Consider the following 106,425-nt stretch of genomic DNA (forward strand, 5'->3'; position numbering starts at 1 on the left):
CTAAGAAAACATTTTCTACACTATTATAACACCAAAGGCAACTTAACTGCTCAAAGTGGGGATTAAATAAATGTGCTCCTTATATGAGTACCAAGAGTACTCTACTGCAGTACCCAGTTAAAGAGCCCAGTTAAATGGTGGATTTTTCCTCATGTAATTGTTGTTTTCTCCAACCTTGCCTGTGTCTATAATACAGCCACAGAAAATTGTTGAAACATTGAGTTCTACACTTCAGTTCAGAGTGAAGGATACAAAGGTGGAATGCTGCTGTTGTAACTCACGTTCCATACTGCTCAATATATTTTTATGCATCCTCTGATTAAGTTTTACAACTTTAATTATAATTGTTGCTTCTATTACACCAAAGTCAATGGTTTGCAATATTGCCTTAGAAGTATTTTCAAATATACGGGTCATTTTACAGGTACTTAATATTATTTCATTTGAAACATCTTAAATGTAGCTTGGTTATGGTTGTTATCATGCTTAAACCTCTGCCTAAATATTTTACACTCAATTCTTTGAAAAAATTTGCATTTTTGAAAACGTAATTTGGAAAAATGTAGTTATTTTATTGCCCCAATTCAGTAAGTGCGTTGTATATAAATAAATTCCACTCAGACTGATTTATTTAATATGACACTACAGCCTATAACATTTTTTATTTATTTATGATTGTCCTCTATTTAACTTTTGTTCAGTTATAACCAGCTTTCATGTGCCTATGCTGTCAGCAGTATGTTGCCACCATCATGTTTCACCATGGCGATTATGTATTAATTAATGGTGATGTGCAGTGATTGTAAGTGTCCGCTGTGGTCAGACAAAACTTGGGCTGTTAATGCAATAAAATGTAAAATTTATCAACTGTCTCTAAAAGCAACAAGTGAAAGAAACATTGTTTAGTGTGTTTTGTCAACACAAACTGGAACAGCAAGACAACGTGTTACAAGAGTCATGTCAAAACAGAGAGAGAGGAAATACAAGTAGCACAAGAAAACACACATCTGCAGGGTGAGGAAATACAAACTACACATATAAAGGTACTATGTTAGAAGCCATAACCTTTATTCTGTCTGGCAGTAATGCTAAATCATACCACCATGCAGATGGTTCATCAGCAGTAAGTGATAATGCAATATGTGTTGGGGTGAAGTTGCATCAGAACATTACAGCAGGTTTCCCAATCTTGTCAATGCCAGGATGGACCAGAGAGGAGAATTGTACAGGCGATACTGCAAGGACAAAACACCTGACCTGTCCAGAAAAACAGTAAGGAGAGATTGTAGCATCCTGAACGTCATCAGTGAGTGAGTCAGAGTAAGAAAATAAAACATTGATGTAGGCCATGTAAGACAGATGTGGTATGAATTCTTGGTTATTATCTGAGTAACTTTATTTTATAAATAAAGGGCTGCTTTACGAAACAAAAAACTTTATCTTATTAAACACAATTTTACAAAATATTGACTGTTGTGTCAATCTGAAACAGGTTGTGTCAGATATTTTTCTTTTTTGGGGAGTCGGAAGACTTTAAATTTACATTAAAGGTTGTAATTGACATTAGACATTTAATGACATGATTTTCTTTTACCTCAGATTATGAAGAAAACAAAGCATTGATGGAAATGTACCTAGGAAGAAAGGCAGTAAAACTAAGCCATTGTTCGTGGACCTCTAGGGTGAGATCATAAAATAATGGAAAAAAGGTTAAATGTGCAGGGGGGAGAACAGCATAGCTGTCATTGGTTCAGGAATTTGCACATATCATGGCCCATCCCTATTGACAATGAAGATGACTGTCTGGAAGGTTAACAAAAATGATCACTATAAATAAGATTTTAAGAATGAGGGGGACTTGCTGAAGGACAATCTCTTTACCAATCAGGTTTTTGTAGCTGAATGTCATGAAAACCATTCTTCACTAGAAATGACACGATTGTCCACTGGGAGTGTGGTGAAAGGCTCTACAATGGCACCTGAGCAAAGTGTAAGAAACATTTATGAACTTATGAGCAAAATGGTCAAAACCTTGTGTCCAACACCCATTTCCTTTGAATTAGAAGGAAACCAGGCAGTGGCATTGCTTTATTAATACAATTCTTATTGTCTAACATAGAGAAGGTCGATGGAGCAATCCCCATGACACATTCTCATATGCTTTATTGTTCGAGTGTCCTTTAGTGAGACCCTGAACTGCACTTTGCCTCTGATGCATTCAGTGGTGAGTGGGTGTGTGCATCATAAAAGTAGCAAAAAAACAAAACAAACCAAAAAAAAAACAGTGAAAGCTCTTACTGTACTTGATGTAACATTAATCTTCCATTTGGGACATGAATAAATCTGAATCTGAATCTACCATATAGAGCAGTACATTCGTAAGAGAACAGATATGTTTTCCCAGAACTTTCAGTACACAAGTACATACATTTTGTTTTGTTAGGGTTTCGGATTAAACCCAGATTTTTCTCTGTGACAAAACACAAACTTTTAGAGCCTTGAATCCCCTAGAGCTTTCAGCAATCAGCTCCATTTGGAATAAGTAACTGAGGCAACAGTTGTTTGTTTTGCATTTATTTTAAGATGTTAAAATTAAAAGCCAGGCCATATCTGAGAAAAGTTTGTTTATTTGTGGTAAAACAAGATAATCCGATGCTGAGCCAATTCCCTTGAACACACTCAAAGACTAATTTTATTTGTTTCAAGAGGGATAAGGAGACAACACAACATCTCTACTATGGCTCTTACTGGATGTTGGAGGTTATATGATTCAGAGGGGGCCCAGGGCTATTGACTCAGCTGAGCCCAAACTCCCCAACATTTCACAAAGTTACAGGACGGCCCAAAGGGGTCTGAATGGGAAGAGTGTACATGGGGCTGTGAAAGCTCAGAGATTAATTTCAAAAGAGAAATTCAGAGGCTTGGCCTATTTCATCTGATGTTTATTATTAATACTGGATTTTACTTTTTACTTCTTAATTTCATAAGGATGTTTTGCTCTTTTGAGAAATGGGCCAGGGGAGAGGTAGATCACTAATAGTCACATGTTTACATAAGGGAAGTCTGGCGGCATCCTGGAGTTGGTTCCAGTACATCAGTGTGTGTGTTAAAAACATTTTCTTTGCACAGAAATATTCAGACACAGTTACAATGATGAACACCCATTCACAGCTTTACAACGATCATTAGTGAAACCTAATGTATAGCCAGATTTTATTACAAATTGGGTCCAATTTAACATTTAAATAGCAAAATGTAAGTTGAAAACAATTGTGATACTTTAAAACACACATTGACATACTTATTTGTCTGGGTTGATTCTTTTACTTCCAGATATGTCTAAATGTATTACAATATGTCTTTAATAAACATAAATTAGTCTTCAGAGAAATAATTTTATCTTGAAGGTGAATCTACCGCTTCCTTTGAGATAGTCTAATAATACTCCTGTAGCAGAACAGACAGGTATCTTAAGAGAATTAGTTACATCAGTATGATAACTCACTGCCTTTATTGAATTTAAAAGTCTATAATACTTGCTTAGCAGAATAGATAGTTACCTTATGGGAGTAGAAAACAGCAATATGACATCTCACTGGCTTTATTTAATTTAAACATCACTAACTGAAAAACGTCACTAGGCTGGAAGGAGATACGAAAATGGTTTTATCCATTAAAGATCTTATAAGGAACCCAAAACATTCATGGGAGAGGTTATGCTGATTGAGAAGTAGCAAGCCTCCCTCAGTATCCCCCCTCAGCAGTTTCCCATCCCTCCCTTAAAGAATGGGTGGATGTAAAAAAAATAAAAAGTAACCTTGGGGAACTCAGAACTAAACAACAACTAATTCAGCATCTGTTACAGGCCTTCCTCCAGTGTCTTAGACACTTCCTGTTTGTGGAAAAGATTAGTTGTCTGTACATCTCTGTTCATTTTCTCCAAACTAAAGGAGTTCGGCTACATAGTTTTACATGCCAAGAATCAACCTTTGGGTCATTGATTTCCATGGTGTTAAGATGTAGCTGTAACATGGTTAAAGCTAAATAAAAAATGATAAAAACGTGTTTATTCCTGGATCCAAGTTGAACTAATGAAAAGGGCTACTCAGCTGATGTGATGGAGGACATTATGTTTTTAAGGTTTTGACCGTGTTACTGTCATCTTCCCACACAATCGCTGGTTGAATCATAGATTTGACATATGTTGGTCATGGCAGTAACAAGGCAGGTCCATTCAGAGTGAGAGGTGCAGTAAATATTTTCTGAACCTTGACTACGGAAGAAGGATGGTGAGAGGGCTGTCCTTGACAGCTTCACGTAACACTGGGAAAATAAAAGACCACTTAACGTCACATTTAACATGTTTGGGTCATCTGATGAAGATTTATACTCCCTCTATGTATGTTATTGGCTATTTGATAGACCAGAACATAGTACAGCATGAACAGATTATAAAAAATATATGGTTTTTAGCTTCTTCTTTTTTTGTTTTTATTTAATTCTGAAATTAAATACATTTCAGAATATAGGGGTATTATTCTGATACCCCTATATAAAAACTAGCACCAAAACTGACAAGCTAGAAAAGCGTGAATCAGGGAAGCCATCAAAATGCCCATGGTTTCTCTAGAGGAGTTGCAGAGAGCCAGAGCTCCTGTGGAAGAGTTCGTTGACAGATTGGTTGTGCACACAAAATTTCTGGTCTTAATGGAAGAGTGGCAAGAACAAATTCATAAAAGCTCTCATTTGCCATTTGCTACAAACACTGCAACAAGCATTTGGAAGATGGAGACCTGGTCCAATGAGACCAATCTAGTTTCCATTCAGCACATTAAAGTTCAAGATTGTTGCAGCTTTATAGGCGAAGAAACAACCTAATACTACAGGAAAAGTGTTTCTGTCTGCTGTCATTGGTGGTAACATACTAGCTATCCTATACATTCACGACCTGCTCTGCTGTGGTGGAGGAGCTGTAGAGCAGCAGCGAGGTAGGCGGACATATTTTCTTCTTTATTTTACTTTACAACTTTTTTTTTTGTTTTGTTTTTTTCTGTGAATTCTCAAACTAATCATCTGTTCTGCTCTAAGGGATACTTTAAATCCCTCTTGGAACAGCCAAAGATCTTACAATACCTTAAAAAGTAGTAAAAGTGTAACTGAGCTGTCATGGGAGGAAATATTTGATCATTTCCACCTGTTCATTGTGTCAGTCCTGCCAAGATAAAATGTGTTCATCTCCCACAGGAATGATGAGGAAGACATGCATAGTAACTAGAAACTGAAACAACTTTCTATTAAAAACTTATGACGATAATTTAGACTGCATGTCATTCACCTCTGGTATATGTTGCCTGTTGTGCGCTCAGAGTAATGTTACAATACACAAAAGAGAGTTTGGAATATTTTGAACTAATGAATGCCATATGTGCAAAGAAAAAAAAAAACTTGTGTTCTGTATTTATTCAATATGATGAAAGCCAAGATGGCTTGTTAATGCTAATTAAAAATGCAATCTGTTCACACAACGTGAATTTCATAGAAGCCATGCGGTATAAACCTGTCGATGTTATGTACAATAATGGCACATAAAGCTTATAAATTATTCTAAAATAAGCATATCTCTAATTGCGTTGAATTTTAAAAAAAATCTTTTTGGAATTTGCTTGCTTTTATTAAATGGGGAGAGAATACCCTATATTATTATTATTTCTTACTTTATTTTTATTTTTTTTTAGCAAATCATCAGTACCATAACTTATGGTGCCCCTTAGAATGTTTAACACTTTACTTTTTAAACCTGATCAGTGTGCAAAAATGTTTAATTAATAAAAATAAATAATTCTTGAAGAGCTGATTCAAATGTAAAGTAATTATTTTTTTAAAATGGCATTTCCATTTATGTCTTTACAGATTTTTAAAAGGTGTGGTAATAAATATGGGAGAAATTTGTTTTCCATAAAGAAATTTATCTGCTCCTTACTCAATCTCGATAAGCACTTTATGGTCTGAACTCAATCTTCACATATTACACAGTATTGTGTTTCTCTAGTAGGTGGTTCTGCTTTGGGTTTGGCATTTCACCGACTGTGTTGCTGTGCTGTACAAGGTCTGTCCTTCCCCGCAGTGCTCCCTGTGCTACCAGTAATTACAACAATTCATTCTACAACAGCTTAAGCGCTAACCAAGCTAATCTTGTTTAAATGATTTGATTAGCAAGAACATCAAGCACTACCACACCTCAGGGCAATGAGTGTAAAAGATGAAGCCTCGTCCAATTTCTGGCCTTACTCACTTAGATATGATGCAACATGCAATCAATAAATCAAATAAATAAGCCAGTACATTACCTCTGTTGCACAATGTTGCAAAACATTGTTTTGGATAGACCACTGAAAGGGAATTCTCTTTTGGTTTGCTGTACAGTCCACAAATTCAGACAAACACAATTTTTCCTTCCTATAATAGTACCATCCCCGAAGAGACAATATTTCCCACATCATATTCTCACAAATATCCATTTTTAAATCATCAACATCTGTTTCTGCTTGTACATAGTCCAAGAGTGTAAATCACTGTTGTAGTGCTGGGTGTTGCAACAACATCCTGTCCCCACAAAAAAATAAATAAATAAAAAAACATTTAAAAAAATGTTTGTTTTGTAGAATATACAGCTAGAGATTCAGGGCCTGATGCATAACTCTCCGTCTTCGCTTCCTGAGAGGTCTCATGGGGTCAGATGCAGGCCGTTGATTGCTCCTGCGGCAGCAAAGGGCGAGAATTTTCTGCCACAGACTCTTTCTGCTCTCATAGAATACACCTAACCTAATGGATAGTTCTTATCATTCACAGTAATTGAAGATATAATGGAGCTGGACTGTAATCCCTCTAGAGGTGTAAATGGCTCCGTTGCTGTGCAAAGCGAGATAAACTCTGACAATCTGCCCTCTTTGAAATACAACAGGTATAAAACTGAAGAGATATATACCTGCATGTCATTGTATTTCCAAGAGTCTTTCCAGACTTTTGTGTTTGTTCCCTTTTGACCTCCTGGGTATTTTCGCCTGTCGAGGTTTGCTCTAACTTGGACACTTACAAATGTTAAGGTCACACCAGAGTGAGAAAGTCACCAATTGGGCTAGCTGGAGCTCCTCAGTTGTTTGTGTTTCCTTTATTTTACATTCATGACTTTGTTCATCTGCAACTCTTTGTTTACTAAAACTATGTGCACTTATTACACAACAGCCAAGGCCTTGCTACACCTCAGCATACTTTAAGTAGGGAGGCAACTTCTCAATTTCTGTCAGGATCCTGGAAGAGAAAATAATGAAAGACAAATACCTTTAGTACCGGTCTGTGCCCGAAGTTGCGTGTGGACCCTAAAAATAGACATTCCTTTATAACGTAGCTGGATTAAATGTTCTCAAAGTGGTCAGGCTTCAGATTCCTTTCCTTAGTGCTAAAGAGCTTGCTTTAAATTTTTTGTTTTATCAAAGACTTCAGTCACAACAGAGTTGGAAGGGAGACGTTGGAGAAGTGCTTGTCCATTTATAACTTCATTATTTTATACATTCGCAGTTTTGGTTGTTTGGTTCTTGGTACAAATTGGGGCCGTCTGCCACAGGACATTTGGTACCAACATGCATCAATTTATATCCACACAGCGGACATTTTTTTACTCACTTAGGACCAGTAGTAGCCAGTTTACATACTGGAGATTTTGCAACAGTGGTGAAGTTTGGGGGGTAGAACAGAATCCCATAGAGTGTGTAAAAGTAAATAAATAAATAAAAGAAAGAAAGAAGCAAAATAAGAACAGCTGAATCTCATGCTGTTAAACAGGAAATGTTTGGAGAAACCCAACAATGACTGTAAATCCCAGCTCCTCCCTGCCAGCCCCAACTTACCCCCTTTCTGAGATCCCCACCCCCAGAGCCTTTGACAATACTGCTTGATTCAAACTGAGAGACAGCATTTAGCAGCTATTAATAACACATGATGACAGGGTCCACCATCAGAGCCTGGTTGCTCCTTTCAGGATGAGTCGAGGGCGACGGACAGGGTGCTGATACGATGAGATCACTTTATGGCCATAGCTCGAGAAATGACAAGAAGTTCAAGAACATTCTATGCATGGCAGCAATTTTCAAGTAAATCCAGTTTATACAAAAGAAAGCAATTTAAAAACACAGTTCTAGAAAAGGCAAGAACATCAAGAATACCCTTTGCATGGCCGCGATATTCAAATTAAATCAGTTTGTACAAAACAAAGAGTGATTGAAAACATACATGATATAGTCAAAACAGAAGAGCAAGAACTTTAGTGAAGCTGTTTGTGTAAGAGTGTGACTATGGACTGTTGAGTAAATATAGCTGGGCCAGGACAAAACTTAACTGGCTCCAATAAACTCCATTTATCATTGTAGTGTGTGTGTGTGTGTGTGTGTGTGCGTGTACATGCAAAGACGTGCACATGTGTGTGTGTGTGTGTCTTGCATGTGAGGAAAAAAGAGAGAGAGAGAGAGAATTTGGAAGCGTGGGGAGGGGGTCTGTCTGTGTGTCAGGCAGGAGTCCTGCTCATCTCGCTCCATGAGTTAAGTTAAATCACAGACAGCCGCTGGCACTCTGCAGCGGCCTCTCTTTGTCCCTCTGTTCATCCAGCTCTGAAGGCGTCACACAGCCTCCTGGTTCCACAGCTGAAGGTAAGCGCTCACATGCTAACAAAAGTTTTTATGTCAGAAATGTCTGGGTTTCTGTTACTTTTAGTAATTAAATAGTATTTTTCAGGCAGTCAGTTAGTAGCTCCCTGTCCTGGGGCAGAACGCTGGCAATATTTATGTAATGACAACTCCACATGTTATTTGCAACCACTGCTTTGACTGGTGAGGCCCATTGTTGCCGTTTGTTTAGGTTATCCATGTGAAAGACCTGCAAAGTTTCTGCTTTAGCTTTTGAAATGGCGTGAAGGAAATTCTGCAATATATTTCGCAACCTATGCAAAGTAGCGTGGTCATAGACCCATCGGATTTGAACTGCTTCCTGACAAACAGAAGTTGCATTCCTGCTGAAATGCCCAATTTTTGAAGAATGTTATCTAAAGGTAAGCGAAAATTGTTTGGGGAATAAAATCATGTGGGCGCATGTGAACGAAGGAGACCATTAATAAAGCATAAACTTGTTTCGGAAAGACTTTATTCTTGTCTAGAATGTGAGATATATATAAATAGGTCTAACTTTTCCAGATGATTCGTAACCCTTTGATGTTTTCATATTTGTAAGCAAGGCAGTGTCAAAGCTCTGCAGCAAAGTAATCCTCTAATGGATTAAAAATAAGTAGGTGAGAAAATGACTTCTTATCTGTTGTGTTGTAAATAGACATACGAGTACTGTACAGGACATGAATAGAACTCCATGGGCAGAACCTTGCTCTGTTTAATTGTGCAGGTCACATCCACAAACAACTGTGGATCTGACATTTGAAGTATACAGATTCCATTAGCTCCTCTGCAGCAAACCATAAGACATGACCCATTGTTTAGCTAATGCTAAACAATACGCCCAATGGGGCCACAAGATCTCAATACAAATCAGGTCTAGCTGCAACTGTCTAACTTATCTCTATGTTTATTTTAAACTGCACAACACGTTAATTACATTAGAGCAAAATTAATCTGTGCAATATCGCAATCACAAAAAAGGACTTGGTGGCAACATTTGGTTCGTTATCTTATCAAGAATAAAAAGAAACATGGTTTCTAATGATATAAACTGGCTACTTCAGAAGACTTCCATTGTTCTTTATGCCTACAGCTGATATAGAGGTAGGGAGAACAGTGTAGAGAAAGAAAAAAGGTAATGAAGAAACTATGGATTATTCACAATAGAATATGCATTAATCAACAATGTTGCAATTTTTTTTTTTTTTAACCTTGCAGTTATTCATACCTCTGGCAAATATAGATTAAAAGTCATTTCCATTCAGTTTGTTTTCACTGGGAATGAAACTGCTGTATCTGAAATAGTAGAAAATTTATTTTATCTTCATTGGCAGCACAGTAAATGTAGATCGACAGACAGATCATGTTCATCTCAACCCACCTTTAATTATCTTTTTCTATTTCTCTTGAAGAAAAATGTATCACCACATCACAATGCTGCCGCCACTCTTTGTGGAATATGAATGAATACATACAGTATAGAGCAAAAGTTTGGACACAACTGTGTGTCCAAACTTTTGGTCTGTACTGTACACAATTTTTTTTAAATGGTTTCAGAACACACATTTACTATGGATAGCTCTTTTAGCTCATACACAAAGACAGACAGCACCTGGAATTTAGAAGAAATCACTGCTTCAAGTTTTCTTCAGCATACATAATCTTTTTCTAAAACTATTGCTACTGACGGTTGGGCATACATATGCAACATTTCCTAAATATTTAAACTTTTGTTGTACAATTTTATTTGTACAACTTTAACAGTCAGTTTTTGTACATAATCTGTTATATATTTTCCCTCCTTCCAGTCAGATTGTTTTTGCTTGTTTTCTAAAATAGATCTTTAGTGGTTTTCAAGTTTTTGTTGAAATTTGATCAGGGTACATGGATAAAATGTTCACGGTGGCGACTAGGCTGTCACTTATTTACTTCATTTTTCTCCACATAAAGATCCAAAATACTTCATGTGCAAAATACAAACAGAATGAGAAGCTTTGAACTTCATTTGAAATGCCAGCTTAATAATTTTGAGGAAAATTGTGAGCGGGTATGGTTAGATATAACCAATATCAATCCTCTAGGAGAAACTGATAAGTTATACTGTCAGTTTAACTTACAGTATACCTACAGTTTTAATGCAGGTGTGAGTTAGTTGTGACAAATGGAGGTGAACGTGTGCTCTTAACTTAAAATGTGCAGGATGTGGAGAGTTGAAAGCACCTATTGTTGAATGAACTTCCTGTTGACCAAACGAGGCTGAAATGTCAGGACGATCAGGAGATGGCTAATGAACCATGCATTTGGAAGCATGGTGAACCTTGCTTCCTAAGGGCTTTTATAAATCATTAACTCCATCAGCCAGAGACTGTAGTTGCTTCTCGCTATGGCTGACCAGATGGTGGTGCTCATGTCAGAGCAGATTGGTGCTACAGCTGTGGGCAGCTTCGAATAACTCAGTTGATGGTAACCTCATTTCTGTTAAGCCCGGGTTACTTTCTCCAGCAGGATTCCCATGAGTTCATGCAGGAAGAGACACATTTGAATGCCCCTAAAATAGGATTAAATGTGGAATGTTGCAACTACAGTGTCACTCAGAACTCAGTCAGTATGCTTTGGGTTGGAAAAGTCCACAAACTTCCTCAAAACTTTGATTTTATCTTTCATTGTAAGCAGCTTTGAGTTTGTAGACAGGCAAACACAAAGATACAAAGACCTTTGTCTTGTCTTAGAGGATGCAGCTTGCTCATGGAGCTTGTGAAGTAGATGTTTACCTTCCTGAGTGTGGTCACCCAGGGTTTATGGCTGCCGTTTAGCAATGTACCATCTCACTCAGAGCTGAAGCTCACTGGCCAGAGCGGTGCTCATTAACCTGCTGCCTATGACTGTTGGAACCACCTCACAATTTTTCCAGTATTCTCATACGTATGCGTAAATTTCAGCTTTGCTTAAATAGCACTGCTCTAGCAATCACCATCTCCCTCATGGAAAAATACCAGTGGTCAACTAATCACATACTGGTATATAACCTGTACAGTCCATGTGTTGTCAAATTGTTTCCACTTGTGGTCATCTGAAATGCTTTGACCACCAAGAGATTCACTGTTACTCTAGAGCCTGAAATCTTTTTACCTTACGTCTTGTTATAACCCCAAATTCTATGCGACACACTAAAATTAGCCATACTTGTGACTATTATTGGACATTTACTAAATCATGAACATTTACTAAATCATTTCGTTATAACCACGGTTGTAAATTTAGGGTCATTGTTCTGCTGAAAGGGGAACCCTTACTCTAATCTAGGCGTAGGCAGCATCTAACAGGTTTTCTTTCAATATAGCTTTACGTAGAGCTCTTTTCATCTTCCTCTCAACGGTGCAGTTTTTCTGTACCTGCTGAAGAAAAGTATCCTCACAATCATGATGTTGTCACAACCATGTTTGAGTTGTGAGAAAATCTTTTTGCATGTTTACTGTGTCCCCTGCACGACTTGTGCTTGAGCTATGGATCTCTGCAGATCCTCCAGAGATACCATGAGGCTTCAGAGTTACCATGATGGTCCCGTTGTCTGGCTTGTCTGATTAGGAGGACAGCCATGTCTTTCTAGTTTTACAGTCTTTCTGTTTCCAGTTGATGGATTGAACAGTGGTCTGAGAGATGTTCAAGGTTCTGGATATTACTTTGTGACCTACCCCAACTTTAAACTTCTCCACAATCGTATCCTTGACCTGTCTGCTGTGTTTCTTGATCTTCACCGACATTCTCTCACAGACCTGTGAGGCCTCCCTAAAACAGCTGGATTTATATTGACACTAAATTGCACATAACAGGACTCCATCTACCAGTTAGATAACTTTTGATGGCTTCATCCAGTTTTGAGGTAACGGACCAAAAAGACTGAAGAAAAATGAATGGCATCAATTTGTATAAAATGCTTAAATTCAATTATTTTGAATGCTTTTGCAAGGCATTGTAATCTCAACCTCTAAATAATATTTTGATTCACAGACAGAAACACAGAAAAGAATATGTCTAGGAAATCCTAGCAATGACATCTCTGGTCTCTCTTTGCTCTGTAACCATTACAAAGGAAGGTCTGTGCAGGAAACTCTGAGAGCTTAGTGTTGCCCTTGGCACCCGTGCACCTTCCACAATAAAGACGCAGTACCCACATCTGCAACCGCTACCACTGTTGCTTTAGCACTCGGAGAATTCATCCGCTAAAACCTGGCGGAAAATGAAGAGATCCTTGAATCTAAGATAAAAGCGTTCCACTTCACGGCTCAGACAGCTTTAATTTCACTCTGACGGCAGCACAAACCCAGTTTCTCAAAGAAGAACATTTTATTTTAATTTTAAAAAACTCTAGCCTGTTATTTTTGCCTAAATTTTTCAATGCAACACTTTTTTGCTATCTGGTGAGACAAAAAAAATAACATTTGAGTGCAATTGTATTGCTAGAGTGCCATCTTGTGGCAAGACGCACAGTTTCACCAAACTGGTACTTTAAGGACTTAATTTCTTCCTTTTGTCATTATCTCACCAAACAGTCAACTTAATTTTCCTAAATCAGCCCATTTAATTTTTATAGCATCTTCAAGCTATTTACCTGTTCTTGAGCTCAAAGCTCAGCACATGTCTCTCTATGCGTCTGCCTGGTTTAATGAATCCACAAACATCTTGTTTGCTCATAATTAGTAACAGAAACTGTTTTTATGGCCTAAATGTTACATACACACACCTTATGCTAATATTATTGCATCCGTTCCACTAATGACACTGTTAAGCTATTCTATTAAATATAAAGACTATCAGCAAATGGGAGGATTTTTACAACCATCTCTCATTCTGCTCATACAAATGAAGTAAAAAATAAAAAATTAAAAAAATAGCCCTGGGGCAAATTTTCTGTGGCATGCAGGTTTGATTTTCTCACAGAGTGAAGTTTCCACAGAGCCGAATCCCTGCTGTCCTGTTTGTTTAGGTGTGTGCTGATTAGAAGTTCTCACGCTGGGTGCGATGTATCTCCGCACGCCAAGGGTTTCAAACATGACAGGTCTTTTTGCGGCGACCGGAGCCTCGGAGCTCTTTAACTCTCTCCTCGCTACTCCCTCTCGCACCTCTGCCTTTAATGCCATTGACATCAGAGCTCGGCGCTTTGCCATGAAAGCCTTCAATTAGCACAGGTCATAATGTCGGGTGTAAACGTTCATCTGGGCGCTGTCAGTCCACAAGTCAGATACACACCCCCAGTGCCCCCACCCCTTTCGCCCTTCATTAGCTGAGGGAGAAATTAGAGGAGGGAACGGAAAACAGATCGTCTGAATAATGATCTTTCAAAGGACATTTTTGGAATATTGAAAAACATGTGACATCTGTTTCTCATGGCTTCTTCATTTACAGAAATAACATAAAGCTTCAGGATGGCTTTAATGTTCAGGTCTTTAATGAGCTAGTGCAGGGCGGGCACTTTCATGGGTGCTCGTGTGGATTAGCGTTTATGGACCATGCCAGCAGTAATGACGGCTCCTCTCCCAGACTGTCTGTGACATTTCTGTTGTATTTTCTTTTATAGGACGTGCAGAGGCCCTCGCCCAAGGCCTGTTTCAATCGCCACAGACGTACCCCCCACTGACACGTTTCCCTGCTCTAAAGGATCTGGCACTGCAAAAAAAAGGGGTGGGGAAATGCCAAACCAAACGAGAGACGAGCCAGCAGGGATAAACTTGACATGTGGCATGTCTGGAAGCCACGAGTTCATCTTCACCCTGGTGCCCATCGTCTATGCCTTCAACTTTGTCATCGGCATCATCGGAAACAGCATGGTGGTAGCAGTCATCTACTGCTACATGAAGCTCAAAACTGTGGCCAATATTTTTGTCCTCAACCTCGCCGTGTCTGATCTCACCTTTGTCATCACCCTGCCCATGTGGGCAACTTTTGCAGCCATGGGTTACCACTGGCCTTTTGGAGGGTTTCTGTGCAAGACTGCCGCTGGACTGGTTATGTTCAACCTCTACACAAGCATCTTTTTCCTCACGGCCCTCAGCATTGACCGTTACCTGGCCATTGTGCACCCGGTGCGGTCCCGGCGGTTTCGCACCGTGGTGTACGCACACATCACTTGTGTGATGATCTGGCTGTTTGCCTTTGTGCTTAGCATTCCCATAGCCTTGACCAGGGATGTCCACTACATTGAAAACTCTAAAACCATAGTTTGTGGCATTCTACACCCAAACAACAAAGACGTCAAAAGGCTCAACAATCTCCTCCTGTGCATCAGCCTCATGAAAAGCCTGCTGGGTTTTCTGATACCTTTTGTCATCATCATCACTTGTTACTGTCTTATTGGGCGGGCCCTGCTAAGGGTGAAGCATATCCAGAAAAGCTCCTACTCCCGGGATGACGAGGTGCTGCACATGCTCGCGGCAGCTGTCCTGGCCTTCTTCCTGTGCTGGGCACCCCACCAAGTATTTCACTTCATGCAGATGCTCACTCAGCTTATCTTGGCTAACAATTGCACCATCCTAGAAATCATTGACACTGCCATGCCATTCACCATTTGCATTGCCTACTTCAACAGCTGCGTCAACCCCATCGTGTACAGTTTTGTAGGGCGCAACTTTCGCAAGAACTTACTGAGACTGCTGCGATGTTCTCCAGGCAGAGGTGCAAGGCCTCATCCGAGCATCAGCTCTAAGATGAGTGCTCTCTCTTTTCGTGCCTCTGAAGCACTGAGCCTCACAGTCAAGAACAGCGTTTCCTGCGATGTCAAATGACAATGGCCAAAGACAGAAACTGTGAACAGATGAGTTGTCCTCCTTGGTCTGTGGTGAAAACTGAGACGTCCAAAGCTTTAAAACCTCAGCTGTAAAATATGAGCAGTGAAACATTTAAAAGAAAAAGACCAAAAAACAATCAAAACCTTACTATGTTGCAAATTAGGCATTCCATACTGTCCTACTCATGTTTTGTAAACCATACACCTTAATACATTTTAGTAGCGTGACACAAAGGAGTCCTTTATTGTGAAATGGAAGGAAAATTATACTTACATTTCTCTGATGAATAAAAATCTAAAATGAATGGCATGAATTTTATATTCAACTTCCCTGATTAAGTTTTCAGTAGAACTAGCTTTTGAAAACACTGCATGATGCTGCCACCACAGTGTTTAAGTATGATGGGGCATGATGTGTCCAGTGTGTCCATTTCCACAAGTAGCCTTTTCCATTTTGGCCTTTTGCCCAAAATGTTTAATCTTGGTCTCATTTTATTAGAGTGGTATTTTCCACGTGATCTGCCTCCAACAGGGCATGGGGCACACTACTAATTGGATTTCTTTCTGCTTGGATTTCTTACATACCATCGTTCCCTGGTCTTCATGATTCTGTTTATTGACTAATGTTGTCTAGCCAGCCTAGAATTATGTCGATGTGAAATTAAATGGAGTCCACTGGTGGACTCCAATTAATCATTAGATGGCTTTTGAAAGGAGTTGTCCGAGCTGGATTTTATTTGGGGCTTCAGAGTAAAGAAAGCTGGAAACATTTTTATGCCATATTGTCTAGGTTTTTATTTATTTGTTTTTATGTTAAATTTCACAATTATGCCTTAGTTTGGTTTGTCACATAAAATAATAAAATATAAATAAGTTACATTGAAGTTTGTGCCTGTACTGTAATAAAATGTCAAAAGAAAATTTAAGGGATTACTTTTTTGCAAGGTACTGTAATCATCCACCAACATTACATTCCCAAATATAAATTTCTATTCATATTTGATTGGAATTGGTACCACCTCTGAATAACTCCTGAAACTACTGTAACTACATAAGATAGCATTGCTCTGCTAGAAAGGTTTGTGACTAATTAAAGCTCACTTATCCCATTATTTATAAAAGATGTGCATGTTCTGCAGGATTTTGTCAGCGCTGTGTCCTAATGAAACAGCGTAGTTATGTATTGCAGAAACTTCAGTGTGCATTCTGTGTGCTCAGCAGGATTTCCAAATGCTTTCATCAGTGATCAAGTGTTCGGATCCAACCCTGCATGCTCTGCCTCAAAATGTTCTGCATGTCGTCATGTAAATTTAAATATGTAATATATACGGCTGAGATAATGTGATATTGCTTTGTGATGCTGACAATTTATGTAAAAATGTATATGTGTATGCTAAAGTTCCATGTTGGGTGATATTTGTCTTTGTGGTAAATATATATGATTTTGTTTTTTTTTACTTTGCAAGTGTAAATTTTGTGACTAAATATGAGACCAGAAATAAAATGAAAACAAATCAGTGTTTGTTGTTATTGCTTTTGTTTTTTTCCTCATAATTCATGTTATTCGATTTGACTAATCTTTGTAGAAAATCTAAAAATAATGTTTTTGGGAGTAAGTGAGGAGTCTCCAAAAAGACTTATTAATTATGACGGTCTCATAAAGGCAGCTAATTATTTTCTTTGCAGAAAAAATTAACAGGTATTGATGAATAGCAAGAATAATAATTAAATTTAATAAATACATATACTTTTAAAGGCCAGACATGTTTATCTTCAGTGATTGTGATATTTTATTAATTTTGATTAAACTTTCCATTACTACAAAACTACTCTATTAAACTACACTATGTTTGAGATTTGCTTTAGTTTTTTTCTGGGCCATAATAATTTCTAATTAAACAATGTTGGCATAATTATTCGACACCAAAACTTAAAAGATTTTTTTTTTTTAAAGATTTTTCAGGAAGAAGGGTTTTGGACTGAAGCTGAGGCTGGATGAATATCTCATTCATTAGGGATCTGACTAAAACCATAGAAGTAGATTTCTACCATATCTCAGATTTAGATATTTACTAATATTGAAAAGCCAAAATTTGATCCTTTTTATTTAGCAATAAGCACAGATTATACTGAGGCATAATAAAGATTCTTATGAATTATTCTTTCTTTATAAATTTCAACAGAGTCTGTTGAAAACATTAAAGATCTGGTGATGATTGATAAAAAAAAATTAATTATTGAACTTTGGTGCCCTCTGCAGGTCAACCTTTGGATCCCAAACAGTGAGAGTTTGACGTTCATCACCATCTAGGTGTACCTGCAATGTATGTTGTGTAAACAATGTTTGGGCTGAGCATCAGTAAGTAGTCAATGCAAAATTCAAACTTAAAACATTATATTCAAATTGAACATTTCTGTAGCTGAAGGAGTTGTAAAGCTTAAAACCATTCACTCTTCAGTATTTTTTTATCAGAGATGTTCAGTGTGATTTAAACTCCAAGCTGACGCCGACTCTTCTACCAGAGCTTACAACTAAACAAAGCAGAAGAGAAGTAAGAGAGAAGATCAGTGTCAATTGGTTGAGTCTATATTAATGTACACAAGAAATTAAGTTTTATAATCCAACGTGGATTTTTATCCACACTAACAAGTCTGTCAATAAAGTCTTCATCTCCTATCACTTCCACACTCCGCTGCTGCTCTTCCAGCAACCTATGAGGTTACTCCAGAGTGCAGTGGGCAACAGAGATTTACCAATGAAATAAACATGTACGAGTCGGAATGTAACTTTATGTACATTTAAAAAAACACTTATAAAATCATAATATAAGGAATTGTTCTTTCACTAGAGTTATTAATACTTTTTGTGCATCCAGACATGATTTAGAGGGTGAGTTTTCAACTATTTATGTCTAACCTCAAATGTAAGAAAATAAACCCCAGCCTTCAAAATGTCAACATTTTTTAAACATAATCATCACAATTACAAATCCATGAATGAAAAACTAAGTATATCTTTGATGCTTCCACAGAATTTAACTGGAAAAATACGGATCAAAATTAACTGGTCATTAGAAAATATTACCATTCCCAATCTTACTGAAAATGGCTGTTCCCAAAAAAAAAGCATCCAAAGGCCAGATTATGCCTTTTGGTGTTTTTGAAATATAAAATTCCAATGCAGACTCTATCCTCAGTTATCTTTCAAAGTTTACATTTGCAGCAGGACAATTGGAAAAAGAAAAAACAAACAAACAAGAATGACATTTTTGGATGGACTGCAAAAAATAAGCACCTTCTTTCCTAAAACAATATTAGTTTTCAAAAGTGTGAATGAACATCTAAAGAAATATCAGAACATTGTTCTTAAAACAAACGAAGTTACAGTACATTGAATGAAGAAAAACTAACAAATTTAAAATGTTAGTATTATGGTGATGATTTGCTAGACCTGGACATTAGTCATTAAGCAGTATTGAAGAGTTAAATCGTAAGTTGTCTGCATAACCATTATAACTGTGTAAATCTGGGTCCTGCCATCTGTCAATTCATAGTTTTATGGAAAAACAATTATTGATAAAGTCATACAGAGAAAGACCATTTCAGGTTATCTATATCAAATCATTTCCATGCTTCAGGCAAAGATCAGATCATTAATATTTATGATTTGCAAAACCCTGGAATTAAAAAGGTGCCATTCTTCCAATTCATTTTACCAAGATAGGAGTGTTATAAACAGCAAAATTCACATAACATCAGTGAGTCAAACTTTCAAGAGCGAGATAATGCTAGCAGGTTGTGAGTGCATGACAACTTCTGGTAATGTCGTCTAATGTGTTTCTGAAAGCTTAACCAGGAACTCACCCCATCACTGTGTGACTCTTATCTACAGGCCACATTTAGCTGCAGCAAACCATTTACTCCCCGCTCACATACCTCATTCTCATGGCTCTTTCACCTCTCACCGGGGCGTCTGAGGGGTGCACAGTTAGAGCTCACGCCCCTGCTCTTGGAGCTCTCACACTGACTGAACCTCATTGCACGGCTCTGCCCCCTCTGTTGCTCGCTTGTGATTTAGGCTCTGCACCGATACTTTACCAAACAAAAGAGCTCCAGGGATCCTACATAACTCATGTGGTCCCTAGGAAATATAATTTCCTGCTCATGCCTTTCTCTGGAGGGGCTGGAGGTTAATTTCCTTCTAGCAACTCACGGAAGTCTGCCGTTTCCTTTTTTTTCTGTTTTGGTTTAGTTGTTTTGATTTCATAATTTTGCTGAAAGCATGAGGTCGTGATACAGTGGAGCCCCCTTGTGTAGATTCAGGGTTTATAGGTATTGGGGGAATAGGCTTTGGTTAAAGATAGGGATAGAAACGGTAGTAACAGTTAGGGTTAAAGCACCGTTTTGCCTTGTGAAGCATCTGCCTCAGTCTGGAAAATTAGCCAATGATCTGCAGGGAGTTTACATACACTGCCACAAATCACCGTGGCATTAATGTGATCTATGTTTATCTATTTTAACAAAATTAAATAGTCTAATTTTTAGCCAGTCTTCATATTTCTGTCAGCTGTGCTGTAACATATCCATAATTACATGCATTTGTTTGTTACAACTCAATTTATAAGATATTGGTACTTTTATCTTACCTCTAAGAGCCATCCGTCAAAGCTCCATCAAAGTGTGTGACATACAAGTAAATTTGAACCGTTATGCTGTTGCATTTGTTTTTGCCCACAAGATGGCAACAAATAATTTTAACCAAGCAATCTTATTCCTGGTTTCATTTACTTCGAAAAAATTCACATCACCCTGAAGGTAACACTGGGGGACAGATGGGGTGCATGTTACAAATGTTAACTTGAGTGACATTTAAGAATTATGTCATAGGAGTAAATCCTATGACATAATTGCTAGTTGGAACAATTGTGAATTATCAATTATCTTTGAATTAACAAAATGAGTGCACAAGTTGTAATATCTGTATTGCAGATTCAATTGTTACTCCTGGTATTAGCAGAAGGTCTGAGGAACCGTCTTGGCAGCAGGGGAAGAAAGCAGAAAGCCTCATGTGATCTGGCTGTCTCAGTGGTGTAAATTCCTCTTTGCTTCCTCAGTCAGACCTTCTTCTGCTCTAAGCTAAAGCAGCAGCGACTTTGATTTCTCCACTTATGACAGGTATGTAAATTCTTCACATTGACATTTAATCATTGATTTTATCAATTCAGTTTTTTAATGTATTTACAAGGTCTCACCAAAATAAGCCCAAACCAACCCAGATATTATGGAGAGACAACCATCAACACACAGAAGGACAATCTCCAAATGTTCTAACATCCATGCCCGTGAATTGCAAGATTAACTAGAGCTCCTGGAGTAAACCTACACAGACAAATGGTAGCGTTAAGGACTACCTCAAAAGCACATGTCTCGTTTGGTGTGTATATTGGTGTAATTTACAACAGGGACCAAGTTCAGTGATCTATTGCTGCATGTTCTGTCAGTATCTGAGCAAAAAAGTGGAGATCATTTGCATTTTTAGTATAATTTTATTCATGATGTATGATTGACTAAAATCACATGCTGCCGTGTATTATGTGGTGCTGACAAGTCTTCTTCTAAAAAGTTTTTTTTTTTTTTTCTAAATTTGCTGTTAACATATTCTAAAATAAAGAGGTCACAGAAATTCTTCATATTTAAATATAATCACATTTTCTTTTAATTTCTCAGAAGTGGATTTTCCAATTAAATTTTGCATTTCCTGGAAACAGACATCATTGATGACATGGTGCTTACAATACTGAAGCAACTATAAATAGCATAAAATTAAGATAATGTTGCTATTTGGAGTAGAATATGTCAAGTGACCTTGGTTGAAGTTTCCATAAAGATTTATTAATCATTGACTAGGGGTATTGGCAAAAATAAGTCAACAGGTGCACACGGTATGAGAACTTTCAGGGAGGATGTATGATAGGGACGCATCTTGGATTTGGATTGGTGGATAGGTGAAGGGCTGATGGCTATAAGTGCTTTCTGCAGGCAGGGTCAGCTTCATTGCCAACATGAAGCTCCTGTTGTTTTTCGGATTTGTGACTGTTGCCTTGGCTGAAGTCACTCGCTTTGAGGGGTAAAGTTTTCATTTTATCAAAGAAAAGCAAGCGCTTTGGTGCGAGTTTTAGATGAATGTCAGAAGTCGTCGTGTTAATTATGCCTTTGCACTTTAGTCGCTGCTGTGAGGTAAAGCATTATGGAGTTAAATTTACAGTGTGTTAACAAGGAAGTCATGCGAATCAGGACTACATCGGCAATCTGTTTGCATTCGCACATTAACGTTCACCAGGGTTTTGAAACAAATTTCTCTTAATATTTCTTTTCCTCAATCACAGAGATGTTACTGTAATATTCAGTCTTAACCAATAGTTCTCCATTACTCTCCCGATACTTTTTACGTTTTTTTTTTATTATTTTTTTTACTGATTTTGCCCTACACGCAGTTGTTTCTATTTGAAGAGTGTTTGGGTTTGTGTTTGTCAGTGGTATATTTTTGATATAGAAATATGGCCCAGAGTAGTAAGTCGAGGTAAGTTAAATGTCTATTTCAATGTATTTCAGGTCTACAGTGCAATCTGATAGATTGATTTTACAATTTGATAGACTGCACTGTAGCTTAAAGTCTAAAATACTTGGTTTAATTAAAACTCAACAGGATGATTCTACAATATACCGATGCCATAATAATACAAGTTGCTAACCCAATTTACTTATTAGGAACAACATTTCAGTAAGTAAATTACATTAATACATGTAGTTAACTCATAAGGTTTCATACTAAAAACATCAGTTTTTGTAGAATTGGCTTCGTTGGGGTAGTGAGTGTGTGTTTAGTGCTTTTTTAGAAGAAAGGAATAGTAAAATACTTCGTTGGTATTTGTTTTGCAATTTCATATGGAGCATAACATTATTCAACCATCAATAATAATTAGAACAAATACTGTAAAAAGACCCTGATTGTACTTTGTGCACGTAATTAATTGAAACTTGTCGCAAACACACAATGTGCTTCAATTTCTTTGGCTTGGTCTACTGAAAATAGTAAAGATTGCTCTGCTTTACTTTAGCATCTTATTAGATGAGTACACAAAAGAAACCAACATCTGTCCATAATGTTTTCTTTACTGAAATCACTTTCTTCTTTCTTTCTTAGAGACAAAGTCTTCCGACTGAAGCCGAGCCTGGATGTACATGTGACCCTCATTAAGGATCTGGCTAAGAGCACTGAGGTCTACCACCATAGCTACTCAATCTACACAGCTGTTCTATTGCAAGGCTTCAGATTTGTTGATGCTGACGAGTGAAAAAAGTGATACATGACCAATAATTTTAAAAACTGTGTAGATATACTTCAAAAGTACTTTTTTTATTTAATTAAAATAAAAATGTACATTGACATTATTGTTTTACTCAATATTAAAAGCTTTTTTACGAGCCTGTGGTTGAATATTTCAATTGACAAATGTTGGACTCTACTGCCACCTGCAGCTCGACTTCTGGAGCCCTGAAAGTGAGGATCTGGTGACTATCGACATCGATGTGGACATCCATGTGCCTGCCAGGTACCTCGACATAGTGTACACCACGTTGGAGCAGGGTGGGATTGCACATGAGTAAGTCACTGATAACGTTTTTACATAAGTACATCTACATCTCTGTAGATGTAGTTTGAAAACAGATTTTTTTTATTACTCTACTCACACCGTTTTATTATCGCTGCTCAGGATTCTCATCGATGATTTTCAGTCTGCTGTTGACGGCCAGGCTGACAGCGGTGCCTCTCCCAGAGCTCACAGCTATACCAAGTACAACACCTGGAGTGAAGTACGAGAGGAAAACAACATTCATCATGAAAATAATACCATCCTCCGGTTTTACTTCAGACTTCATTTATGTATTTGTTTTGTTTGTTTCAGATCGAGGCATGGACCAACAATATTGCCTCCTCCAACCCCTCCCTGGTGAGCAAGCAGGTCATTGGAAAGACTTATGAGGGTCGTTCAATGATTCTCCTCAAGGTATGTCAGCTTCATCCAGAAATAGCGAATGATCAAAACAGTTTATTAATTTTACTTTATTGTTCAATGTCTTAATCTACTCCAACAACCACAGGTTGGCAAGTCATCCACCTCACCTAAACCCGCCATCTTCATGGACTGTGGTATCCATGCTAGAGAGTGGATTTCTCCTGCTTTCTGTCAGTGGTTTGTCAATGAGGTAAGTAAGAAACTGACATATAGGTTACAAATGTTATTTTCTGTATGAACGTTGTCTGATTAAAATGTTTCTTTTTTTTTTCCTCCTCAAAAATTCCTCAGGCTGTCACTACCTATGGCAGTGATTCTGCCATGACCAGCCTGCTCAACAGCATGGATGTCTATGTTCTGCCCGTCTTTAACATTGATGGCTATGTGTACACTCACACGAGCGTAAGTTAAGGGATATTAAAACCTTAAGTTTCAGTCAAACATAAATTAAACCTCATGTCAGTTTTCAGATGTGCTTCTATCTTCCTGGGAATAACAGAACAGGATGTGGAGAAAGACTCGTTCCAGGAACTCTGGCTCATCTTGCATCGGAACTGATCCTAACAGGAACTTTGATGCTGGCTGGTGCAGTAAGTGCAAAAATGGAGTTGAATCTTAATGGAAAATCTAGTAATTTTATTTCACATCTAAAAGAAATAAATTTGTAAAGAAAATATTAAATTTTTGCAACAAATGCTGTAATGTCTAGAGTTTTTTCTGACAGACACCAACTTCTATAAATTTGCATGCTACAAAAGTGGTCACATCTCTGCTTTTTATGTTATTTCTCATCCAATTGCACACAAGGTGAGCTAATGACTGCTTTTAAAAGAGAACAAATCTAAACCTTGTGCAATAAACTAAATCAAACAAACTATAGGTTGATGACAAAAAGAGTAAAGAAAAAATAAAACCATGACAGAAAGAATCAGAAATTAGATACTTACATACTAATATAAAAAATTTATTTTACTAGCAGTCAATTAGACTAAATATTTCTTTCTGTAGGTCTGTTGTGACCAAAAGTATTATAATCCTACCTAACCTAAAACTAGAACAGTATAGTCTAATCTTGTGGTAGCAAGTGAGAAAAACAGGTACTTTTTTAGTGTTTGAAAATGTTACATTTTAAACAAATTCTTTTGATGTCATAACTGAAGGATTTCCTCTATTTTTCTCAGCCATTGGCGCTTCCAGCAACCCGTGCAGTGACACCTTCTGCGGCAGCACTCCTGAGTCAGAGATCGAAGCAAAGAATGTTGCCAACTTTATCCGCAACAACAAGTCCACCATCAAGGCCTACCTCACCGTGCACTCATACTCCCAGCTGCTGCTCTTCCCTTACTCCTACACCTATAACTTGGCTGCAGACCACAGTGAGCTGGTGAGTCTGTGGAGAGGAGACTAAACGTTATACTCTTAATCATGGGGTGATGTGTGCAGTGTATATTATTTGGAAGAGTCTGATTGTTATAAATAAAACAAGCCATGAAACATATATGAAAAACATTTTCAGGAGACGTGGACATAGTAAAACCTGAGTGGATAAAACTTCTTGTAATGTCTCCTAAAGTGTTTCGGAAAGCTTAAGTGTGAACTCAACCCAGCGCCATCACAGTGTGACTCTTATCTACAGGCCACATTTAGCTGCTGAAAACCCATTTACTCCCCACTCACACGCCTCATTCTCATGGTTCTTTCACCTCTCACCGGGGCATCCAGGGGCTGCACAGTTAGAGCTCACACCACTGCTCTCCAGCTCTGCCCCCTCTGTTGCTCACTTGTGATTTAGGCTTTCTGTTGACACTTTACCAAACAAAAGAGCTCCAGGGATTCACCATAACTCATGTGTTCCCTTGAAATATAATTTCCTGCTCATATATTTCTCTGAGGGGGTTTCATTTCCGTCTAACAAGTCACTTAAGCTTTTTGCAGTTTTTCAGAGAAACATTCCAAAAAATGTTTTGTTTAAACAAGTGCAGAAAATGTATAGATGCAACAAGGGGGTAAAACTGTATATTTTATAGTGGAATAAGACAAAATTTCCCAATTATAAGAGGTAACTTATGGTGGTAAATGTCAGCAAAATGAAGGAAAATCCTGTGTTTCAAATGCATTCACATGCTGTCAGATGCCAATAAACTATATGAGCAGATATATCACACTATAAACAGACGCAGTCATAAAAACTGATTAAGACATTTGCATTAAAAATATCAAGTTCTTTTCATTCAAATGTTTACATTTTTATGACGATACACACGCACATTTTGAAAGGTGTTCTGGCCGAGTTTTACAATAATCTTCATAATCTACCACTATGAAAATTTATATTAAGGATCCATAAGTTCAAACACGATTAGAAAAACCTACAGGGTTTCTCCAATTTTTAGCAAATGTAGATGTTAATTTTTGCCTTTTTTGACCAGATCTTTTAAAAACCACCCTTTGCCTTTTCTTCCTCTCTATAGTTGAAGGTAGCTGAGGGAGCCAGGGCTGCTCTGACTAGTCTCTATGGTACCCGTTACACCAGCGGACCAGGAGCTGCCACTATCTGTGAGTATACACACCCGACATTTATATATTGGTCTTTTAAGGGAAATTGATTATTTAATGAATGACTGATAGTTTATACCTCAGACAGTCTGCATGATGATTAGGTCAATAAGCCTGAATGTCATCTAAGAGGAGGGACCTTCCAGAGGCAACAAATGACTACCTTTCACTTTACATCAGCATATGTTGAGCTGTGTAACTTTCCCACTCTTTATTTACCCTCAGACCCCGCTGCAGGAGGGTCTGACGACTGGGCCTATGACCTGGGAATAAAATATTCCTACACCTTTGAGCTGCGCGACACTGGCTATTATGGCTTCCTGCTGCCCGAGTCTCAGATCAAGCCCACATGTGAGGAGACCATGCTGGCCGTCAAGTACATTGCCGCCCACGTGCAGAAGAACCTCTATTAAAAAGTGTGGTAGCCAGGACCCCCGCCCCCTGTAGCTCCACTACAGCAGCCCTTACAACCTCTAACCAATCTTCTGCCCTGTTTCCATGGATACGGTCATCTCCCGCCATGTTTTCTCACTGCATTTGACAGAATGTCGAGATGAGTGCAAACAATAAAATCAATGATCCATCCCAACATGCTGAATTGATTTTTTTTAGATATTTATCCTAAGCCCTTTTCGATCTTGAAAGATATAAACAACAGAACAACACAATAAATTGTAGAGTGTGTAATATTGGCACATCAGAAAAACTATCTTGCTTTTTGTAGATTCAAACTGTCTTATACAGATGGCCTTGTTCCAATAGACAATGTTTATCTGTTCTTGAGGATTTCAATCCAGCAGCACAGTAGGTGACAAACACAGAGCTGTCTGTGGCAGTGTCTCTGCTCTGCCAAGCATCTGCCTGAACATAACCAATGGTAATTTTATCACCCCTATTGCAAAATCAATTTGGAGCATACTTATTTATATAAAAGAAACACAACTGAAACACCAACTCATAACGCAACACATCCGCTGTTCAAGAAGAAAACCGACAACAAACCTGAATTTTCTGAAATTGATCAGCCAGCATTATAGGGCAATAGAGAAGAGCTTCATCCTATTAAGTATAACAGCTGCAGGAGCTAAAGAAGTCACACAACAGGCCAAAATAATACAATGCATACAAAGTTTCATTGGTATACTTTACAGCTAAATAGAGATATATGTAAGGAGTCTTAACAGAATACATAACCTCATTTTGGTTCTTCAAAAGCATTTTGAAAATAAAGTTGTGACTCTTCCAGATCTTCTCAACTTCAAAAAATAAGCAATTAACATTTATTCCACCATAACCTGAGGTTAGTTTGAGAAAATGGTGTATATGGTTGAAAGCAAAGTTTGACTAAAATGCTCCTTTAGCCTTCTAACTACTATAGTTATTAGGATACAATATATACACTCACTGGTCAATGATTTAGGCATTCTTTGCTAGCACTTGGTTCAATCATTCTTAATTTAGGTTGCAGATACATTTTCATGTAGATTCCACAGTCTCTGACAATAGTGCATTCAGGGTCATGTTAATTTACTCCTACGAATAATTCATTTAGGTCCAGTAATTCTTTATTCAGCCTCTAAATGAATCAAGCATCCAACTGAAAAGATTATTTTTGCTCAGTTACTGAGATGTGATGCTCAGAGTTTTCCCACAATGTTTTTAACTTCATGGACAATCCATTCAAAAAAGGCCTGAGAACTGTCCCTATAAAGGAGAAAAGCCTCTGTTCCATTTTTTTATCACTGTTGCAGCTCTGTAACAGATGTCTGCAGATTAGATTTCCCTCTCTCCACATTGACTTATTGACTATCTGCCATGTTTTGCTGCAAACACTGAAGGGCCTACATTCTTTCAAGAAATAAAGTCTGTTCTGTCCTCTCTGCAACATTGCTCTTCAGTCTCTTTTTCACTCTGACACCTGATAATTGTAGAGTCATCATAGTATTTCTGCAGATGAAAGGATTCTGACTTTTAATGGAACATAATGTCGCATCAATCATGGACCGTTTGTCAGCTAAACCAAACTGTAAAAGTTTCTCTACAATAATCGATATAAAAAAAAGAGGTCTGTTGAAACCATTAAAAATTCGCCTCAACTGAAAATGCTTTACGTACGTCGGTATATATATATATATTTTGACCACAAGATGGCGACAAAGATCTTCTAATGGGAACCTGGATCAAATGTAGTAAATTTAGTAAAGATAACACAATTGTTTACTTCAGTGATGCTTAGGGATTACCTTAAGGGAAAAAAAATCATGCTTCTACGTATGAAATTTCTAAACATTTTAAATATTTGAAAAATAATAATTTTAAAAGTGAAAATGTGTGTGCAGTGCAGAGCCCTCAAAAGTATCTGGTGCTTTTAAGTTGCGAATCTATAAAAATGGACCGGTTGACACCACTGAACTGTAGAAGCTGTGAAGGATCATATCGGCAGCAGGTGGGTGTGCGGACACAGCACCACGTGACTTGGCTGTCTCCATGGTATAAATTCACCTCTGTCTGTTTAGTCAGCCCTTCTCTTTCCACACAGAGCAGTGGTCTTTGCGTCTGAGCTACCCCAGCTGTAGCTTCGACTACCCCTCTCAGCCATGGCAGGTATGTAACATTTTAACACTTCTAACGGTGTTGACGAACCAGCCGCTGCAGTTGTTAAAGTGACAGTCACGTTACGCGCAGGCATGTTTGCTAGAAAGTTTGTGTCGCAAACCAGTGATTTGTTTAATTTTTAGTTGGTTACTTGTATGACTGTATCCGGGTGTAAAATAAAGTGACTTGGAAGTTGATGTAGGGAGTGAATTGTGTTTAAATCGTACACCTTTCACGAGAGGCATTTAATTAGCCACAGCTGGTCCTAATGAGTGGGAGAAATAAACTAGTTCGCTGAGCTCAGAGTTTAACTTAACAAACTCTTAAAATCGCATTTGTTTTTCTTTTTAACCGCTGAATTCAATTTTGTACATTTTAATACTTTAATATCCACATGTGCTGTAAATATCAAGGACTTGTCTGCAGTCAGACAATCAACCTGGAATATTAAACCTTTTTCTTTTTTTCCTAGCTGTATTAGGGCTACATCACTGCCTCTGTCAATTAAAAAGGGAGTGTGATGTGAAAGGCGTGGTGCCGAGACATGGCATGCACAATTAATGGGAACCATTGTTCTCAAACTGGCCCAGATTTAGACACTACATGCCTGTGCACTACTTGGTGCTAAACATTAAGTTGCATAGCACCATGGGACTAACATACAGTTCTTATGGGATTGCAGTTGGATGATGCACATGCGCTGCAAAACCATCCCAGATCCAGTGATTAAATCATTCCAGTTTTTATAAATTCCCTCAACAAGCACGTCCTTGTTTGAGAACATGGCTTGGCAGGTAGGGGTTTTTTCCCCTTGTAATGTGATGCAGCAAAGCAGTGTTTGTGCCACACTGGTTATATAAACCTTTTTTTTTTTTTTTTTACTTTTGAACTAGGTGTTTTTGTCCAAAGGGAAAGAAAGGGGAATGTTTTTTTTTTCTTCTTCTTCTTTAAGCTCTAACATCTGATTATTTGCAAAAACAATTTTAAATGTGACAACCAGTTTACTTCTAACTGTACAGAAGTCAAACTTGTACGGTCATATTGATGTCTTAAATTGATTTTAGTCTTAAATGTAATGCAACCTGGTATAATATACCAGTTTATCTAAAATTGTTGCTAATGCAATCTAAACTTGGGGACAATAAGTCCCTCCCCTCTAAAAGTATAGGAAATGATGGGGAGAACTTGATGGAATTTCTTTGTCAATCTTGCACAAGTTTTTAAAATCTTCAAATGTATATCCCATCACTGACTGCAGTTTTCGTTTTGTATGTTTTAAGGTAAATTACTTGTGTGTTTTTTCAAACCCCACAGATCAGGCTTTTGTGACACTGGCTACCAACGACAGCTATGCTCGAGGTGCCATGGTTCTGGGAAAGTCTCTTCGCAGCCACAACACATCCAAGAAATTGGTTGTACTTGTTGGCCCACAGGTGTCTAACCCTTGCCAGTAAGGAAAATTCAGTCCAGTGTCTGTTTGTATTCCTGTCAGCTCTTGGGTTCCGCTTGCATGAGTGATACATTACTCAGTTCTAACTCAATAGGTCTGTGCTGAAGAACATCTTTGACGAGGTGAAGGTTGTGGATGTGTTGGACAGCGGTGACACAGCTCACTTGGCTATGATGAAGAGGCCTGACCTGGGTGTCACGTTCACAAAGCTCCACTGCTGGACCCTCACGCACTACTCCAAATGTGTTTTCATGGATGCGGACACTCTGGTGAGCTTTAATGTTGGATTATCCCCAGAAGCTTTAAGAAGCTGTTGAGACTTGTGTAAACATGTTTGCCTTATACTTGTTCTGCATCTTAGGTGCTCTCAAACATAGATGAGCTCTTTGAAAGAGAGGAATTGTCAGCTGCTCCAGATCCTGGCTGGCCTGACTGCTTCAACTCTGGTGTGTTTGTTTTCCGGCCCTCTGTAGAGACTCATGGCAAACTGCTTCAGTATTGCACAGAACATGGCAGCTTTGATGGTAAGCTAAAATGGAGCATTACTGATTTTGCTACTTTTGTGCATTTTATCAAGTAGTCCTAGATTAACAGATTTTACTTCAGTAAAGGCATTTCAAGCATGGCACATGCATGTCCAGAGACTTGCTGTCTGGACAAGTGACCATCTGTAACTGTAATTGACCCAGTTGGGTTGTTTTAAAAGTTCTAGAGCGACGATAGTTTCTGAAATCATGTCTCAGGCATTCCATGATCTCATTAGTGTAAATCCTAAATAGAGGGAGATGGAAACATGACTTTGCCCCTAATTTGCCTGCTTTTCAGCCCAGTCATCTTCAACACTTGGCGTTAACTTGATTTGGGAAGTAAATTCTGAGGTGCATGTTTATCTTTAGCTCTAAGTACGGTCTTTATCTTGCCTAGTTTCTGAACACAAGGCCTCCTGTCAGACTTTCTAACGCTGAGCTATTTTCGGGTATTCACTTGAGGTGGAGTGGAGGTTGCGTCTAAGAGGCCCTGTCTTGCCCAGAGGCACTTGGCATTTGGACTGTTAAAAGGATGGTGCAACTAAACTTTGGATGTTCGCTCCAGATCTCAAATATTGGTCATAGTTGGGTAGCCAAAAACAAATGTTTGTTGTGAGATGTCAGAAAATCTTTTGACAGGGTTCACACTGGCATTGATTACACTCAATCAGCATGATTTATTCAGACAGCACAGCCTGGTTGCAAGTCAAGACTAGCCATTTGAGCATGGCACTCCAAGTATGCACAATAAAACTTGTAGCATTAAATGCCTATGTTGCCTGATCTACTGCATTTCTAAGTCTGGACACTGTAGAGATTAAATAGAGTTTTAGCAACAGATGTTCTCTAAATTTGCGCTTTCATTCTGCATAGGAAGTGATATGCATATTAGACGGTTGTACTTAAATGGCAAAACTAAGATTTTGGACTACTTGGACTTGTGCCCTCAAGAACTGACTTGGACTCCAGGTTTGAGACCTGAGTATAAGGTAACCATTATTCATGTGTGGGCAAATGGGTAAAATTTAAAACTGCATTACTTTAACATCTCTGGCATATTGTCAAGGCAACTTTATTCTATTTGACCAAAGCAAACCTTGTCTCAATTAAAGTCTAACAGGACCCCCAGTAATGCTAAGCTCATACTAAATGATAAATGGACTGAACATTTCTGCATTAAGCAATCTGAACACTTCAGCACAAAAAAAATCTTGTTCATTAAAAGCACTTTACACAAGACTCTTTCACCCATTCACACACACATTTGTCCACACATGCATAGATCAGTAGACAACTTGGGGTTAAGGGCCTTGCCCAGGGGCACATTGATGCAAAACAGAAGGAAGCTAAAATCAAACTTACAACCTTCCAATTACAAGATTACTACACACAGAGCCAGTTAAGCCTGTCGCAATAAACAATAAATCAATTAATCGCACAATAAATTAAAACTAGCGACCTCATTTTAATTATCGGCTTTATCGTTTCAACGTCCTAAAATTGTCGTAAGGGGAAAACCGGGGCAAAAAAAATAAAAATCATGTAGTGTGAACTATTGCATCAGGTAGTCGGATGTGCCCATCATCTCTATTTAAATCTAATGATTACTGAAGGGCAATAATCTGCACTCTTTTGGTTGAATGCAGTATTTATTTCCACTTTGGCTTTATGTTGTTTAGTTTTTATTTATTATTGTGACAGGCCAGTTGCCTAAACTAAAGGATGACCATGCAAAATGAATGGTCTTCTTGTTTATTAAATATTGAAGTAAATGGTTTATGCAAGAAGGAATGCTGGTCATTCTACAACTTGCCATGTTAAAAGGTAATCCACTATTTGGTGCAGCTTTCTGGATTTTGCTGTGCTCTGGGTAAAGCAAGGCATTAATTTAATGTAAAACTTGTCTGGGAAGTGGTATCATACCACAATCAAAATGTGTCCCATTTAAGTCTTAAATGGTTAATTTTCTGTTTCTCAGTATATAATTATACGTATAGCAAGTATAATTTGGCATTATCCTTACTATTCAATCTAAATGGCTCCCACATTTCCTCCATATTGAGGGCTTCTATTAAGCTTGCATGATGCATTGTATCTGCAACAATGCTGAATCTTAACATGTGGCAGTGCTGCCAATGAACACAAAACTGAGAAACTTGGTGTGAAGGATTAATGTGTAGACAGCAAGTGACTTGCATCTTGTGCCTGTGTGAACGTTGTATCCTGCACAAACTTAAAGAACCTTTTATACTTGGCTTCAAAACCACTGAATAAACATGTAATTGTTGACTGGAAGTGCTGACCCTTGTTAGTGGGCAGAAATGACTGGCTGCTTTTTTTCTCTCTCTTCTTTGTGATGCTGTGAAAGATTCCAACAGGGGCTGTCTTTTTTTGAGAAACCAATTAGATGGTCTTGTGTAGACCAGTGCTTTCAGCAACCGGAATGAGTCGGTGCTTGAAAGTTTTCTGGCAAGTAGTTGGCACATAATAAAAGGACTCCCCTTTTTCTACACTAATCCCATTAATTAAAATAAAGTCTGTCATTTTATTGAGTGTATTTCAGTTTTTAAACTCATCCCAGTGTCTATCAATGGTGTGGTCTTATTTATACTCATGGAAGTTCCGATCACATGTGCTATGGCATGTGGTGAGGCTTCTTTAACATTCTACTTCTAGTACATAATATGTGCAGCATTTCTGAACATCAGAACATGTGGGGGGAAATTGCTGAGTATATGAGCAGTTGAACCCAGAGGCTATATCTGAATCTGTGGCTTTCATGCCAACTGCTCCCAAGACAAACAGGCAAAGTTGGAGGCACATTCTTTCTGTGCTCTGCTCATCCCTTCAAAATGAAGATTCTGTTCTATATTGAGTTCTGAGATGATGGGTTCAGGCAAAATTGCTTTGTTAACGTTATATTGGAGCTTGTGGATTCATAGTTTATTGGTAAGGACTCTACAGGGGTTCTAACAACTTTTAGTTAAGTAACTTGCTACTGAAGGTTAAGTCTGCTTCAGTGGTCAAACTCATGAAATGTTTGTTCACTCCAGCATCTTCATTTGAAAGGGAGAAAATGCCTGTGCAAATATTTGTCTAAACAGATTATTTAAAGTCGACTGGCCTTGAATGGGGCTTGGCATTGTTGTAGCTCTAATCTAGTGCACCTAATTTTAGTTTATGGACAAAGTTTGCCTTTTAAAAAGGGGAAACAAATCACACATCTCCTATGACATGTTCTAGTTTGCATAGCAACATGCTGGTGTCTGTAACCCTACTAGGAGTTGGGAACTCTTCAAATTTGACCGCATAAGAGCTCAAATCTTCCATACTCCACCTAATTGGGACGAAGGCAAACTACCTGTAGCATGCAGCAAATCAAATGGCTTTTATTCAAATATCCACAGCTGTCAGTCAAGTAGTTCAGACATGTGGGAAAATTTCTGTAATTATATGCATTGAGTGCTGATGAATGGAAGTGGGAAGGCACATTCTCCAAGGTATGCTTTGCTTCACTGGTCACCTTCTGCTTATAGCACTTTTAAATGTTCACAATTTTGAAAGTTCTTGCCTGGGCCCATTTTAATAGAAAATCTAAGTTTGACTAAAGGGGAAAATGTTAAAACTATACCAGCATGTGAGTAATAAGATGGATTTAAACTAAAGCTGCTTACTAGAGTCAAAATATTGACATGTAATGGTCTCCAAAGTAACTATCCTATTTCTGTGACTAACTTGAATGTACTAAGGGTCCCATACTTCCATTCAGTTAATGGGTTGTAATGCACTTATTCAGTTTTGGCAAAGACTAACTTTCACTTGGCTCAATATTTTGACAACAAAACTCGGGTTGAGTTCCATTATGCTTTTTAGATGGCAACTCTGGGAATGAGGTTCATTTATGTAGACCAGTGGTCCCCAACCACCGGGCCGCGGTACCGGTCCATGGACCAATTGGTACCGGGCCACGCAAGAAATAATTAAATATGTCCGTTCTATGTATCGAGTCTGGAGGAGCTTTTATTTTGAAAATCCTAAATCTGATGATGTCTGTTACGTCTTGCGCGCCAACATGCAGCAGAAGGAGTAAGACACAACAGCATCGGTCTCGGTCCTCACAACGCGCGTCCTCACAACGCACCCCCCGCCCCGTCCGCAGAAAATTTGAGGGCTTGACCAGTCCGCTGTACTAAAAAGGTTGGGGACCACTGATGTAGACTGTTCTCAAAGCAAGAGGTTATTGTACATCATGGAATTTTTCCCCCAAAAAATGTTTGGTGTTGGGCAACCCATTAAGTCTTTATCTTGTCACTACAGGAGGAGACCAAGGTGTTTTGAATGGTTTCTTCAGTGACTGGGCAACAGCTGACATCTCAAAGCATCTCCCCTTCATTTACAACCTCAGCAGCATAGCCATCTACACTTACCTCCCAGCATTTAAGCAGTAAGTGCCAATCTACAGAACTCGTGGTAATGATGAGGGGAAAAAAAAAATAAAAAATTCAACTGTAAATGTAATTTTAATAAACTAGTGCTTTAATTTGCCACTTTCTGTGTATAAAAACACAATTGTTACAACACATCAGTCTGTCAATATAACTTCGAACTTGTAAAGACCAAAGATGTAAGTAGACTCCTGATCACATGAACATGTTGCAAAATTATGACACGACCTCAGGTTACTGGGCAGTGACATTACAGTCTCAGCTGAAGCGTCACCCAGCAGGCTTCAGCCTGGGTTGGATATCCATCCCGAGGTCGCAGCAGCTGACACCCTCTCTTAAAATAGTGCAGATTATTAAAGGCCTTTTTATGTTTGCCTCCTGGATCGCTCATTGTGCACCATCTTAAACTCTCCCACTCTTTCCAGCTGCATCTGTACGTCAACGCCAGTCTGGATTTAGAAGCAAACCTCTTCCAGAGGACTTCAGTTTGGCACTTCCTTGTCCATAAATTTGTCTGTGTTTGGTAGTTGTCAACAATAGAGCTTAATGGGTTGGCAAAAGGAATGAAAACAAAGTTTTTGTGTTGGCCAGCCTCAAACTTTTTTTGAATCCATTTTTAGCTGTGGACTTCATTCATACTGTTCCTCAACACTGTTATGTGTAGGAGACAACATTGTCTTTCATCCCAAGATAGTTCAAACTTATAGGAGCCAGGAATGTTGCTTCATACAGTTTGTCACATCTTGCTTTGCCTTCTACAGGTATGGGGGAAATGCCAAGGTGGTCCACTTTCTTGGAAAGACCAAACCATGGAGTTATACTTTTGACCGCAAAACCAGACAGATTTCAGGAGGTGTGCAGGAGCCTGCAATGCATCCCAGCTTCCTCCTGAATTGGTGGACTCTTTATGCCAGCACAGTGGTTCCAATGCTGCAGGAACATTATGGCGACAAGCCGTTTCACTCTGGATGTGTGGAGGTGATGAAGATCAAACTTTAATTTATATGTACTTCTACACAAACTTAATTGTAGCTGATTGGGATCAGAAGTGCAGATGTTTAAGCTGATACTTTGTATTCACATTACATATAGGCTGATGTTGACTGGGTTTTTATTCCATTAAAGAAAGTTTTCCTCAGCTTCCAAGGGCTTGAAGACATTTCAACGAAATTTCTGAAAGTCCTAGTGGCGTTTGGCTGTTTAAATGACGTAATGCATGTTCCGTCTGCCTCACCGGTTTCATCCTGCTGGCCATCTGGCAGAAGGACATTTTAGCCATATTTTTTACAATAGGGACCAATTTAAGTTTGGGAATTTCTGATCAAAAACTATAAAAGCCTGGTGAAACTGGAGTGTTCTTTAAATGCTTTTAAATTTTACAGTTTCAAGTAGGACATTAGTGTTACAGTGAGAATCTTGTACCAGCTAATGTCTTGGAGCACTACCTTTCCTGAGTTGGCTCAAAGAGTTTGTAATAAACTTTATTACAGTTCACAACTTGGCAGACTCTTTTGTGCTTTGAGCTCTTGAATACAAGAGACTGGCATTGTTGGTAGAACTGCCTGGAAATGCTTTTGGCTACTTTTGCACTGCAAGTACACGCTTTAACTCTGCCTCTTTTCTGTCTTTCCATCCATCTTAAAGTGCAAGCACAGTGACTTGGTCACTTGTGAGACTGTACAGGTATGGAGAGGATTTGGTTTAAATGTTGGCACCTGCCTGATTGCTGATACCTATTCACTTGTTCTAAACTGAAAGGCTTGGTTTGTCTGCCTGTTCTCATTAATACAGATTCACATGGTGTGGTTATCATAATAGGTGTCAACCATTTTTTTATATTTTTTTTTGTCAAATTAAAGTTACTGATTTGGATCTCTTATCCTAGGGGGAAGGTGGTTCCTCACATGCACAGGCTTTCCAACCCATACCAACTTCAGAAGAACGTAAGGAGCAGTGGGAACAAGGCCAAGCAGACTACATGGGAATGGACTCATTTGATAACATAAAGAGGAAGCTTGACACTTTTCTCAAATGAATAGTGAAATGAAAAAAAAGTATCTGCAGTCTGAACAAATTGTCACTGTCTCTAAAACTCTGTAAATGGGTTTCAGTCAAACTTTTTTTCCTTCACCAGCACTGTCACCAATGTCCAAAGAAGATTAATCTCTAAGGAAAGTCACTAACTGGTTTAAAAATCAATTTGCCCTGTTACACTGTGAAAACACATGACAAGTTTACAATGGCATGTACTCAAGGTAGTCTCTTAGAATTCTTGTCAGTGCTGTTTTGTTTTTTTTAATGCAGATGTTAAATATCACTTTTTTAACTTTCAAGTCAACATTATTTCTGTGCTAGAGTTGGCTTTTTTTCTAGGATGTTTACAATGCTTAAAGGCAACTTCAGACTTGGTCACCTTGCTAGCTACATTCTTTTGTCTGATTGGATTGAGCTCTAACAAGTTCTACTTGACGACCAGCATCATTGCTGCATGCAACTGTATTTCCTCAAACAATAAAAGCAATGGTCTGTTTCTATGCGCTTTCTTTCCTTCCAAGCTGTTTTGTATCTTGGCTCGAGAATTTTAAAAGGAGGCTAATGAGGTCTGCTTCATAATCTAGCAAAAACCCAGCATATGTCACAAAATATGTGGCATACTCTAGAAAGTTTGTTTTGGGGAGATTAAAATTGACTGGCTGGTGACTGTCATCTGCAGCATGAGCGTATTTAGGAACATGAGCTACAGCTGTTAAACCACTTCTGATGGCAAGATGAGATGATCCAAGAAGAAAAGAATGGTCACTGGTCCAAATCCACTTAAGCTTACTGGAGTCCAAATTCATCACTGTCTACCAAGAAATGTTGGAGCACTCATTCCTTTCCTCATCCCTCCATGAGATAAATGTCCACCACAAAAGTGAAAAATGGATTCTTTGACAACTTCACATTGAAGTTTGAGGAACTACTGGGTTCATATGAAACGTTTGAGTAAAATTCTGAAAATTATTTGAATATAATAAGCCTCCACTGTTTTCATAATTTTAATTCAGCCACAGTGGAGGGTTTTCAAGCAAGCTTAAGGTAGTGCTACAGGCTCTGGGCACTGACGTCACATCTGCATGAGCAAAATGCGGCGTTCTTGTTTCTGCTTTGAGTTACCATGACAGCTAGAAAATATAAAGTCCTATTTCAGACGTAAATAAAGCAATACTAATGAACATTGTCTTCCTAATAAAATGGGTTTTCAAGTTTTCAGGGATTTCCAAACGATCCTGAATTAAGAAGACGGTGGCTTGTAAATTTTCGTCACTACCACTTAAAGCTAACGCCGCACAGCAAAGTTTGCAGCCTCCACTCCGGATCAGCTTCTTCAGCCTGGGGTAAGACAGATGGTAATTAAAAGAGCAGTGCCCAGTAGGCTGACAAAGTTCCTGTGTTATTTCCATGGAATCACTTCTGTATTCAGCCTGAATTAGCGAGTGTATGGGAACGAGTGAGCAGACCAGAGCCAGACAGCCGAGCAACTGATCCGCCTGTAAACACTGCTGTAAACACCATCCTATTTGACCTCTTCACAACAAGCAAGCAAAAGTAATACGAAACACGGAGACTTAATTGTGTGTAGCTGATTGGGATCAGAGGTGCAGATGTTTAAGCTGATACAACATCTGCCCTATTTCCCCTTTAATATATACGTTTCTAAAAGCAACAACTTTGAACCTGAACAGTAAGCTGAACTCAAACTTTGACACCCGCGCTGTCCTACTGTTAAACTATGGGGCTTGTTGTGCTTCCTCATCTCCCCCATTTCTTGGTCTCTGGCACTAACGACAATGAACACACATAATATACTTGAAAATAAGTACAAAATGAGGTAAAAACATTGTCCTTTAGAATGGATTAAAATGTTTACATACTTAAATAGCACATTTTTACAAAAATAAATAAATAAATAAAAAATGTCCGAGAATATTCTAACATTTTTAATGTTAGTCATACTCACCTTGGCGTACATCTTAAAACCGTTCTCCATCTTACGTGTTGGGGCTTCGAATTGATGTGCATCATTAATTGTTACCTTGGCCAATCCCTGCAAGCACCTAGTGTAAAATGCCATTTTCTTTAAATCGAAAACGACCGAGCCGCTTTTCCCCAAACGCGGAAGCGGATGTGCACAGAACCCATTGGATTGAAGGTTTGAGTTCCAAACCATCACACTAAACAAGGGGTGGGCATGGGCACTCCTGGCGGGCCGGTGTCCTGCAACTCTTACATGACTCCCTGGTCCAACACACCTGAATCCAATAGCTGAATCGCCTCCCAAGTGCAGTCAGGTTCTCCAGAGTCCTGCTAATGACCTCATTATTTGACTCAGGTGTGTTGAAGTAGAGATACATCTAAAAGTTGCAGGACCCCGTCCCTAGAGGACCAAGAGTGCCCACCCCTGCACTAGCACCATGTTTGACTGCTGATGTGATCTTTTTCTAAAATATTTGGTTCAGGATTCAGACCTTATAAAAAGTCTCACTTATGAGTATTTTCCCAACTGACTTGGGAACTGTGTGTGTATGTATATTCAGAGGTTTCTCCAAGTGACGTTGTTCCTGTTCGGCCAAGTCAGCTATATTTTTACCGGAATTTTTAAAGGCAAGAAGGTTTCCCATGAGTTACTTCCGCTTTTACTGTGTCCCGTTAGTCGGCGTCACAGTGACGTAAATATTTTCAGTAAAAAAAAATAAAATAAACGAAACCTTTAACCTTAACACTGTCTGTGGTTTTAACATTGTGGAACATTTGTAGTTGTTACAGGAGATGCTTAAAAACATTTATTCTTTTTACCTTTATTCGACGTAGGAAAGGGGGCGTGCCGTGTCGTATGTTGCTGTGACACCACGCTGGTGGATGATGTAGGCAGCTTTTCCAGGAAAATAAACACAGTTGCTCCAAGATGGCTCCTCAGTCCGCTTTCCGAGTGGCGCTCCTGGTGTCCTTCTCTGTTCTCCTCACCGTGGTGCTGGGCTTCGGGCTCCCCGCTCTCCTCAACGCCATCATGAGGTTGCTGGGACTGCCGGAAACGAGCGTGACCGAGTGCATCGTCGTGATCTATGCGGCTTTTGTGCTGTATGTCGCGACCCCTCGATTCCCCAGGGGATCGGTTGAGGTAAGGGGACAGAGCAGAAACGTGGTGCCTTGTACCCGTCTTATGATCCTCCTACACATTTAACCAGACTGTCTGAGGAATTTGTCAATATGCGCAGCAAATTTCTGAGAGGAAACTTCAGGATTGTAGATTATCAGAAAATTTCCTTGAGTGCAAGGTGAACGGTGCATGAGGATTAACCTTGCAAAGTCGGCTGCAGCTCTGTACCTGATAATCTTATTTACAGTGAAGTATTTAGTTTGTTGCCTGTATTATGTGGAGTCATGACTGCTTTCTGTTTTATAGGTTCAAGGAAAAGCCGTGCTTATTACAGGTTGTGATACTGGGTTCGGTCTTTCACTTGCGAAACATCTGCACACGCTCGGTTACACAGTCTTTGCTGGGTGTCTACTAAAGGTAATAATCGAATCCTTTTCAGAACAATTGCAGTAAAATCATTTTTGGTGCTTTTCAAAAAGGAAACTAAAGTGTGGCCAGTCAAGACTTTGCGGAAGCACTTATTATTGCCACTGAAGCTTTGGGGAATATCAGTTTTGTACATAGTGACTAAAATTCTTTGCAAAGCAAATAAAGCTCTATCAGAAAGCAAAGTCTGGTTCTGAATTTTCATGAATTCCAGATTTGTGGTGTGCACGATTAGGTTTTCCTTGTTAGATTTTCAATACGGTTGCATACAAATACAATTTGATTGGTTGATACAGTTATGAAAACATGCAATTGTAATCATTTTATTTATATACTTCTATTCTTTTGTCACAAGTTTTCATTTTCCATCCTCACGATTTCTCCTGCACTTCTGTTGAGCTTCAGCATTTTGACCAGTGAAATCTGTGTCCGGGGTTGGGCCCCAAATGGAGGATTTATTAAATGTTGCTTATGAGCCTGACTATATTCTTTACATAATGAGGACAAAGATGGAGAGGGTGCCAAGGAGCTTGAGGAATTTCATTCAGATCGCATGAAGGTGGTGCAGCTTGACGTCTGCAGTGATGACCAGGTGAAAAAGGCAGTTGAATACATCAACGGCAATCTGGAAGACTCACAAAGAGGTAATGTTAACAGTTTATTACCCGTAAAAGAAAATAAAAGAAATGTGGGCTGATTTATTCTGATTCTGTAAATCCGTCAGGTCTGTGGGCTGTGGTGAACAACGCTGGGGTGTCGACCTTCGGAGAGGTGGAGTTCACCTCCATGGACACCTACAGGCAGGTGTCGGAGGTCAACCTATGGGGCACCATTAGGGTCACCAAAGCTGTACTGCCATTAATCCGCAGGGCGAAAGGTAAATCCATGGAAGGCTTTTCTCTGTTTGTTACTTATTAACGCCCACCTTCGTGTAAGCATGACATATCAAAAAAATGATGCGTCCAAAGTTCAAAAATCTGTAAGAGAGACATTGTGTGTACAGTGAACACACAATCAAAGCCGTTTTTATAGAGTTCGGGGAGCAAATGTAAAATATATGATGCATTTTTTTTAACCAAATCTATTTTTATCAGATATACACTAGTTTTTAACACAAGACACTATAAAGTACAACATAAGCTTAGCAGCTAAAAAGAAATTCATTCAGTAGAACTTAAAAACAAAAACACTACATTGTAGTAAATATAATACATTTGATTTCAAAATGAATGAAAATTTTAAGAATGCACAAAAAAATGCATTTTAATTGTTTTTGAAAAAAAAAGCACAAGATGTTTATTCAAATTCTTTTCTTACTGTATTGGCAGCTGATGATGCAAAAGTCTTAAGTTCTGGCATCTGTTTTTAGGCTGATCTGATTAATTGGGTTTTTGACTTGGAAAAAACAATTCAGAGCACCTAATATTAATATCAAAGATAACCCGAGGAAACACCAAAAAGCAAAAATAAATCTTGTTTTCATTTGTTAAGGGATAATAGCTGCCCACACCAAAACAGCCTCATGTAAAAAAGTAATCACTCCCCTTTGATCGTATTTGTACGAGTTGAAAAAAGTTACCATTTTTGATCTTCCGACTGTTCAGCAAACTCACACCTAACCCCCACTAAATATACATGTGGTTTGTTTTATCCGCTTGCAGGCCGCGTTGTGAACATCGCCAGCATGTACGGCAGAATGGGCAATCGGCTGCGATCTCCTTACTGCGTGTCCAAATACGGCGTGGAGGCCTTCTCCGACTGTCTGCGCTACGAGATGAAGACCTGGGGAGTGAAAGTGTCCGTCATCGAGCCGGGGAACTACATCGTGGCCACCGGCATCCTCACCCGAGACATCGTGGCCACCACAGCCAACAAGCTGTGGAACGAGGCCCCTGCCGAGGTGAAGGAGGACTACGGGAAAAGCCACTTTGAACAGTACATGGCACTGATGCGCTCTTACTGCAACAGCGGCGAGAAGGACATGACTCCAGTTCTGGATGACATCACAGACGCCATTGGGTCAAAGCGTCCGTACACGCGGTACAACCCCATGGAGCCGCACTGGTGGATCAGGATGCAGGTGATGACCCACCTGCCTGGCGCGCTATCTGACTTGCTCTACTTCTAAAACTGAAGTTTTCGCTTCCTCTCTATCTCCTATTTCACAATAGATCAGTCAGAGTTCACCCAACGTAGGGTTTCTGATTCCTCAGCACTTGAAATCATTCACTGAATAAGCCTTAATACTTTTTAATGTTTTAAACTGTAAGTAAATAGCTGCAGTTTACTTTTTAATATTTCTGCCTTAGACTATATATTCAGATCTATTCTCTGAGTCTCCATTCTTTTTTTTTTTTTTCTCATCAGTTGCAGCATTCTTACAGCTACCAACAATGCACTTTTATTGCTTTCTGTGACATTATCTAAAACAACTTTGAGCTTGTTCCTTTTTATTGTTTATTTACCGTGATACTTTGCAATGTTTTCCCTCATGCAAATTGTTAGGGAGGTTGAGGGGGGCGAGGGGAGCTATGGCATGAAGACAAAACGAGCTTGAAAGGGCTCCTGCTGTTCTGTTGTCGGAACAGACCGGGGCCGGACTTTGAGGGCCGCTGTGATGTTTGCCCCAGAGTTATGTAACAGCCACACAAACTCACTTCGTCCCACATGCACCATGAAAACCAGCATATTACTTCACACTGAAGGGATTAATGAGAGCACTTGGAAGAAGAGGAAATGTTGTCGGACTACCCCAACATCTGTCTTTGTAAGTGAAATGTTATGTAATATATTGAATTATGCAAATGAACAGAGTGATTTATTTTAAAATACTGCAGTCAGTGTCATTTTTCAAAACTTGACAAAATAAACCAAAAGTCATGAATGAGTTCTGAATCATTGTAGATGTAGTTTTACCAATGACCGCCAGGTGGCACACACGCATCATAGATCTAACTGCTGGAATTATAGACACTTCTCCATGAATTAGAACATAATTCAGGATTCATTACACGCAGAGATATAAACAGTTTTTTATGAAGTTGTATGACTATTCCTTAGAGCTATTAAAACACTAAAACTAAAGTATTACATGTGGTCAACTACAAAAACAACATTTACCTCAAATGCTATGAATAATTTGGAAATCTCACTAAGTTGCTGAAGATAGATAAATATGTATCTAAGCATTTTAAAGGAAAGTTGAGTGTAAGAAAAAACTCCAGAAGTTTTCGACAGGCAACAGGAATAACCACAGTATTGACAGGAATGTTAAGCAAATCCCATCCGAAGGACTGCTTCTCCATGGTCCAAACCTTTCCCTGTAGGCTGACATGTTTGTGTTAAAAAATTAGTTATTGGTCTAAATCTGACAAGCAGAAATTTGGATTTAAATTGCCTGCGAGAGAGTATCAGGAATAAATAACTGAAATGTGTGGTGAATCTGCATTGAGCTGAATAACAGAAAAGGGATAACAAATTTTATGATCTAATATATTCAAAGCACCTGTGCTACATAAAAATATAACGAGCATTAAAAGTCAAACAGAAAACCTTTTTTTTTGTGCTTTTTATTACATCTTTAACACTCTAAACCTTCTAAATTATTACACCTGAAGACAGTCTCCCCTCCATAAAAACAGTATTAAGAGCATAACATTACATTTTTTTTTCACAGCACTGCCTTTTTTTAATCATTCCACAGCATGAATCTGTTTCTTCACTCTCGCTTACAGAAATAATAAAAAAAAATAAAAAATAAAAAAAAAGCTTTGTGAGACAAATATCACCACAGAAATGTAAGCAGCACGAAAGCACCAAAATCAAACACGGGCCACTTGTATTTAATATTATCAAGACATCTGTGAGAAAATTTAACAATATCTCAGGTGAATTTAGCGAGTTCAGAGCACACGATAGTTTATTCCCCATCAGGATGAATAGTTTGACGAGCAGTCTTGATAATATCTGTCACAACTGACTTTTAATGTCTTTTTAAAGCAGATTTTTTTTTGTACAGTTACAAGGCTCTGCTCATGCAGCCTCCTCTTTATTGTAAAGTGAAAAAAGATCCCAGTAACAATATCTAAGCAGGGAGATACGGTAGTTCTCTTTTAATATCAAGCTAAATATTTAAATATTGAGTTCGTTCATATTTATGTGGCTAATCTGCAAACAAACAAACAAAACAAAAAAAGTGAAATCTTACACTAGTTGTAGATAAAGATGTAAAAATGACATCTTAAACTTGACGTTTCGAAACACAAGTTACTTGAGGTGCTCATACAGATTTAGGTCATGATTACATCACACCTGGAGTTGTGTTTATCACTCAACATCCGCACGCGTTTATCATTTACATGTAGGCATTCACTGTTCATCTAATACTTGATGAAGTCAGCTATGGTAAGGTCACTTGAAATGGAACACACCAACTAAAAAGGGCGTATTATGCATGACCAAGAAAAGAGAGGGGAGTAAGTCCATGACATTTGGTGAGCGCTAAAGGAGGAAATGCTCTTTCCTATGAGGATGTGTCCGGCCATCCCGACGCATCTGCTAATCGCTCCGCTGATGCACATGCAAAGCTTTAAGCAGATAGCAGTGATAAGAGAAGAAGGAAGTACGGGAGAGAAAAGGGGGAACAAAAAAAATAAAAAAATAAATCGGGGAGCTAAAGCTTTGGTTGCCGTAAAGCTGTGAAGGCACGTTAAATTCTCCCAAATCCTTTAAAGTGGGGCAGAATGTGTTGGCGGATTCACTTTAATGCTTTGTGGCATCACAGATGCTGCAGAAACTGGGGGCCAGGGAAGAAGTACTGACAACAAGCAGGCGAATGAATCCAACAAATGAATCCAGCAGATAGGTGCAGATTGGGTATTTTCAAAACCCTGGAATTGAGGGGGGGTAATTCTTAAACTTCAAAACAAGTGTGATTACTGAAATTCACATATCTGCAAAAGGGAACGCTAATTAATTGCTAAGTTTCATTATAATTCAACAGTTATCTCCAAAAGCTTAGTAATCTTGTTTTATGTGTGCTCCATATTAAGACACCTGTTCAAGAAACTGTAAAATTAGCACTTTCAACACAAAAATCTGAATGAATGGTTAACTATTCATAAAACATTTTCAGCTTTAAAAACTTTTATCTGAAACAAAATGGGGTGGTAGACAAAATCAGGCTTTTCTTCAAGTTGATGAAATCTAACCAGTGGCCGGGACTCAAACAGATGAACTTGTGAACGCACTGCACCCAAGTACCTCCAGTTCACACTGACAACAGTCCTCAATGTGGAAGGAACTACTGAGCGAAGAAGACAAAGTAAGCCATTTTCAGTAACAGAGATCTGAGAAGTTGTTTTAAAGTAAACAATTGTATTTGATGACATGTGAGTGGCTTATTTGGGCTGCGAGAGAAAGCAAGACTTTCAGCAGACAACAGGAAGGTTAAACAGTGTAGCAAATTTGCTGTTTTGTTATTCTAAGCTTTTTAAATCAGTTTTGAAAATGCTGGATGATGAAATGTTTAACTTTTATATGAGTTAAGGTACAGAGTTACATTCTCCAGAAAATACACACGAAAACCAGTATTTTATCAAAGCTAGCTCTGCTAAAAGCCAACATAAAATGCTGGACTTCAAAGTGTACTTTAATCCTTTTGTGTTTGTTTTAAAAACTAAGACTCTCACACACAGTGTGACATCACCACTACTCATCAAATAATGACGTAATTGTTGTTTAAATCTTCCTGTAACAAGGTTCTCAAAGAAAACAACTGGAAAAATAAGATATTGATAGGTACAAGGGTGATCATTCAGATTGGTCCATCTCTACTTCAGCCAGTCACCTCAGATGCTTTCATCAAAAACCGTACGCCCAATGCAGCATCAGCTGTTTAGCAGATGATCGACTGGGCGTGGTTGTTACAGTGGAACATGCTCTCCAATTCCTTAGTCCATTTTTCCTTCCCTCATCCTCTTTTCTTTTTGTGCCCGGGTCCAACCAGCTGCAGCTGGAGAACTCATCATTGCAAGCTTTGTGATGATGATGATGATGACAATCATCATCATCCCCCTGCTGGAGCTGCTCCCTGCCAGCACTCCTTCTGCTACAGCTTTGATTGCTGCCCTTCCACATTCAGACTCTACCTAGTCCCCTTTCATTGAAAAAAAAAAAAAAAAAAAAAAACGCTCACTCCAAACCTTCGCTGCACACAGAAACTTGGATCTTTTCTGCCTCCGCAAGGAATAGGTAGTTTTTTCGTATATCATCCATGCTTTGCAAGTATGCACACTTGATCTCCCGGTGACCCTCTATTCCCTTTAGTAATCACTAATTTAGGAGCGGTGAGATCACCCTGTTGGCTGCCTGAGCCAGTCCTCCACTTCCCCTCTCTGTTCCAGAGAACTAGATTTATACATTTTCTTTTCCTGATGACAAAAAACAAAAAAAAACAAAAAAAAGAAAAGGACTCCATGACTCCAACAGTGAGCTTTAGACACAAAGATACTCCCAAAACCTAGAGGTGCACTGACCAATCGACCGGAGATCAGAATAGACCAATTTGGTCAGCTTTCATCTGTGAAAAATATGATTTCTCCTCCTCCTATCATTAAGCACACTTAAGCTTTAAACTTTCTACATAAACCCATCAAAAAGCAGCATGTCATTAAAAAAAAAAAAAAAAAAGACAGATAAGTGAAGTTTGCAGAGACGAACCAATCAACCAGCTGGAGATCAAAATCTGCCAGTTTAGTTTTTTTTTTTTTTGCTTAATCAGCAGATCCAGGATAAAAAGAAAACTAATAGTTCCCACCATTTTAATTCTACAAATTGCAGTAAAATGCATTTTTATGCCATTTTCCAATTTAGAAAAGGGGGAATTAGATAACAGCTGGGGGCATGGACTTTGGTCCATTAATGTGGATAATCTTGTAATTCCTTCATAAGCTGTGGGATTCCAAACCTGCAACACATTTGTTCTCATGTTTTATAATCCTTTTGGGGGAGAACTGAGAGAGCAATCAGTCAAAACCAGAAATGACAGATCAGTTCTCAGAACCCCAAAAGTTTGTTTTAGGCAGAAAAAGTTGATTTCTACCAGCTGTGAATGCATTCTTAATGGAAAATAAAAGGGAGTTTGGTTTGACACTATTCTACTTATTTGCATCATGAGATTCGCCGTGTAATTTGCCTGCTCTTTGTAATATTCACATGATGTGGATACAGCAAAATGTGGCACAAGCAGTTGTATTGTACAAAACAACAACAAAAAAAAGCCTACTTTGCACAAGAAATGGAGGGAAACAACAAAAAAAAAAAAAAAAGCAGATGCATTGTAACATTTCAATCTGAACAACACGGATCCTAACAAATCTAAATAAATATAGTTTGGTCACTTGATTTTTATCAACGATTAGCCGAGGTTGTGGATTAATGTGTCCACAACCACAAAGAAAGAAACAAAAAAAAAAGCTTTAAGACAAACATTAAAGTGAGTCAACGTGTAAGACCTGTAGGCATGGCTCTGAGTAAGTTGTCATCTAAAAATATCTCAGTCATGTGTAGTTAAAAAAATAAAATAAAATAAAAATCACATCTTTAAAGGAAATTGTAAAAAAAAAAAAAAAAAAAAAAAGATTATATATTATCAACATAAAGAAATCTAAATGAAACCCTAATAGATACCAAGGGTGAAATACATGCCGTTGCCTATGACCTAACGTGGATAATTTAAAATGCGACCAAGAGGCCTGTAGTCAACTCTCTGGATCCGTAAGTCTTTTCTTCAGCCCTCTCTCAATGTCTCTCCCATGCTTTTTCCATATCTCTTCTTGGAATGCTCACAAAGTGGCCATTTAAGTCCTGATGATGTGTTAAGTCTTCAGGCTTGGAGCAGAAATGTTAGTGTGTGTTCTGGTGTAAGAATCTGTTTTATATATGGAAGCCATTAATCTCTGTGCATGTGCGTGTGTGTCTGCGTGTGTGTGTGTGTGTCTGTGAGGATCGGATCAGGATGCGGCCAGGGCTTTGATCAGGTACAGTTTGTCTCCCTGCTCACTGGTGAAGATGGGAGCCTTTTTGTAGTGTTCGACAAGCTCTTCCATAGAGTTGAATTTGCGCTGTCCGATGCAGTAAAGGCTCTCCTTCAGCTGCACTTTGAAATGCTTGTTCTTGCTCTGCGCCTTTAGGGAGATGGAGAAGTCATTTGGCTGAAAAAGTAGAAGAAAAACTTGGATTAGTGACCACAGACAACAGGACGATTAGAAGGAAAAGGAGGAAAGGAAAAGTCCAGAATTTTTAAGAGCAGTTCTGTTAAAAGTTTAGCAGCAGAGAATACATTTTCAGATTGGCTGGTTCCGGAGACTGAAGCTAATGGCTGCATTGACGGGGCCCAAAAACAAAGCGGACTTAAACCGTAAAGTACCTCTAATCTTAAAAATGTCAGATGGTTTATGTTAATGCGTAGCAGTGAGTAGATTTAAGCCATTGCTACGCACTCATTGGACGATTATTAATACTGATGATTATTTACACAAAAGACGGAGAAACAAGATTGTGCAACCCCAGTAATATTCCTGTGTGAAACGCAAACTGAGAACTGAGCATTAGAAAACATTCATAATCAAATTTAACAAACACAGATGCGAAGATGGTTTGAAAAATAAAAAAAATATGTATACATAACTAGAATATTGTTAACTTGAACTGCTGTAACAGGTTTGCTTTCAAGTATTTTTCTACTGGTTAATGCTAGTTAGAATCTGTGCAAATAACACATGAAATACTGTTCTTACAAATCATAATAATCACAGTCTTAAAATGCTGAAAATCTGCTTCAGTCTTGGCCCTGCAGAGAGTCTTCTGGGTACAGCTTATTTGCATTTACACTAGACAAAGATGGCAAGAACTTTACAGCAGAAAAAAAGAAGCGTAGAACCGAAAACTTTTAGGGCAACAACACCTTCAAGACAGCTAAAACAGTCACATGTATTTTTCTGGGGCCCTTAAACAGTTCTGGGAAAAAAGATGTTAACAGAAACTATAAATAGGACCCAAGTCAGCTAACTGACTGGGTAAATAACATAAATTTATTTTTGTATTCATTGTCTTGCTGAAAAATCCACCCTCATTTCTTGTTCAGATTCATATCAAGAATGCCTCTGGCACTGTTCTCCTTTCTTCCTTCCATCATTGAGATGAAGTCTGCCTGTACTGAATTATTAAAGACGGCCCAACATCATGTTTTCAACCATTTGATCGCAGTAAACTCCCAGTACTGAACTGACTTGTCATAGTCTTAAGCCAACTTCAAAGACATTGAAAAACTTTTTACTTCAATAGTGGCGTCTTGTGCAGTAGACATTTCTGAAAGAAATTGTGGTTCTCATGAAAATTCAGGTCTTTTTTTGAAGCTCTCTGTAAGTGATCTGGAAATCAAATTATTCCTTTCACTCTGCTGGCAACCTTATTTGTGAGATTTTTAACATTGTCTTGGGAGAGGGCTGGGCTTTTATTCTTCTAACATGTCTCTTGTGTGTTTTGTTGGTAATGAGAAATCTTGCGTCATCCCCTTATGTAACACACATCTGAATTTACTGACTAATTGGAGTTGATTTCTTTGTAGGCGTGAATTACTTGGATTAGTACTGATGTAAACATGACATTCTAACCTAATTACTCCCTTCAAGAGTTCGAGAAATGTTGGTGTTCAATAATTAATCCTCTCTGCTGTATCTACTAGAGGTAAGATAGTAGCTGCTTAGAAACTTTTAACAGAACATGATTTAAAAAATTCTAAACAACTCCTTAAATGAACAGATCTTAATAACTGACCGATGACTCGCTATCTCGGATGAGGAAGTCTCCCTCTGTGCCTCTTTGATTTAGCGCCACCTCTGCCTGGTGGCGCGTCACTTTTCCGTAGTACCACTCCTTCCCGGCAAAGCGTCCACTGCCTGAGGGTGAAATGTAGTCACAGTCAGGCGTTGGAGGCCCGGCTGGCCCCGCTGTGGATTTATGGGAGCTGGAGTCAAGAACAGTAACATAGTTCTTAGGCACCAGGCCCAACTGTCCGTCTGCTTTGCGGCACTTCCACCACTCTGGGTCGTTCTCGGGTTTCTCTATGACCTCCATCACCTCGCCCCGCTCAAAGTTCAGTTCCTCGTCGTTGCCAGTGCTGAAGGGGTAGAGCGCCTGAACCGTGTGCAACACTCTGTTTCCGTTCGTGCTGCTTCTTACCACGTCAACCAGCTTCTCAGTCAGTGATCCGGCAGCCGGATCTCCCAGGCCACCCATGCCTCCTCCCCCCGCCGTCCCATCCACGTCCTCCGTCACGTAGTTGGACGGGAACCAGCCAGACCGTCCGTTGTAGCTGCCGCGCCACCAGCCGTCGCTGCACTTCTCCATCACCACCACCCGCGTGCCCTTCACCAAAGAAAGCTCGTCCTCGCGCTCCGCAGAATAACTGAACTTGACGAAAGCGGGCACGTTGAGGTCGTACAGCCTTTCGCCGTTATCTGTGCTCAGATCCGTGTCGGCGTTGGAAGCGGTGTCTCTCATCCCTCCCTTCCTGCTCTTTACCTTCCCAATTCCTAGGAGCCAAAGAAAAAAAAAAAAAAAAGATGATTAGCAGTGAGATCTACACATGCAGATAAATTTGTTGTTGCCCCTTTTAATGGTGGTAAATACTTACTCACCTATACTATTTCAAGAAATAAACTAAATTTATATTTTACAGTTCAGCCTGAATTTACAGATATAGCAGTTTCTTTATTCAAGTCAACAATCTCAGAAATTAAACACATTAGGGGTCTTGGGATCCTCGTCAGAAATCAAACCAAATACAACTAGTAACAGTAAACTACAGTAATTATTTTAATGTCAGAACAGATACAAAACAGGGGAAAAATATATATATTGGCTTTTGGTACTGTTCTGCCCTGCTTAACATTAATTAACGTCTAACAGTTATATGCAATGACCTTGTGTCATAGGAAAAGGCTTGTACACAGCAGGGGTATTCCCACTTGTGGCAACAGTAATTTTGTAACCCACCCCCGATTGAAAAACCTGAAATCATATTAAAAATCTGAATGCGGTAGAATAATCCGAGTGAGATTACTCTACTGCATTAAAAAGAAAGGAAAACATTAAGGCTATTGGCATTGTTTTAGCAGAGGTCTCAATAAATTTGCCCATACCCGTGTGCCAAAATAATTTTTTTTCCCCCTAACTTTCTACTGGTGTGGGACAAGTCACAACAAGAAATGAAAAGTAAAACAAAAAGAAAATAAAGCAATAATTAGCATTAGAGGCTTTCTAAATATCCTTTCCTTTTCACATCAAAGCCCAAACCCCCCACGCTCTAAATCTAAATACATTCTTGAGGATTAGGTGTAGGTGCTGAATGATGAAACAACAAAAATCTATGCTGGCATGGTGGAATAAAAACTGAATGGGATGAAAACTTGCTTTGACAAGGGCCTACAAATCCTTTAGAAACTGTTTTCTTTGTGTACTGTCACCTAATACTAAAATCAGACACCTCACCCCCACTCCAGTCGGCCTGAACTTACTGGAACAAAACAGTTCAGCCAGCTACAGCCTCATTGCTGCTAATCACATTGCAATAATCACCTTGGCCTGCACTGCATCCTGATTTCAAACTCTTCTACTTCCCTCCAACTCTATAGTGTTACTGTAGTTTCATTGTTAAAGAGCAACTCCAGCTCAGCCCAACCAGACACTGATATCACAGACGGTGACAGATTTAGGCTCATTTCTGATTACGTTTGCAAGGCTATTGCTTGCATAATCAAAAGACAGCTGGGTGAAATTACACAGTGGAGCAGGGTGGAGTCTCCGGGACTGTGCTGGGAGGACGGCGTGCGTCGTCTGTTATCCCAGCCGCTGGGGAAACGCGAGTGTCCTTTACCGCAGATGGATTGTTACTGAAAGGTGCCTCTGACTCAAGGAGAGCAGACAAATTTCACAGTAGGGCTCAGAGTCCAACGTCAAATTGCTTCCAGGTAGAGCCTGTTATTAGTCCCACCACTGTGCATAAGTACAGAGTGCAGACAAGGTGTTAAGAGCTGATGTCTGGAGGCAGAGGTTACGTGCTGCACACTTGCCAGTTAGGCATCTTTGTACCAACTCAAACAAGACAAAAAGATATCGGAGGACAGATCGGAAGATTCCGTCACAAAAAGGAACATATCAGATAAATTCCTGACATGCACAATTTAAAAAGAGAAACTGCAGTTGGAACCTTTATGATTAGAAGTGACCTAATTTAGCCCAAATGAAGGTTAGAGGCCATCAACTACTGACAGAGACATCTTTAACCTCCAAATGAGAGCAGAGAGATAACAAAGTTTATATTTTATCTAAGGAAAGGCTTATCACTGGCCTTGTCACTGGTGTCCATTTACTGCTTTTGTCTCCTATGGTCCATGAATGCTTTGCATTAAAAAAGCAGAGCCACGGGATTTGCATAGATGCTCAATCTGCAGCCAGGTAAGAAATGGGAAGTTTGGATTTGCCTGCACAGCTAACAGATACAGGGGCTGCTACTGAGAGCAATGCTTCTCCTAAAGCCTCATCTATCATGGTGTTCTGGAGTTACGCAGAAGAATTCACTTGTTGGCTGTGTGGGAGAGCTTCCTTTACAGTTTAGCAGAGACGATATCTTTTCACATCAAACACACGAAATGGAAACACTCTCCCAGAGAAGGGCACAGCTGCACTGAGCTCAGGTGGCGCTAAGTGATACCGGCTAGTGCTTCCTTGATATTTAGACAGGTTTGTGTGTTCAATTGAGTTTTGGACATTTGTGTACGAATCGCTGGAAATCTGCAACAGTAATGTCACAGAAGTAATGCAGGAAGGAATCTTGCAGAGCCTTCCAAAACCACAGATGGAAGGGAATTTGTTTGGAACTGGATTTTGTTTAGATCATGGGTGTCAAACTCCAGTCCTCAAGGGCCGGTGTCCTACAACTTTTAGATGTGCCTCTGCTGCACCACACCTGAATAATTAGGTCATTAGCAAGGTTCTGGAGAACTGATCTACACAAGGAGGAGGTAATTAAGCTTTTTCATTCCAGTGTTTTGTACCTGTGGCACATCTAAAACCTGGAGGACAGCGGCACTCAAGGACTGGAGTTTGACACCTGTGGTTTAGAAGAATAGGAATAAAAGCAGGCTGAAACAACTGCACACCACAAGTTTTTTGATTATTTGTGAAACATTCCAAGAACTACATATTATTTTTCTTGCACTTCACAATTATCCATACTTTTTGTAGGTCCATCACAGAAAATCCTGGTAAAATCCAACTAAAGCACAGCACAAATCAGGGTCAGATTTCTGGATTTCTTTTGAGTTCTGATCTCCAAGAAAGCTAAACTTATTTTTACTTACGATTGTAAAATAGAAAAGTGTTACTGATTCCCAATCAAACAGAAAATGAAGGACCTGCATGATTTTTACCTTGTTACCATTATCAGATTTTTAGTAAACAAAAGCACTTCATAGTCAATACTTGATACTGTGAAGGTAGATGTGCTTATAAACTCTCAATAGAGGAGGTTCTTTATATTTTACATGTTGAGGTGCTTGTCACCATAATCCACATAATGGCAGGAATTGGGCAGACAGAAAAAGGGAAAAGTTGGACATATGCAGCAAAACTCCAGATAGTTGGGAGTGGAACCCCAGGTGGCTGAGTTAAGGACTAATAGCCATCATGGGACCACTCTACAGTGAAACCCTACAGAACCCAATTATGGTTTTGATGGAGTTAAAGAAAGAAGGTGGGTTTCAGTATGTGACCTACTAGTCAAGAGAAGCATTGCTACAACTACAAACATTAATAATGTAGTGATGAGATTAAATTACACTTCGGTAGACTGTATTTTCTGTGATAAGTTGTCTTCAAAATGTGCTTAGTAACACTGAATCTTATTTAAGTGTTTTAGAATTAAACAGGGATGAATACAAACGCATGCCGTATGTTTCAGATTATATGTGAAAAAAATTTTTTTAATAATCCTCAAATTCAAATTTACATATTAGCATTTATTTGTCTATTACATCTCATCCTAATAAATACAGTGAAGATGGTGGTAGGAATTACCTGTACCGAGAAATACTGAGGATTTAAAAAGTTATGCTTTCATTTTTCCTTCTATACTGTTTCCAGTTAAAGATAAATACAAGTGTAGGGGATCCAAACGTTTCCTCTAGGTATATGAAAGTACAGTTAACAGTCCTGCCGATGCACGCTGCCGGTCAGCTGGATGAAAGGAGGCTATCACACTTAACTTTTGCTAGAAGGACAAATTCCACTATTTGTAAAGAAAAAATCTTCAATCCATCACTCAGGGAGTTAACATTTTTTAAACTGCACTTGCTAAGCACCTACCTGCAGATGGCATGGTACAATTCAATAAATACTTGAAAATTTCAACCAAATTTAGGCATTCATTGTATATTTTTTCTTAAGTCGATGTATCAAAATCACAATATTAACTTAATGTTATTTACAATATTATTAGAACTGTAATACAACTCTGTTATTTCTGCTTTAAATTTTATTGTGATTACTGTGATAAAGAGCCAGCTCATACAAAGTCACAGCAAATAGAAAAGTTCAAAGGTCATGACAGTGTACACTATAGCTGGAGATGCCAAATTAAATTTCCCAATTTCCAGCACAAGGGAAAAACTTACTGTAATAAAATGTTGCAAATATTTAAATTTCTTTTCTACGTGGCGACATGTAACAGTTCTTTCTCTGTATGTCACACAAAACATACAAATATTGTATGTCACTGGGTTATTAAAAATATGCATGTGTGATGACTGGAAAGTGTCATTTGAAAGAAGAAGAAGACACCGCTGAGAGATCTAAAAATAGCCCTCTCCCCATTTTGCCTCATCTTCTACACCTGACAGTAATCCTAAACAAAGACAACCACTTGAACTTTGTCAGCACATACGGTGTGGGACGTTGAGCTTCCCCTGAAAGCCACAAACCTTGTTGCGGCTCTGCTGCAAGCTGGAAAACCTTACGAGAGAAATTAAAAACACCATGCACTGGAAACTTCTCTCATACGACATCACATGCCTCTTATTTTTTTTTTTTTTGCGCGCTTCCTGAGAGAGGGATGTGGGGGAAGGAAATTACACAGAATCAGATGGCTGTAAATCACTGCAAACAATGACAACGAGCACAACACGCATATGTTGGGTTCCTCCAAAATAAAATTTAAAAAAGAAAGAAAAACTAAAAAACAAGAGTTTGTTTACAGATGAAACGCAACAACACAAAGAGAAGAAAGTGCCGGAAAGTCTGTCCAGCTACCGGTGACATACAGGAATGAGATTTTTTTTTATGTCCAAACTCTGGCCTGCCTACGCTAGTTGGCTGTCCATTGTCTGCCAGGGCCCTTTCGACCTCCCGGCTTCCCTCCATTCCAGGGCTCTTCCTCTGTGGACGACAACACCCCGCGTCAGCCTGTCTGACAGGCCTTTAACATCCCTTTGCTTTGACACGGACGCTTTTTCCAACCAGTCAGGTCAGAGCAAACCGGCCTGCTACTTCTTCTGTGGCAAGTTGCTGTCGCATCCTACTTCGCAATTCCAGTCGAGTTGCTTAAAATTACTGTGTAGCAATGTCTGTCGTCTGACTGCAGACGCTCAGGAGGAGCTTTGCAAGTTCATGACAACAATATGTCTTCGGACATGTAGTGGAAAACAGCAGTCCTCAGCCATATGGTTTTCTCAGAGACGTAAGCATTAAGTGTAATGACAGCATGTTGAGCCAGAAGCTGTGTGAGTCAATCAAAAGGAGAGGAACAGCGCACACGAGTGAGTCGGCGTATTCGCGGTCGGGGCTGCCTTTTAGAAGCCATGGCTTCAATCAGGTCTGCCAACATGGCAGACAGATACACAGGAAACGTGCAGAGCTCTTTCAAGTTTCAACTTCAAATGCAGGCAGCCATCGATCTCTGTGATGGGGCAGAGTTCAAGGAGAGGTGCTGCCAAGCAAAGCTGCTGTCAGAAGGTACAGTGTGTTTGAGGTTGCGATCTGTAAGGTTGCATCAAATCAAGCAGTTAGAAAACTACTTTCCGTACTCCACCTGATGGTAATCCATGCTCACCTTCATCAGTATAACAGCGCTGGAATCATGAGCGCAAATTAAAGGATGGAGACATAATTTTTAACTCTGTTTTCATCCCATTATCTTTCAGTTAATCAGAAAGACATGAATAAAGTAGGGCTGATCAATTTCAGCAAAACATCCATTTGCATCTATTATAATGAATCTCGCGACAGACATCAAGATGTCTTTACTAAGAGTGTACCTAAGCAACTCAATCACTCAAACCTTTACCCAAAGTGTATGGATTGACTTTGGAGAGAAAGTTAATTCAACTTGCCAAATAACATTATTGTATTATAGTCAATATACATGCATGGATTCACTAATAAATGTTTAGGATTTTGTGGATTCCTTTATAATACACGGCTACCAGCATAAATTTGGTGGTATGTTAATAAACAAATATTTGTGTAAGTGAGAGAACCCAATAGAATTTTTAGACTTAAAAGGAGATACTTGAACAACCTAATGTGAAACTCATTTATTACACAGACACAGTTTTAATATTGGGATTACATTAGAAAAAGTTAATGAATCTCCACACCTTTCAATAATATAATATATTTATTTTGCACAACCAAGTTCCTGTGTTTTATTCTTATGAGCTTTATGTAGCAAGCTGGACTTAGAAAGGATATTTTGAGTTCTTAAAAGTTAAAGAAAGGATCCAAATCTTTACACACACAAGCTGCTATTTAAACAATGCTAGCAACGCTACCCAAACCAGATGAAAGTACTGGTAGTAGATTTTAAGACACTTTAAGGGGTTAGTTTAATTCAGTCGAGTTATTATTTGTAACAGTTCCACTACCTGTAGTAGAAAGATTTAAACTTTTTGGATATCAAATAACCATGTAATGTTGGTCAGATGTAAACCACCTGTTTTAATTCCCATTAGTAATTTGAAAATGACTCAAAATGAAAGCTATTGTCAGCGGGTATTAACAGCCTCTTAGTGTTTTGTTTAGTTGAAAGTCCGTGTTTCTAAGATATGCATATCTCTGACTAGCTTGTCCATCTCCTGCAATGGTGTACTAAATTTCCCAACCAGCTCTTAATTTAACTTTCTGTGAAGCTACCAATAGATTCACAGGAAATCTAAACTAACCTTTGAAAATATCTTCATCATCCTTCAGTGTATAGCAAAAATAAAATCCTGTTGAATTGAGACTGCTTTCTTTCTCTCAGAGTAATGTTTACAGCTTGAAGGCTAGAAAAAGGTTTAACATTCAAAACTGATCTGCTTTTCTCCAATTTGTATTGGAGAAATACAATACAAAGAAACACATTTTAAATAAATCCAGCTGTGGTGTCATTTAAGCAAAAAAGATATTAACATTTAAATGCAGTAAGAAGTACTCAGGATCTGAACTAATACTCAAATGAGTTGTTATGTTTAAATTCCTGCAATGACTGTAACCGATTTCATAACACAGGAAACAAGCAAAACAACAGCTTAAGATTCAATGAAACAAATTTACATTTTGGACGATTGTCCTAATAAAAACACGTATTTCAGATGTGATACATGACTATTACATTATAACCAATCAGGAAGTCGGCAATCTCTAGTATGCTTACTGTTCTGGCTTTGTGAAGACCACTACTCACTTCTTCTGATGTAAAGAGAAAACAGGAAAAGCAATGTGTGGTGATACAGCTTTACAGCAGAAAAACATCTTGGGAATGAATGACTTGGATTATTCACACTACTTTTGGCCTAGCTATGATAAGAAGTTTTTTCCTTTCTTTGGTCTCTTAAGTCAGGAAACAGGAGTGAGCAATGTGGAGAAAATAAGCGGGAATTGAAGAGCGAGCCATCCAACAGACAATCCCAAACGACATGATTCAGTTTCCCTCTGACTTCTCACTTCCTCTTTGGCTTCGCACTGAGCTAAGAGAGAAATGTGGCTCAAATTAGAGTTTCCGCTTGCTGGGGAGGCTGAGAAACAGGAAAAAGGAGGGAGGGGAGCCAGAAAGAAACAGAAGGGAGAGAGAAAGAAAAAGCAGCAGCTTACAGAGTTTACACAAGCAAAATGTCTGTTAGCTCATCTCTATCTTCTTCACCTCCCGCTAGAGAACAAGCAGAGCAGTCAATGAGATTCCCGCAGACAGAGCCAGGCTATATCAAGGTGAGATTATGGCCTTGTTTAAAAAAAAAAAAAAAAAGAAAAAAGTGTGTCAGTGTGGCTGTAAACCATTGACATTCCTCTGATAACCATGAGAGGTGCATAAGATGGGAACCCAAGTCTCATCAATCATCAAGGACCCCCTTCCTCCTCTTTGCACAATGACTACAGTGTTCTACATGAGAACCCTTCAACTGTAGCTCATGATCGGCGGCAGGGGGACCCTCCCAGAACCAGGGAGCTCGCCCTGAGGGAAACATAAAAGCAAACAGCCATCTGCGATGTCGTGAGATACTCCTGAACCGGCTGGCGAGAATGACAGTGTAATCCACTAAGATGTAGCCCACCTCAATGAGGTAAACGCTGGAAGAAAACAATGAAGCAAGATTCCAGCCTGTGTGTGAGTTTTGTGCCTGCGTGAATTCAAAGAAAGAAGGATTGCCGGGGCAATTACAGGCTTGGGCTCAGCAGCAGGCTTTTCAAAAGCATATCCACCCAGTGTCTGCAGCCGCTCACACACACTGGGACGGCCTCTCTTTGTCAGACCAAATGGGTTCACACTAAAACCTGTTGCTGCCCGCTCTGATCCCGACACTTTCATTCAGTTAGCTTGAAACATACATTCAGACAAAGCAAAAATCTGATATATTAAGTTTAAAAAACAGCAAAAAAAGAGCCGACATCTTTTTTCTTGAGTTGTTCAAAGAAACCAAACTGCTCAGAGGAGCTGAAAGGGATAAAATAAATGAAAATCAGATAACTGGAAACAAAACAAGTCAAAACAACTTTATGGAGCAACTAAGGGCTAGAAAAGTTTTAAACTCACGAAAGAAATGTTTGAATAGGTTAGCCATGTCCATTTTGGGCTCGCTCTCTGTCTCGTTCGCAGTCCCTGTTCACTTCCCACTGCAGCTGTGGAGTTATTCCATGTGAACACCCTGAGAGCTGGGCGGACTACAGAGAAGGGCAGCCCACTTGCAGGCCATGTGATCAGGGGTTAGCCAATGAGGGCACAGGTTAGAGAGGCCTCCAGTTCAGCTCTGGAAGGCAGACTGCAAGAGGCCTCAAGGAGTAGGAGAGAATGGGGAGTAGGACGGGGTGGGGGTGAAGCTTAGACACAGAGCACAAGAGCTCCATGCTACACAAAAAGTGAGAAGGCGATTTTCTAAACATATATACAGCAGATTTAAATGAAAAGGATTTTGAAAAATAAAATAAAATAAAAAAAAAGAGGAATCTCTGGGGAAGCTGCAGAGTGACTCAGTGAAGTCTCACATGACAACAGCTGTTTGAGAAACACTCATAAGTTTACAACAAACCCAGGGAACAGAAGCCGTTAATCACAGAAACACTCCCAAACAGTAAGAGAGCCGTCTCCAGACACATCGTGCCCTCTTAAGCGATGACACAACTTCACGCCCAGCAACAAAAAGATCCACTTTTCCTCCCACACAACATATTAGAGTGTGGGCCCGGAGTTGCTCCTCTTACTCGCCAATGTGTGACCCAACCGCCCACAGCACAGATTAGGAAAGAGGAATAGTTAATCAGAGATTACACTAGTATTTTTACATTTTCTTTTTGCATTACAAAAACTGTAGACCAACAAAGCAGTTTATTATTTAAAGTGGAGAATAAAGATACAACCACAAATCTGAAAATGTGGAGTGCATTTCAGACATCTTTTTAAAGTTTGATACCCCTATTCTGAAAAGGTGCAGCAGCAACCTTTTCATGTTAGCCACAGGATAACATGACTGTCATTGTTTCCAAATGTTTTGTGCTTGCTTTTACACGGGCATTGCATCTATATAAAGTTTCATTCTGGAGCCAGTTGTCAAATCTTTGCGATTTTGTCAACATCAACAAAAAACAACAACAAAACATTTTTGTTTTACTGTTCTTGCATTGTCGTTTAAACGGGGCCTTAGTCATGCTCTCTAAAAGTCTGGGGTTAGTAGAATGACAGCAAGATGAAATTAATGAGAAATTCTGGTGTTGCTGTTGACAGTTTACCAGGGTTTGAGATATTTTGCAAAGAAGAAGGAGCAAAACTTCCAGTCTCTAGATGTGCAAAGCAGGTAGAGAAATACCACAACACACAGGCAGCGGTAACTGTGGTGGAAAATGGCTCCTCAAAACAATGGCCCAGAGATGAACATACATTCAAACTTATGAACTAATGGGACAATAATGTGTTGCTCCATTAGATACAATCTCAATGAAATACACTGAAATTTATAATTGTACGGGGTGAGAAAACGTTTTAGAAAACAAAACAAAAGCCTCTTCTAGGATTATGTTGGTGTTTTAACAAGATTGCTGCAACTTAGCGTTTTATTTCGAGTGTACGGTAAGTTAGACATGACTTGTGTTTGTGTCAGCCAGGCAGCTGTTCTTAAAATGTAAAGATCAAATATGGTGACAGCTGGGATGTTGTCAAGAGGCCATGAGCTTTTGTTTATGGCAACATAACCTCCTACACACACACACACACACACACACGCACACACACACACACGCAAACACCACAGAGGGAAAAAATCATGTAATACAAATCTAGATACCTCTGAGTAACACATGCAGGACAGACTTGACCTACAGTTCATAAAACAGTCGTAGAAAATCTTTGCTCAGGTCATTGAGTTGAATTATTTAAAAACATTTGAATTCCTCTTTCACCCACACTTTTCAAAAATATTATCACACTCTACCCACAACTGCTGTGCAAGCACTCAGACACAAACACAATAGAAAACGGGAAGTTGCAGTCCAACAGATAAGTGTTTTGCAAACACTGGTGAATGTGTGATAATTGTGAAATTATGACACATGACGAGAAGCACTCAAAACAGCAGTTTCTTTTTTTTTCCATTTTTAATATTTTCATCATTTGTTCATGTAAAAAACTAATATGAAACCACAGTATGACCGTTTCCATCGACTGGCAATAGCTTCTTCGGCACACATCCTCTTCATGTCACATCAACGAGTAACGGACTTAAAGACAACTTTGTTGTCAGCTTACAAGTTAAAAATAATTAGTCTTTTTTTAATAGTCAATTAAAAAAACACAGATAAAGCTTTGCTGCAGAATTGGTAGTGTGTAAAGAATTACCAACCAAATTACATTCCACAATAATACATGAGAAATAATGATATTTGGCAGATCCAATGCCAGAACTGGCACTGATTCAAAATAGATGGCAGAGAAGAAGAACTCAGTTAAGACAAACTAGAATTTTCTCATTCATGCTTAGCTTCAGCTTATAAATATTCTCTTCTTTTAAATCCAACCGCACACTTGTGAGTTTAGTTTTTTAACCTTGTAAAATAAAATGGCTGAGAATTTACGTTTTGTGTCAATAAATGTGCAGGTTAATATAAAATCCATGCTATACTAATGTTGTGCTTGTAAATCAGAATGTACCGTAGTTGTAAATAAATTATCACCTTGTAACCAAATAGACAATTTCATTTCTGTGGATTCATAAACAAAGATTTGTGTTGGTAAAGAATAGCGACATCTACACATGCACAAATCAGAAATTCCCTGTCATTTTATTTTTTTTTACAAGGTTACAAAACTCAACTCACAATTATGCAGTACAAAATATTTACGACTGAAATTTATGTCCATCCTGGTCTGACATGGTTTGCAGCAGCTGGCAATAGCTACTAATTGGACTCTTTTGCTAAAGGAAACAAACCAGTCAGAATAGAAAGTCCAGGAAGTATTCTGAGGAAAAAGCTGTGCAAGAAAATCAAAACTAATTTATACTTGTTACAAAGCCGGAAAGATAAAAAAATGTTTATAACTCCTTTACCTGAGTAAATGCTTCAAAGTTGCACTTAAAATCTTTAATGTCAGGCAAGCTGATCAAAAGTGGAAGTCCAATTCTAGGTGTGTGTGTGTGAATAAAATGTCTGCACTCTGAACAAACACTCACTGTGGTGAATAACATACAACGGGTTTTATGTCACAGTTGTGGTCAAAACCAATACTGTATGAAAGTTGGCCTAGATAATGCTTTTGAAGCAACGCTGTTTCAGTTAATAATTAAAAGGAAATCTACACTTGAGAGAGGAACCCCATTAAGATGCTGAAGATATGTATATATTTACAAAAGTATTATCTATGCAGCTTAACTTGAATATTATGAGCTAGTCAAAAAAATAAATAAGCTTATAGGCAATTCAAATCAGCATCCTTTCTCAGGATTACTGAGAACCAACCTACTGTAGAAATAAACAGAAGTGAAACCAAAGGAACAAAAAGTAAATTCTCTTACCGAGTGTGTCTTTGAGATTCTTGACAATCGAAGCTTTTCTAGCGCTGTTTTTCCTCTCCACATAGTTGGACGGAACGAAGCCAGTTTTGTTGGTGGCGTTCCGGACCCGCCACCAGGACTTGGAGTCGTCCAGCAGCCAGAGGCGCTCGTTCTTCTTGATGTCCAGCTCCTGGTCCTGCTGGGCCATGTAGTCGAACTTGGCGATGACAATCACCTCTTCAGTCATCTTGACCTAGGGAGACTGATGCCTCACAAAACTGTTTAGAAAAAAAAACATGGTCATCATAATTTCATTTAAATTTTGAGTGTTTAGATTCACATCAAAGATAGAGCCCAGATAGGTATAGTCCTGGTGGGAAAACCGAAAAACAGTTATTCCCATCCCAACAACACTGTTTAATCGAAGAATGAGCAGGACTACAGATGCTCTATTAGAAATGACAAACCTCAAACAGAATAGCAAAGTTTCTCATTTATTTCACCAAAACATTTTCTGCTGAGTAGAATCCACAAATATATTACAGTCACAATAGACATGAATGCATTACGTCTATTTAACTGCCTACCATAATATTTATTTACATCCAAACAGCTCTTTGCGGTATTGATCTTGCATACACTGACTTTGCAATATCAGAGATCAATGATACATTATGCTTCCTTATTGTGAACTAAATGAACTCCTTGTACATGTTTTTGGTGTCAGTTGCAGATCCAGCTGACTGTCCAGCAGGACTGCAGAATAACTAAGAAATATATTAATGTTCAAAAATCCCTGTTTGAAATATCAAAACTCCAAAACACTGCTTGGATTAATATTAGCTATCCAAGAACTTTACATTCATGTTCTCTATGCAAGCAACATTTTTGTGACAGTTGTTGTTTAATGCAGCACAGAAATGTTTTAGAAAGTAAAGTGGTGGTGAAGTTATTAAGATTATTCATGTTTGCAATGAACTGAAAGCATAATGTCATTAACTGATATTGTATTATTACTTTTGGCAAGACATGTTATTACTACAACATTCTTCCATCTTATCGCCATGTCATGTAACTCTGCCGTGAAGTTGCATTTTGGGTGGCCACTTTAAAAAGAAAAACAAATCTGTATGTTATGAGATTGGCTGCCAAAACTGTATTTTATATAGTGGACATAATGTTGCTGATCAGACAGATCTGGATTTTCCCAACAGTCTGTTTGTACCCTTAATGATCTGAATGCTGAAACACAGACTGCTGCACTACAGATAACTTTCTTAATCAAGTCAACCCTCTGTTCGAGCTAAGGAGACAAACTTAATAGAAAACTACAGACAGGGCAATATCTCTATTGCTCTAAACTTTAAGAAAAATTAAGGACACAGCAGGATCCTGATCATAACAAGTAAATAAGTTGTTGACAATCATAATCATCATCATCATGACACAATACTGGTGAGATCTAGTGTTCAATTCTTCTGCATGGCTCTGACTTCAGAGAATTGACCCAGAACTAGTTCCTATGTGGTTTTCATATATACATTACAGACTGTTGCAGTCAAGAAAAAAATGGAAGGAAAGGAAACTAGGTAAAAAAGAAGAAAAAAGGGAGTTAGAGCAACAGAAGATAGGAAAGAATGGGAGGAAAGGGGGTCATATGAAAGAAGATAAAAGGACCAATAAAGGAAGAAATGGGGCATGAAGAATGAAGAAAGGGAGAAAAAGGACACAAGAAACTAAAGAGGTAGGAAGCAAGGAAGGAACTAAGACAGGGAGAGAGGAAGGGATGACAAAATGGAGAAAAGATGGATAAAAAGAAAAAAACATTTAGACAAGAATGATAGGAAAAAAAAGAGTCTGAAAAAGCCTTTTTGGTTTCACACTTCAGCACACCGAGAGAATACTGAAATCAAAATCCAGACTTTTCCAAACTGTTTAGGAACAGTGGTTAAACTTCTCTGATCTGTATCCGAGACTTTAAATCTTGATCAAAATATTCATAGCTGATAAGTGTTACGACAAATGAAAAGGGGTACGTTTGGAGACTGAAGCTGGACACCCATACCTGTTCTGCATCAAAGCTGAGAACAAGCCGTTCTGATACTTCTGCTGACCTAGAACAAGAACAGAAACGATACAAGGAAGTTACAAATTAACTCCTCAAACTCTTTTGTTTGAAATACATAATTATGTGCTACACTTATACAAGCAGGCTTCAGATGACATAATAACACCCCTTGCAGAAAACCTATGCCAAGAAGGTGTGAACCAAGGTTATCCAAATATACCACAACAACCGGGCAGAAATTCCAGCACCCATTTCCACAGTTTAGTCTTGTCGAGCAGAATTTCCCTCCACCAATTGTATTATTGAAATAACAAACAAATTGCTTTGCTACTCAGTCTTTAAAGCCAAGAGCTGTCAGAGAGTCTTCAGAATTACACAAGGGACGGTTTCCTTTGACGAGCTGACAAAAAATTGCCTTTCTTTGCCTGCCGTCAACTTACGCCAACAGGATGGTAAAGATTACTGTAATGGTGCAACTGGAATCTCTTTCTGAGCCGTGATGATGAAGAGAATCGTTTTAAATTTAGATCTGGCCTAGATAGGTTCACATATGCAAACCGCAATGCCAGCGCGAGCTAAATTATTAAATACACAGGGCTCTATTATCCACAGTGCTTCTTAGCTTCCCTCAACACATCTAAAATTATGATTGTGGAGGACTGAGAACCACTGTGAAAGTTTGTTCACGTTGAACAATGTGCACATTCTCAACAACCAGTCTTATGACCTGGACAGCCACAAGCAGAGATAAGCTACGCTTAGTTTAACATTGCAGATCCTTGGGTCAGCTATGGTGGGGAGCAAGGCCTGACTGAAGTGGCTGCTCTGATGTCATGGGAGTGGATGAAGTTTCACCTCTCCCCCACCCCAACTGACTACAGGGAACAGACACTGACTTTATTGAATGAGAGAGGCTCTTAAACTTATTTGAAGCAGCAGTGCTGTCTAGGTTTCAGCCACAGCTGGCCTTGAGTTGGGCGTATAACCTGATCTTTGGGCAAACAAGAGTAGAGGGAGCGAAGCAGACTTTCAGCATGGTTAACCAAGACATGAATAAGATGTCGATCGGATTTAAATCACCTTGTACTGACAGAAAATAAATAATAAACAATCAGGGGGAGGTGGGTTACTTAATGTACCAAAGAGCAATTGGGTGTACACTGTGGTTAAATCTTAAGGCATGTTATTGCCTGCTTCTTTTCCATTAATTACATTAGTGAACACTGCGAGAAATGCAAGGGAGCGGCACACAAAAACAAAGAGCTGATTTACTCTCCTCGAGTGCCTCATTCACTCAGACAAAAGGCAACAATCTCTCCACTCCCTGGGCTGGACGAAGTAGCTGTGCATGCGCTCCGTCTGCCTTCACAATAACCCTCCGTTACTTTAATATCTCCACATCATGCTTTTTTTTATTAAACCATGTAATGCTAGAACCATCAGTACTGCATTTCTTGCCAATCTCACATTTCAGGTTGAATCTTGCATCTATTCTCTTAACATTCATCTAAAAGGCGGAGTGTAAAAGTCCATGTTAATTCTTCAGTGACTTTTAGAGTAGATCAGAAACGGTGGGTGACAGATGCTCTGAAATAATCACACAGCTGCAGACTGAGCAGAGACCAGTCGCCACGCAGAAGCACTAAACACCAGGTCAGACAGGTCAAACTGCTCATATGGTGGAACTACGGATATTCATTTACACTGATCCCAACCAGCAGCATATGTATCATCTCATTCAGAGTGTGGTAGCTCTGAATTGGTGCTTAATGCCCTTTGTTCTCTAGATTTAACTAAAGACTTTTTCTGTGAGACGCGCCATAAAATTGGTTAGTGATCAGAGCTGGCCAGTTTTCAGCAGAAAAAATGTATTCATTCTCATTGCTGAATGAATGAAACCTAGGCACTACCATCATATGTAAATGACAAAACTCATCGGTGTGGAAGTTTTTATGTATTTCTATCAGTAAGATGTTTTAACAAAGTAAAGGAAAGGATAAAAGGTTTAAAGAAGTACTTTAAAGGAATCCATTTTCCCCAACACGTCACAACACGTCAAGACATGTCTGCCGTGCATTTAGGCTGCTACTTTAAAAGACAGCAAGATGTTAGCAGATAGCAGAGACTGAATGTGTGACATCAAAATTGCTCTGTTTTAACCTTTGAGTTTTAACTTTGGTCCGTCAACTTGGGATAACTCCTGGTATGAAGGTATGCCAAGTTATCATTCCATAACCAGTAAGAGTTTCACTCGGATGACTCTGATAAGATGTCAGAGAAACTGTTAGAGTGACAGGATTTTTCTCTAGCTCTATAGGGTATTAGAAAAATACCGCAGTCTTTCTCCCAGCTGTTGCTGCACATTGCTGGCCAACTGGCTGATAGAAGTTGCCAATACTTTTTCCACCTGACTTACAAAACTAGACAAATCAAGTCTTCATAAATAGAATCATTCATGGTATGGAAACTAAAGGAACTTCGCCCACAACTCAAATTATTTTAGCATTGTTTCAAGCAACATTTGTTAGGCTGAGTGGCCAGTTTGCTAAGCAGATGACTACAGGCTGATAGTGTGGCAGAAAAACTGACTGGCTTTCAAGGTAAAATCAGCTTGTAATACTCCCAGATTTTCTTTATTAACAGAGCTGTTACCTTGAAGAAAGGCTTTCTGTGCAGAGTTTTGTCTCTGTGCATGCCTGGGTTATCCAGGTTGCTCCCACTAGCCAAAAACATGCCAGTAAAATGACCTCTCTATATTGCTCTGAACTATCCAGCAAGTGAAGGAGTTAGTTTACTCTTTAGTAAATTTTGTTAGCCATCATTATTAATTCTGTCCTTCAAAACGATTTGATCATATAATATATTATATTATATTATATTATTATATTATTATATTATTAATATATTATAATACTTTTATAATATATTAATAATTTCTTTCCATTAGAGGATAATTTAGTTCCAACTTTGTGACATGCAAAAAATGCTGTAATGATTCTATTACAAAAGATCTACTGTGTGTCTTCTTCAGACGTTTCTTCTGTACCGCTGTAACATGGACAGCTACTGGAGATCCTTCCTGCTCACAGTCAATAGCACCTACATCTCTTTGAAAACACTCAGATAGTATCAGTTACAACATTAAAATTTGCTGTAGGATTAATAAACAACTGTGGAATTGAAGTATTTGATGATGTGTTGAAGTAAGAAGGACTACAGAGGGGAAAAAAAAACTGGGTCAAAAAATAAAATTTCAGACGTTTCTTGCATTTGCATTCAAATTAAATTAGGAGCCGAAATGTAAGCAACAACTTCAGCAAGCCATTTGTCTTCTTGGTGCTAACCACTAAAACTGAACAACAGTTCTCTGAGGTAAAATGCACCCAAGGGTGATCTCAGGTCATCTGATAGAAGAAAATTAAAGTTCATAGCAGATCTGTTTTAATTTAAATCATTATGCAGGGCATTAAATTGGGCATGGGATGAACTGTCAATATGTTGCTTAAGACCTTATTTTCATGAACTATTCTAGAAACAAAAACAAATGTAACAAAATATTTTAGTTTTATTCCCCTTTACACATGTAGGCCAGAATAGAATGTATGGGTGACCACTTTCTATAAGAGGTTAAATGTCCAGTAAGTGAATGACATAGAACATAATTACAGAACAATTGAGCCTGTCTCTACAATGCAAATGGACACAGTTTTGTAAACTATGAGGAAACAAGCCATGTCTTATCTGGGGAATAAGCCTAACCAAGGATTAATGACAATTCAACAAGTGATCCTCTCATGTTCACACTTCAAGCACCAATAACATGCCTCACAATCATATAATACTAATAAATACTAATTAAAGTATTATAATACTTTGTATTTCTTATTATTATTATATAAATACTAATATAATACTAATGGGCGACTGTGGCTGTATGGTAAAGTAGTTGTCTTGAAATCGGAAGGTTGTAGGTTCGATTCCAGCTACCTCCTGCCACATGTCGATGTGCCTCTGGGCACTTAACCCCAAATTGTCTACCGATCTGCATATCGGTGTATGAAGGTGTGTGTGTGTGTGTGAGTGCGAATGGGTGAATGTGACTCTAGTGTAAAGCGCTTTGAGTGGTCAAAATGACTGGAAAAGCGCTATATAAGTTCAGTCCATTTACCATTTAATAAACAAAGTATTTATTAGTACAAAATAAATACTGGTCCCTGTGTTTTAGCCACAGGGACCAGACTGTAGATACAATTTTGTGAAGATGTTACCATAGAAAAGTCTTTACAATGAAATCTATAAAGTATATTTGACTTTAAAAAACACAAATACTTTTTTGTCAGTGGTGAAAAAGCAGATGCAGGGCGCAACCTTGTGAATTCTCTTCTTATGGTGAAACACCAGTGACATAAATTCACCACATCCTGTATGCTACAGCTGCTGCGAAAACCTCTGCCGTGTGTCTCGGCAGACGGAGGAGAAAGGAACCACCGAAACAGATCCAGTCAAAGAGCACACCTAGTGGTCAGTTTCAGCCACAATCCTGTTGGTACAAATAGAAGCGATGTCAAACTGGCTTTAGACAGTTTTAGGAAAAGTCAATTTACATCAGATACTTAAAGTTTAGTAGCCAGGTAGAGGAGAATGAATATGTGTCCTAGTTTTCCTCACACTGGGAGCAAACCGTTTGCTCAGGAGGATTGCTGCGGCACAGAGACAGCAACGGCATGAGCTCACAGAAGCAGACAGGGTAACCTAATCCCTGTGACAGCCCGCTAAAATCACAGAGCTCTGCTGCCTCCAGGAATGTGCTGTATGTGTTCGCTGCTAACTCAGCCCCCTCTGGCGCTGCAGCTCTTCCTCCAGCATGCACCAAAAGTTGCATTTTAGCCACAGGGACCGGCCTGTTTCACAAAGCGACAGGCAGAGGACAGCAATGGACGGATAAACACAAGCTTGGGTTCGCTTTTTCTTTTTTTTTTCCACCCTGATGTCCATCAGTGAAAGCTCATGAGACTGAAGCTCATCCCGGCTGTCCTGGATTCTCTCAAAACAAAACAGCAGCACCGCAGCAAAGGGTCATGGGAGACTTGGCAGGCCAGCTGTGAGACAGGAAGTGTGGACACAAGAGTGACCGGATGATGGGAAAGTGATGCTATCTGACAGAGCGTGGACTTGACCCCTGGGCTGAGAGTAGTAAAGATAGCCTATCTTTGAATCAATGTGCGTAATATAACTTGTTAAAGAGATGAAAGTGTTAACTTAAACACCAGTGGTACTGACTGGTACTGAGAGAAGGAATTCCTCATTAGAAAACTGTCCTGATTTGGGATCACACTGAAATTTAATAAGAGGGAACTGATAGCTTTACTGCCGTGATTGTTTGAAAGAAGTCGGTTATTCACCCCTGGGGATCCCCCTTAGCAGTTGGGAATATCCTAAAATAGATTGTGGCTCGTGTCCTTTGAGAATAGACAGATCTACTCTCACAGCAACAACCAACAGCAAAAGTTTTTAATTTTCTGTCGGAACCACTTCACATCAAAGGGCCCATTCTTTTCTCCAAACAGAACTGTGTACAATGTCATAGATAAATAAGCCACTGTTTGGAGACTGTTGCCTGGCAATTCCCCCCCAAAAAAACTGCTCAGGCTGGAAGCTCTGGAGTTCTAACACAATAATTAAGACAGAAACTGGGTTTTTGGAATTAAGAAAACCACATTTTGAAAACTGCAGCCTGCTGAGCAACATCTAATTAGAGAAAACTTACTGCTAACATCTAGAATGTCTGCTTAAAGCCTTCAATTTTACCAACTTAGAAAGCAATTCAGATTGTAGAAACTATTGATTAGTTGCATTAGAGACACCTCAGATGAGCTCTGATTTACTACGAAAATTAATAATTTTGTAGAAGTTACACTGACAAATTGTCTAAATGTTCAATCAATGTTGTATCTTGCAAGCTGAATGCATCATTACTAGTGATGCCCAAATCGAGAATGCAGAAAATCTTGATTCCTGACTAAAATGAACTCCCGATTTCTGTAGTTATATTTTATGTCACAGAGTTATATATTTAACGCAGCTAATTTAATAATAATAATAATAATAATAATAATAATAATAATAATAATAATAATAATAATAGAGAACACAATCTATATTTACATGAATAGCCTCCAAGTCTAGGGAGGTCACATCATTTACTTGGTCTAACAAATCAGATTTTTATCAAAATGTTTTTAATCCTTTACGGTTAAAGAGAAACTTCATTGGGTGGCTCACAGTCAATCTGTGTCCTGTGAGCGATTGGTTTCCAACCCTGTGTTGGAGAAACATCTTAGGATTGGTCAACAAAAATATAAGTGAGGACAAAATTTAAGCACGTGTATGGTATTGATTTCATTCATTATGTAATTTTGAGAAAAGTGCACAAAAAAGATATCCCTATCATTTACGTCCACGGTTTTTTAAAAATACTCAAAAAATATTTAAATACTCCAAGACGTTCAAACTCTGAATTAGATCTACCAGGGCAGACATAATTCAAGGACTTCCTTTTAACCAAGTTGCTGTATTTGAAATAGCTAATAGAATGTAAATAACAAATACATCTCTTAAGGTCCAGAGATTGTAGCTGGAAGGAAGTTGAAAGATCAATTTCAAATGTTTCATGTAATATGCATTCTTGTTCAGAAGATGCTCACAGTCAACCTCTAAACATATTTTTGATGTTAGCCCTTCGTTATTAGAAAATACATGTTGCTTAATATCAGGAATAACCGATCGTGAGACACTGGAGAAAGATTAGGCCACACAACCACTTCATAGTGCTTTCACTTCCCCATTTCACTTTATGCTTCATTCCGGCTTCAAATTCCCCAGTCTTGTTGTTACGGTCTGGCCAACAGAGACACCGTCACAGGTGAAGTAACATTTCTTTTTAAATGGAAAACTGACAAAAGAGATGATCAGGTGATGCAATGATGGTTTATCTGATGGTTACCCAGGAAGGTTTTAAGTGATTTACTCTTTCTGTATAAGGAACTGCAATTCCCTTAGTGAAACTAACAATTACAAAAATGCATGAGTTTTAACTTGAATCTAAACAAACTCATGAATGCTATTGAAACTTGATATTAATTCCTGAAGTGATTGCTCTGCCATACTTTAGTTGCTATACTTTTTTAAAGATCGTTTTACATGTAAATTGGTTGATGGTTTCATTGATGTTTAAGCTATGACAATTGCAGTTTATGAGCTTGATTATGAGGCATTATATTTTAACTTCAGATTTAACTATAAATAGATGCAACAAATCACTACCTAGAATTCTAATCATCCAGTTTTCATGTGAAAACAAAAGATGAGTTCTATTTAATTCTTTACAAGTCAACACCAATTTTCCAACACGTGGGAGCTAAATCCTGATCAAAGCGCTCAACATACAAATGCACACTTCTGATCAGAGCCATCAGATTAAACAGAGAGCAAAAGCAGGATAAAGCTGATGTGATATCCAAAGTACATAAGTAGAGCTATAAATAAAGCCTTTCCGCCCCCAAAGACAAATGAAGCACTCTAAATGACCTCTTATAAAGGTTGAGTGGATCACATTGTAAGAAAATATTCACTATTTTAGGAGTAGAAATCAGCTGAGTGAGAAAAAAGTGACAATATCATTCAAAGGGTCTCTTTGGGTGCACACACGGAACAAAAACATACTTAGATGAACCAAATCGGTGATCTATATCAGCACTACACAGCCAGATCAAAGCCAGCTTATCATTTACTCATACTGTTTCTAAGCAGCCTTTTACTTTTCAAGATAAACTATAGTAGGACAGCAGAACAGTTTCCAAGCAGCCTAAATATGAGCCAGATTTTCACATAGTCACAAAGAAAACATAGAAAAAATAGAAACTTTGAGATGGCTCCAACAATTCTGTTGCCAAAATGGATCACTGGAAGAGGTCATATGTACGGAAAACTGATCTAAAAAACAGATTTTCCCTGAAGATGCTCTCAAAAGTTGGAACAATCTATTCTTTAACTTTATGGTTACTAAACTAGCTTCAATGCCTTTCAGACTAGAATATTAACACTATAGACCTCTGCCAAAGAAATCTCAGTTCTGCACAAATCAGCATCAACCAGATCTTTGATAGGAGATGGGGAAGAAAGAAAACATTTTCCTCAGAAAGACTTTGAACATTTGTGCATGACTTGGACGGCCTACACAGACTTCAAACAGCAGAGAATATTGTTCTTACAAATGGGCTCCTTCACACTATTCAAGAAAAATTGAATTCCTGTTTTTAAACTAGTTTATATGCATCAAGAAATACTTAACATTTTAAATGATCCATCCAGAACCAAAAATTATTTATTATGGGAGAGATGATTTATGTAATTTATGTCAGCAGTTTTGCTCAGCAGTCTTGCAGTATGGCATTTTCACTTCCCATATAAAGAAAAACAAAAGATTAGAAACTAGAACTAAGCACTTATTAAAAATTTGTTTCATAATGTCAGACATTTAGAAGTGATTTTGAACCCGGTGTTGCATAAGCAAATACAAATAAGCCTCAGGCACTATTCTAAAAACATATATCATTTTTCACATACTTAGAAATGGATTTATATTAAGATTGCTAAATAACAGAACAAGCATCAATGATCTGTCTATATTAATTTTGTAGCTAGCTGCTAAACCTAAACAACCAGATAGCGAAGAGGTGAACTTTCCCAAACGTTACCATTAATTAAAAAAAAGAATGTATTAAGTTTCTGACGTCAACTCTGGCTTTTCTTAGAGAAAGATATTGCTAAATAATCAACAACTACTGCAGTTAGCATAACTAACATCAGCATATCTGTGTATTTTTCAAATAATTAATCCATACAAAATTACCATCACTTCCAAGAAACACAAAGAAGGAGGCTAAAAGTTCAAAGGACAATGAAAACTGTAATCGTGCTCGCCTTCCTGTTGGTGCTTAGGATACTTTGACTGTTCAAGTAATCTCAGTGACGCTGCTCAGGGACCTGCCCCATTTCTTTATTTCTTTATTTATTTTGGGGAGGGGGTTTGGATTTAAAATGGTATTAGTATAAGTGTACCAAACTTCTCCAGGGTATCTTTTCACAGTGGGACAGTTCTAGTAGTAATTCGCCTCTTAGCATGTTCTTTGTGGTTCCCATAAATTGTGTGTGAATAAAACTTTTACAAATTTGTTTTCCTCCCTCATGGGTTCATGAGCGTTTTGTTTTATAGTAGCCTGCAGTGTCTAGGTCTCTCCAAAGTGGTTATTGCTTGACACACAGGGAGCCAAAAGTGTCTGACTTTTACTGTGAAAATCGACGTAAAGATAAGAGCTTCAGATTCAGTCAAATAGACAAACTTAATTAGATTTAGCTCTATAAAGGGGATTTAATTTTGATTGCTGAATTTTGCAATGCTGTTAATGTTTTCAGCATCCCAGAAACCAGAAGGCCTTATAAATGGCACAGTGTCAACTTAGTTAAGTTTTCTCCCCAGTTATTTGCACTAAATCAATCCAGCATTTCCCTCTTCAAATGTTTGCATGAAACACTTAAATCCCCACCTTGTTTTTTCTCCTTGTAAACTCTAAAATATCTCCATAGATGGCCATGCTGAGTAAGTAGACGGTCCACTGGCATGTACAGAGTTTAAGTAATCTGTGCAATCCCAAAAACATAGACACATCACATATGTCTGACTCTCCCTCTCAACATACAAACAACTCATCAAAACTGTCTCTGGATTGATGGTCTCAACCCAAGAGCCGACCCAAGAATGATGGCAACGTTGGTATCATTATTGGATCAAATCAGTCCAAAAAAATAAACTGCATTTAGGTTGGACAGTTATTATGCACCTTAGTGTATTCTTGTTTTACTGGGATTACCTTCATGTACAACTGAATTTGGCACAAAAGCAAACTAGAGAAATTTAAAATTATAAAGTGGATTCCCTTTTCAATAGCAAGGAATTTATAAAGAAAACCAAGCAATCAAAATAACGACTTGAGGGCCTGAATGATTCTACACACAAGACACTGTGTGTACAACAGTGAACTGTGTAGCTGTGCTGCAAACTACACAGCACTCACGTGTTAGTGACACTATGGAGTCGCCTAAAAATGTCTTTTAATCTGAAAGTAAACTTGGATTTCTAATAAGATTATCACAACAGAATGATTTCTTGTTTTTGTCATGGATACAGAAGTAGAGTTAATATAACATTGTGGTTACGTAAGTGCACACATCCTCATTTTCATTCTGCCAAACCCACTGAAAGAAAACCCCTAACCCTAATGAACTAAGACAGAAACAAAAAGCTGAAACTGCATACTTCTTTTACCCTAAAGAGGAAGTCTCATCACTGACTCCATGTGTAAAATGATTGCAAATTTCTTACCACAAACAGTCTACACACAATGACATTTTGCAGTAGTGGGGAGACGAAACGTGAACAGTGCTTTATAACTTGCCTCAGTATGCACTTAAAGATACGCAAAAGTACTTCTCAGTGGCATCAGAGAATCAAATGCAGAAAGGCTGAGTGAAGTGTTGAATCGCTCACCCCATTTTCTAGATTTTTGACGTTGTTCGGTGTTTCTCAACTAGTTAAGTAGCAGTCACTTATGTGATAAAACACCATCGGCACACATAACACACTTCAGCAGCCTATCAACTGATTCCAGATGTATTTGCATGTAGAACATCGATACAGCTGACAGCTAACCCTCTAGAACTAATAAATTTAAGGAAGAAAATCAAGAGCTACTCACTGGGCTCTTCTGGCAAGTCCCTTCACCATGATGTTATATCTGATACTAGTGGTGAGAAATTAGGTACGTTAGAAACAACCCAGATAAGTCTAAGGAGTCTGCAGCTCACAAACACACCTCATTTACAGCAATACTGTTTCGAAACAAATAGCATTGGCTTCCTCTTCTGGAGAAAAGACAAAAGAGTTAAGAACTTATGTGCATGGCAAACCCCAAAATTTGGTTTGACACTATCCGCTCAATTGTTTTATTAGCAACCCTACAATACCTAGTTTAGTCCAAAGCAAAAGGTAAAGAATTTTTTTTATTTTTTCATTGGGTAGTTCAACAGTCATCTTTTCATGTTCCCTCTTGTGACTTGTTTCCTTCACATACTTGGTTCTCTTTCAGTCTTGTGACCTTACATGATGCCTCTGATTTGCTCAACACAATAAGATCCTCATCTTGCCCTACTGACATAACACTATGCTTTGTAAAAAAGGAAAAAAAAAACATTTGAGTCCATTGTCTCTTTAATAAACCAATTTCATCAGAGAAATTTAACCTTTTTTAAAGCACGTTAGTTGAACTATAGCTTGAGCAGAGACGCAATATACATGCTGTGGTTGGTTTTACAAAGTGTATATAAAGTACAGAAATATATCTAATATACATATTACATTGGTAGTTAAAGGTCCTAACAGCAGAATTAAAAATTGGATATCGGCCCACATTTTCATATTGGTGCATCCCTAATCTCTCTGCTGATGATTTTCAGTCTACTGTTCATTCAAAAACTCTGGGTGCCATAAACCTCCTTAATTTGGTGTTTATCTTACATCAGGTCTCAAGGCTGAGACACTAATTAGTGCAAAGGGCTGATAAAACATCACATTAAATAAATTAGAATATGAATTCCAACAAAGCTTCTTTCTCACATTAGAAGTATAACCTTTAAGCAGAGATTAAATGTACTTTTTATTAAGCCCCAGTTTTTGTACTAATTTTTTTTTTTTAATCGGTCCGGCGTAATATTCTTAGATGTGTTTTCATCAGCGGTAAGTGGAAAATCCTCATAATTAACAGATAATCGCTTGAAAACAGTCTGTGTGTACTTAATCTATGTAGTGTTTGAAATAGTTATTAATGTTTTGACTGTTTCTCGCTTAAACAACTGCTAGCAAATTTTTTGTCTGCAGGCAATTCAGAATACTGCTTTTAACCAACTACCTGAGAAATCACTTTACTCCTGATTAGGCATCAAACACGCCACTGATTATCTGTTTATGTTAGAGACCATTTTAAAATGTCGATTTCTACTATTGATGGTCAAGTCCCATTTTACATCTCTGACATTTTCTACCTCCCATTTCTGCCCATGTCCACACACCAGAAACTGTTAGTTGTTCACCTCAGGGAGGACCAGAAGAGTTGGAGCTTATCATAGCAAACTGTGGAACAAGCTGCCTCTGTCTATACTACCCATCTTTTCATTCTACACACTTCGTTAAAAAGAAAGCTTTAAAATAGACATCTTTATGGTGATGTGCTTTACTATGTTTGTATGTATTTGTATGCATCTTTAATTGTTTATTTTTGAAAACACTAATTTTATATCTATAAAAGAATACATTTTAGTTGACTTGGAGAAACAAGGTTTGCATTTAACCCTTCAAAAAGTCAACATGCATGGGCAGTCATTAGAAAAGATGAAAAAAGAAGATCACAAAAGAAAAAGAGGAAATGGAAGACAACTTTTGCAACAACTTAGACAGTGGAGACAACATGATGAACACAATCCCCATTTCACCACGTGGAATCGATTCCTCAGCCAGAATTTAAAAAGAGAAATTTTTGAGCCACATCACATTTCTGACTTTTATTCAAACGCACAGTTAGCACTTTTCGTCTCAAGACTTGGCCGCTTCAGGCCACTGAGATCATCATCATCCATGTATGTTGTTGTTATTTTCAGTCATGAAAGGCAACAATTAAAAAAACGAGTGATTCAACAGGACATCTAATTACACAGTGCCATTGCCAGTACAAATGTCTGCAGCTGCTTAACTGTGAAACCTCAATTGTGCACAAAAACTGACAGCTGACAGGTGCAAGTTTTCCAAACAAGTTGCCCCATGGCTATTTTTGGAATTCAAATACAAAAATAAAACAAGTGCCTTCAGGCATAAAAGGTAATAAAAAAAAATAAAGGGAACTAGTTCAAATCCGTCACATGTACGCCCTCAATGGCAGCTGAGGACAACAAAAGCAAACAAATCACAGTTTGGCCCTAATCCACTATTGCCGTCAAACATATAGCTTTTATAAAGAAACAGTTTTGCATAAATTGTGTTGCTTTGGATGGCAGTCAGCACAATGGTAGTTCTACTGTAGTAACAACTGGGTTTAGTCACTTGTCATAACTCATAAAAGAAATTTATCAGAATCTGCTCCTGTCTTCAGAATTTTCTGCTGTTTGTATTTATGTCTGTGAATTTGCAAGTCATTGACTGGAGGACTCAAGTTTCTGCTGCTGACTGAACAGTGTACTTATGGTAAGATAGTTAATGTATAATGGCATTTAATGCATAAATTGTGGAACTGTAGCACTGAAAAGTGTTACTAAACACTCTAGGCTTTTGTAATTGTTGCATTACAAAGAAATCTTGTATTGCAGTGAAACATGTTCTGCCCTTCCATCTCAAATGTAAACATAAATACATTCAGGAACTTTGACTTTGATCAGAAAGCCCAAGACCAACCAAAAACATTACATGTTGATCTAATAAGAAAAAGATTAATATGTCTACTTCTAAGTACAGTGGAGGATCTGTAATAGGGGTTTGTTATTCTTCCAAAAACCCTGCAAACCTCGTGAGTGTAGACAGTGGAGACTTTCAGAATACCAAGAGGTTTTAGATAATCTGTTGGACAATCCCAAATACCTAAACAGGGAATGTCACTAGATCGATACGGTCTAATTTTCATAGGAATTGCCCTGAAACAAATAAACCTTCTTTCATGGCTATCACACTCCCTAGACCTAACCTATGGAGAGTTTGTGGAGCAAGCTGAAGAGGGCATAAGGGATAACCCAAAACTATGTATGATTTAGAAAGAGAAGGTAGCACAAAATGGTGTTTTCTATTTGTCCACAGAAGTTGTTCTTCCGAGTTCTTAAATTAGAAATATAAACAACGCTCCCTCTTGAAGTGAAATTCTGACTCAGTTAGAGTCCAGTATGGCTCATTCACTTTTAAAATATTAAGTTTATAGAATGTATATCTTAATGAAAAATTTTTTAAAAACCAATGAATTATTTATTACTTCAGTTTGGGAGTGTGTTCATATTTTAATTGAAAATAAAAACACAATCTTGTATTTTCCATAGTCACAAATACAACATATATTAGTAAATTCAACTGGTTTTCCAGATTGAATTTCATGCTCTACTTGGATGGCACCACATTACTAGATCAGACCTCTGAGACAAACCAAAAGAAGTTTTAACAAATGTAATTTTGTTCAAATGTGTCTTTTTCTACATTTACATGCAATTTTCAATGTAGAATACTTAATTATGCTGTATAATAATTGTAAAAAATAAAGGTAACTAATTCACAGATTTTGCCTATCACGAGTTCTTCTCGGAACACAACCCCCGTAAAAAACAGAGGTTCACAGTATTGGGGGTCCCCCAGTGGTTGGGATCCTGTGTGCAATAAACATAATGCAGTGCAAATGGCTGAGCCTTATCTTAAGCTATGTGTAGATTATTCTACCATACATTTTTACAATTCATAGCATACCACCTGTGAGAAGGGAGATACCGTCCCATAACAACAAAAACACACATTCTCTCACTAACCACAGAGAGAATGTGTAACTTGGCCCTTCTGACATGTTGATAAGGCTTGTGTTGCTGTGCAATTTATTTAAAAGGTCATAAAAACACAAGTGGCAAAATATTGCCAGAAACACACACTCATTTCATCCATTGTGTAGCTGAGGAATGACATTTAGTCCGTCTTAGATTAATAAATGCAGGAACAATGTTGCATGACAAACACAGAGCTTCTAAAATACAAACTAGCTGCATTAGGCCTCTTGTTGATGGTTTCAACTAAACCATCAGCTGCAGGGTTTAGTTGAAAATGTGGCTGTATAGTTACCTGCTTTCAATTTCAGACATGTTTAAAGTAAAAACAGTTCCTCAGTGATGATGCCTGCAACCCCAATATATCTGCATTAGATAATTTCATCATAGCACCTCCACTAGAGGTTTTGTTGGGGCTACATTTCAGATCAGCCCAAACATGAAATTTGGGGAAATCACCTTGGCTTATAGGAAAACTATGATACACACTATTTACTGGCTTCTTGAGGCCATGATGATTATTCAACTCTAACTGTAAAATGTGACAAAAACATGTTGGAAGGAGTTAAAAGGTGATGTGCTTTTTATTAATACCATTTCACCGTATAATAGCAGTCACACAAAAAAGCAATTAAAGAAAAATGTAAGAACAAGATGATTTTGTTTCCACAATGAAAAAAACTTGTTTTATCCCTGCTTAAATAATAAGCAGGGACAGAAAGTATGTATATAAAGTATATTTTTACTTTAATAAAAATTGACTTTATATCATTTTTTTTTATATAGTTTGCTCTCATCATAGATTAAAGCCAAATATCAAAATAAACTAGGGATGAATGATATATATTGGTATCGGCATGTGGTATTCTTTTGGTCATGTGATAGTAATGTGCCAAGGTATAATGGGATGAAGCAGATTAGCAATGTCAGAATTGTGGGTTTTAAATGGTGCTAAAAGTGTTGGAAAATGTACTTAATCTAAATAATATTGCTTATCGACCATAGCAGCGGTATTAATATAGGGCAAAATTTCCATAATGGTGCATCCCTAGAATAAACATTTCTAAGATCAGTATTAGTGTATGCTTATTAATAATGCCAAGTGTGCAGAGAACTACTCTATTCTGCGTTTTATAAGGTAACATTGGGAGTAAGATTGTACAATATTTCACACCTTGCATTATCAGTGTGTGAGATATTCCAATAGCAAAAGACTGTTTGAGCACAATAATTGTCAGGTAGTATGTTATAAACTTTCATTTTACTCGTTAATTTAATATTTAGAGTTTCAGGGTAGAAGATACAGTGGATACAAATTACATACCGTCATAATATATTCCAATATTACAGCCATTGTGACATTTTCGAATACTGCCTGCTCAAGTAGCCAGCCTTCAGTAAGCTACATTATTAAAATGTTGTTCATGGCTGGAGTTTCTTCAGTTTTCTCCCCCGATTATCTTTTGGTTTTTTGTTTTTTTTTTTGACTTTTTGTCTGAATAAAGTAGTATTTAAAATAATTGAATATATGACTTTTTGTGTGATTTTTCATATCAAATTTCACAGTCTATATTTTTCATGTAAACTTGCAATCCACTCACTGAAAATTTTATCCCAAGAATCTGAATCATATACATTAAAGTGTTCATTTTCATATTTCATACACTTTAATGTATATGATCCAGATATAGATATCTACAAACTAAATTGTCCCAAAGGAAATAGGAAGACACATTTAATACACATCTACTGTATGTGCATTAAATTTACATGTACCTATTTAGAGTTACACAATCAGATCACTGTCATTATTACAGTATTAATGTGTGCATTATCTCAAGTCACACAAAACTGTTTAGGTGCAATATTTAGAAGACAATTGTAGCTCAAGTACATCTCTGTCTTTCTATGACAATAATACAGTTAGCTAGATGAATGGACTTTACATACACATTTTAGCAGTCGCATTGTGTATGGGAAATTGTTGGATAGTTGTGGTAATAAAAAGAAAATGTGGGCGAATCACAGTGTACTTCATTACTCCAACACACAATTTCCATTTGTCATTAAGATAGCTTTTTATTACAGTTTGTAAAAGCATCAAATCTCAACATCTCAAAAGATAATTCAAGAAAATGATCTTTTATTGAATTAAAGAAAAGATCATTTGTGTAATCTATGTAACCAATGTAAGGAGTCTCATGCTTTGGGCTGTGATATTAGATTAGTTCCCCAAATATCCCCCTGTACTTCACCACTCAAGTGTAAATATGGTTGGAAAAAATAACATAGTATAAAATATGAAGTGATTTATGGCTCAGAAGATGCTTAGTCCTTGCATGTGTTTTATGATTCCATTTGTCATGTATAATTATCATGGAAACTTGCTTTTTTCAAATCTCCAAAACATCAATCTGATTAAGCTGAAACCGCCTTTTATGAAAAATATTTTGAAAATCTTTCAAACCTGCTTACTTTATAATAACGGTGCAAACAAAATGCCACTGTGCTTACTAATAGAGCATCTTCTTCATTTTCAATCTCAGTCAATGAACATAACTATGCTGAAGCAAGACAGATTTAATGTATAACCAGGATTTGTTGCACTCAAATGTTTGCCTTTTATGTCAAGTTAAGCTTTTCAGTGTGGAGCCACCCAACTTGGTTAATCTATCTGTGAAAATTCAGCAAACACTAACATCTCGTTTTAGAGTCGAAATTAATGTTAACCCCTTTGCAGACTGTATATTGGACAAAGCTGGCTATGCGACAAAGCAGAAAGATGGGCTTTCTCTGTTTTTGCCTCGGTTACCTTTTAGCTGTTAGCCTATGTGGGGTTTACCGTTAAACAGAGGGGGAGCTGGAGAGGAGTGCGGCTGCAGCAGAAGGCAGCCTGGCACATTCCCTGTTCAGTCATGCCACGTCTTACCTGACTGCTGATGGCCACCTCTTCTTATCTCCTTTTAAATATGTTGTATTGATGGAGGCGTCTCGAAAAAGATGCTCGCGGTGGATGTCCACAGTCCTCGGAAGCCAGCGGCCAAATATTTTCTTTCCCAATCTGAGAAGCTAGCCTAGCTGACTAGACGCAGCGCCCCGTTGGAAAAGCATTTCTGCATCAGACCGTGTCAGAGCTCAGCAGCAGCTAGGCTAGCTAACTAGCTGAAACAGCTACACAGCAGTAGGGAACCCACTCACCTCCCTACTGCTCCTCTGTGATTGGCTGCGGGAGGATAGACTGGGGTTTGAATGGACGAGCTCGCTGCCAATCAATGCCACTGCAGCTGTTAATGTTCTACATTCCCACAGAATGTCCTCCTGAATTGTGCCTTCCAAGGGTAAAACAACCATACCAACGTAAGATTATCCTCTCTCAACTTCATAAGCACTGAAAATGATTTTTTATGTATTATCTGGCTATTTCATTTTTTTTTCTATTTTATTTACTGCTTAAATAAAATAAGCACTCAATGTTTAAAAAACATTGAATAACGACAATGACAGTATTTTACGAAAGGCTAAAGAGGGTTTATCACCAAATGAACACAGAAATTATTCACCAGAGCCAAACCAAAATTATTCAGTGGTCATGTAAGTTCTCAAAGCTAAATCCTATATGAAACATTTGGAGTGAACTGAAGAGAAGATGGAATAAGAAAAGACAAAGACTCTTGACAAGAGACACAACACAAAGTTTTCAGCTAGGCATGTACGATTTTCTTGCAAGATTTGTTAAGCAACTTGGAAATTGTTGGCCTCTTTCATAAAGGCAAACATGTAAGATTCTTATGTGTTGCAGATCTAAATCATTTACAGAATCTTTTTTTTTTAGTTGTGGCCAGCCAGTACTTCCAACGTCACAATATTTACCACGACTTTGCAGAACATTTGGCCACAACTGTTCTAGTTGGATTGTGAGAAGAACTGTGAGTTTTTGCTTTTACAGATCTTTACCAAGAGTGCAATGCAGAGTGATGTATTTCAAGGTATCCACATTTCATAAAAATGCTCAGTCATCTGTATTGCTCACTTACAAATTCCCATGACAATACAAATATGTATACAGAAATAATATCATCAAATTCCGTTCAGCCATAATGCATCTTATAAATGTGTCTGTGGTAAAGAGGGTTGCAGAGTAACTTGGAAGGTTGTGCAGCTCGCTGCAGGATGCAATCTGTTTCCTGCTCTAACAGATGGGCCTCCTCTACATGTCTTCTTCGTTCTGCACGCAAAAGCCAAACTCAAAACTACTCAACGTGAATTGTCAAGCAGGACTCTCTGTTTTGTTGGGCTTAATAAGCTGTGGGTCATGATAGAATTTGTTGCAAAAAGCAAGTAAATAAATTCTGATTGTTCCAGTTTTAATTATAAACAGACAGGATTTCCACATATCTTTTTTTTTTTTATTTACAATGACAGTGATTCTTTGCAGATGTGTCCAACATTAAACTGAGTCTCACTTATAACAGCCACCCTTGTAATACAGAGTGCATACATCACAACATGACTGCTTCTGCTGAATGATTAAAAAGAGGAAGAGTGATGTGTAATTTGTACAATTGTTGTCATCAAAATGCTTTCTCTTCCTGGCATAAAGGAAATGGAAGCAACATGAACAAGCTTCATCCTTCAGTATGAGAACAATTTAGGTAGGGGCACTTTCAAAAGCTGAGATAATATTTGTTGGGTACACAAAATTTTAAGCCATTATTGAGGATTTCAGGAATTTTATTATAGTGTTGTGTAGAATTGGATGATCAAAAGTGATAAATAAAAATGCTAAGAATATTAAATTGAGTTATAAAACATATCAGGCACGTAAGACTGTCAAGCCAAGTAAATAAAAGGCTAGCCTTGGTGGCACCACTGATTTCAGCTTTCTTCTTTCACGCCTGGCTGTCAGAAACATTAAGTAGGTCATGAATGCCACCTGCTGGGCTGTTGGTGAAGCACGTCAGTTTTGAATCAGCAATGTGTCCTCATTCATGGCAAGTATTTTTGTCATCACCATTGTGTCTCTATTTCGTTCCTCGGCAGTTCCTTTTGACCCTCAAGGCGGCATCTTGGAGACTGTTTATCTTTGCTTGGTTTCCTGAAAAGACTAAAAAAATAAAAAGGAGAAGACGTACCCGGTGAGCTGCTGACTTAACTGATACAGAAAAAAGAAACAGCAGATGGACCGGCATTGTTTAAGGGGGACTTTAATTCAATTCACTGCACTTGCCTCTGGGCATTAGTTTGACATACATCTGAGAGTAAACAGAAGCCACAGTCAGAGAGAAAATCACGTTTGTCAAATATAAACTAGCTAATGGGGTTGGAGATGTGGTTTGAACAGAATAAATTGATCAAGTCATTTATTCTAGTTCGGATTTTTCACTCATAATTTTGGATTTACCTTATTGAATCTAATGCAATTCTAAAAAAATATTTATGTAAACCAAATTTACATTGTTTCTCTGTTGTTTTGAAACGTGTTGAATTTGGATTGTATGAAAGTGTACAAAAAAATTGTGTATTCACATTTTGAAGTAAGACAATTACTTTTTGCTGATTTTTCGGCCCCTGTATCCCATAATTTTAAATTCACTTTTTATTTTCACAAGCACACTTAAGCTGTCACTGTAGTTTAAGAAATCTGTATTAAATGTGTAGTTAGAGTTTAGATAGAGCTAAGGAAGTCCATATGCCAAAACAAAACAGTGAAATAGTTCTTTAGTAACCTGGTGAATTGAAAACTATCTTCAGCTTTGTGTTACTTTGGGATTGTAGAGTAAGGGTATTTTGCACTTTTGCTCTGAATGTTATGTAAATATAAAAAAAATCTGTAGAGAATTTAAGTGTTGGAGCAATGGAAATGGAAAAGTTTGTAAGAACCATCTATTCTTTTGTTAGTTTGGCTATTAAAGGAAAACATTATAGATATGGGACTCTCACAATAACGCTTAGCTAAATTACCACAGTTTTAAATAATCACTGTGTTTAAAAATTAAAAACAGAAAATATAAGACATGTTTTTAGCAGATACTGCTCTTGGTTGTTAATTTTATTTTCAAAACAAATTTAGCTCAATCATGATAGTCATGATTGAGAATATTTTAAAAAAGCTAAATATGTCTTTATGGGGAATGAGGGACAGACAGACAGCTGACCAGCAGTGCACGGCAACACTTTGGGTTTGGGGTTCAGTGGTGCACTTTTCTATGCTCTGTTCAGCTCACTTTGACACTTTCTTTGGCATCTCAATTAGAAAAGCTGATTGTGAATTGTAGTTGTTTTGAAACCAACTATTTAGACAATAGTACTTTTACACCTGTAAATGGCCTATGCATAAATCATTGTGTTTTAGTCTCTAACAACAAATCAGGTCTTTCAGTTAAACATTTTCTTTTTTTATTCCTTGTTACAATATGAATGGTTCCAGTGCTACACAGTTTACACAGTTTTGGCAGTGTGACGACAGAAGATTATATCAACACCTTGTGGCATCATAATTCACTTGTGCCTCGTTTTGCTGACATTTTAGTCTCTGGCACAATTTGACATTAAAGCATCACTATACAAAAGGGAAATTGTCACAATATTACAATTGTCTTTTATTTCACAGGTAAATATTAACACTTTAGTTACACAAACTGGCACTCTGTTCACAACACAATACAAACTCATCAGATGAAGATTCAGACATTCTTTTGATTGCACAACCAAGCAACATTGTAAACGGATAGACTGACAGATTCATTTGATAGGCGAGTCTAGGATTTCTTGGTAATCCTGCCGAATGGCCCTGCTCACTCTGTACAGCTTGACCCCGGTCAAAGTGAACACGCTGACCATGATAACAAGGCCTCCGATCACATCGTACACTGAGGGGATCATCCTCAGCACGATCAGCTGTAAAAACATGGAAACCACGATCTCTAGGTGCTGCACGGTGCTAACTAAGGCTGGATGAAACTTGTTTAGAGCATAGTAGACTCCAAGGAATGCTACCGTGGAGCAGATACAGATCCCAATTAAATAGCCCCAGGTCTCCCCATCCAGGGGAATAATAGGCTCCTGCATTATGAACATAGTGGAGGCGCCCCAGACAGTGCCTGTCCAGCCGAAGGTAAAGAGTGCTGTCCACATGCTGACGCGCTCTTTGATGGCTCTGTAGACAATCATGGAAAGGGCGGCGGTCAAGCCTGCCATAACTGTCATTGTATAGCCAAATGCCTCCTTCCAAAACCCCAGCCTGGACTTCTCCTCATCTGCTACATTCGGCACCATGACTAGACACAGGCCGAACACACTTCCCACCACCGTGACCACATCAGTGTAGCTCAGCCTCTCATCCAGCAGCAGGAAAGCCAGTATGGCACTGAAGACAGTGGTGGATGCACGCCACATGATGGTACCGTTGCTGGGGGGTACAATGGCAAAGGATGTGTAGGCGCAGGTGATAGAAATTACATTGCACACACCATAGAAGAAGAGACGGAGCCGGTAACCCTTGGGGCCAAAGGGTGCCTCATGGTAGTAGAGGACCACCAGGATTGACAACACTTGGATCACAGAACGGATGAAGAGCAGCTCGAGAGAGGGAACCTTAGAACGATCTGCTGCCAATCGGGTAATTAGCGCCACACATCCGTGAGCTGCTGCTGCCCCAAACAAGGCCATCCAGGTCACTCTAGAAGCCAACACATTAGCCTCGCCAAAGCTGGCCAACTGACCCTCGACCCCCTTGTCTCTTTGCACACTTGGCTGCTTAGGCTGAGTCTCCATGGTTCCAAAGAAAGTCCTGCTGCCTTTGGCATCAGACACCAGTCTCTTTTCAACGTTTGCCTCTGCAAAAGAACCGAAATCCTCAAAAGAGGGTGCATCGTCGTACCCTTCGTCACCAGGCTGGGGGAAGTGGGTGGCATATTTTACTGTGACCGTGTTTGGGTGAATTTTGACCCGCTTCTTTGATCCAAACTGCAGGGAGGCTGAAGCTGCATCCATGACGTATGAGGTATTTAACAGTGTTATCTGGAAAACAGTGAAGTAAAAATGATTGTTTAAATTACATTTAGGCTCTTGCATAAATATTTATAGCCCTGGAACTTTTTCACGTTTTCTCAAATTATAACCATTAACTTCAGCATTACATTGAGGTTTTACTCAGTACACCAACAAAAAGTGATGCATAAAGGAGGAGAGCAAGGAAAATGATACATAGTTTTGAATTACTTTTTACAGTAAAAATACGAAAAGTGTGGAATGTATTTGTATTTACATATTCTTTCAAAGTCAACACTTTGTGGAGCCATCTTTCACTCTAATTACAGCAGGAGGTCTTTGGGGGTATATATCTATTTAGATTTGCAGAAAGTTGTGTCCATTCTTCTTTGAATATTGAGTCAGATTGGGTAGAGCTTATGCACACATCCATTTTTAACTCTTATCACAGATTCTGATCTGTGATTAGATCCAGACTTTCACTGGACTGGTCTAATCCATGAACATGCTTTGATATAAACCATCCCATTATGACTGGGTTTAAGTTGGAGGTTGCTGACCTCCTGAAAGGTGAACCTTCACCCCTGTCCTGAATGTTTTCTAGTCTTCATTCTAGGATGGCCCTGTATTTACCTCCATTCATCTTCTTATCAACTCTGACACCCGTAAGTAACAAAAACATTCTTTTAGCAAAAATGGTGCCATTACCATATTTTGTTGTAGGAATGGTGCTTTCAGAGGAATGAGCAATGTTAGTTTTCAACAAAACATAGTATTTCATTTAGGTCAGTACAACCAGATCACATTTTTCCACATTCGCTGTGTCCCCTACATAACTTGTGGCAAACTACAAATAAGGCTTTTCCTTTTGCCACTCTTCAGGACAAATTCAGCATTTAATAGTTACCCTGTCAACAGATTTCCTCACCTGAGCAATGGATTTCTGCTACTCCTCCACAGTTATAATTTAGGCCTCTAGGCCATTATTTAGGTTTGCGATTCTGCTATACTCTTTACATTTTTTTATATGATGAGTTGAACTGTGTTTTCAAGAGATGTTTATACCTTTTATCTTTCCCTCACTTTTCTCTCTGACCTGTCTGTTGTAATCTTTGGTCTTGATCCTTTTGGCTCAGAACTGTTCTTTAACCAACTTTCCCATTTTTGATTTTGTTTTCATTGACAGCCATGTATTCATTGTCACATCCGTGCACTACTTTGTGTTGGTCTATCACATTAAGACTCAATAAGATAGACATTTGTGCCAAACATCAAACACTCTGAGGCTGATGCAGTCTGATGGGAATGAGATTACATAACAAGGAATCCACAGAGGGGACTGATGCATAAATGTGGGCCATGTATGGGATGAATGGAGAGGCACACCATAATTAAGCTACATCTGAATACGCTGTGTAGAATGGATACAGGAACAGTCATCTGGAAAATTAATTTGATTCTTTACTCATCAAATTTTGCTTCCTGGAGTCAGATGAGTCAGTGATTTATATTTTAAATTATATTTATTATACATATATTCATATTTTTTTTCCCCCCTGCCCATATTTTGCAGTCAGCCCAGCACTAATTTTAGAATCACATTAAAAAAACAGCATGAGTCCAAACCACAAGGGGGCAGAAAGATACTTCTGACTGTTATATGATTGGTCCTCTTTCATTAAGATTAAAATTAAAATACAAATTGATGAAAAACGGAAGCTGGAGAAATGTCAAGATAAAAAGACGTCTAAATTAAGGCATCTAGGAAACGCTGCAATTAGTTTTTTTTTTTTTTTTTTTTTTTTAATTGGCCGTGAATTTAAAGAAGCCAAAATCGTTTCTCCTCACAAATTGCGGGATAAAAATAAGAGCAATTCTTCTAATTAACGAGCACCATATTAATAATGATATAATTTTAAGGGATCGCTAATCCATATCTTTTCCGACAGTCGTTTGCATCAAAACCCTTTTTTTTTTCTTTTTTTTTTTTTTTTAGTAAGAAAATGCTATTTTTAAAAACATCTTACCTGGTGTTCTGTAATAAATTCCTAATGATGTTGGATGAAGCAGAGGTCTGTGTCATAAAAGCAGATTTGGTCGGAATTCCTCATCCTTGCACTTGTCCATCTGCAGCTCCCATTTCCCCATGTTCCCTCCCCCTGAAGCGGAGCTTCTCTTCAAGACGTCTGCAATTTGTTTTTTTCTTCTTCCTCTCCAAACTGTTTAACCAACTCTGCCTTTGCTTCTGCCGCGGATGAATCTGAAGCTGCTGTTGCTGGTGAGGCGGGTGATGATGATGATGATGATGACGGAGGGGGGAGGAAGCAACGGTCGTTGTCACAGCCAGCGGTTTCTTCTTTTCAGTCTAAATCCCACCCCTCCTCCCCCCAGCTACATTTGCTCTCATTCGTCTTTCTCCAATAGTGGCGAAATAGGAAGAGGACGTACGTTGGCCGACCATCATCATTATCAGCATTATAATGAGAATATAGCCCGAAAAAATTGCACATTTGCTTTCTTTAAGATGTTTGTTTCAAAAAAACGTAAAGGGTGTTGTTACATTTCTGATATGAGTGCAGATCTACGACCTCTTTAAAATCATTTGTTGTAGATGAACATGGGAATTCCATTCATGAAGTTATAATCAGATTATTAATCCTCCTTAGGACCCTAACTTGCTGTTCTGTTTTTGTGTGCAACACTCATTTATTTATCTTTGCTCCAGTCACTTAAGCAAAAAGTGAAAAAAGTTGATAATAAATACTTACTGTTGGAAATTCTTGTACGTTTTTCTAATCTGTCATGTGACAACCGTAAACTTTAACGTATTTACTTGAGATTTTATATAATGAACTTTCACAAAGTAGTTACTTGTGAGGTGGAATTAAAATAAAACATAATTTTAACTTTTTTTCTTTCTTTTTTTTTTTTTTTTTTACAAAGGAAGACATGAAAAGTGTGGCATGCATTTTCTGCCCTATTTAATCAAATACCCCTAAATAAATCACAGTTGCTTTCATGCACCCCTATCTGAAATAAAATTAACATTTGTGTAAAACCTAACACAACCATTCTGCCTTGGACTAAACAGATACGTTGGGAGGAAAAAAAAGGTAAATGCTTGCAGCAATGAAAACAGCAGGATCACAATAAAATAACGTGATAATGTTGTCTCTTCATGCAGCAGGTTTATGGAACTTAAATTAGGTTGTGAAGTTTACCCCCCAGGCAATGCACCGAGATTCCCAGCTGGTAATATAAGACAGTAACACCACTGGCTCTGAAATATGACACCGATTTTAATTATCATGGAGGACCACAGAAGGTGATTTGCAACGCTGGAGCAATTAACTCTGCGTCAACATCTCCATAAAGCTCCATGCAATCACAATAAATCTGTCGTTAGGGAATGAGCGTGTATTGTAATTGCTTATTAATGACGAAAATTGTGGTTGGAAAACACGTGTAATTGTTTTCTGCACATGACAGGTAGCACAATTACATACTGAGAAACAAAAACAGTTGAGTGAACCCTTAAAATAATATTTCAGGGTTACATAATTCATTTTCTTTTCTTTTTTTTCTTTTTTTTGTCTTGTAAAAATGATAGTACACATCTCTGCCAGACCTTCAAGTTAATAATCCATGTATTATGATTTGGAATGAAAATAGAATTTTATATCCCTCAATTCTTCAATGAAAACGGCACCTTTTATGTGGGAGGCACTTGCCTTCAAAGAGTAACTGAGAAACCTCCATTCCTATGCTGGATAGTTGGTGTGAGTTTGTACTGATATGCTGTAGGGTGTGCATATTGGCCAGACAGTTCCATTTTTATCTCATCTGTCCTAAGAACCTTATTCTATAAATCTTGGTTCATCCCGGCAAACACTGACAACCCCGTGTTTCCCTGTCATTTAATATTCTCCTCTTTCAGAGGGTGTAATTTCTTATTGGCATGACAGCAAATCCTGCTGTTCACATGTTTTCATTCCCACTGTAGATTCCTCTGAACTGAATTAGTGGATCCTCATCCTAATGAAAGGAATACAAATTCAGATATGTCTTACAAATAGCCATCCATCTGGATATTAATATGTATAAAGCCATAACAGCACAAGCAATTACCCCTCCTAGGGCTGTTTGAGCACTTAGTGTTTGAGAAATAATGAAAAAAAAAAGCACGAAAATGTCCACTGTAAACTCTGCATGGCCTTACAGCTCATTGAACTAAGATGAAAACTGGGAGGCAATCATGCCTTGTCTTCTCATTTTATCATCCAGGATGTGGGATTAGTTGAGCTGCCCCGGACTACTGAGGAGGTGCTCAGGCGTCTAAAATACTGGAGGTATTTTACAATCTCACAAAACACCCAAATGATTCTGTTGATTCTAGAAAATCTCTTGTGATGTAAGAGTAAGGCTAGATTGATTTATTTGAAGTACATGTTTAGGTTTACGTCTTCTATGTTTGATGGTTCAATCAGACATTGCATAAGGAGAGATAACTTTAAGCTGAGGTGTTAGTTAAGTTGTGCATTAGATACTAGAAAGCACATTTTCTGATGTTTGATCTATTACACTGTGTGAAGTACAGGAATTTTAATAACCTTAGATCTTGCATAGGCTGGTTAGGAATGAAATGACAAAACAGGACTACCTTTTGAGAAGGAAGCCCAAAATAATCCTATAGACCTGCACTAGACTGTAGTAAAACTCATGAAAACATAGTGATTTATGCTGATGGTGGTGGTGTGCTTGTGTGTTCTTTGTTCTGATGTTCTTACTGATGATTGCTTCCAACAGGATAATGCACCATTCGGTTCACACCGTGTCATCTCAAGAAAATTCACAAAAGAAGAAATGAATAAATAAATAAATTCAACTGAATCATATAGACAAATTCCAAGTACAAACATTCCAAATTGATCTTTGTTATCAAACAATCTAGTCAAGTTCAGTTTATATTTCAGATTGGTTAAGAAAGTTTTATACCTGAAGAAACCCAGTCGACTTTATTGAGTCATTATCTTTCAGTATTCGCTTTTCCTGGACAAGCATATAGTTGGAGTGGACTGTGGGCTGCATTGTGTTGTTGACTTTTCAGCAATACTCTTACTGAACATCCATGTAGCAACAACAGGACGAATAACTCCCCTTTATGATGAAGAAACATCCAGCAGAACCTGGTTCAATATCCGTCTGCCACAGCTGACTGGAGCTTTGAGAAGACACAGCAAAGACACGACAAAGACAATGAAAGATTGATCTGGAGGCTTTATCTTGATGAGAAACACAGATAAACAGGCATGCTCTGGGACAGTTTTCAAGTATAGGATAAAAGGGAACACATACACTTAGTCACAATAAAAGCTCAGCCAATAGCTTTGTCTAGAAGAGAGATAGTTTTAAACACTATAACATATGCAGGGCCAAAGAAAACATAAATAGAATGATAACATTTAATAGTTGGCAACTAAAAGTTCTCTAATGGTGCCCTCCAGAAAGGCGTCTCAAAATCCCAGACCACATATAGCTTCTAGAAAAAACTGAGAGAAAACACAAAGTTGCAGCTGAAAAACAGCAACAAATGTAATAATGTAATGCACCAGGATTACAATGTTTCAATGTTGTACTAGCATTGCCTTCCACAGGTCTCTGCCCAGCAGAGCACCTTCGGCATGTAGAGCAACATAAAATCCCCTTCATTACAGGCAGTCAACAAATTTGCAGGAACTGTGGCCATATGGACTAAAATGTTTCCAAAAAACCTGTTGAATTTACATTAAAAAGGATTAAGGCAATTCTCAGAGCAACCAGCCAAGTGAAAAGTACCTGCTGCAGATTTACGAATGGACGGATGTTTTTCAATGTTGTATTACTCTGTCTATTTCAGTTGAACCATTTTGCTCTTTTTCTGTGTTGCACACGACTCTCATGAGGTTTGCATGATAAATAAATAAGCAAATACCACTTGGCTTTTTCAGTAACACAAATGCTCTTTTCCTGAAAAAGTTGCCTCTATTTCTGCCTTGGCTATGAGCTTTTGGAATGATTAGCACAAACAACACTTCACAGACTGAAAGAGATAAATATAGCAGTGTGGCTGCTTTTTATGATCCCTGTGATTTAACATCGAAACAAACAGAGAGAACTTCTCCAAGGCTGAAATTTGAGGCACCCTGAAGCTTATTTCTTGCTTTCAAATGCTCATGCTAAAAGGACCAGCTTCGCTCACAGTAAACACAGACGGTAATTCCTTACCTGCAGCAGCAACCGCTGCAGAAGCAGTTTCACTCAATATATTCCAATGAGATGCTCTCAGCTACAAATGGAATTGTAGATTACTCCTGCAGGCTATTTGGGAAAATGTGAGAGCCCCCGAGCGCATTTGTATTGATTACTGCACATGTGGGTTTTTATTTGCTCGTCAGTATGCTCCCTCCTAAATGTTACAGATGTAATACTTATTTATCACCAATTGTAAGCCTCAGACATTCGTCATCGATCAGGTAGTTATACAGAATTTCTGTTGTAATAGCGCAGGATGAGAAACTCCAATCCCTTCTTGTACTCTGATAGGCTGAGTTGGAAAATTCATGAGGTGAGAGAAGACTTGTCACTGACATGAAGCGAACAAAGAATACTTTTTTCAGCTTTTGAAAACAATGAAACTGAGTTGCTTGTGGGTGGTAAATGAATGCACGTGGTTCCTGTTTTGTTAAAGCATGCGGGCGAGGAAACCTGCCAACTAGGTTTGATTTTTAACAAGATAACAACCGTTGTCCATCGTGTAACACAAAAGATTTGCTAAAACGCATGCTCTAAAGTTAAAATATTACGGCTTTAGTTTAGTACATAATGTTGCTTTCCAGTAAAATGGGTCACTGTTTCCTCTGTCTGAATGTGCACCATGTTAAGGTTCCGCCAGCTGTCTATGTCAAAGCCAAACTTTCTTCTGCATGAAGGTACTGACAGATATTGCTCCTAAAATAGCTCATCCCTAGGAGCTAGCTTTTGGCACTTTTGTTTTTCGTGTACGTACCGGGCCCCCAAATCATACACTGCCTCATACCTACTTATATGAATACCAAATAGGCCAGGGCAGAGATGTGTTCTAAATGGAGCATTTTAAATTATGAATGAGCTAGGGAAGTTTGAGTCTCTCTAGATATGATGCTCTCTTTCACTCTGTCTAAGAATAAGAAAAGAAAACGATGTCTTCTGTCTGTCTAAGATGTGGAATGCTGAACGATGTTAAAGCTTGGGATTTTATTAACTTCGAACCTTATTAGAGGTGTCAGAAGTTTTGTTAAGATTTCAATGCAGCATTACAAGCTGTGTTAGAACAAATGCAATGTGCACCCTGCTAGCCCAGGGTATAGGACTCCCTTCTGTCTATCAGGGAGTTGAGTCCATGTCATAATCCTTCATGACATGGACTCAACAAAGTGTCAGAAACATTCCTACACTGTAACAAATTGCTGTATAAAAACGGCCAAAACTGAACAGTATGATACTGTTTCTATTGAAAACGGTACTGCACCGTGAAAAACAATGCATTCTGGGCAATTATTACTGTTTTTAATAAAATACTGTAATATACTGTGAGTAGCATTGCATTTTGGGAATGATGTTAGATTCAACGGCAAGGAGACTCTCTTTAAACAGAACGCTACTGTATTTCACAAGAAGACACGTTGTTGTGACATGTGGAAGCAACCTCTAGAATTTTCTTTACAAGGACTATCCATTTGAATCCGGCATTTTATGAGCCAATCCGGTAAGTTGGAGCATAATTTATTTGTTAGATGATGTTGTCATACAGTTGTCATTTTTAAGCAGACTGTACTGCTTAAAGTTACTAAGCTAACTTAGTTAACTTAGTAGCTAACTAAGTTAGCTTAGTTAATCTGTCATGCTGTAATAAGAAAGCTAGCATAACATTATTTGATATATCTTGTAGATAAGAAGGTAATTAATTAAAGTAATCCGTTTTCATTGTTACTTAGTTATTTGCCTGTAGAAACTTCTTTTTTTTATTTATTTATTTATTTATTTATTTTTTTTAGTTCATACGTTCTTAGGTTGTCAGTAGAAATGTTAAGAAAGATGACCTAACTGGAGAATGAATAAAGATGGCCATAACTTTGCAAAGAAAAACAAAACTCATTGTGGTTTAAGATTTTCACCACAATACGATACAATAACATGCAGATGACACAAGGTTTTGATTTATTTGTATTGCATGAAACACAATATCTTTAAATGAATGTTGTTTTAGAAATAATGATAAAGGTAATTTGTAGAAGTCGCAATACTTGTTATAATTTTTTTAATTTTATTTTTCAGGTGGAAAAGACCATGTGACTGCTGGGCACTGGATGATCAGTCTTGAGAGCCATATTGTATGTGAGGGCATTCAACCAACCTTTGTGACCGGGCTTGCTGCACTGTTTTCAATGTACTACATCTACAATATCAAGAAGAGGCTGCATGTACACTTGAATTCATCCAGAGGTAAGGTTTGTGTCCGCCTGTCTGTCCCCCCCTTTTCCCATCTAACACACCTTAAACCCTGACTCCTTAAGCATCATATGCTAATCTGAAATTACTGCATTTTCAGGCGCTTTCTTGATATCAACCCTGAAAGAGGGACCAAGGCCAGCTGTGGCAAGATCGTCTCCAAGAGGACAGGAAATACTGTTCAAAAGAAGTTGGTCACTGTCAACCCCCGTGTTTCAACTCTGCTAAAAAACCTCATGGACTTCGAGTGGAATTTCATATAGGTTAGTGAGAACTTTCTAACCAGGCTATAAATATGGTTGCCCCTCCGCGCAAAAACAAACAAACAAACAAAAAACTATACAGGCATGAAGGCAACTTATCCCTGAACAAGAGTGTTCTTGAGAGATTTTTTTTGGTTTAAAGGTCAGCATAATCTTAGACATCTCTTTTAATTTATAGCATAAATTTTGTTAAGGCTCCCACTTTCTGTTCTTCAGATATAATTTGTAATTTTGACTGTACAGGCACAATATTTAACTTATCTTGGCAGTGTGTTGTCAAATATTGTTTCATTGTTTTATCATTTGAAGTTGGAGCTCTGATTTTGCCCTAAAGGAAATTCAAGTCTAAATGTTTCATTTAAATTTTTATCAAACTAAAATTTGCAATTTTTTTCTATGCTTTAGATTGAAAGTTAAATGTTTCATTTGTTTTATGTTATTTCTTTCATACTTATTTTATTTCAGACTAATCAAAAGGCCACAATTCATGCTTTATTCAAAAACTCTTTAAATCAGTTATTAAGAAATTTATTTTACAAAATAGATGGGGATTTTCTTACTGTTTTTCCAGAATACGACTTACTTTGGACAGTTTACCCTCAACATACTTGTAGAAAAGGTTTAGGTTTAAGGCACACATACGTTGTCATTTCAAAACCTTCTTCTTTATTATGTGGCCCACTAAAGACTGTGTATGAGTCAATGTTTGAGTTGGTGCTTTTTTTCCCAAATAAATGTTGGTTGACATGATGGAACTTACATTTTCTAAGTGTTTTTTTTAATGTTTCTATTTTGTATTGGAAATTTACAGTAGTAAGCTGTATGTGAATTCAACAGTAATGATACCATAGAAAAACTGTAATATACTGGCAACACAGCTGCCAGTAATCTACTGTAAATCTGATTAAAACAGCAATGTGCTGTAATCAAAAGATTTCTTTTGTGACAGTAATATACTGTAAAGTTGATTACAGTAAGGGTACTGTATTTTTACAGTATAATGCTGGCAACCCTGCTGCCAGCATTATACTGTAAAAATACAGGGCAATTTGTTACAGTGTAGTCCATGTTGACATGATGGCTTTACAAAGTTGCAGGTTTGTCAGTTGCACATCCATGGTGAGAATCTCTAGTTCCCTCACTCTTAATGGCACTCTGGTGGATTGAGGTCGCTAACTATGAATGTTGTTGGAGTTCACTGTCATGATCAAGGAACTACTTTACCAAACCGTTATCAAATCACTGTTAAAAGAAAGAGCAATTTGGGTAAGCTGCAATTGCAAAATTACAGCTTTGGCCAGTGCAAAGCAGGTAGATACACCCTCGCAACTTGGATCAATGTACACACTCTAACACGATAGCAGATGATAAAAGTATAATTTGTCTGTCAACTGAGCTATGTCTCATCTCTTTTATTTACTTTGAGAGACAGGAGCTGAAAAGTTGAACCTTTTCTCTGAGGACTGAAATGACAGCTGCTCCATTAGCTGCTGTGTGTGGGCTCGACAAACCGGAAGCTGTGAAAATATCATAAGAGAACACTTAAGTGGATGAGACATTTTCGAATTTCATCACGGATGGACATTCGTCTGTCCAGTCAAGCATATGAGTGAGTAATCATTGCAGCATCTGAGCCCAACAGAGAGGCTATTCATGTACTATACAGGGGGACAACAGACACAAGAATAAAGCTGCAGTGCAGTGGACCTAATAAACAGCTTGTGTAGGAGTAAAATTTAGGCATCAAAGATAATAATGGATGGAGCTCCTTTAAATCTGATTAAGCCTTTGTATAATAGCAACTGTAATGAAGTTTCCTCTGAGTCTTGGCAGTCTTTTAATGGAAAGTAATCAGTAACTCAAAATTAGATGAGACAAGGCTGTGAGGAAGAGGTCGGAGTTGTTCACTCTTTCTGCACATGATGGAGGGCAAAATAAAAAAGAAGTAAAAGTGGTCACTTTGAGAACTTAGTCTAATATATATCTAAAGATGGCATTTATGGAGCATGAATGTCAAAGACCCCCATTAGGGGAACTTAATCTGTACTCATTACCAATCTCATCCTCTACTTAACCTTACATTAACAGTGAGGAGATGTTAACCTTACATTAGAGTGAGACCAGGACATGTCCAGTTCTGGTCCTGACTGACCTGTTCCTGTTCCTGTTCCTGGTCCCTTTCTGACTTCTGCCACCGACTTGATGCAGAAGCAGCAGTTGTACGTAATGCTTCTGACACCACACTGGCTGTGAGAAGAACACCACAGGCTGTCAATGCTGGAGCGACTCGGAGCACTGATCACAGTGTTTTGTTAGGACCCTGCAAATGTTGAGGTGTGACAGTGCAAATTAGAAATACAAACCTGGGATAGGCAAGATAAAAAAGCTAGAAAAATAAACTTGATGCCACCTAATCTGACATTTTAAACAACAGAGGATGAATCTTTAATTTTAAAAACAGTATTGCGTGTTATGTCTCTTGGATAGGATAAATTTTGCTGCCTTTCGCTACATTAATCTAACAAACTTTGATTCAGTTTCTGCTTGAAGAAAAAAAGAATGTGAATGATATGCAGGCACATTTTACAGGAACATTTCACACTGCATGTTGCATCTTGCTCTGTACTTCCTCATAATTAGGAACAGATTTAATATCGAATGTCTGAACACTTTATTAAAAAGGAGAGACATAGTAAAACATGGCTTTTAATATGGCTATATCATGGAGGACTTGGAGTCAGTTCCCCCTTTTGCTAATATTTTGCAAATAAAATGTTCAAAGAAATTTGCCAAAAATTGCATAAATTAAAATGATAATTCCTAAGAAAATCATTCCTGGAGAATGAAATAGGAAATAGTGATTGTGCTAATTATTAATCCCAGAATTATGTTTTTACACAAATACTGGGAATGTACATTCTGTCTGAGGTTTGATATTTGATATTTGCATTAAAACAGGCTGTTGGTATAGAGAATGGGAAAATTAGAATTTTGCAATCCCCATACATGGATCTTCTATCTAACTGAAAGTCCACTGGGGTGCAACAGTTAAGGCCTTGAATGCAATCAGACTCAAACAAAGACAGATTGAAATCAAATTGACTTCAGCTCCTGAGAATGTGTCCTTCAAAGTCAGTCGTGCTTAAAAATAGAAGCTGTTCAGAATTGAGTTATTGATCATCTTCATCATTTACGCCACATTCATTCTGGCCTGACAGCAACATGAGGGCATAATAGATGCCTTGTGATGACTCCTTTCCCCAAACTGTTGTATTGGTGCTGAGAGATGAGACAGTAATAATAGTATAAACCAAAGATAGATTCTTAAAGCAGCATGATACATTATTTGATAGGGAATTAATCACCGTCTGCTGCAAAGCGGTGCTGTCTGGGGAGCAAAGAAGGTCGGATGTGAAGGTGATTTATTACGGTGGATAACGGCTTGACTGGAAACTTCATGTTAAATGTACTGAATAAAAATTTTTTTCCATTTATCATTGTATGCACACCTGCTGTTATTACATATTAGCTTTATAAAAACAAAGAAAGAATAAAACATTTTTGGATTGGAGGTAAAGCTTCCAATACGCAGAGCGACTGTGACTCTGTAGGTAGAGTAGTTGTCCTGTGATCAGAAGGCTGTAGGTTTGATTCCTGCTGCTACATGTCAATGTGCCTCTGGGCAAGGCAGTTAACCCCAAACTGCCAACCGATCTGCATATTGATTTATAAATGTGTGTGCGAATGTGACTGTAGTTAAAGTGCTTTGAATGCCAAAATTATTGGAAAAGCACTATATAAGTTCAACGCATTTACTTGTGAGCAAAAATTTATAGCGTGATCAAAGTAAAACATCTAACAAAAGTATTTACCCACCTAAACTTTGTTACAATAAATACACAAACTTTAATGCACTTCATTGTGGATTTATGTAATAGATAAACAGTAAATAGTAGTAAAAACATGTAAAGAGAAACTCTGAGGTTTCCCCAGGAACCTTGGTAACAGGACAGGCTACTATTTAACAGGGGGACAAATAGGTTTGTCAGAGTTCATGGGAAGGTGGATGGAGGTAAATGCAGCAGAATCCTGAAACAAAACCTGATGAAGTCTGCAAAAGAGTTGAGTTGGGTGGAGGTTCATCTTCTAGCAACACAACAACACTAAAACATAAAGTGAGAGCCACAAAAAATATGTCATTCAGTTTGCTCCATATTCATGTGTGGCAAGACTTAATTACTGTTTAAGGATATTCTTAATTCTTTCTGACTGAGTTTGAAACATTTTGCAAAGAACATAAGCAAAACAAAATTAGAGTAAAGGTGTGTAATTTGTATCGGGGCGGTTCATCTGCTGCTGTTCTGGAGTAAACTTCAAAGGCAACCAATTACCCTTTGAAGTCACCTAATAAGAACATTTATACTGCAATTTAATCTCAGTATAAGTCCAGAATCTAGGCCAAGTCGCCAAAGGTTTGTTATGAGAGTATTAGTGAACAAGTAGCAACATGAAGACAAAAGAATACACAGATCACCTCCTGGTCTCCTGCTAAAACCCCAGCTTCCTGAGTATTTTTAATTATACAATAAATCTTAGCTTCTATTTTATGATTGTTAGTGTGTTCATATGTGTTAGTCACAGAACAAACCTTCCTGGTGACAGGAGATCAATGCAGACAAATTAATAGGTTTAGTTAATTAATCGAGAGCCACTGCTGTTTCAGTCTCTTCTGTCGGGGAGAGAAAACAAGTCATAGCTGTAATATTCTGTTTCTTCCTCTCTACTGGCTACAGATGTTTTCTGTCCAGCTGATCCCAATTATACCATCTCCAGATGATCCCTCAGTGTTTTAGTTCAGGGCCTTTTGGGTCTGAGTTTAGTTGAAAGGAGCATTTCACTTATATTTTTTTCAAACAGCACTTGTTGCCTGGTAGCACAGGTTATTGATTTAAAAGCCCTGGCTGAGCCTGTTAGCTTTACCTTCACAAATACAGTTGCCATGACATAAAAGCCACCGCTGAGCTGATATGTATGCGCTGAAAAGGTGAAGGATCCAGACAATGTGAGCTAAATACAGTCACTTTAGAAAGCAAATGGCCCTGTCACAGGGGATAAACTCGTAAAATCAACTCTGTGAAGCTGTGGTTAGCAGCAGGCTAAACCACAACTTCTGCAGATGCTACTGCTGAGTCAAATTGCTGAGGCTCTGAGCATAGATGCAATTCAATCAGCAGGTTTAATTATGAATTCAAGAAGGTAAATATAGTTTATTTTTAAAAATTGTAAAAGAAAAAAAACCCAAAAAACTCCACAGTAGCAAGACTTTTTATAAATCTGCCACAGGAATGTTTCGGTTTGCTCTTCTCAGGCATTTCTGACAGCACCTTTTAATGAGGCTAAAAATATAAGTGTCTCAATACCACCTTCTCCATGTGTTCAAATTCCTTCCTAACTGAACATTTCTCAAAAAAACTTTAAAGCTTAATTTTAAAATAGATGTTTAACAGACAAGACTTGTTCATTTTATGCCATGTTACTTCTGTTGTATAACCATCGGGCACTAGGGTGTAGTTTATCATCATTTTGATGCCTCTGCATCGGGGGCCAGACATAATTCCTCATCGACCTCGCCGAATACAGTTACGGCTCCTCTTATTGACCGCCTTGCGTCTCCCAGTGGGCATTAGGCTTTTGCGGGCTCGTTACCAGATGGAGCGAGTCAGCAGTGATGTACAAAGTAACCCTGTGCGCTGTCTTTGAGTGAACAGATGGAGCAGGAGGAGATGGGTGATCTCATATGGAGCAAGGAAGCAGAAATTACAGAGGGAGGCTTGTTGACTCTGTGCAACTAGGAAACTTAGCGACAAAAACTGGAAAAAAAAACCCCCAAAAATACAAACTGGTTTTTTAGAGGCGGAAAAACAAAGTTACAATAAAATGATATCAGTCAAAGGATCTTCTTGTGGTATAAAACCTTCCTCAGAGTTCAGATCCAGATTCAACTGATAATACATGTCAAAACTTTAAAAGTTGATTTGAGGAAATCCTCTTCTTTCAAACTGAAAGAACTTGAGATAAAGACTCTGGATATGCAAGCAGGTGAGGACATTCCCCAAGAGTTGCAACTTTACTTGCATTAATTGAAGCATATAAAGCTGCTATATTTAATGTATCATGGGACCTGCAGTTCCTTCTTTATGTGTCTTCCTGGGGTTATTGGGACCATTACCCAAGTTATAAAACACTAAGTTATAAAAAACTTATGTTCATAATTGTGTAGTTTGATACATTTAGCCGACTCCAACATCTCTCTGCCCAACTTTAGCCATATGGCCGGATAAAGATTTAAAAAGGAGGAGCAAAAGCAAATGAGGTGGATCAGCAGTTCCTGCTAACAATTCGTGGTGTCATTTGGATATGTTGCTGTGGAATATCATCTGTGTTGGACAGAAATGTAGTAATTCATTGCAGACATAACGTCTGTCTTCTAGCAATAGTCATCAGTCAGAAGCATCTTTGGATTTGTTGCAAGACTGACTGCTACCTGAGGTAGTTTCTGCCCACAGCATCAATATCCACAATTACTATGAAGAATTATGAGTTACAATAATGTTTAATTTCTCTTTGGAATAAAATATTTTTGAATTGGATTGAATTGATATTGTTCCAATGAAAGCCTCAGAAACTGAAATGAAATGCTTGGCAACTATTTCTGCCTACAACATTTGAACCTAAAAATATTCTGAAGATGAAAAAAATAAATAAATTGGAATTGACAGAATTTCCTGGACTGTATATAAAGAAATTTAAGAAAAACAAGCGACAACTGACAAAATTTTCCGCAATGAACCAGCATAAGCCTCAGTTGGTCAGAAGAGTCACTGACTGAACGATTGTATCAGTATTTGTCATCTGTGGGGAGATTAGATGAATTTATTTGCCACTTCCCTTCAAAATCATTATGGAGAACTCTTGCACAGCAGGAGATATTTCTCCTGCAACTCCTGCAGCATTTTCAGGAGCTGCTGGAAGAACTCCCTGCCTTAATTTCTGCAGCTCCTCCTCTTGGTTTCAAGCAGCGTCCTTAGCACATGTTAAAACGAGACAGATCCACACCCCACCAACTGCTCTGCTCTGCAACTCTCTTCCTCTTGTTCGCACATTCGCTCTTCTCCACGAGGGCCTGCCCCGGAGGATGCCATTTTATGTGAGCGGAGAAGCTGTCTCTCTGCAGACAGCACAACATTCTGAAGTGTGGAATATGCTATTTCTAGGATTTATTTATTTATTTATTTTTTTTTGCAAAAATACAAAATTAAAGCCCGGGCCGGAACAATCCCTGCTACAAGTAATTGGGTCATGCTGCTTGATTGTGCTTTCACCCAGAACTCAACATGTCCCTCTAAGAATGTCAGCTTTCTTATTATAATGTAAACCTTTGCTCTTTTTTCTGCTCAAAGACAAACAATGACAGAGAACGGGATGAGGTAGAGTTGCATTTGTGCCAAAGTGTGCTGGTGCGTTCAAGAGAGCATTTGGGACACATGTGGGAGAGACTGAGAGGAGGGGCTTGAGAGGAGAACAGATAGTCACGACAAAATAAGGCATGAGTCATGTGATGACGCAGCTAGATTTGTCAGGTAACACCCATGTGTAGTTATCACTGACCCCAGAGGCTGCAGGCAAGCAGCAGACGTGTCGCTGGAATTCAGCACCAAATTGAATGTATAATTTCATTGTCTATTGAATGTCGGCTAAAACTGCAGAAATTGCTGCAAATCCAAGGGAATAATGGAAAATATTTGAATGCTTAGTGTTTGAAAGCCCTTATTAAGGCTTCAGTGCGGCAGAGCATTGGTGCTGGTGATGACAAACTGCTTCTGCTTTATGGTCCAGTGTTTTCTGGCTCAAATGTCATTGATTTAGTTTTATAGCCTGAAGCTTTACTGTTTTTTTCTGCAGCCTCTCTGCTCACATCAGCCGTCATTGCAGGTTTATGAAGTATTTTCTGTGAGACTGGCAGTAAACATCATAAAACCAGATGTTAGAAACACAGATTTTACAACCTCAGGAACAAATAAACACAACATTTAGTCATTTTTAGTATCTAGAGTAAAGGTGAGCAGGTTTGCTGGTTGCTATATGTAATATTTAGGACTATTTACAGCACAGTAAAATGCTGCAGTGAACCTTTACATGTTAGGACTTAACACCCAGTGTTAAAATTAGATGTTGATCCATCAATCACTCTTTTAATATAATTTATGACATTTAAAACATTTAACTTTTTCACATTACAGCTTTAAGCTTAGATGTGCCTAACTAGGTTTTTAGACACAATAAGTAGGTGGGAGAAAAATGAGAATTTGTTTTTAAATTGCTTTAGGAATAAAAATTAGTCGCCCAGTTATGCATATTTTAAAACCACTTTCTGCTACAATGGCAACTCCAACCTCCCCTGTGTAATATCTCCATCAACTCTGCACTTGTAGAAATTATTCTTGTCTCCTGTTCTGTGAAAAGAGCTCAGTTAGTCAGATTTGATTGAGCGCATTTCTAATCATCAATTTTCAAGCCAGCCAACAGATTCTCACTTTGAAACATTTTTATGAGACACACCAGCTCATAAAAATGCTTCCATCTTAACCTCTCAACCACACATTTAGGTGTTTTTGGTTCTTCTTTTAGAAGCTGAATTAACCATCTATCTTCACATCATGATCTTACTGGGCTCCCTGCGCCTACTGAAGAAAAGCATTTTCACAGCATGATGCTGCCACTACCATATTTCACTAAGGTGATGGTGTGTTCAAGGTACCCGCAGTGGTAAAAGCAGCTGAATTTCTGCTGAATGAATTGACATCTGAATAATCTGAAAGGTTGTTTAATGTGTATGAGAAGGGCTGACTACGTATGTACATGACAATTTTTATAGCTTCATACAAAAACCATATTTCATGTTCTCCATTTTTCAAGCATGTATTATTTTGTGTTACGTTCAAATAAAAATCTAATGAAATACATAAAAGTGTGAGAAGTTCAAGAAGTTCTTTTGCGAGGTGCCGCATGTGAATTTAAGAGTACACTGGCTTCAGTACATCTCCTTTTTAATCCCTGACTCAGATCTTTGTGGGATTTAGCACAGAAAAATAAATGCATAAAACCGTAAAAAAGATAATGCTGTTGGCTCATACGCTTTCCTGCAGAGGATCGAAGCTTAACGCTTAAGCAGCTTATCTACAGGTTCCTCAGGTTGCATTCTGGATTCTCTTTTCAAAATCAAACATTTTTTTAAAATTTTGTTCTTTTGTGGAACAACACTTATGTGGTTTTATGACTGCAAAGACACAAGATTTGCCATTTCAGTGTGTTTTCAGTTTTCTGCTGAATATTACCATTGTGCAGGAAAGGTTATCATTGTACAAGAAAGAGAGGAGTTATAAAAAGTAAATAACTGTTTGCGTTTAGATTTTTATTAGCTATGGATTCCCTCTTCCTGCTGCTCATGTTTGCATACGTGGTCTGTCGACATCACAGTCATCATGTTATTAAATCAACAGGCAAGATAAAAGCCTCCTCTGCTTGTGCTGAGGAGCAGATGACGATAACAGCTCCCGGCCTCAGAGCGA

At 38.2% G+C, this 106,425-nt stretch overlaps 6 protein-coding genes across 8 annotated transcripts; 4 read left to right on the forward strand and 2 right to left on the reverse strand.

Annotated features, from left to right (window-relative positions):
* Positions 1-8,561: 8,561 nt before the first annotated feature.
* LOC122824568 (type-1 angiotensin II receptor-like) lies at positions 8,562-17,030 on the forward strand. Its single transcript, XM_044105373.1, has 2 exons — positions 8,562-8,699; positions 14,290-17,030. The coding sequence occupies exon 2, from the start codon at positions 14,402-14,404 to the stop codon at positions 15,491-15,493; it is 1,092 nt and encodes a 363-aa protein (XP_043961308.1). The 5' UTR covers positions 8,562-8,699; positions 14,290-14,401; the 3' UTR covers positions 15,494-17,030.
* A 4,489-nt stretch (positions 17,031-21,519) lies between these two features.
* cpb1 (carboxypeptidase B1 (tissue)) lies at positions 21,520-26,718 on the forward strand. Its single transcript, XM_044105374.1, has 11 exons — positions 21,520-21,622; positions 22,700-22,775; positions 23,035-23,159; positions 23,271-23,370; positions 23,463-23,564; positions 23,659-23,763; positions 23,865-23,975; positions 24,073-24,163; positions 24,755-24,957; positions 26,045-26,129; positions 26,355-26,718. The coding sequence occupies exons 1-11, from the start codon at positions 21,558-21,560 to the stop codon at positions 26,540-26,542; spliced, it is 1,251 nt and encodes a 416-aa protein (XP_043961309.1). The 5' UTR covers positions 21,520-21,557; the 3' UTR covers positions 26,543-26,718.
* A 1,853-nt stretch (positions 26,719-28,571) lies between these two features.
* On the forward strand, positions 28,572-37,678 carry gyg1b (glycogenin 1b). 2 transcript variants are annotated; one of them, XM_044105376.1, is made up of 8 exons: positions 28,572-28,733; positions 30,039-30,174; positions 30,269-30,443; positions 30,536-30,698; positions 35,019-35,145; positions 35,908-36,124; positions 36,791-36,829; positions 37,032-37,678. In XM_044105376.1, the coding sequence occupies exons 1-8, from the start codon at positions 28,727-28,729 to the stop codon at positions 37,179-37,181; spliced, it is 1,014 nt and encodes a 337-aa protein (XP_043961311.1). In that variant the 5' UTR covers positions 28,572-28,726; the 3' UTR covers positions 37,182-37,678. The 2 variants fall into 2 exon arrangements, with proteins under 2 accessions (XP_043961311.1, XP_043961312.1); XM_044105377.1 differs by lacking the exon at positions 36,791-36,829.
* Positions 37,679-39,570: 1,892 nt separating this feature from the next.
* On the forward strand, positions 39,571-48,361 carry bdh1 (3-hydroxybutyrate dehydrogenase, type 1). The gene is made up of 6 exons (XM_044105381.1): positions 39,571-39,790; positions 39,998-40,304; positions 40,590-40,700; positions 41,212-41,353; positions 41,434-41,586; positions 42,371-48,361. Exons 2-6 carry the CDS (start codon positions 40,092-40,094, stop codon positions 42,835-42,837), a joined length of 1,086 nt encoding a protein of 361 aa, XP_043961316.1. The 5' UTR covers positions 39,571-39,790; positions 39,998-40,091; the 3' UTR covers positions 42,838-48,361.
* nck1b (NCK adaptor protein 1b) lies at positions 44,342-83,450 on the reverse strand. Of its 2 annotated transcripts, XM_044105379.1 has the most exons (5): positions 82,948-83,450; positions 65,346-65,394; positions 63,302-63,558; positions 50,547-51,304; positions 44,342-48,922 (listed from the first exon to the last, which is right to left on the reverse strand). In XM_044105379.1, exons 3-5 carry the CDS (start codon positions 63,525-63,527, stop codon positions 48,722-48,724), a joined length of 1,185 nt encoding a protein of 394 aa, XP_043961314.1. In that variant the 5' UTR covers positions 63,528-63,558; positions 65,346-65,394; positions 82,948-83,450; the 3' UTR covers positions 44,342-48,721. The 2 variants fall into 2 exon arrangements, with proteins under 2 accessions (XP_043961314.1, XP_043961315.1); XM_044105380.1 differs by lacking the exons at positions 63,302-63,558; positions 65,346-65,394; positions 82,948-83,450 and adding an exon at positions 59,836-59,903.
* Positions 83,451-84,101: 651 nt separating this feature from the next.
* On the reverse strand, positions 84,102-90,374 carry slc35g2b (solute carrier family 35 member G2b). The gene is made up of 2 exons (XM_044105378.1): positions 90,035-90,374; positions 84,102-88,037 (listed from the first exon to the last, which is right to left on the reverse strand). Exon 2 carries the CDS (start codon positions 88,008-88,010, stop codon positions 86,760-86,762), a length of 1,251 nt encoding a protein of 416 aa, XP_043961313.1. The 5' UTR covers positions 88,011-88,037; positions 90,035-90,374; the 3' UTR covers positions 84,102-86,759.
* Between the last annotated feature and the right edge of the window lie 16,051 nt (positions 90,375-106,425).

The sequence above is a fragment of the Gambusia affinis genome, linkage group LG21 (genome assembly GCF_019740435.1).
Source record: "Gambusia affinis linkage group LG21, SWU_Gaff_1.0, whole genome shotgun sequence".
Taxonomy (NCBI): Eukaryota; Metazoa; Chordata; class Actinopteri; order Cyprinodontiformes; family Poeciliidae; genus Gambusia; species Gambusia affinis.

Excerpts from the sequence above, each read along its gene's own strand:
- LOC122824568 (XM_044105373.1), top strand. The coding sequence starts at position 14,402 with ATGCCAAACCAAACGAGAGACGAGCCAGCAGGGATAAACTTGACATGT.
- cpb1 (XM_044105374.1), top strand. The coding sequence starts at position 21,558 with ATGAAGCTCCTGTTGTTTTTCGGATTTGTGACTGTTGCCTTGGCTGAA. Across the intron at positions 23,160-23,270 it reads CAGGGTGGGATTGCACATGA|GATTCTCATCGATGATTTTC; the intron begins GTAAGTCACTGA and ends ATCGCTGCTCAG. Across the intron at positions 26,130-26,354 it reads ACCAGGAGCTGCCACTATCT|ACCCCGCTGCAGGAGGGTCT; the intron begins GTGAGTATACAC and ends ATTTACCCTCAG.
- gyg1b (XM_044105376.1), top strand. Across the intron at positions 30,175-30,268 it reads CAGGTGTCTAACCCTTGCCA|GTCTGTGCTGAAGAACATCT; the intron begins GTAAGGAAAATT and ends CTAACTCAATAG. Across the intron at positions 36,830-37,031 it reads TCACTTGTGAGACTGTACAG|GGGGAAGGTGGTTCCTCACA; the intron begins GTATGGAGAGGA and ends CTCTTATCCTAG.
- bdh1 (XM_044105381.1), top strand. The coding sequence starts at position 40,092 with ATGGCTCCTCAGTCCGCTTTCCGAGTGGCGCTCCTGGTGTCCTTCTCT. Across the intron at positions 41,354-41,433 it reads TCTGGAAGACTCACAAAGAG|GTCTGTGGGCTGTGGTGAAC; the intron begins GTAATGTTAACA and ends TAAATCCGTCAG. Across the intron at positions 41,587-42,370 it reads ATTAATCCGCAGGGCGAAAG|GCCGCGTTGTGAACATCGCC; the intron begins GTAAATCCATGG and ends ATCCGCTTGCAG.
- nck1b (XM_044105379.1), bottom strand. The coding sequence starts at position 63,527 with ATGACTGAAGAGGTGATTGTCATCGCCAAGTTCGACTACATGGCCCAG. Across the intron at positions 51,305-63,301 it reads GAATCTCAAAGACACACTCG|GAATTGGGAAGGTAAAGAGC; the intron begins GTAAGAGAATTT and ends TTTGGCTCCTAG. Across the intron at positions 48,923-50,546 it reads TCCGAGATAGCGAGTCATCG|CCAAATGACTTCTCCATCTC; the intron begins GTCAGTTATTAA and ends CTACTTTTTCAG.
- slc35g2b (XM_044105378.1), bottom strand. The coding sequence starts at position 88,010 with ATGGATGCAGCTTCAGCCTCCCTGCAGTTTGGATCAAAGAAGCGGGTC.